The 144179-nt window shown below is 40.6% G+C and overlaps 9 protein-coding genes, 3 long non-coding RNA genes and 3 pseudogenes across 15 annotated transcripts; 6 read left to right on the top strand and 9 right to left on the bottom strand.

The window, feature by feature from the left end:
• Positions 1–2763: 2763 nt before the first annotated feature.
• On the bottom strand, positions 2764–3276 carry LOC130708480 (interferon alpha-17-like). Its single transcript, XM_057549076.1, has one exon. The coding sequence runs from the start codon at positions 3274–3276 to the stop codon at positions 2764–2766; it is 513 nt and encodes a 170-aa protein (XP_057405059.1).
• A 10284-nt stretch (positions 3277–13560) lies between these two features.
• Positions 13561–14151, bottom strand: LOC130708426 (interferon omega-1-like). The gene has a single exon (XM_057548500.1). The coding sequence runs from the start codon at positions 14146–14148 to the stop codon at positions 13561–13563; it is 588 nt and encodes a 195-aa protein (XP_057404483.1). The 5' UTR covers positions 14149–14151.
• A 9863-nt stretch (positions 14152–24014) lies between these two features.
• LOC130708420 (interferon alpha-1-like) lies at positions 24015–24584 on the bottom strand. The gene has a single exon (XM_057548481.1). It carries the CDS (start codon positions 24582–24584, stop codon positions 24015–24017), a length of 570 nt encoding a protein of 189 aa, XP_057404464.1.
• Positions 24585–40939: 16355 nt separating this feature from the next.
• On the bottom strand, positions 40940–41530 carry LOC103009407 (interferon omega-1-like). The gene has a single exon (XM_007176816.2). The coding sequence runs from the start codon at positions 41525–41527 to the stop codon at positions 40940–40942; it is 588 nt and encodes a 195-aa protein (XP_007176878.2). The 5' UTR covers positions 41528–41530.
• A 6411-nt stretch (positions 41531–47941) lies between these two features.
• LOC130708419 (uncharacterized) lies at positions 47942–57600 on the top strand. Its single transcript, XR_009008613.1, has 3 exons — positions 47942–48411; positions 56870–56932; positions 57473–57600. It is a non-coding gene; the product is annotated as an uncharacterized LOC130708419 (long non-coding RNA).
• On the bottom strand, positions 51509–52078 carry LOC103008826 (interferon alpha-1-like). Its single transcript, XM_007176814.3, has one exon. The coding sequence runs from the start codon at positions 52076–52078 to the stop codon at positions 51509–51511; it is 570 nt and encodes a 189-aa protein (XP_007176876.2).
• A 1066-nt stretch (positions 57601–58666) lies between the features above and the next one.
• Positions 58667–98391, top strand: LOC130708387 (uncharacterized). 4 transcript variants are annotated; one of them, XR_009008601.1, is made up of 9 exons: positions 58667–59474; positions 63793–64663; positions 73887–73962; positions 75754–75883; positions 76143–77183; positions 77663–77834; positions 95532–95897; positions 97781–97857; positions 98134–98391. It is a non-coding gene; the product is annotated as an uncharacterized LOC130708387 (long non-coding RNA). The 4 variants fall into 4 exon arrangements; XR_009008598.1 differs by having other exon boundaries at positions 75754–77183; XR_009008599.1 differs by lacking the exon at positions 58667–59474 and adding an exon at positions 61095–61196 and having other exon boundaries at positions 63654–64663; positions 75754–77183.
• On the bottom strand, positions 60481–60987 carry LOC130708386 (interferon alpha-7-like; annotated as a pseudogene).
• On the bottom strand, positions 89762–94191 carry KLHL9 (kelch like family member 9). The gene has a single exon (XM_028165098.2). It carries the CDS (start codon positions 93633–93635, stop codon positions 91782–91784), a length of 1854 nt encoding a protein of 617 aa, XP_028020899.1. The 5' UTR covers positions 93636–94191; the 3' UTR covers positions 89762–91781.
• Positions 95657–112020, bottom strand: LOC103010276 (uncharacterized). The gene is made up of 3 exons (XR_450510.3): positions 111829–112020; positions 103488–103564; positions 95657–95782 (listed from the first exon to the last, which is right to left on the bottom strand). It is a non-coding gene; the product is annotated as an uncharacterized LOC103010276 (long non-coding RNA).
• Positions 112021–117092: 5072 nt separating this feature from the next.
• On the top strand, positions 117093–117603 carry LOC103012775 (interferon alpha-H-like; annotated as a pseudogene).
• Positions 117604–123598: 5995 nt separating this feature from the next.
• LOC114237020 (NADH dehydrogenase [ubiquinone] 1 alpha subcomplex subunit 1-like) lies at positions 123599–123912 on the bottom strand. Its single transcript, XM_057549276.1, has one exon. It carries the CDS (start codon positions 123909–123911, stop codon positions 123699–123701), a length of 213 nt encoding a protein of 70 aa, XP_057405259.1. The 5' UTR covers position 123912; the 3' UTR covers positions 123599–123698.
• Positions 123913–126822: 2910 nt separating this feature from the next.
• Positions 126823–127392, top strand: LOC103010469 (interferon alpha-1-like). Its single transcript, XM_007176818.2, has one exon. It carries the CDS (start codon positions 126823–126825, stop codon positions 127390–127392), a length of 570 nt encoding a protein of 189 aa, XP_007176880.2.
• A 3987-nt stretch (positions 127393–131379) lies between these two features.
• Positions 131380–133994, top strand: LOC103013053 (interferon omega-2-like; annotated as a pseudogene).
• A 5115-nt stretch (positions 133995–139109) lies between these two features.
• Positions 139110–139679, top strand: LOC103010766 (interferon alpha-1-like). The gene has a single exon (XM_007176819.3). It carries the CDS (start codon positions 139110–139112, stop codon positions 139677–139679), a length of 570 nt encoding a protein of 189 aa, XP_007176881.2.
• The last annotated feature ends 4500 nt before the right edge of the window (positions 139680–144179 follow it).

The raw sequence follows: 144179 nt of genomic DNA, 5'->3' as shown, positions 1-144179 counted from the left end.
AAATTGCTCATTCTTCTTTATTTACATTAATATATTGTCTCTTCTGGATGCCAAGACATGTAGCCTTCAATGCTCTTTCTGGTCTGAATGTTTCGGTCCCCACAAAATTCGTATTTGGAAGTCCTAACCCCCAAAGTGATGGTATCAGGTGGCGGGCCCTTTAGGACTTGATTAGGGTGTGAAGATGGAGGCCTCACGAATGGAATTAGTGCCCTTATCAAAGAGGTCAGAGATAAATGCCTCCCTCTCCTGCTGTATGATGATACAAGGAGAACTCTGCAGTGTGAGACGTGAAGCAGGCTCTCACCAGAACTGGACCACGCTGACAGCCAGATCTTGGATTTCCAGACTCTGGAGCTGTGAGCAATACGTTTCTGCTCTTTCCAAACTACCCAGTCTATGCTCTTTTGTTGAAGAAGCCCAAATAGTAAGACATGACCTGACTTACTGTGTCCTCAGAATACCTCCCAGGAGTCTGTAAAATACCTAAAGCGAGAGACACCATCTTACCCAACCCCATTTCCTAGACAGCTAGTCCAGTCCCTATCATTTCCAGAGCTCAATCCATACTCATGAAGGGACCAGTGATGATAGTAATAGGAGAAGGAACAATACCAACATATATTAGATAGATATGATATGAGAGGACGATAATCTACAGAGACTTTGTAAATTCTTCATGGTTCTACAAGGGAAGTGATAATGGAATATTGTGTGAGATATTTTTTTAAAGATCATTTGCAGGAATATTTTCTTCTTCAAGTTTGCATTTTGAATACTTAGAAGAGCAGGATGAGAATCATGGGCCTGGACGGAAATGGAAGAGTAGCTCTCCCCTTTTTCTTCAGTCATCCTCAAGTACTTGCAAGGAGCTGCCTGATCATACTTTTCTCGTCTCCCTCAGGCAATAAGGAAACAACTTGTGTCTACATTTGTGGATATTTTCCTCGTAGGCTATGCCTTTGGGCATCAACTTGAATGCTTCTTTCAAACAGTCTATGATACTGTGAACTCTGAGTGACATCCGTGTCATCTTCCCCAAGCTGCACTTGTGGAATAAGAATTTGGGTGTGATTGTGGGTGTGTTGTTTTTTAGTTTTCTTTATTTCAGCAAATGAACAATAAAAATACATGAAATCATAATACCACTGAGTCTGAGAATAAACATCCAAACTTGACTGTTTTCTTTCTTTTAAGGCAGAACTAGAGGATGAGAGTTTTTTTAACTTTTTATTTCATACTGGAGTATATCTGATTAACAATGCTGTGCTAGCCTCAGGTGTACAGCAAAGTGATTCAGCCACACGCATACATGCATCCATTCTTTCTCAAACTCCCCTCCCATCTAGGTTGCCACATAATACTGAGCAGAGTTCCCTGTGCTACACAGTAGGTCCCTGTTGGCCATCCATCCCAAATATAGCAGTGTGTTTATGTCAATCCCAAACTCCCCAACTATCCCTCCCACACACCCTTCTCCCCGGTAACCATAAGTTTGTTCTGTTAGTCTGTGAGTCCGTTTCTGTTTTGTAAGTAAGTTCATTTGTATCATTTTTTTTAGATTCCACATATAAACGATATTTCTCTTTCTCTGTGGGTCAGATTGTTTTTTAACGAAGTGTGTGCAAGCAAGAACATTAGTTGTTCCTCTCCACCCACACCCAGAACTTCATTAGGACAAATAGTGTAAAGATGAAAAGTGGTCTTTTGCGCTGAACTTGTCTCCTCGTCCATTAATCATCTAATAATTTCCCAGCTTCTTTGCAGTGAGATTTCCACAAGGATAAATCCAGGCCATGTAATGTGAGCAGAAGTGCTCTTGCCCTGTATGGTCCTGGCCCTTGAAAACCTCCCATGTGATGCACCAGACATTTTTCCCTTTACCACTGAGTGGAATAGACTCAAGTACTGCAGAAAAATTTGGAGTCACCTGTTGATGATGGAAAAATCCACAAAACAGGGGGTACCCATGTCCCTGAATCACTCTTTGGAGAGCAACTTAGAACATCCATCTGATCAGGAATGCCTGCCTTGTGTTCTTATACCAGGGAAAGATAAGACTCTATTATGATCAAATTCCTGACAGCATTCTGTTTACCTGTTACAGCAGTCAGCATTAAGTTAACTGGCAAATATCTCTTAACACCACACTATCCAAAAAACCTTTCTATACTTCATATGTTGGAAATAGCAAATACCTCTCCCAAAACTTAAAGTGATCTTTTAAATTACGTTATAAAATTATTGATACAAGAAAAGAGATTGGGGCTTCCCTGGTGGCGCAGTGGTTGAGAATCTGCCTGCTAATGCAGGGGACATGGGTTCGAGCCCTGGTCTGGGAAGATCCCACATGCCGCGGAGAAACTAGGCCCGTGAGGCACAATTGCTGAGCCTGCGCGTCTGGAGCCCGTGCTCCGCAGCGGGAGAGGCCGCGATAATGAGAGGCCCGCTCACCGCGATGAAGAGTGGCCCCCACGTGCCACAACTAGAGAGAAAGCCCTCGCACAGAAACGAAGACCCAACACAGCCATAAATAAATTAATTAATTTAATTAAATAAATATTTTAAAAAGAAAAAAAGAAAAGAGATTGTGTTCTTCTGTCAAAACCTGTTTTAAAATCATGATTTTCATTTCAGACATTTTTCAGCCTGTGAGGAAACACAAGTCGAGGTTGCTTTGGTCTTGAACACTAATGTAATTGAATGAAAAGTGTCACGAGTATAAAAAATATTCTGTATTTGTTGACATTTCTTTGAGGATTCTTACATAAGGGAAAGGCACCTTTCAATTTCCACTCTGACAACCTCCCAGGCACAGGGGCTGTATTCCTTTGCCTTCAGGTAGACATGGATTCCGTGGAAATACTCCCGGGCAGCAAGTTCCAAATCTCGACAATCTAGATTGTCTTTTTTCAGCTGCTCCAGTCGGTGCAGCCTCAGATGAAGGCTGGAGAGAAGTTTATCGAGGAGGGTGTTGTTCCAGGCAGCACGGCTGTCCTCCGTGGCGAAGAGGTTGAAGATCTGCTGGAGCATCAGATGGTGGTGACAGGTGCCTTGAGTCATCTGGATTGGGGTGATATTCTCTCTTTTCCAAGGACATTTGAAGTCGGTTCTGTCCTTTAGGCACCACTGAGAGGGGATCCTTTGCATCTGTGCCAAATGTTGGAAGACTTCCTTGTTTTCCTGGCTATGGCTTCTAGGCAAGTTCCAGCCAAGAGAGCAAGCAGGGATGGAGCAGAGCATCACTCCTGCCACTAGCAAATAGATCTGGGCCATTGAGAATGAGTGATTCACTAGATGGCCGCCAGGGGGCGCGCGGGCACCGCCAAACAATTAGTGGGAAGCTTCCTTCCCTGGAACTGTGGACAGCGTCCTTCCCTAGGCGGCCGGTAGAGGGCGCAGGGTTTGTTTGGGAAACGCCGACTACTGAGTTTGCAGTCTGCGGTTGTCTCCTGCGGTTCGAGAGACAGGGCGAAACGTAGTCTCTGAGGCTGCTTTAATAGTCAGCATAGCGCGCGAAACACCTTCGTTTACTCGGTGCCGAGTGTTGAAGAGGAAGCCTTGTCGCGGCCTGGCCAGCGACATTTTTGTCTGGTTGGGAACCGGAACCTTGCATTTTCGGGGCTTCCCCTGAGTTTTGCGCTTTATTTTCTCACAGAAACTTGAGCGAGGCAATTTTGGGGAAAGAAGCCTTTTTCTGAGCGGTCTGAGGTGGGGAATCAGAGCGATTCCCAGCCTCAGAGAAAGGGGAGCCGAGTTTACAGATTCGGGCTCGTTTCTGGCGCGAGGCAGCGAAGGCTCAGAGAAAAGGGAACGCGGCGGCGGCGATGGGACGACAGGACGATGTTGGGGCCGCCCTGCGGGTGAGTCGGAGCGCGGCCACCACCGGGGCCGAGGACGCGGGAGCTGAGCGCCCCTGTAGATGCTCTGGGACTTCATGGTGTCTTTCAAGGATACAGCGTTAAAGTGAGGGAGAAAGTACTGAATATCTGAAAAGAAGGAATATTAAAACACTCACAGCATTTTATTTTTTATATTTTAAAATTAATTTTATATTTAACTTAATTCATATCATATTTAAATTAACTATTTTAAATGTTTCATATTTTTATAATAAATTGATGTTTAAATATTTTCAATATTAAGCATAGAATATTAAAATATATTTTCATATTAAAATATATTTTCCTATTAAAATACAGCATTTTATTAAACTTTATTTAAACTATTGTCTTTATACTAAAGTATTTAATATAATTAATTATTTGTTTATTTATTTTAGGCTGGGTTTATATTTATTTTAGGCTGGGTTCAGTCTTCCTGGCGGTGCGCGGGCTTCTCATTGCGGTGGCTTCTCTTGTTGAGGAGCACGGGCTCTGGGCGCGCAAGCTCAGTAGTTGTGGCTTGCGGGCTCCAGAGCACAGGCTCAGTAGTAGCAACACATGGACTTAGTTGTTCCACGGCATGTGGGATCTTCCCAGACCAGGGATCAAAGCCGTATCCTCTGCGTAGGCAGGTGGATTTTTAACCACTGCGCCACTAGGGAAATCCCAAGTATTGAATGCAACTTTACTTTTCTACCTTTAATGGAAGCCAACTCATTAATATTTTCAAGATTACTTTTTCACTTGTTTTTAATTGAGGGAATTACCATGTTTGACAATTTCTAATGACCCCGTGATAGTCTTAACTGATTTTTAACTCATGTTCCTGAAATGTCTTTCCCAGGACCTCACCTTGACTATATGGTTAGAAAGAAGACTTGGTGTGTACAAGCAACTGAGGACGTTTAGCAGGTCAGACTTTTTCATTTTTCTTTAGTAAGAATTTTATACACTAAGTGGAATTTGCCCAAATTTCATTTACATCATGAAGGCTTACTTTGTAAGACTGTCAGGGCCATGCAAATGGAGGTCAACTTCATTTCCTTACTTAATATTTTTATATTTTGTTCCTCGTGCATATTTTGGTATTAATTTTCATTTTAAAATATTGCATTAAAACATCCTTTATCTTGATGACTTAGATTTGGTGCCTTCTTACCATTCGTGCTTAAGAGAAGCACTAGCTTAACATTGCCCTAATGGTAACCCAGGAAATAGCTTTTGAATTAGAGTATTGTGCTGTTCCATGGCTGAAAATCTAGGAATGCTTTACTTCTCATCACTCTTTCCCACATATACATATTTCTAACCATTTTCCTGGTCTCTACAACATGATTTTAATGTCTTTTTTTTTAAGGAAGAAACCCTTTTGACTGCCTTCATCTGATTTTCTCAACTCACACCCCCTTGGCTATGGTAACCACAAATCTGATCTCTTTTTCTCTGAGGTTATGTGTTTGTTTTGAAAGTATAATTTAATCTGTGTCTTAAAAATTAACACCAGAGGTGGTCTGAAACAAAATAAGGTGAGGAAAAGGACTATTTATCTCATTTATACTAGTCACAGAGCAGCCTTTTTTTTTTTTCTGGGGAGGAGGTCAAAACACTTTCTTAGATGCTGCAAAGAGCTTCTGATGCCGTAGGATTTCTCCTTAACGTACCGGACCCTGCTCTAAGGGTAGAGACTAGGTCTCTACTCCTTCGCAGGCTGACAGGCAATCCCTCTCCTAGAGTTTGCATTTGGGGGCCTCACCATGCAGACCCCTGAGTGTTAAGGAACCTGTAGTCAGAGCTTCTCTTGGCTGGGCTGAGGGTGGACTATACAGGTTACCATTTGTTATATTAACACAAAAGGCTGCTATCATTCACTCTGTTCAAATTCTCAGCCTATACTTGGCAAACTTTATTTTATTTGATCTAGGCAATGTCTTGTGTGACCACAACTAAAGTTGTCTCCATTTTTTAAAAGAGGAAATGAAAATCTGATGTCATTTAAATTCAGGAGCCCCAGATTTTGGTCAGAGTGGAGCTTTCTGCTGCTCCCAGGCCCTCCTCTTCATCAGCTCTGAGCACTGGCCCTCAGCTGCACTGAGCATGCGGTGCTCCCTTCATCCTAATTCTGCCTCTGAAGTCTGTCCTCCCTGCTCCCTGGAGGGCAGTCACCATCCCTGCTTTACTTTCCTGGAATCCACATTGCCAAGCGCCTTGTCACATATACGTGCAGTCAGAACATTTCTGGTGACAGAATCAGGAGAACTGCATGAATTCACCCTTGCTGTTCATTTTTAATGAATAATAATGTCACCATTATCTGTAAACTGTCAGAAAACGTGAGCTATGGTCCTGTAAAGACATGTGGAAGAATTTAAATCTAATGTATCAGACCCTTTAGAGGAAAATGCAGAGAGGTGAGGCTAGTTGTATTTTGGTGCAATTTAAGAAGTGGCAAAGTAGAGTACAGGGTCAAACCTCTAAGTATTCTCATTAGAATTGAAAAAGAGGTATATTGAGACTCAGGTTTTTATTTCAACCTTGGGTCTCATTTAGATGAATACATCCTATTGGATTGACACTCTTTCATGTTCCAGGAGTGTGTTTAATTTCCAGTGCAATAAAAGAAGAATTGAAGTTGTGACATTCTATGTTGCTCATAAATGGAAGACAAATTGCAAAAACATGGGAACAACACTGGGATAAGTAGAGAAATGACAATCCTGGCCTATTTAAGAATCTCATTTGCAGGCAGGTACTCAGAGCAGCTGGATACAGGCTCCCACAGCCAGACACCTGCATCACCAGGCTCAGCGGGGCCTGCCACCCTCCTCATTGATGACACCCAGGATGATGTTCTCCAGCCCTGTCTGCACCCTTAGCTGTGCCCGGCCCCGAACCACGGCCTGCCAAAGCAGGAGACCCTCCCAGTCCTGCCCCTAACAGGGAGAATCTTCTTTGTTTTCCTGCCTGAAGGACAAGAAGGTTTTCAGGTTGCATCAGCACCAGCTGGCTGACAGCCAGTTCCAAAACGCTCAGGCCGCCTCATTCTCCATGAGACGATACAGCACTTCTCCTTCGTCTTCAGCACAAACAGCTGAAATTCCTCACTGGGCTTGATCAACAGTGGGAAGATCTGGAGACTCGTTTGGTGCAGGAGATGGGGAGGAAAAGACCGTCCTGGTCAATGAGGACTCCAGCCTGACTTTGAAGAACTCCTTCCAAAGGACCAGGCTCGATCTGAAAAGCAAGTCCATAGCTGCTGTGCCCAGGACAATATGAGAGTGGAAGTTAAGGCGTGAAAATCAGAGTGTGCTTTCCCTGTATGTTCAACCTCAGAGAACCCAGGAGTGGGAAAAGGAGACCTGGACCCAATCTTCTACAATGGAGTCTTCTCTGCTTAGAGGTGGCCTCAAGCGTGTCAATATTCGCTCGGTTCAATGACTTTTCTTCTGATTCAGTTGTAAATGCATTGAGTCATGTCAGCACATTGTTTTTCAATAGTAAGTGGAAACAATACTTTTGAATGGACCGAAAATTTATTTTTAATTTGAAATAATTAGAATTATTTCTCTATGATGATTGTTATATTTACCAAATTTATTCTTCATATTATGATATGGTCAGCTTTGTGTCTTATTTTCCTTTGCTTTGGGGGTGCAAAAGGTATATTTTAAGTGTTAGGTTTAACTCATACTCTTAAAGAAAATCAGAGTGTCCTTAAACCTTTAATCTGCCTTAAAATCCAAAGGGAACATAAATAGTTTTATTCATTTCATTGGTTCTTAAAATATTTTGAAGTATCTCTGCTTTCAGGATTTTACTTGTGTTTTTTAATATATTGGTAGATAAAACAAAGATATTACTTTCTTAATGGAGCACTCTGTCAGAGAAGACAGGCCTTAAAGAGTAAAAAATTAGCTTGAAACCCTTTCTAGGATGTGAAGGAGATGCACAAGTCATTATGACAGGTTATAGCAGCTGGAGCTATTCTCTTTTACTTGTTCTTTCTCAGAGAAAGCATGTCTAATGGTTGCTGATTCAGTTTCAGCAGTTGCATGATCAATAAACTGTGAAATATATTATGGAATCATGGAATTTAAACTTCAACAAAGAAGTATGAATATCCCTTGTATTGTTGGCACCGTGATGGGTGCCAAGTACAATGAAAATAGTGGACACATTGCCTGGTGTCACAGAGCTTGCAGTCTGGTGGAGCTATGGGTAACTAGGTGTTCAATTAAAGGAATGCTAATGCTGTGACAGGGAAAGTACAGGTTCTTGGGAGCATGTGGGCTTGCATGGATCAGGGAAAGCTTCTGCAAGAGCAGTTGGTAAGCTGGCATCCCAGGGGTCTGCAGGAGTTTGCCAGGTAATTGCATGATGGTCAGTTTTGGCCATGTATGGAGATCATCTAGAGTAGCAGGTAAATATGAGGGTTTGGAGCTAATGACATTTGTTTGGAGATGTGAACCTGGGTAAAGACATGCATATGGAAGTCAACAGTCATAGAGATGATGTTTGGAACTATTTGGGAGGTTGAGACTATATGTGCAGAGAGGATGAAGGGTGGGACAAGCATAGATCTTTGAGGAACACCAATTCCGTAAGATGAGAGTGTGGAGTCAACAAAGAAAGGAGAGGAGGAGGAGCAGAAAAGCAGACGATGGTGGTGACACAGAGACCAGATGAAGGTCAGCCTTTAAAATGGCGGGTATAATAACAAGTATCTGATGCTTCGGACCTGTCAGCCAAGGCTGCTTCACATTGATCTCTAACCTCAGTAAGATGTAGCTTATTGGCAATATCTTATGACCTAGTAAGTAATTTAAGAAATTAATCTCAATTTTCAAAATATTTTTTTCCTCTCATTTGTTTTAAGCAAGGGTCTTAGAAGACCCTTAAGGCTTAATAGACCCTTAAGGCTTAATAGATTAAGCATTCAGCTTTATATATATAATCAGGGTTTTTCATTGGAGAGTTTTATTCACTTCTTCAAAATGTCATTTTATATGGATAAGTTACATAAAAATTTGTAATCTGTTTGCATCAAAATGCTTTTAATTTCAGCATGATGTAAATTTAAACTTAATATATTACTTTCTACTTAATATTGATAAATATCTCTGTGCCAATGCACTGATTGCATTTTGTTTTGATGCCCACTAGAGATCCATAGGTATTTGTAATCTAGTGTTTGGTACATCCGTGAGAAAATTTCATTTGCTAGTAGAATTTAAAAATTTGTGTGTGTGCTTTGCACAATACTTAAAAAGATGATCCTATTTTAATTCACAGAGGTAGAATTTTTGCATAACAAAATGATGAGCTCAGTAAGGCACAAATATGGCATTATATCAATATCTTTTGGGGACTTCCCTGGCGGTCCAGTGGTTAAGACTTTGCCTTCCAATGCGGGGGTGTGGGTTCGATCCCTCGTTGGGGAGCTAAGATCCCACATGCCTCAGGGCCAAAAAACCAAAACATAAAAAAAACAGAAGCAATATTGTAACAAATTCAATAAAGACTTTAAAAATGGTCCACATCAAAAAAAAAATCTTAAAAAAATATGTATCTTTTGAGTGGGCATGAAATAATGGCTTTCACTCCTTTGTGCATACCTGTCACAATAACAACTATCATTGCTATGTTTAATATGTCCCTGGTGCTTTAAATAATCTGCTCACTTAAGATAACTTTATGACTTATTATATTCTCATTATATAGAGCACATAACATGCGATGGTATGTTGAATGGAATATAGTAGTCTCATTATCCCTATTCTAAAGCTGAGAAAACTGTACTGTAGGAAAAAGAAAACAATTGCCCTAAATCATGCATGAAGTTGAAGGAAGACTAAGGAGATGCCGAGCTAACAAATGTACTGGTCACCTGAGAAGACAAGAGTAACCCACAAGAGAAGATGCAGCAAGACTGTCATTTTCAAACCGTTTTACTGGCATAAGTATGTTCAGCTTATTACATTTATCCCTTTTATTAACAACTCTGAGGACCAATGATGTCCCTAACAGTGTGCAGGATACTGGGTGGGAATACGAAGTGTAGCTGGAGAGTGAGCTGAGTACGGTACCTGATGCAGATGGAGATCCCTTTCCTAAGCCTGGTAAGACTATGCTGTTCCACTCCCAGGTTTGCTAAGACCCTATACTGCTCTGCCTCCCCTTTGGCCTCCTCTTGTCCCTGCTTGCTCAACCACAAACATGGCCAGGAGTTCTGGGTCCCTGCTGCTCCAGAGCCTGTCCCATGAGAAAGGAAAGGCGAAGAGTCCTCAGTTGTACACTTTCATTAAGGCTAAATTGAGAACTGGGGAGCTGAGCTGCTTTGCCCAGCTTTCATTAGGATGCAAGAAGGCCTTGGAGTTAGATGAAAGTTATTCTCCATCAGAATATTTGGGGTCCTCTGGTTTGTTCCATTTCTTTCTGAACTTGAGACCTCAGGAATGCCAAATTCCAGTGCTGTTTTGGGGAGTATGTGAAGTTTCTTGTCTCTGTTCCTAGAGGCTGATTGGGACATTTGGGAATCTATGTGCCTGTGTAACCCCAAACATTCCAACCCATGGCTGTTTACAGATCAGTATCATGATGGAGAAGGGGAAGGACTGGGAAGTCCTGTTCCTGAGACTCATTCTTTAATGGATTTTCTCAATTTGTAAAGCCCCTCAGTATTTGTCAAGTTCCTATGCTTTTGTATTTGCTTATTTGAAGGGCTGTATTTCATCCTGACACAAATGAAGGCAGCTGAGATGGTAGAGGGTGTGCAAGGCCACTGTCAGACTCCCTCCCTAACCTTCCTCTGCCTCAAACACTCAAAGTCAGCTCTCAATCAGAACTGGAGAACCTCTTCTTTTCTCTAAACCCAGTTCCCGGACTACTGCATCCTTTCCCCAAATGCAGCAGAGACAAAAGAAAACACTCCTTTTTAGAAGAAAGAATTTACTTGTGAAGAATGAACTTTGCTGTTTTTGAGAGAGACCATTTTGTTTCCAGAAGATGCCTTACCCCAAGGCTTCCTTCCATATTCTGTTCCCAATGGGACTCCCTCGTGTCAGCCTCTTGCTGGACTAGGACCCTGGAATTCCACAGGGCCAGCTAGCAAGAGGGATGCCTGAGATGACAGAAGATATGAATCACCTTTCTGAAGAGAGGGTGGGGCTGGTGTCACGTGAGTGCCTTTCAGGTGAGCTCTGCACACCAAAAATAGGAGCCTGGGTGTGTCCAGCGAGAGTGGAAGCAAAGAGAGAGTGGAACATGCTGAGTAGACTGTTCCATTGGGAAGAGATTCTTTCAAGATTAATGCCCAGGAACTAGAATTCGAGGTCGGAGGTTCAGTGACACTAATAGTAAGGTCCATGTGTGTAGAGCGGTGTCATTTTAAAGCTCTTTCACACACATTGCCCCAGGCAATCATCACAACAATCCTGGGACTCTCCCAGACACAGACTATGAAACTTAGGGAGGTTAACTTATCCGAGTCATTACCCCAAATTTTGCCACCAAAACAGTCATTGTTCCACCACGTCTCACACTGTCACTTGGTGGGTAAGTGCCATGGCCCAGCTTTCACATGGATGAGCAGAGCGTGGGTTAGAAGTGTCCCAGGTCCTGACTTCTTTGCTTTCTTGCTCTGAGTGTCTCCTCTGGGGGGGGCCATTATTTTCTGAGAGTACAGGCTGTAGGAGGCGACATTGCCAGCAATTATAGACCTGGGACTGTATGGAAAAGAGAACTAAGATCAAACCCGGGAAGGCCCAGGATTAGAGAGCAGAACCTTACCTTTCATAGCTCCTGCTTTTTTCTTCCTGCTTCTGTGTTGCTGCTGAAAGACCAAAAAATGAAAGAGTTCAGGAGTTATTTTGTGCGTTTCTCATACTAAAGAAGCAACAAACATTATTAATGAAAAACGTTTGTGACTTTTTGCATTATTTGAGGTCTCTGTTATTTCCATATTATTCATTTTTAAAATAGATCCAAGTATTTTCTACTGATCCTTCTTTCTCAAAGAATTTTTACTAATTCGCAGAAAATCTTTCAGAAGTATAATACACAAGGACTTCCCTGGTGGCAGAGTGGTTAAGAATCCGCCTGCCAATGTAGGGGACAAGGGTTCAAGCCCTGGTCTGGGAAGATCTCACATGCCGTGGAGCAACTAAGCCCGTGCGCCACAACTACTGAGCCTGCGCTCTAGAGCCTGCGAGCCACAACGACTGAAGCCTGCATGCCTAGAGTCCATGCTTCGTGACAGGAGAAACCACTGCAATAAGAGGCCACTGCACACCACAGGATGAGTAGCCCCCGCTCGCCGCAACGAAGACCCAATGCAGCCAAAAATAAAATGTAAATAAACAAATAAATTTATTTTTTAAAAAAGAAGTATAATACACAGAAATTGCAAGTATCTTCAACATACAGCACAGGGAAATTTCACACACTGAATACATTGTGAAACTAGCACCCAAGTTAAAAGTAATAGATTTTGCCCAGGACGTAGCACGTTTCTTATGTTGCCTTCCAGTTGCTACCTCAGAGCAACTCTCCTTCTCCTCCCCGAGGGTAGCCACTCTGTGACTCTAACAGTCCTGCTTATTTCTGACAGACACACTTTTATGCCTCTTGTGTATATTTACTCATTGAATCCTGAGAATAATCCTATGAAAAAATACTACTATTGTCCCCATATTAAAGATGAGGAAACTAGGGAGCTTAGTGTTTGTGTTATTTGTCAAGGTCACACTGCTATTAATAGCAGAGCTGGGATCCAGTGCCATGAACCCTGGCTCCTTCTCACAGAGGTTTTGAAAATCCTAGAACTCTCCTTTCACTTGTGCTCTCTTCCTATGGCTTTCACTCTAACAGAAACCTTGAAGCTGGAAACGTGCACAGAACCAGAGCAGCTGTGTGGCTGGTCAGTGAGCTGGAGGGACTGAAGGTATGTATAAGGGAAGAATGGGTCAGTAAAGCAGGACTGGGGAGAAGGCGGGGGGAAGGTGCCAGGATCGGCAGTCAACACCATATGTCACCAGCTTCCCTCGAGGAGATGACTCCTTCCCACAGGTATTTGCCCCGACCACTCTTTCCTGGTGGGTATAAATCAGTTACACCTATGACATCAGCACTAACCATGCTCCATAATTTCCAGGACTTCCCTCAATTCCATGGAATTCCACCCTTTGACAAGCATTTCCTGCAATGAAAGTGGTAGGACTGTTTCAAAGGACAAAATGGACAAATACTAGTCTGAAATAAATTTACATAGAAAAAAATAAGAATGTAGGTTTCAGAACTTAAAAAACTCAAGAAGTTTTCTCTCATAAGGATTTAATAAATAAAACAAAATGCATATTTAATGAAATGGAAAGGTGAATATTTTCTAAATTTTAATAAAGTGCTAAGTATAAATAGATTTATGTGAAAACATAAAAATAAGATACAAAAATAAATAAATAAACAAATAAACAGAATAAATAAATAACAGGGTAATCATTGCTTAGGGGCTGATGCCTCTGAAGCTGAATAATTTTAACATATACTTGCTTATTACTACTGACAAAGTATTAGCTGAATTAATACAATAAATTCTGTGATTAAAATTGAAATAAGAGCCTTCTGAAATGACCAAACACATATGTGCAAGGGTGATATGGCATCTTAGTCAATGAGAATCATTTCAAGGTGACCCCAGGTCTCTATCCATAATTCTTATCCTTTCTTGCAAGGTGGTTGATGAAGACAAGGATCTCATGATTTCCACTCTGACAATTTCCCAGGCACAGTCACTGTATTTCTTCTCTTTCAGGTAGAGATGGATTCCCTGGAAGTACCTCTTCACGGCCAGTGTAGGGCCCGTCACTCCCAGGGCAGTTTCTTCATCTCCCATCACCTGCACCAAGCAGGCGTCCAGGTCCTCCAGCTGCTGATGGAGTCCAGCGTGGAGTTTGTCCAGGAGGGAGGTGTCCCAGGCGGCAGAGGAGCGCTCTGTGTGGAAGAGGCGGAAGATCTGCTGGAGCATCTCGTGGAGGACAGAGGTGGCCTGGGCCTTCGGGAGCTGGCTGCCATCCACCGTGTCCTGGGGGAAACCGAAGTCTTTTCTATCCTTCAGACAGAAGCTAGGCGAGATTCTCCTCATCTGGCCCAGAAGCATGAAGTTCCTCCTGCTAATCTGCACGTGGTTCTGAGACAGGTCGCAGCCCAGAGATCCACCAGGGCCGTAGCTGAACACCACCAGGGCGGTCAGTAGAGAGAGCACGAAGGCCATGGGGCAAATGAGGCTGCAGCTGGCCTGGCTGAGACGAGCGTCTGGAGGAAACTTGCGGGTAGGTTCTCTGATGACATTCTTTCTAAGCAAGGCCATTAAATAGGGAACACAATAATTTTCATTTTCTAAACATTTCTATACACTTTTACTTCCTTTTTTGATTTTCACTTATGTATTCTCAGTATGGTCTACGAAGATGTCATCATTCTAAACTATTAATTTTGCAAGAAGTTTAATTTTCCTGTAATTTCAGATGTGCCCATCCAAATGGATATTTATTAATCAAATGAGAAATGTTTTTGTCTTAAAGTCAGAAGTGATGTAGGTTTGTAAATACACACATTCTATATCTCTTTCATGCATAAATGTTGGTCTTCTCTGTTCCAGGAACAAATTTTTAGCCCTGATCTTAGGTTCCATTTTTACCTCTTACTTTACATAGGAAGGTAGGCTCTCTCAGCCGTATGGTTTCTGTATTTGCTTAGGGATTTACCAGATCACTCTGGCATAAGCTCTTTGAAACAAAAGATGGGTTTTGTTTAGTGTTTGACTTAGAGAAGAAGCTGATTATTATGAGTCCATGAGCTTCTCCCATGTTTCCTTTCCTTCTAGAACATGTTCCTTCATGTCCATGTGGTCATGCTTCAGGGGACCACGAGGACTATTATAGATATTGTCCTTTCTTTCCACCATTTTCTTACTGGAGACCTATAGTCCTCCACAGGCTGGGCCAATACCCCCACCATGAATCCTGGTTCTTTTCAGGAGAATATGGGTGTGGAGGTCCTAATTCCAAGAGAATTGTATTTCCCCAGCAGCACCTCACTCACAAGGGAGAGATCACATCTAGTCACACCCTCTCCTCTAGAGTGACAGAGTCCCCTTCCTAACATCCTAGACTCCCTCCCTGAGGGCAGGCTCACCACATCCCGAGGACTGTAAAAATCTGTTTGCTGTGGAGGGGCTTGTTTATTTGTTGGGAAAATAATTCATCTTCCAGGACCCTCACCCTTGCCCCTGGAGTGTTTGTGTGAAGGACCCTAGTCCTCAGTGGTGACCTCCTCCCCTCCTGACCCGTCTCCTCCAGTATCAGAAGTGTCAGCAGCCCTCAGATGCTGAGAGCAAAAGTGTGTTTTCTCTAAGGAGGTGGAGGAATTATCCAATTCTAATCATTTCACCCTGAGTAGACACATAATGTTTATTTTGCCAAATACAAATTTTATTATTCAACTATTTTACTAAAACTAGTCAACACTTGTTATGCTCAAAGTTTCTGAGCTGGGGGCAGAGAATTCAGCGATGGTGTTGTCTCTCATTAAAGTTTATGTCACAGAAACCAGTGAGGTTCAGTTGTTCATTCAGTCAGTTGATGCCACTGGGCTTCTCCCTTCCTCTGTCTCTGTCTCCCTCTGAGAATGCAGGGCAGCGAGGCCCAGGATTAGGTCAGAGAGAAATCGCCTTCTTTCCTTTACTTGTGTGTAATGTTTCATTTAAAGTTTTTGTAACTTATATTCACTTAGCGACTTATTGGACAAGATTTGTCTTGCTGCTCCTGCATCAGTTCTAATTCATGATGAGGTAAGAACAATAAAGGGAGGTAAAGAAAGGCAAAGGGGCTCCAGTCTCTATCATTTTCAAACTTTAGATTTTTTGTTTATCACTGCAACTGTCCTAGAAAGTAAAATTCGACAGCTGGCTTGTGGGCAAAAAGAAAACAAATGTGAGTCTGAATGTCATGAATGTGAAAGAAGGGAAGTGATTTTCCCCTGACACAATGACAGATTCTAAGTTAGCAAACTTCAGGGCAGCACAGTTGGGGACGAGTCTATGTCAGAGGAGAAGGATGAGGCCAATGTGAAAAACAGAAAGGCAGGAACATGCTTGCTTCTGCCAGAAGCTCAGAAAAGACCAAGTCCTGGGTCAGTTGACTGCCTTCAGCTTCGCAAGACCAGCTCCCTCATTTTTCTTTCATTTAATCCATGTATGATCAGTTTTGAGGAGAGAGGGAAGAAGTCACACCCACCAGCTCACAAGTGACTGGCAACCAGAACCCCAGTTGCTAGAACACTAACCCTGTCTGGGAGGATGAGCAAGATCAGTCTTGCTGAGCATCCGTCTGGGTGATAGATCCGCTCAGGCAATGAGAAGGGTACTTTAAGAAAACTAGAATTAAAGGAAGGGAATTAGATGATTCCAAAAGATCCTGATCTTATCTGGTTAATAGTAATCATGATATTAAAAAGTAATAACTGAATTTTATTGCTTGCTGCTAATGGACTAGCCACTTTCTAAGTTCTTTAAAATTTAGGGACTTCCCTGGCAGTCCGGTAGTTAAGACACCGAGCTTCCACTTCAGGGGGCACGGGTTCGATCCCTGGTCGGGGAACTAAGATCTCGCATGCTCCGTGGCGCAGCCAAAAAGCAGAAAAAAAAAATTAACTCAACCCTCTCAATAACCCTATTTGGATCAAACTCACTTATACAACTGGAGAGAAATATAAATCTGGACCAATGAACTGTTCCAAATGTACCAAAGATACAAGGGCAAACCTTACGGTGTTTACAATGATTTGTCTGAAAGTGCCCATTAAAGAAAGTGAAGGCTGCACATGAACATGATATTTAGGAACCAACGAAATAAGGAGACAGAGGACAGTGAGATGACAAAGGACCCTTATTCCACTTCCAGTGCCACAGGGTTACTGTCTATGGTTTTGTAGGGCTACATGGGGTATGGTCTGAGTCAACTGAACTCACTTTAGGTTCTAATCAAAATAGACAAAATCACTATTAAGTAGTTAGAAGGGAATAGATTTTTCTGCCTATTGGAAAAAAAAAAAATAGCAAGTTTCCTACTGGCCTAGTGGTTACGATCCGGCATTCTCACTGCTGCGGCCCGGATTCAATCCCCGGTGGGGGAACTGAGATCACACAAGCCACGCAGCGCCAAGTCTAAGATTTCGTGAGTGATTTCTTCCATGAAATATAGTAAAGTAACTTTATTAACCCTAGAAGAGCTGACCCCTGGAATCTATGTATTTTTAACGCTTGAGTTTTCTTGTGAGTTTAAGAAAAAAAAAAAAGCACCTAACAATTTCTAGCCATGTGAGCTCTGACATTTCTCCTTCAGGATGACAACTAAAAAGTCACTCACCATCTGGTTCTACAAGAATAAAGTCATTAGCCACAGCAGTCCCTGACCCCAACACACCCTGACAGGAGTTCAGGGTGGAGATCAGGAATGGGGCACTCTCTGCTCTGGAAAAACTGACAGAATAGGCCTGCAGAGAGTTAGATAATTTCCTGAGAAAATTCTGTGAATCCAATTTTTTGCAACTTCTCATACTTAGAAAAGCACTAAAATCATGAAGAGTGACAAATGCGCCTCATGACTAGCAGCAACCTACCAAGATGTGCCTTGATTGCACGTATCCCCTTCACCACAATCACGTATATACTGATGTCCCCATTATGTCCTTGGAGCAGTTCGTCAGAGCTGACTGAGAGGCTGTCCTCCAGGCTATAGTCCTCAGTAAGTCCTCCCAAAAAACTGAACTCCCAGCTCTTATGTTGTCATTTGTTTCCAGTCAACAAGGACCTCACTGATTTCCCAGAAGATCTCCTCAGGTCAGCCTGCTGTTCTCATTCTCAATGAAGACACCTCCATTTCTCACCTACAGTCCAGACTGGACATCCTTTTGTTTACTGATAGAGTCCAAATAAGAATCTCTACTCCTTATTGTTCCAACTGTTGGTTAAGATGTGGGTACCGAAGAGGCCTTATGTATGACCAAGACGGAAGAGCATACATGCTTCCTAGACAGAAGCAGTGAAGGTTTTTAATGGGCTCCTTAGCAGGGAGAGTCTGGCTTAAACTCCAGAGTCACCCTCATGGCCTTGTATAGTTGTCTTTATTTAAATTTCTAGCCTCAGCCCATGAAAACATCATAAGATAATACTGAAGAATTGAAATAAAACTATTATTTAAAAAATCATTTGTTAATAAAATGATATTTTTAGCAGTAATATAGGAATGGTTTCTGCTTGTTTTAGGACCCTAATCTTTAGGAAGGTTTCCAAACCTCTAAATGTACTTTAAATGTCCTTCTGACTTTAAAATACCTACTCAGTGCTGTATGCACCAACTGGAAAGAACAGAAAGATGATTGATCCATCAGTGCCCTCTTTCCAAATTGCCTAAATTAAATAAATGAATTTCCACTTAGCTCTGTGTTGCTTTTAGAAATTGTGACCTTGCAGTGTGCATGTTACTGATACCTGCCCTGCTGGAAAGGCTCTACCCCAGTTGTTGCTAACTATATTAAAGTCCCTGCCTGTGTCCCTTCTATTCAAGCATGTTTTATTTTGTTTGTCTTTCAAAGGGGCAAAGACATCATGATGGAATGTACGAAATTTCTTGGATTGCATTGTCCCCAGGAATAACCTTCCCTGCTCTGTGACAACTTGCTGGGTCCTAAGGACGAAACAAGTTTGCAGCTGGCACTGAGGTAACCCTGGTCCCTTCCAAGACTCTGCAGGCTGCTGTGGTATCAGTGCTGGGGACACTGCTAGTGGCCACGTCCTTCTGGGAGAACGCTGTGCTATCGCATGCACCTCAATTTTTTCTTCTCTGAGAAGGAATGTTCTGGAGAAACACTTGCCTCAGTGCAGCTCATCTGTGTCCTTCCATGTCCTGAGGACCTGCCGCTGTTCCAGTGAATGCTTTCAACATCTCTGTTCTCCTTCCAAGATCTCAAGCTGCTGCTGCCTTTCAACTCCATGTTTCCTGCGCTTTGGGCTTTTTGAACGAATAAGAGTCCTGAAACAGGTGAGTTCCTCCTAGTGCAGTCAGCACGTGGAAGTGCGCAAATAGAGGCACAGGTGAGCTCCTGGATTCTCCACCACTGTTCATTGATGGGCAGGGTGCCATGTATTCGCTGTGTTTCTCTGGGAGCCTGGACAGTCTGGACCTGCAGTGCTTGGCAGGCGGAGAGGGTGGAGCCATATGAGGGTTTCTGACAAACCTAGAACTTTCACTCAGCTTCTGCTTTCCATTGGTGGCTTTGTAGTCTTAAGGGGAAATTGACAGCCAGAAACCCTAATGGAGAAGGAAACAGCTGTATGAATGGGCAGTAGAGCTTAATGCAGAGTGAATGGGGAAAGTACACTATGGATTTCTACGCTGGGAGGAACTGAATGCTTGTGATATTTTAGTGAAAGAATGGGATCCAGGAAAACAGAGAGGAAGGGGAATTGTGCCATGTATCAGAATCAGCAGATAGATGTATGGTATATTATATATGGTATATTTTATATGTAGCATATTTTATACTATGTATTCCTATATATGTACCATATATGTATATTATTACATATAAAGTTACATACAATTGATGACACACTTTCTCCCAGTTCTGTTTTTTAGGCTGTCATTGTTTTGCAGTCAGTGACAGAGAGAGGGGGAGGAGAATTCATTATTCCCATTTAGACCTATATGAAAAATATAGGAAACAACACACTACCTGTTTAGCCCTCACTCTGTGGATGATACTCTGCTAAGTGTTCTTAAATATCCTGGTTGGTCTAATATTCAATACAACTCTAGGAATATTTTCCCTACTTTATATTTGAGGAAACTGAGGCTCAGGGAAGTTAAGTGATTCCCCAGCATCATACATGTGTCCTGGCAGAATCTAGACTCAATGCAGAAACCCATATCACATATACATAATTATTTAACTTCCATCCTCTGTAATTCTCAAGCCCTTTGTTTTCTTCTTGGGTGCTTTCTGAAGATCATTTTTCCCTGGTTGACTCCTAAGTGCACTGGCTACTCCACCTTTGTGCCCTCTGCAGACTCTCCTTCTCTTTCTCCCTCTTAAAAGTTGAAGGTCCTCATGAACTTTCGGTCATCATCTCGTTCTACGCTCTACTCCTAAGGAACGACATCCACATATGCTGCTACCAGTGGGAAGTCTGTCTTTAGATGTTTCTTGGCCACTTTATAGAGTCCATCTGCTTTCTCCCCTTCTTGAGATGCCTCATTCCACATTCTGGTGAGAGAATCCCCCTTTCACTATCTCTCATTGTAATAGGAAACTTAATTGAAATAATTTAGCATGATTACTGTTTTTATATCTTTTATCTCTTCCAAACTGAACTCTCCAGAAGAATAGGTTTGGCATTTTCTTCTTTCACCTCTGTATTCTCAGAACTATCATATATCCGATATAGAAATAAGAAGTTTTAAAATATAACCTGGGACTTCCCTGCTGGTGCAATGGTTAAGAATCCACCTGCCATCGCAGGGGACACGGGTTCGATCCCTGGTCTGGGAAGATCCCACATGCCGCGGAGCAACTAAGCCCATGGGCCACAACTAGTGAGCCTGCGCTCTAGCGCCCGCGAGCCACAACTACTGAGCCCGTGCGCCACAACTACTGAAGCCCGCGTGAACTAGAGCCCATGTGCCACAACTACTGAGCCCACGTGCCGCAACTGCTGAAACCCGTGAACCTAGAGCCCGTGCTGCACATCAAGAGAAGCCATCACAATGAGAAGCCCTCGCATCACAACGAAGAGTAGCCCCTGCTTGCCACAGCTAGAGAAAGCCTGCGCACAGCAACAAAGACCCAGCATGGTGAAAAATAAATAAAATTTAAAAAAATAAAGTAAAATATAAACCACTGAAATAAATGAATGATGAGAATGATGAGTAGAATTTATCATCCATGTTTCAGTATGCCTTGCAAATTAAAGCTACTTCTTTTTGCAAGAATTAAAAAATTCCAGATGTCATCTGGGGGAGAGTTTCATAAATTAAACAAGAAAATAATTTGAAACAATATAGAGGTAAGCATATTTTATTATATTGAATACACTCTAAAGTTGAACATGATATTATATGAACAAAACTATTTTAAATACCATATATAGTATGACTGAGATAAAGTAGAAGAATAAATAGGTGACTACATTAGAGCCCTTTGCACTTTAATCACTATCATTTGGACTCAGGGTCTGATCATTTCTAAATCTCTACTGTATATGAGTCTAGTTCCGACACTTGCTCTGTCTCTTCACACTGTGTTTTTCACCTTTTAGTATGGTAAGTTTCTGTTGAAAGTTGAACATGATGTATGGGGTAAAAAGAACTGAGGTAAATTGGCCTTTAGGGTGAGGATTTACATTTATCTTGCTAGGAGGTTGACTGTGTTTACTTCTAGTCCTGGGCTCTGTTACTGCCCTCTTTATTTTCCATATCAGCCAAGCTGGCTTATCCTTTGGGATTGTTCTTCTTGAAAATAGATTTATTAGACCTGTTTGACAAGTAACCACCATAGGAGACAGGTCTATATCTTGTTCACCATTGTATCATTAGTACAGAGTTCATAATAATTACTCCAAATAATTATTAACAAAGTATATTCTTAGATTTTCCGTTAGACCTCCCATCAGAAGCTTCTACTGACCTCGCATCAGAACCTTATATTGAAGTAATTATTAAGCATCATTAGATGATCCAGTACATTTCTACTGAGCCTCTTGGTTCATCCTTCTCCATCTCACAGTGAAGACGCAGGGTGGTGAAAATGTAGGGCATAGGATGCTAGATAAAATTAGCCTTCTCTGCTTTCCTGGTGTCAAAGTCTTTGTAATGTTTTACGTTCTTTTTCATTTAGTATTTTTCTGGGCAGGGGTTGTCTTGCTACTACTGAATTACTTTCTTTATCATCTTGAGTTGAGTAGCTTAAGAGGGAAGCAAAAATGGAAACATAAAGGGCCCATACCATGATTTTCCATAATGTTCAATACATCATTGATTTGCTTCTCCATTCAACTTTCTTGGAAAGCTGTCCTTGCATTTGATGTACTGAGGTAAAAGGAAAACAAATGCAAGTCTGACTATGATGAGAGTGAAAGAAGTAAAGTGACTCTCCAGGTGAAATAATGACAATGGAAGTTCTTCTCTTGTTACCCTTCCACTTGCTCCAGTATGGGTTCTGCTGATTAATTTCAGCAAATCAGCTCTCACTAAGGTCAGTCCTATCTGTTTCCCTTGTAGTGGATGGTTTCAAGCGCAGAGCAGCTTACTGACATTCAACATCATATTCATCAAGATAATGATACATTATCACTGTAAGTGATTAAATGTCAGGATTTAAAGTAAATCAAATCTTGAACATTGATATGAGTTTTCAATAAATCAAATCCATGAAATCCCTTCAGAAGCAAAAAATATTTCAAAAAGGGAAAACAATGCAGAGAAAAAAATAATCCACATCCATTCTAGGTTCCACCCTATGTCTCTCCTCCAATTCAGATGGCAAATATCTCAAACCTATTTTCTGTATATATTGTCATTCCCTTCTCTTATTCATCCTTCCACCTTCTCCACTATGGTTTCTGCTGATTAATTCTACCAAACAAGCTCTCACTAAATGGCCAATGCCATCTCTTTTCCCAGTGTAGGAGCACTTTCTATCTACGTTTTCACGAATGCATTGAATCTTCTAAGCAGTTTCAGTCTTTCAAACATGGTCTTCTCACCACTCTCTCTTGTCCTGTTAACATATGGCCATTCCCCTTGCTTTCCTTTGTGGCGTTCCCTCCCTTTTAAGGTTAAGGTCATAGGATTCAATTTTCAGTCCTTTTCTCATTCGATACTCTCCTCCTATTTGATCACTTCTTCTGTTCCATGCTTTACACTTCATGGAATTGCTTATAAATTGCCATCTCCAGTATCCAATGGACATTTGCACTGAAATGTGTACTAGTTGACTATAGGTAATATCTACTGCTTTAATTTCTATATCCTCGCATGACATGATCCACCTTCTGCTGGGGGAATTCCCTTTTCCCACCTTCTCACTGTAGCACCAAATTTAACTGATATTAATTTCTACTACAAATTAGTACTATTTTAAAAATAGTTAAATTTAACCGTGAATTAACTGATTTTTAAAAAATATTTATTTATTTATTTGGCTGCGCCAGGTCTTAGTTGCGGCACACGGGATCTTCATTGCTGCGTGTAGGATCTTCATTGTGGCATTCAGGATCTTTGGTTGCAGCATTCAGGATCTTTTAGTTGCTTGCGGCATGTGGGCTCTTAGTTGCGGCATGCGGGATCTAGTTCCCTGACCAGGGATGGAAGCCGGGCCCCCTGTATTGGGAGAGCAGAGTCTTAACCACTGGACCACCAGAGAAGTCCCTGTATTAACTGATGATGGTTTTTAGGTTACTTTCCTCTAAAAAAAAAAAAAAAAATCAAAGTTACCCGAAGCAGAATTGGATTAGTTATATTCACCTCTAGGTCCTGAGGGCAACACACGACCTGGCTAGAGGAAGTCTATTTTTATTTTTAACGTGAAAATCGTAATGATGGGTCAAGGAATTGTAACACACATTCTTTAATCAGGTTGCACGTTCAGTCTTGGTGTTTCTTTTTTAAAGAAAAAAAGCAAAACAGGAAGTTTTCTATAGTAAGAATTTAATGAATGAAGAAAAGTGATAAACTGAATACAAAGTATGTATTTTTTCTCTTAACCACAATGTATACATGCACATAATATTATATGAACAAAAATAATTTAAATCTTTATAAATAGTGAAATAAGTATTAAACTTGATAAATAAATATTTACATAGATAAATAAATAGATAGATCACCATGGGCATCTGTGATGGACTAGTGCCTGTAGAGTAGAACATCATGTTGCTTAATATTCCTGAAAACACTTGACAAATTAATTCAATTCAGGGCGTGATGAGATCAGAAATGAGAGTCTTTGACATGGCAGCACAGGTGGAAGTGTGGTCTTGTTAGGCAGTGAGAATCATTTCCGTGTTGAAGCAGGTGTGTGTCATTCCTTTCTCCTGAGTCTTTCTTGCAAGTTTGTTGATGAAGAGAAGGATCTCATGACTTCTGCTCTGACAATCTCCCAGGCACAAGGGCTGTATTTCTTCTCTTGCAGATAGACAGTGATTCTGTGGAAGTATTTCCTCACAGCCAGGATGGAGTCCTCCTTCAGCAGGGGAGTCCCTTCCAGCCCCGCCTCCTGCATCAGACAGGCTTGCAGGTCAGTGAGCTGCTGAGAAAGTGCAGTGCAGAACTTGTCCAGGAGGGTCTCATCCCAAGCGGCAGCCGAGCCCTCTGTGCTGAAGAGCCGGAAGGTCTGCTGGATCGTCTCATGGACGACAGCGATGGCTTGAGCCTTCTGGAACTGGTTGCCTCCAAACGCCTCCTGGGGGAATCCAAAGTCATTTCTGTCCTTCAGGCAGGAGAAGGGGGAGATTCTCCTCATTTGTTGCAGGAGCATCAGGGCCCTCGTGTTAGCCAGGCTGTGGGTCTGAGGCAGGTCGCAGCCCAGAGAGCAGGTGGAGTTGCAGCTGAGCAGCAGCAGGGCCAGGAGGAAGGACAAGGTTGGGGCCATCGGGGACCTTGTAGATGCTGCTGGCCTGGCTGAGGTGGGGACTCTGTGAACCCTGCTCTCTAGGTTCTCTGAAGACCTTCCTTCAGGCCTGGGTCTTAAATAGGGACATATTCATTTCCATTTTCTGAATATTTCTTCTTACTTTCTACTTCTGTTTTTGCTTTTCATTTTGCACTCTCCAAATGGGTTAGGGCAGCATTTCTCAACCTTTTTTTTCCCCATTATTGCCTCTTCGCCTGCCTGCAGAGCCTTTTTAGATAGTTTTTTTCCTAATTGCCCCCAGTATGAAATTTTGATAACACAGATATACTGTGTATCTATTTTTGTACTCCATGTGTATCTTTACTTTATATGTAGAAAGAGAAAGTGAAAGCTTACCGTTTGTATTCTATGCAGGGTTAAGAATGACATAAAATTTAAAGCTATAAATTAAGTGGAAAAGCTATTGAATTTTGTTATAACTTTATGATTAAGTTTGCAGAATGATTTTTGAGGTAGGATATTTACTTATATAAATAGTAATGTATCAAATTACATATCCATATAAAATTTATATAAATACTTTATAATAATACCAAAGTATAGATATACTTAAAAATCATTTAAAACTGCTCAAAATAATTGAAAATCTTAAATATTTTTCTTAATATTTATTTTTCGGTAATTTAAATTTTGTTTCATATCAGAAAATAATTTTTAATTTCACTGGCTGCTAGATATTCATCCAGATATTATCAACATTTTTTTCTGTTTATCACTTGCCATAATTATGGATGTGTTGAACAAGTTTAGTAGAATTGAACAATAAAATATCATAGAACCTTCCCTGGAACCCCGCACAGCACGCTTCTCTACGCTGTCGCAAGAGGGCGCAGGATGTCTTTTGATCGGATGTGTTAGGGAAACGCCGACGTCGGAGAGTTTTCAGGTTCCGCGGTTTGGGCAGCACGAGAGGGAGGGGGTCGGGGTCCTCGCGGAGCAATTTTATACTGGTGTAATAGTGCGAAAAAAACCCCTTCATTTTCGCGGTGCTGAGTGCTGCAGAGGGAACCTTAATGCGGCCGCGCCAGCGACATTTTTGTCTGGTAGCAAGCCCGGAACCTTGCATTTTCTGGGCTTCCCCTGAGTTTTGTGCTTTATTTTCGCACAGAAACTTGAGCGAGGCCATTTTTGGGAAAGAAGCCGTTTTCTGAGGGGTTTGAAGTTGGGAAGCGAGTTGGGGCCGATTTTACAGATTCGGGCTCGTTTCTGGCGCTGTGCTGCGAAGGCTCAGAGAGAGGGGAACGCGGCGGCTATGGGACGACAGGACGGTATTGGGGACGCCTTGGGGGTGAGTCGGAGCGCGGCCACCACCGGGGACGAGGAGGCGGGAGCTGAGCGCCCCTGTAGATGCTCTGGGACTTCATGGTGTCTTTCAAGGATACAGCGTTAAAGTGGGGGAGGAAGTACTGAATAACTGAAAAGTGGGAATATTTTAAAACTCACAGTATTTTATTTTTATATTTTTAAATTAAATTTATATTATGTTTTATTTAAATTAAATATTTTAGAATTTTTTATATTTTAAAATATTTTCTGAAAATATTTTAAATATTGAAGGTAGGGTATTAAAATATATGGTTGTTAAAACAGCATGTTATTAAACTATTTAAACTATAGTTTCTTCATACTAAAACAAGAATTTAATATAATTTTACTTTCCTAGCTTTAATGGAAACAAACTCTTAATATTTTCAAGACTACTTCTTTACCTGTTTGAGAGAATTGCAGTGTTTGACAATTTCTCGTGACTCTGTGACAGTCTTAAATAATTTTTATTTAACTCGAGTTTCTGAAACACCTTTCTGAGGACCCCAGCTTGACTGTAGTGTAGAAAGAAGAGTTAGTGTCCTGTACAAGCAGTTGAGGACATTTACCAGGTCTGATCTTCTCATTTTCTTTGGTAAGAATTTTATAGACTAAACAGAAATGGCCCAAATTTCATTGGCAACGTGAAGCCTTCCTCTGTAAGACTGTCAGCGTCATCCAAATGCAGGGTCATTTCTGTCTTCATTTAAAATTTTGGTATTTTCTTCAGCATGTATGTTGTGGCGTTTTCATTTTTAGATATTGCCCTAAAATATTATTTATCTTGATCACTTAGATTTGGTGCCTTCTTACATTCCATGCTTGAGGGAAGCCCTCCCTTTCATAACCCAAATAGCCAGGAAATAGCTTTCAAAGTAATGTTGTGATCTGCCATAGCTAAAAATATAGGAATGTCCCATTTCTTATCACCCTCTGCCCCATCTACATTTTATAACCTATATCTTGGTCTCTATAACTTTTATTTTTTTATTTCGTTTATTTATTTATTTATTTATTTTTGGCTGTGTTGGGTCTTCCCTGCTGTGTGCGGGCTTTCTCTAGTTGCGGCGATGGGGGCTACTCTTCCTTGCAGTGCGCAGGCTTCTCATTGCGGTGGCCTCTCTTGTTGCGGAGCACGGGCTCTAGGCGTGCGGACTTCAGTAGTTGTGGCTCGCGGGCTCTAGGCGCACGGGCTCAGCAGTTGTGGCGCATGGGCTTAGTTGCTCCGCGGCATATGGGATCTTCCCGGACCAGGGATTGAACCCGTGTCCCCTGAGTTGGCAAGCGGTTTCTTAACCACTGCGCCACCCGGGAAGTCCCTCTATAGCTTTTAAAAACATCTTTGTCTTAAAATAATATCACCAGAGGTGGTCTGAGACTAACTGAGGATGAGGGAAGGGACTGTTTATCTCATTTATACTATTCGCAGAGCAGCCATTTTTCCTCGATGCTGGTTTTCTGCAAATGTTTCAAGTGCTGTAGGATTTCTCTCCTTAGTATACCAGGCACTGTTCTAAGCCTGGAAACTTGGGCTTTGCTCCTTCGCAGTCCAGAAGGCAACCCCTCTCCTAGAGTTTGCATTTGGGGGCCTCAATACGCAGCCCCCTGACAGTGTTAAGGGAGCGGCAGTCAAAGCCTCTCTTGGCGGGGCTGATCATGGACTCTACAAGTTACTGTATGTTACATTAATGCTAAAGGCAGCTATGTTCGCTAAATTCAGATTCTCAGACTATAATTTGCAAACTTCACTTCATTTAACCTTTACATTTGCCTGTGTGACAACTACTTGAGTTGTCTCAGTTTTTTAGAAGAGAAAATCAAAGTCTGATGTCAACTAAATTCAGGAGCCACAGATTTTGTCAGAGTGGAGCTTTCTGCTGCTCCCAGGCCCTCCTCTTCATCAGCTCTGAGCACTGGCCCTCAGCTGCACTGAGCACGTGGTGCTTCCCTCATCCTAATCCTGCCTCTGAAGTCTGTCTTCCCTGCTCCCTGGAGGGCAGTCACCATCCCTGCCTTACTTTCCTGGAATCCACATTGCCAAGCACATTGTCACATATATATGTGGTGAACACACTTTTGGTGACAGAAGGAAGAGAATGGTATGAATTAGCCCTTGGTTAACATTTATGCCACTCTTATCCATAGACTATGTCTGAAAACATGAACTAGGACTCCTGTAAAGTCATGTAGAGGAATTCAAATCTAATGTCTTAACCCCTTAAAGGGGAAATGGAGAGAGGCGAGGCTAGTTGTATTTTGGTGCATTACAAAGCGTGAAAATAGAGTAAAATATCAAATCTCTAAGTACTCTTATTAGAATTCAAAAAGAGATAGATTGAGTCTCAGATTTTTATTTCAACCTTGGGTCTCGTTTGGATGAATACATCCTATTGGATTGATACTCTGTCATTTTCCATGAGTGTGTTTTATTTCCAGTGTAATAAACAAAAGCACTGAAGCTGAGACGTTATCTGTTGCCCATAAATGGAAGAGGAATTGAAAAAACATGGAAACCACATTGGCATAAGTAGAGAAATGACAATCCTGGCCTATTTAAGAATCTCATTTGCAGGCAGGTACTCAGAGCAGCTGGATACAGGCTCCCACAGCCAGACACCTGCATCACCAGGCTCAGCGGGGCCTGCCACCCTCCTCACTGATGACACCCAGGATGATGTTCTCCAGCCCTGTCTGCACCCTTAGCTGTGACCAGCCCCAAACCATGGCCGGCCAAAGCAGGAGACCCTCACAGTTCTGCACCTAAGGGGGAGAATCTTCCTTGTTTTCCTGCCTGAAGGACAAGAAGGTTTTCAGGTTCCCTCAGGACAAACTAGATGACAGTTGGTTCCAAAATGCTCAGGCCGCCTCATTCTCCATGAGATGATCCAGCAGATCTTCAGTCTCTTCAGCCCAAAGAGCTGAAATTCCTACTTGATCACCAGTGGGAAGATCTGGAGACCAGTTTGGTGTAGGAGATGGAGAGGAAAAGACCCTGCTCAGCCATGAGGACTCCAGCCAGATTTTGAAGTACTCCTTCCAAAGGACCAGGCTCGATCTGAAAAGAAAGTCCACAGCTGCTGTGACTGGGACACTATCAGACTGGAAGTTGTGAAAATCAGTGTGTGCTTTCCCTGTATGTTCAACCTCAGAGAGAACCCAGGAGTGGGAAAGGAGATTTGGACCCAGTCTTCCACAATGGAATCTTATCTACTTATAGGTGGCCTCAATCGTGTCAATATTCACTGAGTTCAGAACTTTTTCTTTGCTTCAGTTGTTAACTGCATTGAGTCATCTCAGCAGATTATTTTACAATAGTAAGAGGAAAGTATAGTTTTGAGTTTTTATTTGTAATAATTAGAATTTATTTCTCTACGATTGTTGTTTTACTTACAAAATTTATTCTTGATATTATTATGTGGTCCTTTGTGTCTTGTTCTGCTTTGCTTTTGGGTGCAAATGGTGTATTTTATTTTACTTTTAAATTTATTTTATTGAAGTATAGTTGATTTACAGTGTTGTGTTAATTTCTACTGAACAGCAACCTGATTCAGTTATATATATATATACATACTTTTTCTTATTCTTTTCCATTATGGTTTATCACAGGATATGGAATGTAGTTCCCTGTGCTATACAGTAGGACTTGTTGTTTATCCATTCTCTATATAATAGTTTGCATCCACTAATCCCAAACTCCCAATCCAACCCTCCCCCTCCATCTCTCCCCCTTGGCAACCACAAGTCTGTCTCTATGTCTTTGAGTCTGTTTCTGTTTTGTAGATAAGTTCATTTGTGTCATATTTTAGATTCTACATATAAGTGATACCATTATGGTGTTTGTCTTTCTCTTTCTGACTTACTTCACTGAGTATGATAATCTCTACTTCCATCCATGTTGCTGCAAATGGCATTATTTCATTGTTTTTCATGGCTGAGTAGTATTCAAATGGTGTGTTTTATTTTTCAATTTTTTAAAATTAATTTTTATTGGAGTATAGTTGCTTTACAATGTTGTGTTAGTTTCTACTGTACAGCAAAGTGAATCAGCTATACATATACTTATAGCCCCTCTTTTTTGGATTTCCTTCCCATTTTAGGTTACCACAGAGCATCCAGTAGAGTCCCCTGTGCTATACAGAAGGTTCTCATTAGTTATCTATTTTATACATAGTATCAATAGTGTATGTATGTCAATCCCAACTCCTAATTCCTCTTACTTCCCCTCCCCCCTTGGTATCCATACATTTTCTCTATGTCTGTGTTTCTACTTCTGCTTTGCAAATAAGATCATCTTTACCGCAAATGGTGTGTTTTAAATGTTAGGTCTTCTCATACTCTTAAAGAGATAGGAAGTGTCCTTAAACCTTTAATCTGCCTTAAAATCCAAAAGGAATGTAAATAGTTTTGTTCATTTCATTGATTTTGAAAATATTTTGAAGTATCTCTGCTCCCAGTAATTTTCTTGTATTTGTGAATATATTGGTCAATAAAAGAAAGCTATTACTTTCTTAGTGGAGCATTCTGTCAGAGAAGACAGGCATTAAACAGTAAGAAATTAGGTAGGAACCCTTTTCAGGGCTGTGAAGGAGATGCATAAGACACTATGACAGGTTATAGCAGTGGAGATTCAATTAAAGGAATGCTAATACGGTGACAGGGAGAATATAGGATACTGGGAGCATGTGGGATTGCATGGGTCAAGGAAAGCTTCCAGAAGAAGCAGTTGGTGAGCCGGCATCTCAAGGGTCTGTAGGAGTTAGCCAGGTAATTGACTAATGGTCAATTTTGGACATATGTGGAAATATTCTAGGGTAGCAGGTACATATAAGTGCTTGGAGAGGAACAAGTGTTTGGAGATGTGATCCTGGGTAAAGACATGCATATGGAGGTCACAATCATAGAGATGACATTTGGAACTATTTGGGAGGTTGAGAGTGTATGTGCAGAGAGGATGAAGTGTGGGACTAGCATCGAATTTTGAGGAACACCAATTCCCTAAGATGAGAGGGAGTAGTCAACAAAGGAAGGAGAGGAGGAGGAGCAGAAAAGCAGAGGATGGTGGTGACAGAGAGACCAGATGAGCGTCAGACTTTAAGATGGAGGATGTGGTAACAAGTGTCCGATGCTTCTGAAATGTCAGCTGAGGCTGCCTGACAGTGATCTCTGATCTCAGTAACATGTAGCTTATTATAAATCTTGGCTGAGCAGGAGAACAGGGAGGCCGAAGCCAAATTATAACAACTGGAGAAATGAGGTGCATGTGAAGTTAGGGATGGATATTGCAGAGAATGCTCAAGATGTTTGGGTGTGAACAGAATGACAGAAGCAAGATAATAACCTACAGGTGGTTGTAAGGCTAAGAAATGGGCATATTTAGAATGAAGAAGATGAAAATTAAGCATATTAATATTGATCAGAACTAGCCAGTAAAAAGGAAGATGTTGATACAGCAGAGAGAGGAGGTAACTGATAAAGCATAAGCATCTTATTGTACTAAGGCCTTCTCTACTTTGCATCAAGGGAATCTCTCCCAAAAGCTAAACCTTCTGGAATTCTCCCTCTGTTTGCTCTCACAAAGGTTTTGCACCCTGGTTCAGTGAACTGTGGTGAGGCTTGGGATGAGTAAGAGGTACTTTCTTTTATAAAGTGATAGATATGTGGTCTAAATGTGAGAATGGAAGTGAGAATGGAAGTGGGAATGAAGATAGGCTAAATGTCCATCTCTCTTCTCAGGCCAATCAGTTCTATGCCAAGCATGTGTGTCAATGCTGATGATGTTAAAAATCTGCTTAATGAAATATTTAAATAAATTTGAACACTTTTTAAAAAATATTATCTTCTGAATAATTTTTAAAAATACAGCTGTTTGATACAGGAAAAACAAAATTTTCCTTGTCATGTCAATAAGAATGTTTGGATAATTGGTAGCTAGGATTTAGTATTACCACCGTGAATTAGTAAACTCAGAGAAACATTTTGTTTGATACTTATGACAATCACATATTGATTAAATTTTATATATGTCTAAACATTTATAATAATTTTAAACTTGTATAGAAATATATTGTACTACAGATCTTCAAACCAGTATATTACAAAGTATAAAATCAAAAAATGTTTAAACATTTAATGAATTTGGATTCACCAGTAAATCCTTTCTTTCCTTATTAGCCCCTGTCTGATAGATATTACACATCCACTTTTGGATTCAATTATATATCGGTTTACTAAGAAACCAAGAAACCAGGCAAAATGACTTCCTGCCTTAATATTTGTCCCTGAGCAGATTAAATTTTTAAAAAATCTTTTTCCTGGCATATTCAAAGATAATAAGAAAATAAAAGAAAAACAATTCAGAACCTGGAACCAAGTAGGTTCTCTTCTTCATTAACAAGTTGACAGGAAAACTCAGGAATTAAAGAAAAATATTTTGATTCTCAATATACTGAAGTTCACTGACTTTCACTGGTACTTGAAGTTAAGCAAATTGGCTAATTTCACTGCCCCCTTTCTGACTGGTTACTAATTAAAGGAATGGTTGATGCAAATATTTACACCAAGCCATGGTTAGGGAACAATTGGTAAAATGGTTTTAAAAAAAAATCCAAACTTTTTTCAAGTAATAAATTACAATAAAAATTATTTTAGATATTTATTTGGGATTATCCCTTGGGAGGAACCAGACAAAGTGTATTCTTTCTTGTAGCCTCATTTTACTTCTTGCTGTTTCCTTTCTCTCATCAATACTCCCTGTCAGGTATGATTTGAACTTGAACTATTTAGACACAATCTAACTAGTGTATTATATGAGCTAAATGACTGATGCCGTGCATCTTAGTTCAGGCTGCTCTAAAAAGGTACCAGAGACTGGGTGGCTTATAAATGGCAGAGTTTTATTTGTCAAAGTCTGTCACCTGGAAGTCTGAGATCAGCATGCCAGCAAGGTTGAGTTCTGGTGAGAGCCCTCTTCTGGGTTGCACACTGCCAGCTTCTCTTTGTATCCTCACATGGTGGAGAGCAAAGAGAGGAAGCAAACTGTCTTGTGAGTCTCATGAAGGCATTAATCCCATTCATGAGGGTTCACCCTCATAACCTCATCTACTCCTAATAACCTCCTAAATATCCCACCTCGTAATACCATCACATTGAGGGGTAGGGTTTCCATATATGAATTTTGGATACACACACACATTCAGTCTGTAAAGTGGTGATAAGAAGATCTGAAGGTATTGTGTTTATGGCAAGGATTCATTAGAATGTATTTCATCTTGACATTTATTTGAGGATAAAGAACACCTTCCTTGGTGCTGCCCTTGCTTTTTATGGCACATTAAACCTGTACTGATTATTAATTAAATGTTACAATGCTACTGTGAACATGATTACCAAGGACCTGCCAGACAAATTCCACAGACTTTCAGTCTTTATCAAAAATGACGATGACAGCAACGACAAATTCCTTAGCCCTTATAAGGGACTCACTTAATCTTTCCAACATAGTTGAAACTGAATTGTTAATATTCTAATATTCTCGTTTCCAAGAGTCACCTGCTAAGAGTTTATGTGAATAAAACAATCTAATAAGTAAATGGTAAGTCCAGGTTTCACAACCTAGTAGGTCATATTCCAAATTCCACCTCCCTATCCACACCTTAGACATCTGTGCAAACAGCATGTATTGAACCATCACTTATTTTCTGGAAAGCCCTATACTTTTCTCATAACATATTGATATTCCTTTGTCGTCTCATACTTCGCTGTTACGAATTCTCTATATTTTCATAAGTTTATTGTCCACCTACAAATTTGTAGATGCGTTGACCAAATTACAAAGTATCCTATAAAGCAGAAACTAACACACCATTGTAAAGCAATTATACTTCAATAAAGATGTAAAAAAAAAAAACAAAAACAAAGTATCCTGATTATTTTACATAATAAGCAAAATGAAATTATCAACTGGTAATTATTTCTGATAGCCTTAAATGTGATCAACAAAATTAATAATTCTAATTATTTTAAAATAATCATATTTAGCACAGGGAACTCTACTCAATATTCTGTAATAACCTATATAAGAATCTGAAAAAGAATGAATATATGTACATGTATAACTGAATCACTTTGCTCTACACCTGAAACGAACACTACATTGTAAATCAACTATAATAAAAATTTTTTTAAAAATCATATTTAATTGTCCAAGGATGATTCATATAGATTGTTCAATTAATTCTCACCATAAATTTATGAGCTGCGTGCTAGACAAGACCCTTGAGAGTTTTGACCCCTGCACCAGATTGGATTACAAACATTTCAAGGAGTCCTCTGTAGACAACACCAAAGCTCTAGTGGATTCAGGCAACAAATACTTAACGCTCCCAACTTACATGAATATGGGAAATGATTGGAAGAATATAAGACGATGTATACTAACGGGTAAAATGTGAGGGATGGAGCAGAGCATCCCCACGGCCATCAGCAGCGAGATCAGGAGTCCAGAAATTCAGCGCTTCACCTGGACCACCGTGAAAGGGAGCTCAGGTCCTCCGCGAGGCAAAGCCCACAAAGCTGCCTTCGCTGCGCCCCAGCGGCCGGGAGGGGGCGCCCGAACTCGCCCCAACGGACCGACGGGCGCCGCTCACCCAGCGGGACCCGCTTCCGGGTCCAGCTCCGCGAACTCGGGCGCAGCGCCCACGGGAAGAACCGGCGCGTCGCTGTCTGCAGGAGCCCCGGCCCGGGATAGGCGCCGCCGGGGCCCAGTGAGCGCGTGGGGCCGCGAGAGCAGAGAGGAAACTTCCTTTTCGGGCCTGACTGCGGAGGGGAGCTTTGCCGCGGCTTCGCAGTCTTTCATTTTCTGCACCTGCCTCTGCGTCCATCCTTCCCTTCCTGGTAGGAGCTTTTAGCCAAACCGGTTGACGCCGGTGCCCATTTAATGCAGGGATTGACGGCTCGAAATCAGAGCATGTCGTGATATGTGTTCAGATTAAGACACTTTTCTAGGGAGAAAGGAAATCGGGGAAAGGGGAAACGCATCTACAGTCTGGAAGGGAAGCTACTAGATATTGGGACCCTCCAGTGGGAAGACTTGGGGACAAGGCTGAGACTTAAAGGAGCCCCGTGGGAAAGGGAAAATGCGAAATTAATTAACCTTTAATGTAAATGGTTAATTTCTCGTACAATGTTTATGTTGTTGAAAAAATATTTTTAAACTTAAAAGTATTAAACTCACACTGTCTAATATTTTATTTATGCCAAAAGAAGACTTTATTATAAGTTCCTGGCTTCAATGGAAGCAAAATCATTAGTAATATTTTCAGAATTACTTCTTGCTTATCTCATTTCAATTGAGAGAAGGCCATATTTGGCAATCTCTTATGACCCAGTAACTGTCTTTAATAATTAAAGTTACAAAATCTTTTGGTCCTCTCATTTGTTTTACTTGGTTTTTTTTTGTTTGTTTCTTTTTTGTTTTTTGGCTGCATTGGGTCTTCTTGCTGTGCACAGGCTTTCTCTAGTTGCAGCGAGCTGGCTTCTCATTGCGGTGGCTTCTTTTGTTGGCAGAGCACGGGCTAGGCGCACAGGCTTCAGTAATTGCAGCATGCAGGCTCAGTAGTTGCCACACACGGGCCCTAAATCTAGCAGGCTTCAGTAGTTGTGGCGCGTGGGCTCAGTATGGCAGCGCGCAGGCTCTAGGGCTCACAGGCTTCAGTAGTTGTGGTGCATGCACGGACTTAGTTGTTCCGTGGCATGTGGGATCTTCCCGGACCAGGGATCAAACCCATGTGTCCTGCATTGGCAGGCGGATTCTTAACCACTACACCACCAGGGAAGTCCCCTCTCATTTGTTTTAAGCAAGGGTCTTCTATTAAACATTCAGCTTTGTTATAGTCACGGTTTTTCATTGTAGAATTTTATTAACTTCTTCAGAATGTCATCTCATATGGATACGTTGCATAAAACTTTGTAATCTGTATCAAGATGCTTTTAATTTCAGCATAGTGTAGATTTAAACTTAATATAACATTTTCTACTTAATACATAACTTCTGTGCCAATGCACTGATTGCATTTTGTTTTGATGCCCACTAGAGATCCATAGATATTTTTAATCGAGTGTTTGGTACAGCCATTAGGATATTTCATTTGCTAGTAGAATTTAAAAATTTGTGTGTGTGCTTTGTACAATGCTAAAAAAGATAATCCTATTTTAATTCACAGAGGTAGAATTTTTGCATAACCAAGTTATGAGCTGAGCAAGGCACAAATGTGGCATAATCATCTTTTGGGTGAGCATGAAATAATAATGGTTTTTACACCTTGTGTACACCCGTCACAGTAACAACTATCATAACTATGTGTATATGTCTCTGATTATATAATGTACTCAGTTATGATAACAGTTATGAGTTGTATTCTCATTACATAGAGCATATAACATAAGATGGTACGTTCAATGGAGTATAGTATTCTCATTATCCCTATTTTAAAGCTGAGAAAAACTGTAAAATAGGAAAAAGGAAACAGTTGCTCTAAATCATGCAGAAGTTTGAAGGAAGACTAAGGAGATGCCCGGCTAAAAAATATACTGGTCACCTGAGAAGACAAGAGTAACCCACAAGAGAAAATGGAGGAAAACTGTAGTTTTCAAACAGTTTTACTGGCACAACTATCTTAAGCTTATTACATTTATCACTTTTATTAACAACCCTGAGGACCAATAATATCCCTAACATTGTGCAGGATACTGGGTGGGAATAAGAGGTGTAGAAGTGCTCCTGCCCTGGGGAGTCAATCACAAGCATTTAAGTGACTCTCAGTTACAAGGCCTTGGGTGAGTATGTGCACAGGGAAGGGTGGGGAGAGGGGTTGAAAGTAAAGGGCAAGACCTTGATCTTGAAAAGTACAGGAGCATAGGAAATTATTAGAGTAATAAAAGCTGAAATGTCTTATATGAAACGTAGAAACCATGGTAGGATTTTGGGGTGTCAGTTTTAATTAATTAACTCTGGCTCATTACGTAGGGTTTGGAGCCCCATGTTCAAATCTCAGCCAAACCTCAGTCCATGGTGGTAAATAAATGATGTGCTGGGATTAGATGAGATGCTTTGACACGTTGCAAATAGTCAAATATCAAGGTTCTAGCTTATATCTACATATTGACATTTGATTTATTACGTTTGATTTATAAAATATGAGTGGCATCCATGTAAATATCTTAATAGGCAAGGGAGACAGAGGAATGTAGGCTGGATTTAAAGGTAATATTTACAGAGATAAATAACCTGAAAAGGTGCATGGAGGAAAGAGTTTTCACAATAATTAAAGGCCTTCCCACTCTTTCTTGGGGTCACTTTCAACCTTTAGCTTTTAGAATTAACAGGCAAATTCTTCAGGGAAGTGTCTTAAAGAACTGGTAGAACAGCAAGTATGTCAGAAAACACCAGTAAATTTGTTAAAATATTTTTAACACATCATGGGATAAAGTGAAAAGTCATCCACCTTCTTTTTCAATTAAAATAAACTCCTGGTTCAAGGATTTTAAATGGGTTCAATAAGAAAAGAAATTCAGATTAAAAAAACAACTATGGATGCATAACAAATAAAATATCAGTAAAATAAATAGGCATGTTAATGATTAATAAATCATATAAGTAGAATTTATCTAATAATTCAAGGATGATTACAGCATAGCTATTAATATAATTCAGTAGATGGAAGAAGTCTTGTGTTCAGAATGCAGAGCTTTACCAAGTTCATGGATGAAAAACCTCAGTGGTGTAAAACTTTGATTGCACTCAGACTGGTTGTGAGAGAGGAGCTGAGAATGATGTCATGTACTTTAACCTGAGAACCTGGAAATACAGAGTTGCCATTAACTGATTAGATAACAATGAGAAAGGACGGGTTCTTGTTATTGTTTTTATTTATTTATTTTTTAAGGAGAGTTGATTTTGAATAACATAAATGTGAGATGATTACTAGATACCAGCTGTCAAATAGGCAGTTGGGTATGTGATTCCAGAATTTATCTTTGGAAGACGTGAGTATCACGATTGTTTTTCAGTTCCTGAAACTAGATTAGATCAGGGCTTAGTTAATGAGTTTAAACTGGAAAGAATTCTGGGCACAGAACACAGGAAAGGCACCAACTTTTGTGTCACAAATGAAACTCAGAATGGGCAGCCAGTGAGACGGGAGGAGCACAATGTGAGTGTGGCTTCTGGGATCCAGTTGAGGGCATGACAGACTATGTGTCTTCTACTTTTATAACACAAAGTTTGTATAAAAAATGAATAATGAATTTCTTTAAAAAGGTAAAAAAGTGACAATGCAAGAGCAGTAGGTGCGTTGTGTATGGATAGGAAATTCATGGGGACTTCCCTGGTGGTTCAGTGGTTAAGAATCCGCCTGCCAATGTAGGGGACACGGGTTCAAGCCCTGGTCCGGGAAGATCCCACATGCCACGGAGCAACTAAGCCCATGCGCCACAACTACTGAGCCTGTGCTCTAGAGCCCACGAGCCACAACTACCGGGCCCATGTGCCACAACTACTGAAGCCCGCGCGCCAGAGCCCGTGCTCTGCAACAAGAGAAGCCACTGCAAGGAGAAGCCTGCGCACCGCAACGAAGAGTAGCCCCCGCTCACCACAACTAGAGAAAGCCCACGCACAGCAACGAAGACCCAACACAGCCAAAAATAAATAAATAAATAAATAATTTTTTTTTAAAAAAAAGGAAATTTACAGAGGAAACTTGAATTTCCAGTGGACACTGTCACCTATCCTAGTGTGCTGGTCTTGAAGCTAAAGCCTCAGCTCCACAGCTATTCTCAACTCTGCTCTGTGACGCTGGGGCTCCAGTTCCTTTGACTGCATTTCTCCTTTGCCAGCAGATTTTTTTCTTCTAAAGTTCTTCCATACAAGTTGCAAGAGATGGACTAGATGTCTGGAGGCAATTTTTCTGTTTTCCTGACTAGACTGTGACTGATAACAGCGACCATCAATTAGGAAAAGGACAACTAATGGTTGCTACTAGATGCTATCTGTCACCTATCAGGTTGGCAAAAACTAAAAAGAATGATAAGATTGTGTTTTCGATAATGTGTGGAAGCACATATAAACTTAAATGCTCTTGAATATGGATCAAATATTATAAAAAATATAGCCATTTTATCGTGGAGAATTGGCGGTATGTATTTGCAATGTGTGTGTATTTTGACCAATAAAACTGACTGATGGCACCTTCTTCAGAGAAAGACTCTTACTTGGGTGTAAGACACCTGCCTGACACTTGTAGAAGTCTCTCCTCTGAAAGCACTAAATCCTGGGAAGGACCGGCTCCAGGATGTGACATTGCCAGCAATTATGGACCTGGGACTTTATGGAAAAGAGACTAAGATTAAACCTGGGAGAGCCCAGGATTGGAGAGCAAAACTTTACGTTTCGTAACTCCTGCTTTTTTCTTCCTGCCTCTGCATTGCTGCTGAAAGACCAAAAAACAAAACCAGTTCAGAAACTATTTTTTATCTTTCTCATACTAAAAAAGCAACAAACAGTATTAATGAAAAATATATGTGACTATCTGCATTGATATGAGATCTCTGTTGTTTCCATGTTACTCACTTTTAAGGTAGATCAAAGTATCTTCTACTGATCGTTCTTTCTCAAAGAAGTTTTACTAATTCCCAGGAAATCTTTTAGAAGTATAATACACAGAAAATGCAAGTATCTTCAGCATACAGCACAAGGAAATTTCACACACTGAATGACATTGTGAAACTAGCACCCAAGTTAAAAGTAATAGATTTTGCCCAGGACGTAGCACGTTTCTTATGTTGCCTTCCAGTTGCTACCTCAGAGCAGCTCTCCTTCTCCTCCCCGAGGGTAGCCACTCTGTGACTCTAACAGTCCTGATTATTTCTGACAGACACACTTTTATGCCTCTTGTGTATATTTACATTGAATCCTGAGAATAATCCTATGAAAAAATACTACTATTGTCCCCATATTAAAGATGAGGAAACTAGGGAGCTTAGTGTCTGTGTTATTTGTCAAGGTCAAACTGCTATTAATAGCAGAGCTGGGATCCAGTGCCATGAACCCTGGCTCCTTCTCACAGAGGTTTTGAAAATCCTAGAACTCTCCTTTCACTTGTGCTCTCTTCCTGTGGCTTTCACTCTAACAGAAACCTTGAAGCTGGAAACGTGCACAGGACCAGAGCAGCTGTGTGGCTGGTCAGTGAGCTGGAGGGACTGAAGGTATGTATAAGGGAAGAATGGGTCAGTAAAGCAGGACTGGGGAGAAGGCGGGAGGAAGGTGCCAGGACCGGCAGTCAACACCGTATGTCACCAGCTTCCCTCGAGGAGATGACTCCTTCCCACAGGTATTTGCCCCGACCACTCTTTCCTGGTGGGTATAAATCAGTTACACCTATGACATCAGGACTAACCATTCTCCATAATTTCCAGGACTTCCCTCAATTCCATGGAATTCCACCTTTTGACAAGCATTTCCTGAAAGTGGTAGGACTGTTTCAAAGGACAAAATGGACAAATACTATTCGGAGATAGATTCGTACAGAAAAAATAAGGATTTAGGTTCTCAGAATAAAAAACAACAACTCAAGTTTTCTTTCATAAGAATTGAAAAAATAAAAATGCAAATTTAGTAAAATAGAAAGGTGAATATATTTTCTAAATTTTAATACAGTGTACACATAAAAATATCTTTTACATTAAAATATAAATAAGATACAAGAATAAATATATAAATATAAATATAAGTAAGTAAACAATAAATAAATAAATAACATCAGGGCAGTCACATCTTAGGGACTGATGCCCTTAGGCCTTAATAATTTTAACATATACTTGCGTATTATTACTGACAAAGTATCAGCTGAATTAGTTCAATAAATTCTGTGATTAAAGTTGAAATAAGAGCCTTCTGAAATGACCAAACATATATGTGCAAGGGTGATATGGCATCTTAGTCAATGAGAAACATTTCAAGGTGACCCCAGGTCTCCATCCATAATTCTTATCCTTTCTTGCAAGTTGATTGATGAAGACAAGGATCTCATGATTTCCACTCTGACAATTTCCCAGGCACAGTCACTGTATTTCTTCTCTTTCAGGTAGAGATGGATTCCCTGGAAGTACCTCTTCACGGCCAGTGTAGGGTCCGTCACTCCCAGGGCAGATTCTTCCTCTCCCATCGCCTGCACCAAGCAGGCGTCCAGGTCCTCCAGCTGCTGATGGAGTCCAGTGCGGAGTTTGTCCAGGAGGGAGGTGTCCCAGGCGGCAGAGGAGCGCTCTGTGTGGAAGAGGCGGAAGATCTGCTGGAGCATCTCGTGGAGGACAGAGGTGGCCTGGGCCTTCGGGAGCTGGCTGCCATCCACCATGTCCTGGGGGAAACCGAAGTCTTTTCTATCCTTCAGACAGAAGCGAGGGGAGATTCTCCTCATCTGGCCCAGAAGCATGAAGTTCTTCCTGCTAATCCGCACGTGGTTCTGAGACAGGTCGCAGCCCAGAGATCCACCAGGGCCGTAGCTGAACATCACCAGGGCAGTCAGTAGAGAGAGCACGAAGGCCATGGGGCAAATGAGGCTGCAGCTGGCCTGGCTGAGACAGTCGTCTGGAGGAAACTTGCGGGTAGGTTCTCTGATGACATTCTTTCTAAGCAAGGCCATTAAATAGGGAACACAGTAATTTTCATTTTCTAAACACTTCTATACACTTTTACTTCCTTTTTTGGGTTTCATTTATGTATTCTCAGTGTGGTCTAAGAAGATGTTATCAATCTAAACTATTAATTTTGCACTTTTCCCAATAATTTCAGATGTGCCCCTCCAAATGGATATTTATTAATCAAATGAGAAATGTCTTTGTGTTAAAGTCAGAAATGCTACAGGTATGTAAGTACATTCTCTCTCTCTCTCTCTCCTTTTCATGCATAAATATTGCTTTTCTCTGTTCCAGGAACAAATTTTTAGCCATGACCTTAGTCTCCATTTTTACTGCCTTACTTTATACAGAAAGGCAGGCTTCCTCAGCCCTATGGTTTCTGTACTTTTTTAGGGATTTACTAGACTACCTCTGGCAATTAAGCTCTTTGAAGCCAAAGAGGGGTTTCACAGCAGAGGCTGATGATTATAAGTGAATGAGCTTTTTAATGTTTCTCTTCCTTCACATTCACACAGGTCCATGTGGTTATGCTTCAGGGGACCACAAGGTCAGTACTAGTACCTTTCTTTCTACCATTTTCTTACTGGAGACTTAGTCCTCCACAGGCTGGGCCAATACTCCCACCAGGAATACTGGTTCTTTTCAGAGAATATGGGTGTGGAGGTCCTAATTCCAAGAGAATTGTATTTTCCCAGCAACACCTCACTCACAAGGGAGAGATCACATCTAGTCACACCCTCTCCTCTAGAGTGACAGAGTCCCCTTCCTAACCTGGACTCCCTGCCTGAGGGCAGGCTCACCACATCCAGAGGACTTTAAAATCCCCTTTCTGTGGAGGGGCTTGTTTATTGTTGGGAAAATAATTCATCTTCCAGGACCCTCACCCTTGCCCCTGGAGTGTTTGTGTGAAGGACCCTAGTCCTCAGTGGTGACCTCCTCCCCTCCTGACCCGTGCCCTCCGGTATCAGAGTGTCAGCAGCCCTCAGATGCTGAGAGCAAAAGTGTGTTTTCTCTGAGGAGGTGGAGGAATCATCCAATTCTAATCATTTCACCCTGAGTAAACAAATAATTTTTATTTTACCAAATACAAATTTTATTATTCAACTCTTTTACTAAAACTAGTGAACACTTGTTACACTCAAAGTTTCTGAGCTGGGGGCAGAGAATTCAGTGATGGTGTTGTCTCTCATTAAAGCTTATGTCACAGAAACCAGTGAGGTTCAGTTGTTCATTCAGCCAGTTGATGCCACTGGGCTTCTCCCTTCCTGTCTCCCTCTGAGAATGCAGGGCAGTGAGGCCCAAGGTATTATGTCAGGGAGAAATAGCCTTGTTTCCTCTACTTGTGTGCGATTCTACATTTAAAGTTTTAAAGTTTTTTATAAATTATATTTACTTAGTGACTTATTGGGCAAAATTTGTCTTGCTGCTCCTAATTAGTTCTCATTCATGGTGAGGTAAGAGCAATACAGGGAAGTAAAAAAGGCAGAGGGGCTGCGGTCTCTATCATTTTCAATGCTTTAAATTTTTTGTTTCTCATTGCTACTTTCTTATAAAGTAAAATTCCACAATTATTTTGTGGGTGAAAAGAAAACTAATGTAAGGTGAAAGTCACGAATGTGAAAGAAGGGAAGTGATTTTCCACAGACACAATGACATATTCTAAGTTAGCAAAATTTAATACAACGTAGTTGGGGAAGGGTAAAAGCCAATATGAATAACAGAAAGGCTGGAAAATGGCTGCTTCTGCCAGAAACTCAAAGAAGACCAAGTCTTGGGTTAACTGACTGCCTTCAGCTTTGCAAGACCAGGCACCTGATTTTTCTTTCATTTAATCAATATGTGATTATTTTTGAAGAAAGAGGGAAGAAGTCACACCGATCAGCTCACAAGCAACTGGCAACCAGAACCCAATGGCTAGAACACTAACCCTCTGTGGCAGGATCGTGGAGATCAGCCTTGCTGAGCATCTGTCTAGTTGATGAATCCACTCAGGCAATAAGAAGAGTGCTTTGAGAACACTAGATTAAACGGAAGGGAATTAGATGATGCCAAATGATACTGATCTTAATCTGGATAATAGTAATCGTCATATTAAAAAGTAGCAACTGGGGACTTCCCTGATGGTCCAGTGGGTAAGACTCTGAGCTTCCAATGCAGGGGGCCCAGGTTCGATCGCTGACTGGGGAAGTAGATCCCACATGCATGCCACAACTAAGAGTCCACATACCACAGCTAAAGATCCTGCATGCCTCAACAAAGATCCCGCATGTTGCAACTAAGACCCAGTGCAGCCAAAATAAATAAATAAATATTTTAAAAAAGAGAGAGAGAGACAGAGTCTTTGCTGAGAGATGTAGGGAATATGTTGAAAAAAAAAAAGTAACTGAATTTTATTGCTTGCTTATAAGTAACTAGCCACTTTCTAAGTTCTATTAACTTGGTCCTCTCAGTAACCCTATTTCGATCACACTCACTTATACAGCTGGAGACAAATATCGATCTGGATGGATGAACTATTCCAAACGTACCAAGGGCAAACCTTAGTGAGGGGCTTTTCTATGATTTGTCTGAAAGAGCCCATTAAAGAAAGTGAAGGGTGGAAAAGAACATGATATTTAGGAACCAACTAAATCAGCAGAGGGAGGAGAGTGAGATGACAAAGGACCCTTAATTCCACTTCAGATGCTAAAGGATTGCTGTCTCTTGTTTTGGAGGGCTACACAGGGTGTGGTCTGTCAACTGAGCTGACTTTAAGTTCTAAGCAAAAATAGGCAAAATCCCTATTAAACGGTTAGAAAGGAGTGGATTTTTCTGCCAATTGAAGGAACAAGTCTAAGATTTTATGAGTGATTTCTTCAACGAAATACAGTCAATAACTTTATTAATCCAACAACAGCAGACCTCTGGAATCTATGTATTTTTAACTCTTGAGTTTTCTTGTGAGTTTAAGAACAAAGTAAAAGCACCTAACGATTTCTAGCCATATGAGCTCTGACGTTTCTTCTTCAGGATTACAACTAAAAAGTCACTCGCCATCCGGTTCTACAAGAATGAAGTCACTAGTCACTGTAGTCCCTGACCGCAGCACGCCCTGTTAGGAGTTCAGGGTGGAGATGAGGAACGAGGCATGCCGTGCTCTGGGAAAACTGACAGAACAGGCCAGTAGGTCGTTAAATAATTTCCCAAGAAAATTTAATAAACGCAATTTCTTGCATGTTCTCCGTATGTAAAAAGCCCTAAAATCATTAACAGAGACATCTGTTCCTCATGACTAGCAGCAAGCTTCTAACAAGATGTGTTCTTGATTACATGTACCTACCTCACCAAAATCACCAGTATATACTGACCTCCCCCTTACGTCCTTGGGGCAGTTCGTCAGAGCTGACTGAAAGGCTGTCCTCCAGGTTATGGTCCTCAGTAAGTCCTCCCCAAAATATGAACTCTCAGCTCTCATGTTGTGGTTTGTTTTCAGTCGACAAGGACCTCACTGATTTCCCAGGAGATCTCCTCAGGTCAGCCTGCTGTTCTCATTCTCAATGAAGACACCTCCATTTCTCACCTACAGTCCAGACTGGACATCCATTTGTCTACTGATAGAGTCCAAATAAGAATCTCTACTCTTTATTGTTCCAACTATTGGTTAAGATGTGGGTACCGAAGAGGCCTTATGTATGACCAAGACAGAAGAGCATACATGCTTCCTAGACAGAAGCAGTGAAGGTTTTTAATGGGCTCCTTAGCAGGGAGAGTCTGGCTTAAACTCCAGAGTCATCCTCATGGCCTTGTATAGTTGTCTTTATTTAAATTTCTAGCCTCAGCCCATTAAAACATCATAAGATAATACTGAAGAATTGAAATAAAACTATTATTTAAAAAATCATTTGTTAATAAAATGATATTTTTAGCAGTAATATAGGAATGGTTTCTGCTTGTTTTAGGACCCTAATCCTTAGGAAGGTTTCCAAACCTCTAAATGTACTTTAATTGTCCTTCTGACTTTAAAATACCTACTCAGTGCTGTATGCACCAACTGGAAAGAACAGAAAGATGATTGATCCATCAGTGTCCTCTTTCCAAATTGCCTAAATTTAATAAATGAATTTCCACTTAGCTCTGTGTTGCTTTTAGAAATTGTGACCTTGCAGTGTGCATGTTACTGATACCTGCCCTGCTGGAAAGGCTCTACCCCAGTTGTTGCTAAATATATTAAAATCCCTGCCTGTGTCCCTTCTATTCAAGCATGTTTTATTTTGTTTGTCTTTCAAAGGGGCAAAGACATCATGATGGAATGTACGAAATTTCTTGGATTGCATTGTCCCCAGGAATATCCTTCCCTGCTCTGTGATAACTTGCTGGGTCCTAAGGACGAAACAAGTTTGCAGCTGGCACTGAGGTAACCCTCGTCCCTTCCAAGACTCTGCAGGCTGCTGTGGTATCAGTGCTGGGGACACTGCTAGTGGCCACGTCCTTCTGGGAGAACTCTGTGCTATCGCACGCACCTCAATCTTTTCTTCTCTGAAAAAGAATGTTCTGGAGAAACACTTGCCTCAGTGCAGCTCATCTGTGTCCTTCCGTGTCCTGAGGACCTGCCGCTGTTCCAGTGAACGCTTTCAACATCTCTGTTCTCCTTCCAAGTTCTCAAGCTGCTGCTGCCTTTCAACTCCATGTTTCCTGCGCTTTGGGCTTTTTGAACAAATAAGAGTCCTGAAACAGGTGAGTTCCTCCTAGTGCAGTCAGCACGTGGAAGTGCACAAATAGAGGCACAGGTGAGCTCCTGGATTCTCCACCATTGTTCATTGTTGGGCAGGGTGCCATGTATTCGCTGTGTTTCTCTGGGAGCCTGGACAGTCTGGACCTGCAGTGCTTGGCAGGCGGAGAGGGTGGAGCCATATGAGGGTTTCTGACAAACCTAGAACTTTCACTCAGCTTCTGCTTTCCATTGGTGGCTTTGTAGTCTTAAGGGGAAATTGACAGCCAGAAACCCTAATGGAGAAGGAAACAGCTGTATGAATGGGCAGTACAGCTTAATGCAGAGTGAATGGGGAGAGTATACTGGATTTCTACACTGGGAGGAAGTACATGATTATGGTATTTGAAAAATGAAAAATGAAAAAATGGGATCCAGGAAAACAGAGAGGAAGGGGAATTTTGCCATGTATCAGAATCAGCAAATAGATATATGGAATTTTATATATATAATATACCTTATATTATATATTCATAAGTATGTAGCATAGATATATATTATTATATTATTATGCATAAAATTACATACAACTGATGAAACAGTTTTTCCCAATTCTGTTTTTTAGGCTGTCAGTGTTTTGCAGTCAGTGACAGAGAGAGGGAGAGGAGAATTCATTATTCCCATTTAGGTCTATATGAAAAATAAGAAGATAGGCACTACCTGTTTAGCCTTCACTCAGTGGATGATATTCTGCTAAAGGCTCTTTAGTGTTCCAGTTTGTCTAATACCACAGCAACTCTAGGAATATTTTCATTTACTTTATATTTGAGGAAACTGAGCCTCAGGGAAGTTAAGTGATTCTCCAGGATCGCACATATGTCCTGGCAGAATCTACATGCAATGCAGAATCCTATCTCACATATAAATAATTATTTAAATTTCATCCTGTTTAATTCTCAAACCCTTGGTTTCCTTCTTCAGTGCTTCCTGAAGATCGTTGTTCCCTGGCTGACTCCTAACTGCACTGGCTACTCCATCTCTGTGTCCTTGGCAGCCTCTCCTTCTCTTTCTCAGTCTTAAAAGTTGAAGGTCCTCATAAGGTTTAGGTCCTCTTCTCATTCTACATCCTACTCATAAGTAATGACATCCTTACCATATCTTGATTTTCAAATATGCAACAAACACAAATTAATATCTCCATGATGTACATTGTTGTAGATTCCAGATCTGCATATGCATCCACCAATGGGAAATCTGACTTTAGATGTTTGTAGAGCACTTTATAGAATACATCTGCCTTTCCCCTTCTTGAAAAGCCTCATTCCAGATGCTAGTGAGAGAATCCCGTTTCCTTTATCTCTCATTGTAACAGGAAACTTAATTGAACTAATTTTAGCATGATTACTGTTTTTATATCTCTTTCTTTTCCAAACAGAACTCTCCTAAAAGGGAGGTTTGGCATTTGCTTTTTTCACCTCTTTATTCGCAGAACTATTATATATCTGATATAGAAAATGAAGTTGTAAAATATAACCTACTGAAACAAATGAATGATGAGTAGAATTCATCATACAGGACTTCCCTGGTGGCGCAGTGGTTAAGAATCTGCCTGCCAATGCAGGGGACACGGGTTTGATCCCTGGTCCAGGAAGATCCCACATGCCGTGGAGCAATTAAGCCCATGTGCCACAACTACTGAGCCTGAGTTCTGCAGCCCGCAAGGCTCAAATACTGAGCCTGCGAGCCACAACTACTGAAGCCCGTGCACCCTAGAACCCGCACACTGCAACTACGGAGCCCACTTGCCACAACTACGGAAGCCTGTGTGCCAAGAGCCCGTGCTCCGCAACAAGAGAAGCCACTGCAATGAGAAGCCCATGCACCGCAGCAAAGAGTAGCCCCCGCTCGCTGTAACTAGAGAAAGCCCGTGCCTACCAACAAAGACCCAACACAGCAAAAAAAAAAAAAAAAAGAATTCATCATCCATTTTTCAGTATGCTTTGAGAATTTAAGCTATTTCTTTTTATAAGAATAAACAAATCCAAGCTGTCATCTGGGGAAGAGTTTCATAAATTAAACAAGAAAATAATTTGAAAAAAGATAAAGGTAAGCATATTTTATTACATTTGAATACATTATAAAGTTCAATGTGATATTATACAAGCAAAAGTATTTTAAATACCATACATAGTTTGACTGAGATAAAGTAGAAGAATAAAATAGGTGAATACATTAGAGCCTTTCACACTTTAATCACTGTTATTTTGAACTCCTGGTCTGATAATTCCTAAATTTCTACTGTATCTGAGTCTGTTTCTGATATTTGCTCTATCACTTCAAACTGTGTTTTTCACTTTTTAGTATGGTAAGTTTCTTTAAAAGTTGAACTTGATGTACAGAATAAAAGGAACTGAGGTAAATTGACCATTAGATGAGGATTTACATTTATCTTTCTAAGAGGTTGGCTGTGTTTACTTCTAGTCCTGGGCTCTGTTTCTGCCCTCTTTATTTTCCATATCAGCTAAGCTGGCTTATCCTTCAGGATTGGTCTTCTTCTTTTTTTAAAAAAAATTAATTAATTTATTTCTTTATGTTTGGCTGCCTTGGGTCTTCGTTGCTGCGCGTGGGCTTTCTTTAGTTGCGGTGAGCGGGGGCTACTCTTCTTTGCGGTGCAAGGGCTTCTCATTGCGGTGGCTTCTCTCGTTGTGGAGAACAGGCCCTAGGTGCACAGGCTTCAGTAATTGTGGCACGCAGGCTCTAGAGCGGAGGCTCAGTAGTTGTGGCACACGGGCTTAGTTGCTCCGCAGCATGTGGGATCTTCCCGGACCAGGGCTCGAACCGTGTGCCCTGCAGTGGCAGGTGGATTCTTAACCACTGCATCACCAGGGAAGTCCAGGATTGGTTTTCTTGAAAATAGATTTATTAGACCTGTTTGGCAAATAACCACCATAGGAGACAGGTCTGCATCTTGTTCACCATTGTATCATTAGCACAGAGGTCATAACAATTACTCCAAATAATTATTAACAGAGTATTCTTAGATTTTCCATCAGACCTCCCATCAGAAGCTTCTGTTCACCTTGCATCAGAACCTTATATTGAAGTAATTAATAACCATCATTAGATGATTCAGTAGATTTCTACTGAGCCTCTTGGTTCATCATTCTCCATCTCACAATGAAGATGTAGGGCAGTGAAAATGTAGGGCATAGGATGCTAGATAAAATTAGCCTTCTTTGCTTTCCTGGTGTCAGAGTCTTTGTAATGTTATACGTTCTTTTTCAGTTCATATTTTTCTGGACAAGTGTTGTCTTGCTACTACTGAATTACTTTCTGTTTCATTTTGAGTTTAGTAGCTTAATAGGAAAGTAAAAACGGAAACATAAAGGGCCTGTACCATGATTTTCCATAATGTTCAATACATCACCGATTTCCTTCTCCATTCAGCTTTCTTGGAAAGCGTCATTGCATTTGATGCACTGAAGTAAAATGAAAACAGATACAAACCTGACTATGATGAGAGTGAAAGAAGTAAAGTGACTCCCCTGGTAAAACAATGACAATGGGAGTTCTTCTCTTGTCACTCTTCCACCTACTCCAGTATGGTTTCTGCTGATTAATTCCACCAAATCAGCTCTCAGTAAGGTCAGTTCCATCTGTTTCCCATGTAGTGGATGATTTCAATCTACAGAGCAGCTTACTGACAATCAATATAATGTTAATCAAAATGATGATAAATTATCCTTGTGAATAATTAAATATGTCATGTTTTAAAGTAAATAAAATATTAAACATGATTATGAGTTACAGTACATCAAATCCATGAAATCTCTTCTGAGGCAAAAATGTTTCAGAAAGGGAAAACCATGCAGAGAATAAAATGATCCACCTTCTACTCTAGGTCCCAGCCTTGCATAGGACCTCCTTTCTCTCCTCCAATTCAGATGGCAAATATCTCAAACCTGTTTTCTGTGTATATTGTCATTAACTTCTCTTACTCATCCTTCCACCTTCTCTTCACCTTCTGCTGATTAAGTCTACCAAACAAGCTCTCACTAAGTGGCCAATGCCATCTCTTTTCCCAATGTAGGGAGCATTTGCCATCTACGTTTTCATGAATGCTTTGAGTCTTCTAAGCAGTTTCAGTCTTTTCAAACACGGTCTTCTCACCATTCTCTCTCGTCCTGTTAACATATGGCCATTCCATATCTGCTTCCTTTGTGGTGTTCCCTCCCTTTTAAGGTTAAGGTCATAGGACTCAATTTTAAGTCCTTTTCTCATTCTATACTCTCCTCGCATTTGATCACTTCTTCAGTTCCATGCTTTACACTTCATGGGATTGCTTGTAAATTGCCATCTCCAGTATCCAATGGACATTTGCACTGAAGTGTCTACTAGTTAGCTATAGGTAATATCTACTACTTTTATTTTTGTATCCTCACACGGCTTGATCCACCTTCTACTGGGGGAGTTCCATTTTTCTCCCCACTCATTGTAGCATTCAACCTAACTGATATTCATTTCTACTACAAATCAGGACTATTTTAAAAATAAGTAATAAAATTTAATTGAATTATGAATTAATTATTGTTTTTAGGTTACTCTCCTTAAAAAAAAAATCAAAGTTATAAAAAGCAAGATTGGATTAGTTATGTTCACATCTGTGTCCTGAGGGCAACACAGAACCTGACTAGAGGAAGTCTATTTTTATTTCTAATGTGAGAATCGTAATGATAGTCAAGGAATTGTAGCACATTCTTTAATCATTTTGCACATCCAGGCTTGGTGTTTCTTTTTTAAAGAATAAACAAATGAAGTTTTCTATAGTAAGAATTTAATGAACAAAGAAAACTCATAAACTGAGTTAATACAAAGTATATATTTTTTCTCTTAACCACAGTGTATACATGCACATAATATTATGTAAATAAAAATAATTTAAATCTTTATAAATATTGAAATAAATATTAAAATAGATAAATAAATAAGTAGATAAGTAAGTAGATAGATCAGCGTAGGCATCTATGAGGGACTAGTGCCTGTAGAGTAGAACATCATGTTGCTTAATATTCCTGAAAACACTTGACAAATTAATTCAATTCAGGGCGTGATGACAGCAGAAATGAGAGTCTTTGACATGGCAGCACAGGTGGAAGTGTGGTCTCGTTATTGAGAATCCTTTCCGTGTTGAAGCAGGTGTGTGTCATTCCTTCCTCCTGAGTCTTTCTTGCAAGTTTGTTGATGAAGAGAAGGATCTCATGACTTCTGCTCTGACAATCTCCCAGGCACAAGGGCTGTATTTCTTCTCTTGCAGATAGACAGTGATTCTGTGGAAGTATTTCCTCACAGCCAGGATGGAGTCCTCCTTCAGCAGGGGAGTCCCTTCCAGCCCCGCCTCCTGCATCAGACAGGCTTGCAGGTCAGTGAGCTGCTGAGAAAGTGCAGTGCAGAACTTGTCCAGGAGGGTCTCATCCCAAGCGGCAGCCGAGCCCTCCGTGCTGAAGAGCCGGAAGGTCTGCTGGATCGTCTCATGGACGACAGCGATGGCTTGAGCCTTCTGGAACTGGTTGCCTCCAAACGCCTCCTGGGGGAATCCAAAGTCATTTCTGTCCTTCAGGCAGGTGAAGGGGGAGATTCTCCTCATTTGTTGCAGGAGCATCAGGGCCCTCGTGTTAGCCAGGCTGTGGGTCTGAGGCAGGTCACAGCCCAGAGAGCAGGTGGAGTTGCAGCTGAGCAGCAGCAGGGCCAGGAGTAAGGACAAGGTTGGGGCCATCGGGGACCTTGTAGATGCTGCTGGCCTGGCTGAGGTGGGGACTCTGTGAACCCTGCTCTCTAGGTTCTCTGAAGACCTTCCTTCAGGCCTGGGTCTTAAATAGGGACATACTCATTTCCATTTTCTGAATATTTCTTGTTACTTTCTACTTCTGTTTTTGCTTTTCATTTTGCACTCTCCAAATGGGTTAGGGCAGTGTTTCACAAATATTTTTTTCCATTATTGCCTCTGCCTCTGCCCACAGAGCCTTCTTAGATAGTTTTTCGTAATTGCCCCCCCCAACATGAAATTTTGATAACACATATGTCCTGTGTATGTATTTATGTACTCCATGGATATCTCTACTCTGTACATATAAAAAGTGCAAAGCTTACTCTTTGTATTCACTGCAGGGTTAAGAATGACAAAAAGTTTTAAAGCTATTGAATTTTTTAAAAATTTTTATTGGAGTAGAGTTGGTTTAAAGTGTTGTGTTAGTTTCAGGTGTACAGCAAAGTGAATCAGTTATACATATACATATATCCACTCTTTTTTAGATTCTTTTCCCATATAGGTCATTATAGAGTATTGAGTAGAGTTCCCTGTGCTACAAAGTAGATCCTTATTATTTATCTATTTTGTATATAGTAGTGTGTATATGTCAATCCCAATCTCCCAGTTTATCCCTCCCCCCCTTACCCTCTGGTAACCATAAGTTTGTTTTCTACATCTGTCACTCTGTTTCTGTTTTGTAGATAAGTTCATTTGTACCCTTTTTTTAGATTCCACATATAAGCTATATCATATGATATTTGTCTTTCTCTGTCTGACTTACTTCACTTGGTATGACCATCTCTAGGTCCATCCATGTTGCTGCAAATGGCATTATTTCATTCTTTTTTATGGCTAAATAATATTCCATTATATATATGTACTACATCTTCTTTATCCATTCCTCTGTCAATGGACATTTAGGTTGCTTCCATGTCCTGGCTATTGTAAATAGTGCTGCAGTGAACATTGGGGTGCATGTATCTTTTCTTCCCTTTTTTCTCTATTTTTTTTATTACTTTTTATTGGAGTATAGTTGCTTTACCTTGTTGTGTTAGTTTCTGCTGTACAGCAAAGTGAATCAGTTATATGTATAAATATATCCTCTCTTTTTTGGGTATCCTTCCCATTTAGGTCACCACAGATCACTGAGTAGAGCTCCCTGTGCTATACAGTAGGTTCTCATTCGTTATCTATTTTATACATAGTAGTGTATATATATCCATCCCAATCTCCCAATTCATCCTACCCCACTTTTCCCGCCTTGGTATCCATAAGTTTGTTCTCTACATCTGTGTCTCTATTTCTACTTTGCAAATAAGTTCGTCTGTACCATTTTTCTAGATCCACATATGAGCGATATTATACAATATTTGTTTTTTTCTTTCTGACTTACTTCACTCTGTATGACAGTCTCTAGGTCCATCCACATCTCTGCCAATGGCACAATTTTGTTCCTTTTTATGGCTAATATTCCACTGTATATATGTACCACATCTTCTTTATCCATTCATCTGTTGATGGACATTTAGGTTGCTTCCAGTTCCTGGCTATTGTAGATAGTGCTGCTATGAACATTGGGTGCATGTATCTTTTTGAATTATGGTTTTCTTCGGGTATATGCCCAGGAGTGGGATTGCTGGGTCATATGGTAGTTCTATTTTTAGGGTTTTTAAAAATTATTTATTTATTTGGCTGAGCCAGGTCTTAGTTGCAGCATGTGGGATCTTTAGTTGCAGCATGCGAGATCTTTTTGTTGCGGCATGCAGGCTCTTAGTTGTGGCATGCAGGATCTAGTTCCCTGACCAGGGATTGAACCCGGGCTGCCTGCATTGGGCGCGCAGAGTCTTAACTGCTGGACCACCAGGGAAGTTCCTATTTTTAGTTTTTTAAGGAACCTCCATACTGTTCTCCATAGTGGCTGTATCAATTTACATTCCCACCAACAGTGCAAGAGGGTTCCCTTTTCTCCACACCCTCTCCAGCATTTATTGTAGGTTTTTTGATGATGGCCATTCTGACCAGTGTGAAGTGATACTTCATTGTAGTTTTGATTTGCATTTCTCTAATAATTAGTGATGCTGAGCATCATGTGCTCTTTGGCCATCTGCATATCTTCTTTGGAGAAATGTCTATTTAGATATTCTGCCCATTTTTTTAAAGCTTTTTTAAAATATAAATTTATTTAATTAATTAATTTATTTTTTGGCTGTGTTGGGTCTTTGTTGCTGTGCGCTGGCTTTCTCTAGTTGCAGTGAGCGGGGGCTATTCTTCATTGTGGTGTGTGGTCTTCTCATTGCAGTGGTTTCTCTTGTTGTGGAGCATGGGATCTAGGCACACAGGCTTCCGTAGTTGTGGCACGCAGGCTCAGTAGTTGTGGCTCACGGGCTTAGTTGCTCCACGACATGTGGGATCTTCCCGGACCAGGGATTGAACCCATGTCCCCTGAATTGGCAGGCAGATTCTTAGCCACTGCGCCACCAGGGAAGTTCCTTCCACCCATTTTTTGATTGGGTTGTTTGTTTTTTTGATATTGAGCTGCATGAGCTGTTTGTATATTGTGGAGATTAATCCCTTGTCAGTTGCCTCGTTTGCAAATATTTTCTCCCATTCTGAGGGTGGTCTTTTCATTTCGTTTATGATTTCCTTTGCTGTGTAAAAGCTTTTAAGTTTAATTAGGTCCCATTTGTTTATTTCTGTTTTTATTTCCATTTCTCTAGGAGGTGGGTCAAAAAGGATCTTGCTGTGATTTATGTCATAGAGTGTTCTGCCTATGTTTTCCTCTAAGAGTTTTATAGTGTCTGGTCTTACATTTAGGTCTCTAACCCATTTTGAGTTTATTTTTGTGTATGGTGTTAGGGAGTGTTCTAATTTCATTCTTTTACATGTAGCTGTCCAATTTTCCCAGCACCACTTATTAAAGAGACTATCTTTTCTCCACTGTATATTCTTGCCTCCTTTGTCATAGATTAGGTGACCATAGGTGCATGAGTTTACCTCTGGACTTTCTATCCTGTTTCATTGATCTATATTTCTGTTTTGGGGCCAGTACCTATGGTTTTGATTACTATAACTTTGTAGTGCAGTCTGAAGTCAGGGAGCCTGATTCCTCCAGCTCCGTTTTTCTTTCTCAATATTGCTTAGCTTTTCATGGTCTTTTGTGTTTCCATATAAATTGTAAAATTTTTTGTTCTAACTCTGTGATAAATGCCATTGGTAATTTGATAGGGATTGCATTGAATCTGTAGATTGCTTTGGGTAGTAGAGTCATTTTCACAATATTGATTCTTCCAATCCAAGAATATGGTATCAATACATCTCTCCATCTGTTTGTATCATCTTTATTTATTTGTTTGTTTATTTATTTATTTATTTTTGGCTGCATTGGGTCTTTGTTGCTGTGCGCGGGCTTTCTGTAGTTGCAGCGAGCAGGGGCTACTCTTCGGTGCAGTGTGCAGGATTCTCATTACGGTGGCTTCTCTCACTGCGGAGCACAAGCTCTAGGCACACGGGCTTCAGTAGTTGTGGCATGCAGGCTCAGTAGTTGTGGCGCATGGGCTTAGTTGCTCCACGGCATGTGGGATCTTCCCAGACCAGGGCTCGAACCCATGTCCCCTGCATTGTTAGGCGGATTCTTAACCAGTGCACCACCAGGGAAGTCCTGTTTGTGTCATCTTTGATTTCTTTCATCAGTGTCTTATAGTTTTCTGAGTACAGATCTTCTGCCTCCTTAGGTAGGTTTATTCCTAGGTGTTTTATTGTTTTTGATCTGATGGTAAATGGGATTGTTTTCTTGATTTCTCTTTCTGATCTTTCATTGTTAGTGTATAGGAATGCAAGAGATTTCTGTGTATTAAGTTTGTATCCTGCAACTTTACCAAATTCATTGATGAGCTCTAGTAGTTTTCTAGTAGCATCTTTAGGATTTTCTCTGTATAGTATCATGTCATCTGCAAACAGTGACAGTTTTACTTCTTTTCCAATTTGGATTCCTTTTCTATCTTTTTCTTCTCTGATTGCTGTGGCTAGGACTTCCAAGGTTATGTTGAATAATAGTGGTGAGAGTGGACATCCTTGTCTTGTTCCTGATCTTAGAGGAAATGCTTTCAGTTTTTCACCATTGAGAATGATGTTTTGCTGTGGGTTTTTGTATATGGTCTTTATTATGTTGAGGTAGGTTCCCTCTATGCCCACTTTCTGGAGAGTTTTCTTCATAAATGGGTGTTGAATTTTGTCAAAAGATTTTTCTGTATCTATTGAGATGATCATATGGTTTTTATTCTTCAATTTGTTGATGTGGTGTATCACACTGATTGTTAAGCTATTGAATTTTAATTTAACTTTACAACTAAGTTTTCAGAGTGACTTTTAATTACTGTATTTACTTATATAAACAGGAATGTAGCAAACTACATATTTAAATAAAATTTATAAACTTTATAGTACTACCAAGGTATAGATATACTTAAAAATCATTCAAAACTGCTCAAAATCATTGAAATTTTAAAATTATTTTCTTAATATTTATTTTTAGGTACTTTTAGTTTTGCTTCATATCATAAAATAATTTTTTTCAGAAAATTATTTTTAATTTCACTGATGCTAGATATTCATCTAGATATTGTCAACATTTTTTTCTGTTAAGCACTTGCCGTAATTATGGATGTGTTGAACAACTTCAGTAGAATTAAATGATAAAATATAACCCTTTTTGTATTTAATATACAAATACAATTTTCTATTTGTATTTAATTCCCATAGCGCAAATCACACTGAGACTCAAACATAAGCAACAACCACAAGACAGCCAATGGGAGCTCAGAAGTAAGTAAAGACCACCTCTCACAATATTACTTTGAGATCAAGCAAATGATGGAGAGAAAGTCCTCCAATGAGCCATCAAGCCACCGTAGTGTGGAGCACTGATCGTGTATGCATTTTGTTTATCTTCCATGAACTCAGTGTCAACTCTTCTTGTATGTATGATACACAAGAAAACCCAAAGACAAAAATGAATACTAAGGAATAAGATTTTGTTGTATAGGGTTAAGCTTTGGAGTGCCACAGCATTGTAATAGCAAAATTTGTCATACCCCTAAAAACTAATGTTTGCACCCATGGAAGCAGTTATCATCCCCAGTGAGAATGCATGATTTAGCAGTCATCATCAATTTGAATCTTTCCCTCTATTTTTGCATTAAATTTCAAATTTCCCTAAGGACTTTCAGAGGTGCCAATCCAAGTCTGTCCTTTTCAAACAAAAGGAAACCATCGTCATAATTAATTTAGAACTGAATAAATATTGATTATGTTGTGGAAAGAATTAACTTTCAGCTCCAATCTTTAATACTTTTTATTTTGCAGTGAAAGTTATGTTGCTTCAGCCCTCTACATTCCCATCTTCAAACAATAGGTATGTGCCCATCTTTGGCAAATCAGCTCTGTAGTAACTGGACTCTGACTTATTCTCTGTGGTATCATCGGCACCAGGCCCCGTGTAATCACTCAACAGGTAATTTTAACTAAAGCAGTTTCTTAGATTTTCTCCTACTACTGGAAGGCATTTGCAAATGACCAAGCTATTTTGCTTCATCAGGGCCATATTTGCTGGGATTATAATCGAAAATGGCTAATATTTCCACTCTTCCCTTACTGGTATCAGTCATGCCTACTGAGTTTATTGCTAAAACCACTAGGATTATGTTTCCTTTAAGGTGCATATGGCTCTGGGGATTTAAGTTGCAGCACAATTTTCGGCCTTTGCCTGGCACTATATTAAACTCATGAGGATGGCCTCATCTCTAATTTGCCCTCTACTAGGTTAAGAACTAGCCTGGTGTCATATACAGAGCCACCTGTCTGAACTCAGACTCTCCCTGAATCTCACAGCTCACAGTAACCAGACACATATTACTCCTTAGTGGATCTTTATTTTTTTATTTTTTAAAGACTGTTTAGGGACATTATTATCTTAAGAACGTTAGCCATCCATTTTCATTTATATATTTTTATTTTTAGCTGTGTTGGGTCTTTGTTTCATGCGAGGGCTTTCTCCAGTTGCGGCAAGCAGGGGCCACTCTTCATCGTGGTGCGCGGGCCTCTCACTATCGCGGCCCCTCCCGTTGCGGGGCACAGGCTCCAGACGCGCAGGCTCAGCAGTTGTGGCTCACGGGCCCAGTTGCTCCGCGGCACGTGGGATCTTCCCAGACCAGGGCTCGAACCCATGTCCCCTGCATTAGCAGGCAGATTCTCAACCACTGCGCCACCAGGGAAGCCCCAGTGGATCTTTACTGATGTGGCAATTACTACATTTCTCCTGAGAATCTTTGGAGACTCTTCACAAAGAATGATGAATGTTCTGTTGCATCCTGTATCTTCGTTCCATTCCATGGGAGAGTGGGCTTCTTTCAGTTTGATGTCCAAAATTTGGCCCATAATAATTAAAGCATGACTTCAGGTCCAAAACCATGAGTTTGGATTCTGAGTCCTTGGTCTGCTCTTTTTTCCTGCTAACCTGCCCTTTCATCTTTATTCACTCAGCATGAATATATTCTTACTTCTACATGACAGGCGTGTAGCCTTTAAAGACCTTTATGTTCTTAAGGTTTGGTACCCCGCGAGATTCATTAAAGTCCTAATCCCCAAAGTGATGGTGTTAGGTGGTGGGCCCTTTGGGAGGTGATTAGGTCATGAAGATGGAGGCCTCACAATTGGAATTAGTGCCCTTTTAAAAGAGGTCTCAGATAAATCCCCCAGTCTCTGCCATGTGAAGATACAAGGAGAAGTGAACAGTGTGTGACCTGGAAGCAGGCTTTCACCAGAACTGGACCATGCTGACACCCAGATCTTGGATTTCCAGACTCTGGAACTGTGAGTAATTTCTGCTCTTTACAAACTACCCAGGCTATGCTATTTTGTTGAAGATGCCCAAATAGTAAGACATGTCCTGACCTATTGTATCCTCAGAATACCTTCCAGGAGTGTGTAAAATACCTAAAGGGAGAGACACCATCTTACCCAACCCCGTTTCCTAGACAGCTAGTCCAGTCCCTATCATTTCAGGAGCTCAATCATATATTTGATAGATATATTTGATAGATACGATGTGAGAGGACAATAATCTACAGATACTTTAAAATTCTTTGTGGTTCTACAAGGGAAGTTACAATGGAATATTGTATGAGGTATTTTTTAAAAGACTGTTTGCAGCACTGTTTTCTTCAAGTTCGCATTTTCAGTATTTAGAAGATAAGGATGAGAATCACGGGCCTGGACATAAATGGAAGACCCACGCTCCACTTTCAGTTCAGTCATCCTCAAGTACTTGCAAGGAGCTACGTGGCCCTACTTTTCTTGTCTCCCTCAGGTAAAAAGGAAACAACTTGTGTCTACACTTAGGAATATTTTCCTTGTTAGTCTATGCCTTTGGGAATCAACTTGAATGCTTCTTTCAAAGAGTCAGTCACGCTGTGAACTCTAATGAGTGACATCCATGTCATCATACCTAAGTTGAAATTGTGGAATCAGACCCCAAGTCAAATTTTTTTTATAATGTGAGTGTAAGCAAGAACATTGTTTTGGTTTCTTTTCTCTAGAATGTCATTAGTACACATAGTATAAAAATGAAAAGTAGTCTTATTCATTGAACTTATCTCCTCTTCCATTAGTCACCCAATAACTTCCCAACTTCTTTGCACTTAGATTCCCATGATAATAAATTCAGGGCAACTAATGTGAGCAGAGGTGATATTGCCCTATAATGTCTTGGCCCTTGAAAACATCCCATGTAATCCCCATACTTTTTCCTTTACCACTGAGTGGAATAGACTCAAACACCACAAATTGGAAATCACACATTGAATAGAGCAACGCCACACAATAGAGGGCACCCATGTCCTTACATCACTGTTTAGCGGAAACCAACTAGAAAATTCATCTGATTAGGAATGCCTGCATTTTTCTCTTAAAGATGGAAAGATAAATTTCTATTATGACCCAATTACTGACATCTTTCTGTTTCTCTGTTACAGCAGCTAGCATGAAATTAACTGACAAATGTCTTGAACAGCATACTATGCTAACAACCTTTCCATTTTAAAATAAACCTCATAGTTGGAAACCCAAATACCCTCCAAGAAGTTAAACAGATTTTAGAAAGCACGTTGTAAAATTACCTGTTTAAGAAAATAGATTGTGTTCTTCTTTGTAAATATATTTTTGTAAGCTCGTGATACTCACTTCAGATAGTTTTCAGCATGTGCAGAAATATGAGTGGAGGTACCTTTGGAGGACTAAACAAACAATAATCATTTGATTAGAAGTGTCACAGGTGTACCTTTCTTCTTTATTTGTTGACAGTAATTGGAGAATTATTACATGAGAGAAAGGAACACTTTAATTTCTCCTCTGATAACCTCCCAGGCACAGGGGCTGTATTCCTTTTCCTTCAGATAGAGATGGATTCTTTGGAAATATTTCGGGACAATTCCAAAATATGGACAATCCAGATTGTCATTTTCCACCTGCTTATGCAGTAGTTCCAAGGTGTGATCAAGGCTAGAGAGTAGTTTACGGAGCAGGGTGTTGTTCCAAGCAGCTTGGCTTTCCTCCGTGTTGAAGAAGTTACCATCTGCTGGAGCATCAGATGGTGGTAGCCGGTGCCTTGAGTCGTCAGGATTTCTGTGATATTCCCTCTTTTCCAAGGAAATTTGAAGTCGGTTCTGTCTCTAGGCATGACTGAAACGGGATCTTCTTCATCTCTCTCAAAAGTATGAAGAGTTCCCTGTTCTGTAGGCTATGGATCCAAGGCAAGTTCCAGCCAAGAGGGCAAGCAGGGATGGAGCCGAGTATCCTGCCGCTAGCAAATAGATCTGGGCCATTGAGAAGTTCAGTGATTCACCAGCTGGCCGCGAGGGGGCGCGCGGGCACCACTAAACAATTAGCGGGAAGGTTCCTTCCTGGAACCCGGGACAGCGCGCTTCTCTAGGCGGCGGCAAGAGGCCGCCGGATGTCTTTTGATCGGTTCGGCTAGGGAAACGCTGACTTCTGAGAATTTTCAGTTTCCGCGGTTTGGGCAGCGCGAGAGAAAGTGAGTTGCGTCCTCACGGAGCAATTTTATACTGATTTAATAGTGCGAAAAAACTTTTGTCTTCGCAATGCTGAGTTCTCAAGTGAGAGCCTTGTCGCGGCCGCGCCAGCGACATTTTTGTCTGGTTGGAAGCTGGAACCTTGCATTTTCGGGCTTTCCCCTGAGTTTTGTGCTGTATTTTCGCACAGAAACTTGAGCGAGGCCATTTTGGGGAAAGAAGCCGTTTTCTGAGGGGTTTGAAGCTGGGAAGCGAGTTGGGGCCGATTTTACGGATTCGGGCTCGTTTCTGGAGCTGTGCTAACGGCTCAGAGAGAGGGGAACGCGGCGGCGATGGGACGCCCGGAAGGGGTGGGGACGCCCTGGGGGTGAGTCGGAGCGCGGCCACCACCGGGGCCGAGGACGCGGGAGCTGAGCGCCCCTGTAGATGCTCTGGGACTTCATGGTGTCTTTCAAGGATACAGAGTTAACGTGGAGGAGGAAGTACTGAATAACTGAAAAGTAGGAACATTAAAAAACTCACAGCATTTTATTTTTTATATTTTTAAATTAAATTTATATTGCTTAAATTAAATATTTTAGAATTTTTTATATTTTAAAATATTTTCTGAAAATATTTAAATATTGAAGGTAGGATATTAAAATATATGAGTATTAAAACACAGCATTTTATTAAACTATTTAAACTATAGTTTCTTTATACAAGAATTTAATATAATATAATTTTACTTTCCTAGCTTTAATGGAAGCAAACTCATTAATATTTTCAAGACTACTTCTTTACTTGTTTGAGAGAACTGCAGTGTTTGACAATTTCTTGTGACTCTGTGACAGTCTTAAATAATTTTTATTTAACTCGAGTTTCAGAAACACCTTTCTCAGGACTCCAGCTTGACTGTAGTGTAGAAAAAAGAGTTATTAGTGTCCTGTACAAGCAGTTGAGGACATTTACCAGGTCTGATCTTCTCATTTTCTTTGGTAAGAATTTTATAGACTAAACAGAAATTACCCAAATTTCACTGGCAACGTGAAGCCTTCCTCTGTAAGACTGTCAGCGTCATCCAAATGCAGGGTCATTTCTGTCTTTATTTAAAATTTTGATAATTTCTTTAGCATGTATGTTGTGGCATTTTCATTTTTATATATTGCCTTAAAATATTACTTATCTTGATCACTTAGATTTGGTGCCTTCTTACATTCTGTGCTTGAGGGAAGTCCTCCCTTTCTTTACCCAGATAGCCAGGAGATAGCTTTCGAAGTAATGTTGTGATCTTCTATAGCTAAAAATATAGGAATGTCCCATTTCTCGTCACCCTCTGCCCCATCTACATTTTATAACCCATTTCCTGGTCCCCATAACATTTAAAAACACCTTTGTCTTAAAATAATATCACCAGAGGTGGTCTGAGACTGAAGATGAGGGAAGGGACTGTTTATCTCATTTATACTATTCACAGAGCAGCCATTTTTCCTCGATGCTGGTTTTCTGCAAATGTTTCAAGTGCTGTAGGATTCCTCTCCTTAATATACCAGGCACTGTTCTAAGCCTGGAAACTTGGGCTTTGCTCCCTCACAGTCCAGAAGGCAACCCCTCTCCTGCAGTTTGCATTTGGGGCCTCAATACGCAGACGCCTGACAGTGTTAAGGGAGCGGCAGTCAAAGCCTCTCTTGGCGGGGCTGATCATGGACTCTACAAGTTACTGTATGTTACATTAATGCTAAACGCAGCTATGTTCGCTAAATTCAGATTCTCAGACTATAATTTGCAAACTTCATTTAATCTTTACAGTTCCCTGTGTGACAACTACTTGAGTTGTCTCAGTTTTTTAGAAGAGGAAATCAAAATCTGATGTCAATTAAATTCAGGAGCCACAGACCTTTGTCAGAGTGGAGCTTTCTGCTGCTCCCAGGCCCTCCTCTTCATCAGCTCTGAGCACTGGCCCTCAGCTGCACTGAGCACGTGGTGCTTCCCTCATCCTAATCCTGCCTCTAAAGTCTGTCTTCCCTGCTCCCTGGAGGGCAGTCACCATCCCTGCCTTACTTTCCTGGAATCCACATTGCCAAGCGCATTGTCACATATATATGTGGTGAGCACACTTTTGGTGACAGAAGGAAGAGAATGGTATGAATTAGTCCTTGGTGTTAACATTTATGCCACTCTTATCCATAGACTATGTCTGGAAACATGAGCTGTGACTCCTGTAAAGTCATGTAGAGGAATTCAAATCTAATGTCTTAGCCCCTTAAAGGGGAAATGGAGAGAGGCAGGCTAGTTGTATTTTGGTGCATTACAAAGCATGAACATACAGTAAAATATCAAATGTCTAAGTACTCTTATTAGAATTTAAAAAGACACAGATTGAGACTCAGATTTTTATTTCAACCTTGCGTCTCATTTGGATGAGTATATCCTATTGGATTTATACTCTGTCCTTTTCCATGAATGTGTTTAATTTCCAGTGTAATAAACAAAAGAAGCATTGAAGTTGCGACATTATCTGTTGCTGATAAATTGAAGAGAAATTGGAAAAACTTGGAAACAACATTGGCATAAGTACAGAATTGACAACCTTGCACTATTTAAGAATCTCATTTGCAGGCAGGTACTCAGAGCAGCTGGATACAGGCTCCCACAGCCAGACACCTGCATCACGAAGCTCACCGTGGCCTGCCAACCTCCTCACTGATGACACCCAGGATGATGTTCTCCAACCCTGTCTGCACCCTTAGCTGTGACCAGCCCCGAACCACGGCCTGCCAAAGCAGGAGACCCTCACAAGTTCTGCACCTAATGGAAGAATCTTTCTTGTTTTCCTGCCTGAAGGACAAGAAGGTTTTCAGGTTCCTCCAGGAGCAGCCAGTTCCAAATAGCTCAGGTCACCTCTTTCTCCATGCGGTAATCTAGCAGACCTTCAACTTTTTCAGCAAAAAGGGATGATAATTCTCATTGGACTGATCAGCAGCTAGAATTTTCGGAGGCCTGTTTGGTGCAGGAAATGGAGATGGAAAGACTTTCTGAGCAATGAGGACTCCAGCCATACTTTGAAGAACTCCTTCCAAAGTACCAGGCTCAGGGAATTCCCTGGTGGTCCAGTGCTTAGGACTCTGCGCCTTCACTGCTGTGACTTGGATTCAATCCCTGATCCCACAGGCAGCTGGACGTGGCCAAAAAAAACAAAAACAAAAACAAAAACAAAAACCCAAAAGTAAATACAGAGTACCAGGGTCGATCTGAGAAGGAAAGTACACAGCTGCTGTTGCCTGGGACATTGTCATACTGGAAGTTAAGATGTGAAAATCAGTAAATGCTTTCTTTGTATTAATAAGCTCATCAGAAGACTCAGGAAGTTGAAAAGGAGACTTAATCTTCAACAGTATGTCTCATCTACAGTCCTCCCTCAGTACCCAAGGGGGAGAGGTTCCAGAACCTCCACGGATACCGTGGATCTTCAAGTTCCTTATATAAGATGGTATAGTATTTGCATATAACCTACATACATCTCCCATATACTTTATTTTTTTTTTAATTTTTTTAAATGTGTTTTATTTTATTTTATTTTTAATTTATTTATTTATTCATTTATTTAACTTTTGGCTGCATTGGGTCTTCGCTGCTGCACGCAGGCTGTCTCTAGTTGCAGTGAGCGGGGTCTACTCCTTGTTGTGGGGCACAGACTTCTCATTGTGGTGGCTTCTCTTGTTGCAGAGCACAGGCTCTAGGCGCACGGGCTTCAGTAGTTGTGGCTCGCAGGCTCTAGAGCACAGGCTCAGTAGTTGTGGCACACAGGTTTAGTTGTTCCGCGGCATGTGGGATCTTCCCGGACCAGGGCTCGAACCCGTGTCCCCTGCATTGGCAGGCGGATTCTTAACCACTGTGCCACCAGGGAAGCCCCGCCATATACTTTAAATCACCTCTGGATTACTTAATAATACTTAATACAATGTAAATGCTATAAATAGTTGCTGGCACATGGCAAATTCAAGCTTTGCTTTTTGGAACTTTCTGGAATTTTTTTTTCAAATATTTTCAACCTGTAGTGGTTGAACCCATGTATATGGAGGGCTGACTGCACTTATTAGTGGCCTCAATCTTGTAAATATTTACTCAGTTCAAAGACTTTTTTGTCTGCTTCCGTTAAATATATTGAGTCATTTTGGCAGATTTTTATCAATAATAAGAAACTGTAGTTTTGAACAGAAAGAAATTTCATTTTAATTTGTAATAATTAGTATTTATTATCTTGTGATAATTGCTATATTTGCAGATTTTACTATTTATGTTATAATGTGGCAAGCTTTGCGTTTTGTTTTATTTTGCTTTGTGGGGGTAGTTTAATCTATATTTTAAGTGCTGAGTCTTACTTTTTTTTTTTGGCCGCGCGCGGCACGTGGGATCTTAGTTCCCTGAGCAGGGATCAAACCCTCGCCCGCTGTAGTAGAACCACAGTCTTAACTGCTGGACCGCCAGGGAAGTCTGCTGAATCTTACTTTTGCTTTTATTTATTTATTTTTTTATTGGAGTATAATTGCTTTAAAATGTTGTGTTAGTTTCTGCTGTACAATGAAGTGAATCAGCTATATGTCTACATATATCCCCTCCCTCTTGGACCTCCCTCCCCCCTCCCCCCTCCTCCCTCCCCCCTCCCACCCATCTAGGTCATCACAGAGCACCGAGCTGAGCTCCCTGTGCCAAACAGCAGGTTCCCCCTAGCTATCTATTTTACACATGGTAGTGTATACATGTCAATCCTAATCTCCCAATTCGTCCCACCCTTCTCTTCCCCCTCCACCATGTCCACACATCTGTTCTCTATGTCTGCGTCTCTATTCCTGCCCTGCAAATAGGTTCACCTGTACCATTTTTCTAGATTCCACATGTATGCGTTAATATAGGATATTTGTTTTTCTCTTTCTGGCTTACTTCACTCTTTTGCTTTTAAAGAGATGCAAAGTGCCCTTAAACCTTCAGTCACCCTTAAAATCCAAAAGGCACATAAATAGTTTCGTTAATTCTGTTTATGTTTTTGCCGATATTCCAGTAAGAACTGAAAGGAAATGCCATTTTTTGATGCCATTTCTTTCCTGGAAACTTGAACTTGCCACCATGGGAAACCACTGCTTCAGCCAGCAAACGTGGAATTGCCACACAGAGCCTGTATCTTCTCATTTTTCACTTCTGGATCAAAATGTCACACAGGTGCTTCAGATTGGCAAAGTCTTATTCAAGTGCCTGCATTCTATCTGCAAAGGAGGCTAGAAATTTGCATTGGGTCTCCTACATTGGTGAATTAGTGTTCTATTGATGCATAATTAATAACCTAAAAATTTAGTGGCATTAACCACTAGTCTATTGCCTAACAGTTTTTATGAATCAAGAATTTGAGAGCGCTTTCAGTGGGCTCAGGATCTCTCATGAGGTGGCGGTCAAGATGTCAGCTGGCCTGCAGTCACCTGAAGGCTTGACTTGGGTTGGAGGATCTGCTTCTAACGTGGGTCATTCACATGACCACTGGCAGGAAGCCTCAGTTCCTCATCACAGTCACCTGCGCCCCTCCACTAAGCTCTGTGATGTGTCCTCACAACAGCTGGCTTCTCCCAAAGTGAGTGATGAAAACTAGAAGTGGAGAAGGCAGTAAATGGTTTTATGACAGTCTTATAAGTTACACACCATTACTTCAACCTGTGTTGTGTATTCATTAGAGGGAAGTTGCTACATCAAGTACATAGTCAAGGGAAGGGACGGGAAAGAGTATGAGACAGTTTGTGAATATATTTTAAAACAACTGCAATGAAAGAAATAGGATTCGTAAGGTAGGCATATCCCTTCATGTAGAAAGGCTGTTGTACAGATGATGGGTGGCCACGAGTATGATGTCAAAAGAACAATCTGTGATGATTTATTGGCTATGGGCTTTGAGGAAGTTGAGAACTCAATGATAATGTCCATGTCTCTATCTTGGGCTGCAGAATGATTGGGGCGCATTCACACAGGGGACATAGAAGGGCAAGAAAGTTTGAAAAATATGTATTCAATTTTGAACATGTTAAGTGGAGATAGTCTAGATATTCTAGTATGTAGAAATATGGATCTAATGTTTGGAGCTAAGATTCTGGGGAAAGACATGCATATGGAGGTCACAATCATAGAGATGACATTTGGAACTATTTGGGAGGTTGAGACCTATATGTGCAGAGAGGATGAAGTGTGCGACTAGCACAGAATTTTGAGGAACACCAATTCCCTAAGATGAGAGGGAGTAGTCAATAAAGGAAGGAGAGGAGGTGGAGAAAAACAGGAGATGGTGTTGACATAGAGACCAGATGACGGTCAGACCTTAAGATGGAGGGCGTGGTCAGAATTGTCAGATGCTTCTGAGATGTTACCCATAGCTGACTGGCTGATCTCTGACCTCAGTAAGTTGTAGTTTATTGTAAACCTTGGCTGAGCGGTTTCAAGAGAACAAGGGAAGCTGAAGCAACATTATACTGAGTGGAGAAATTAGCTGCATGTGAAGAAATAGGGACAGATAATGCAAAGAACGTTGAAGAAGTTTGGGTATGAACAGAATGACAGAAGCAAAATAATACTAACAAGTGGTCATAGGGCTGAGGAATAGTCATGTTTAGGATAAAATGAAAATTAAGCACATTTAATGTTGATCAAAACTAGCCAATAAAAAGAAAGATGTTGATACAGGAGAGAGAAGATGTAACTGATAAAGCATAAACATCTTATTAAAGTCCCCTCTGCTTTTCTATCAAAGGAATCATTCTGAAGAACTAAGCCTTCTGGAATTGTCCCTCTGGTGTCACAGAGGTTTTGCACACTGAGGCAGTGCGCCAGGCTGAGGCTTGGAATGGGTAAGAAGGACTTTATTTTACAAAGTGATGTAAAGTCTAAATGTGAGAATGGCGATGGGCCAAACTTCCATCTCTCTTCTCTGGCTGATCGGTTTCATCAAGGATGTTTATTGATGCTGAGGTTGTAAAAAATGTGTTCTTAAAATCTATGTGCTTGCATGCCCCTGGATAGTAATCATGTACCCTCAGGGATACCAATATCTAGGTTTGAACACTGATATATATATATATATGTATTTTAATATTTGTTTATTTATTTTGGCTGTGCTGGGTCTTAGTTGTGGCACGGGATCTTTGCTGAGACATGTGGGATCCTTTAGTTGCGGCATGTGGACTTCTTAGTAGTGGCATGTGGATTTTTAGTTGTGGCATGCATGCAGGATCTAGCTCCCCGACCAGGGATCAAACCCAGGCCCCCTGCATTGGGAGCGCAGAGTCTTACCCACTGGACCACCAGGGAAGTCCTTGAACACTGATATATTAATGGATACCAGTATTCAGTGGCTTCACTGGTCTTTACTTACTCGCCTGGAATCTCTTTCCTTTGGAGCACAAACAAATAGAATCAAATTTGTGGTTTTGGAAGAAACTGAGACCTTGTTTCCCCTCTAGAGGTCAGTCCAAAATAGTTTTTTAAAACAATTTTTATTTTTATTTTTTTAATATTTATATATTTATTTATTTATTTTGGCTGTGCAGGGTCTTAGTTGTGGCATGTGGGATCTTCGTCGCGGCATGCGGGATCTTTTAGTTGCTGCATGCGGACTTCTTAGTTGCGGCATGGCATGCGGGATCTAGTTCCCTGACCAGGGATCGAACCCAGGCCCCCTGCATTGGGAGTGTGGAGTCTTACCCACTGGACCACCAGGCAAGTCCCACTTATTCTTTATTTTTTTTTTTAAATTTGAAGGCCATTGAACCAATGGTACCCTAAGCATGGACTGGTCTAAGTATTTGCATCAACAATGCCTTTAATCAATAACCAGTCTTAATGAGGGCAGTGAAAATAACCACTTGCTGCACTTCGTCACCAGTGAAAGTCTGTGAAGTTCTGTATCTCAAGAGCCAAAATATTTTTCCTTAATCCCTGAGTGTTCCTGTCAACTTGTTAATGAAGAAAAAGACCCCACTTGATTCGAAGGTCTAAGTTATATATTATTTATTTTCCTGTTATCTTTGAAAAGGTCAGAAGGAAGATATTTCTTTTAAATGTAATCTGCTCGGACTTCCCTGGTGGCGCAGTGGATAAGAGTGATACTCAGAGTGATAGCACTTCTCATATGATGGTTCGGTCAGCAAGGCAGAAGCAGCATTACCTTTTATGACCAAGCCTCAGAAATCACAGTATCATTTTTACATATTGTAGATGTCACAAACCCATTCAGATTCAAGGAGAGAGGAATTAGACAATGTATCTCTTACTGGAGGATTTTCAACATTCTAGAAAAATATGTGAAATGAGGGAAATGTTGTTGCTGCCATCTTTTAAAAATACAATCTGCTACAGTCCATAAAACGTCACATCCTTTCACATGTAAAATACATTCATCACTTCTCAAAACCTTCCAAAGTCTCATCTTATTATGGCAAAAATCCAGGTCCAGAGTTGCACCATCTCCATCAGATCAAGGTGTGGATGGAGTTCCTCAGGCACAATTCCTCCAGCACTGCTCCTTGAGTGCCATTCTTCTCAATGTGGAGCCCTGTAATCTAAATAGAGAGGTTATTTGTTCCTTTACTCCCAACATACAATGGTGAGGCAGGCATAAGATATTATAATAGTCCCATTCAAAATGGGGTAAAGCAGAAAGCACATAGCAGTCACCGGCCTATTGTAACTCGGCTATCTATTAGGGCAGGTGGTGTCAATTTTCAGATTAGGGCTCAGTTCTAAGTCTCTGGGAGTTATTCTCCAAGGCTCATTTTTCTCCTTTCTGGCTTCTTGGCTCTGCCTTTTAAGTTATCCTTCCTTTCCCACAAGAAGTGCTTATGTTTTACATCGTGTAGACTTCTCATCCTGCTTCCTTTCTGGAAAAGTTTGGGGATCTGAAGCCCTCTTTATTGTGTATGCTCTCTATTACTTTCAGTCTAAACTGATATAATTACTGTAAACATTTACTGGGTTTGCTGTATATCCGTTTATAATGAATGCCATTGGATAAGAGGCACACCCACAAATCTCTTCAGATATAAACCCTTTTTCACTTTGGGCTACCCACGAGTCTTCAGTGAGACAGCAAGTTGGTGTTTTAGAGCTCTGTCACTTAATGGAGAGACTCTGTGAGGCACTCCCTAGGATCCTCAGAAGGCCTTTTGTTTGTTTGAAAGACTCTCTGAGACACCGCCTAGATCTTTCTGAAGTCTTAAAGGATTTTACACTCATACTCAATCTGATCTGATAAATAGGGCTTGTTTGTTTATTGTTGTAGACCTCCACTCACAATACAAACAAACATAATGTCCCCAGTACTATAGCTTTGAAACAAATTACTCCAAAATCTATCACCCAAAATAATAAATGTCTCATCTCACAGATTCTGTGAGCCAGGGATTCCCACAGGGCACAGAAGGAATGGCTTGTCTCTGTTTCACCATCTCTAGGGCCTCAGGAGCACACTCCACTGGGTGGCCGGGATTGACCTGGCAGGTGGTAGGCACTTTCACTGGCCTGTCTGATGCTAATAAGTCTCAGCTGGGACCTCAGCTGGTACTGGGTACAGAAGCACCTCGCAATGACTCTCCTTGTGGTCTGGTTTTTCTGTGAGTGTGGTAGACTCAGTGTAGTTGAACTTTTTAAAAGGGGCCTTGGGCTCAAAAGTGAGTGGCCCAGTAAGCAAGCTATTATGACCTAATCCATTGGTTCTCGGTGAGGGCAGTTTTGTCCCTGAGGGGATGTTTGGCAATGTCTGGAGACATTTTCAGTTGTTGCAACTGGTGATGAGGGCTGATACTGGCATCTAATGGATAGAGGCCAGGGATGCTGCTAAATACGCTACAGGACCCACAGGCCAGCAGCCACAACAAAGAATTATCTGGCCTCAAGTGTGTGTGCTGCCAAGCTTGATAAACCCTAACCTACCTTTGGAAGTCATAGAATATTATTTCCAACAAATTTTTTGTAAAAAATTAACACTCTGTATGGTTAGTCAACTCAAGATGGCTGTTCTCTTGCTCTTTGTGCATCCCGTGCTAGACCAGTCCCTGCTTCACTCACACCCCGCTCACACCAACATGCTTGCCCCCTGCCCTACCAAGTGATTGTTCTAAGGCTTAGGCCAAAACGGCTCACCTGCTAGTTCATAAAAGGGAAATATCTGTGGTGGTGATGGTCATTAACCTGAGGGGTTGTGAGAGACCTGCCCCAGCTGCTGGTGTCCTTGGTAACTGATGAGCGAACCTGAGGTCAGTTCCCACTAGAAATGGTAGTCTCCTGTGTTCCCGAGGAGTAGCAAACATGGCTATCAGATCCTGCCGGCCGATTGCTTTTCACGGCTGGGTGTTCTCTGAGGACCTTTTAATACAGACACGTAAGACCCCTGTCCAGTAAACCACTGATGTGGGCTCTGGGCTCTTTCTGGGGTCTGGAGATTGGGCAGCTATAAGGCTTGCAGGCCTGCAGGGTGCCGCTCAACAGTTGGCGAGCCAGCCAAGAAGCCCAGAGGCCGAGGATACTCCGGTGAGTGCTGAGACGCTGAGACGTCGGGAAATAATGATGGATAGCGGGGTGGGGTGGGGGGATAATCCCAAGGTGGCCATCCACTAGCAAGTGGGACCTGTGGCAGCTGTCTACCATGAGGCATGTCTTTCTCGACCCTTATACTGATGATATCCTGTTAACCTCAGAGGCTCTTTCCAGTCTAAAAGTAGCAGCCCTGTGCTTGTGGCCGATCTGACTGCCCGGGACTGGCTGGTGAAGGCAAAACGCGAGGACCTGGGTTCCCTATCAGATACTTTGGGAGTTATCTGTTTGGGTAATGGAGCGTACTCCCAACCCCAAACCCCTAAACAGTTAAAAGCCACAGGCTTTAGGGATATTAACTGAGGACAGGCTTGTGAATTGGGTGTGGCCACTTCCCCGGCAGGGTGTGGTTTGGGCCTGTGGCGATGGCAAAATACTAATACCCTGGCGCTTCTGGGCCCAGCCGTGGAAGCGGGCAGAGCCACGATGCAGTGTGTTGGGACGACAGCTCTATGCAGTCTACAGTGTCTTACAACAGGTGGAAGCCATTACAGAAGGCTTCCATGATGCGTAGAGCAACGCAAAAGACCACTCTTCAGGACCTAGAACAGCTGTGGGAGAGAAACAGGACTCCCATTGTTACCGGGCCCTTTCCAGATTCTTGGGCAGCAATACCATAGAAATGATACCGCTTCCACAAGACTCTTAGGCAAGCAAAGATTTTTATTAAAAGAGAGAGCTTGTGCACAAGGGAGAAGGCTGGGGTGGGGGGTGGAGGAAAAAAGGCAGCTTCCTGCGTGGAAGGGGCGAGTTGCTTTTATAACAAAAGGGAGGGTTTGTCTCATGATCACTGACAATTTCCAGAAATCGTCACACTTCTTCGTTCAGCAGCAGGAGGCTCCATGGTGGCTCTCAGGAATAGGGAGTGCTTCTGGGAGGGGAAAGGAGTGCATGAGGAGTTTCTGCAAGAGAGCCCCGGAACAGGTAAGGTTGAAATTTGCAGTTGAGCTTCTTCCCTTGTGGCAACTAGGTAAACTCGCTAATGTAACAGAGATAATCTTTTATTCCTGGGAGGCTGTTGCCCCCTTCTCTGATCCCACCCCCAGGACTCAGGACCCCTTGGCCTTTGTTCTCTAGCTTGCAAGGCCTGTTTTGCCCAAGACCGTTGTCTGGTCTTTTTTCAAAATGGCTATACTCTTTCTTGTCTTCCTTTCTCACCATAGACATGGATAGTGACCAAGGAATCCCACTTTCTTGGTCATGCAGTTCAGGAATGGGCTGGTAAAGATAAGCGCTGGTATTTCCACCTGCCTTACAACCCTGCTGCTGCCTTGCTAATTGAAAGGCTCCAGTATTTGGCGCCGGCCGTGGGGACTGAGGGTGGACAGGCGGTATGGTACTGCAGGCCAGGACAGAAACCACAGGTAGGGGTGCTATTATCTCAGAATGCTGTTAAGGCTTGTATTTTGCTTACTGGTCACGACCTCCCTGTATTGTATTGCTAGACTTCCTCGCTAGCCTGAGGGCAGGGAATCAGCTCGCGGACTGGGCCACCATGGTGGCCAGGCTGCAAAATGAGTCTGATGGCTGGGTGTGCAGCGAGATACCATGGGAAATCCACCTGGCTCATGCCGCCGTAGGGGGGCAACTGAAGACTCTTGCCTTCTTCCTGCCCTGTGTGCCACGGGCCTAGCTTACTCTTGACACTCTTAGCTGCTGTTGTGTGTATTGCATTTGTGGTATCTGGTTGCGGTGCGCCGCTACGTACCTGACCCCAGGGGTGTCTCGGAAGAGGGGCGGACGGAGATTGTAAGGGTCGTGCAGGGTGGGTAGGGGTGGGGTGTGTGGTCAGGACACTCAGGACGGCTGTTCTCTTGCTCTTCGGGCACCCCCCGCTAGACCAGCCCCCGCCTCCCTCACACCCCACGCCCACCAGCGTGCTCGCCCCCGGCCTGCCGAGTGATTGTTCTAATGCTTAGGCCAAAACGGCTCCACCTGCTAACGCATAAAAGGGAAATATCAGTATCTGCTCTGATGTTGGTCATTAACCTGAGGGGTTGTGATGGAAGGGCCCTGCTACTGGTTTCCTTGGTAACTGATGAGCCAATCTGATGAAAATTCCCTGTATAATAGTAGCTTCCTCCCTCACATAGGTAAGATTGCTGCCACGTCTTGCTTGCTGTCCACGGGGTGTCGCTGCAGGACCATTTTCTTAAGATTCCCTGTCCGGTAAGCCATTGATGTTTCGGCTGTCTCTGGGCTCTTTCTTAGGTCTTGAGGCTGGGCAGCCACGGGGCTTGGAGGCCTTCGGGGTGCAGCCCAACACAAGCCTTCCCATATTTAAAGAGGGATGAAGTAAATCAACCTCAGGTTGGTGAGAAATGGCATAGTTTTCAAGGCACACATGGGGTGGGAGACAGCATTGCTGCTGTCCTTGGAAGATAAAATCTGTCAAGAGTCTCGCTCTATTTCTCTTGCTCTGGTTTTAAGTTGTGTGTTCTGCTCTTAGAGCGAAGACTATGAAATATGTTTTTATCTTCTAGGAAGTCTTCAAAATCAGTGCTTTTGATGATCTTATTTCAAGGGACTTGGGTACTCATATTGCTGAGTTTTATTTTTTTATTTACTTATATTTTATGCTTTGACGCCAGTATTTCTTTTTTTTAAACATCTTTATTGGAGTATAATTGCTTTACAATGTTGTGTTAGTTTCTGCTGTATAACAAAGTGAATCAGCTACACATATACATATATCCCCGTATCTCCTCTCTCTTGCGTCTCCCTCCTACCCTCCCTATCCCACCCCTCTAGGTGGACACAACACTGCTGAGTTTTTAATGTACAATATGCCTACACTATAGCTGTGAGATTATGGACAGACCTAAATCTCTGGACCTTTTTTCTTGTCACATTAGTTGAAGGAAACAGAGCTTTTCTCAAATCTTTCAGATATTTTTTGAACAGTTAAAAACATTACTTATATGCATAAAGTAAAAGGGGGCATGTTCCACCCTCACCCTCCAAAAAAATTAGTACCCTCCAAAAAAATTAGCACCAAAAATTCTCTTCTCTCTGACCACTAACAGCACAGATGGAAGACTGTGCTAGTTCTCTCTGGAGGCTCTCACATGACTTTCTTTCCTGGAGTTGTAATGAAGCCCAGCTAGACGCCCCAGGAACAGCTCTATAGTTGGTTTACCGAGTTAGGTTTCCTAACTTTTGCAGCAAGTGAGAGTACTCACCATGAAGAACCTTGATGAGGCTTAGTAGGAAGGAGGGGTAAGGGGATTTGTACACGGTTTGAGCTTGGGTTACCTGATTCTAAGGAACTCAGGGAAGAGGGTATCAGCTCAGGATTAAAATGTTTGAGCTCATGTGAACTAGTGTTTTTTCCAGAGGTTCTAGGAACACAGTGGAGCTTGGGTAGTCCTTGCTGCTTTCTTACAGTCACTCTAAAGCTGAGAGGGTTGTGTTGTTGGCCACATTTCTTTAGAAATGTTAGGAAGATCACCTTGTGTTCCCCAACTCAAGGGGGCTAAGGAGAATCCCATTCCTGTTTTTCTTTGGAAAATATAATGCCAGGATAAATGAGGAATGCAGTGTATGAAAACCCACTGTATGAAGCTTTGCGTCTGGTTTGGGAATCAGGTTGCTGCTCTGTTGTATCAAAGTGACCACATGGCTCAGATCCTTCAAGATGATGATTAGAGATGTATCAGAGAATAGATAATAGTCTATGATGTGAGAGAACAGTGTTTCTCAGCATTATATTCTGGGTATTAATAAAAGCAGTTCTTATAGGTCAACTTGGGTAGGAGAAGAGAACTGTTGAGACTGTGGTAGAGGTAAGGTCTGGGGTGTAAAGTCATTCCTAAGGGATGGACAAAGGCTGCTATTAAGAGTTAAATGTAGTAGTGTTGAGATTTTTCTTTTGACCACGCTCTTCTGAAAGCCAGCAGTGGGATGGTGAGACAGACAGTAAAGGATACTAGAGAAAAATTAACCACTCTTTCTATGCAGGGATGGAGCACTGGAGTGGCAGGTTATGCATTTTTCTTGTGCCTGATACCACCATCTGCAGTCATCTGCACATCTCTCCAAATAGAATGGTGTTGGTCCAGCAACATCACTGATGTAATAACTACCCCAGGTAAGTGAGACTATGGACACAATAATCAGTTTTAATGATTTTTTAACAAAACATCCAGCTAGTGACTTGATTGTAGTTCGAGACTGGTTAGTAGCAGTAACGAGATGACCCCAGTTCTACCATTGTCCTGAAAGAAGTCCCCTTTGTGGCTCCTGCCTCTGCACACAACCAATGCTTCAGCAGACTTAGGTCATTCTCAAAGTTATAATCCTGATCGCTACCTAGATCTTGATAGGGCTTCTCTACTGTGCCCCAATAGATACTCCACAAAGTCAGGTTGTCCACTGGGAGCTTTGACCAGCTGCAAGCGCCCAGCAGGATATGTAAAAACCCATTTCTGGACACTGAGTTTGGGGGCTAAGTAGAGGCATCTCCTTGAGCTTGGTCTACACACAGAAGTATTCCCAAATGATAGCCAGGAACCTGTTGCACATGGCTGGTAAGTGCACTACGAGGTAAGTGGTGAGGGTGAATGAGAAATGCAGATACGGAAACTGGAGAAGTAAACTAAGTGGACAGTGTAAGTGAAATCCATAACCCACTCCCCTTACAGGATGAAGCAGGAAAAGTTGAGGGCACAGGTTTTTGCTCATTAATGGAGAGTCAGCCTGGAAAGTTAGTTAGAAAACCCTCTTTCCCCATTCTCTGAGGTTCTTAAGTGATGCCTTTGAGTGTGTCTGTATACATAGGGTACATAGAAGGTTTGTGAAATCTGTGTTATCTGGATAAGGATGGAGGGATTAATAACCAAACACTTTGCCTAGTATGAAGAAATGAGTTGTTTTTATGGATCACTAATTAATTCCTGGCTGGAATGTGTTGGCTTCTAAGTGATAAACTATCCTTCCAACTAAGATAAAAGTTCAGTCAGTAGAAATTAGACTTGCCCTCCATTCACACATATAGACTCTGCTGATGGGCTCTTTGGTGAAATGAGGCAAAGAATGATAAACCTCTAACTCTATAGTCACAGCCTTCTGGAAGATGGACCAGTAAAGAGCTAGAATACTGCATGAACTTAAAAATGGGAAAGGGCTGTGTACACGATGAAACATCTGAGCTCAGGTAGCAGACCTTAACTGCCGTCAGCAGCTTTATATTCATCTTGTTCTAATACTGTATTAAATAGAACAGAAGGAACAAGGAAGGTTATATCCAGAAAAGAACTATTGGCATAAGTGCATTCTTGACAGGCTTCAGGAGGCACAATTAAGAGGTCACCTGTTTTCAATCATATCCATCCTGGAAGAAAGAATACTCAGTATGAGAATATTCTGCTCTGAGACAACAGAGGAAATGGGTAAGTTCCCTAGCCAAGAAATAGGCTTTCTTGGAGCCCAGGGATGGTACTAAAAAGAATTTGGATCAGCTGGTCCAGAAGCCACTCTGTATCACACATGTGTACTTATGTATGTGTTGTTGTCTGGGGTGGATGAAAGCTTTGTGGGTAGAGCAGTGATCTGATCCTAGCATCTGCATGGGCAAACCAATATAAAAGCTCTTAGAATATTATAAGTTCATCAAGTTTACTTATACCTGGATATTTGCACATTAGATTCTTTCTGCCATGGAAAAGATTTACTCTGCTAGTGTGATACTATGTAAGCTGAAGCTCTTCAGTTTACAATCCATTAAAAAAAAAGCCACATAGTAGTGGGTGTGAATGCTTAGAATCCAGATGAAATGTTGCAGATTTTTTATAAAACACAAATTATATGAATTTATCAATAAGGTAAAGGTCAAAGCAATTTAAATCTGTGTTTTTGTGTTGTATCAAAGATATTCTCTTTGGCCAAGATGGTGGAGTAGAAAGACCCTGAGCTTACCTCCTCTCATGAGCACACCAAAATCACCAGTACTTGCAGAACAACCATCAATGAAAAAGACCAGAACCAACCAGAAGAGATCATCTACAGCTAAAGACATAAAAAAGGAACCACGATGAGAAAGGGTAGGAGGGGCAGACTAGATATAACCATGTCCCATACCCCCGGGATGGGAGCCCCACAAACTGGAGAAGAGTTATATTGCAGAGGTTCTCTCCTAGGAGTAACGTCTGAGCCCCACGTTGGGCTCCCCAGCCAGGGGGTCCTGCACCAAGAAGTAAAGCCCCCAGAGCATTTGGCTTTGAAGGTCAGTAGGGCTTTATTTCCCCCAGTGCTTTGGGACTCACAACATTGACTCCCCTTTTAAAGGGCACAGAATCTCCCTGCAATGGGACCCAGGGAACAAGCAGTAAATTGACAGGAGCCTGGGCCAGACCTACCTGCTGGTCCTGGAGAGTCTCTCAGAGAGGTGGCAGTGGGGGGTGCGGGGGGCTGCAGCTCACCCTGGGGACGTGGGCACTGGCAGCAGCCATACTTGGGAGCTCTCTCTACCACGTGGACACTGGTGTGGGCAAGCACTGTTGTGGGATCCTCTCTCTAGCTCATCAGTGCCAAGACCTGACCCCACCCAACAGCTTGTAGGTGCCAGTGCTGGGACACCTCAGGCCAAGCAACTTACTGGGTGGGAACACAGCAGACAGGCTGTATAAAGACCTCCTAAGCCCCCAGAGGCCTCTAGACATGGCTCCACCCAACAGTATGCAAGCACTGGTGCTCTAGACCAGCGTTACCCATTGGGGAGGCAGACACCAGATTCAAAACCACAGTCCTGCAGCCAATGGACCCAGCCTACCCACAGCTAGCTACACCCTGCCCTGGGACAAGCTGGGCCCCAGCCTTGCCCACTAGCAGGCCAAAACAAGCTTGGGGACACCCTGGACCCTGTACCCAACTGTGTCAGGAACCACCTCCCCCAACCCCCACTAGTGATCTGACACCAGCTGAGGGATCCCTGGGCCCTGCAGCCAGACTCAAGGACCTGGCTCTGCTTGCCAGTAGTCCAGCACTAACCTTGGGACATGGGCAGGTGACAGCCCCAGAGTCTTCTGGACCTTGGCTCCGCCTACCAGTGAGCCGGCACTAGCCCTGTGGCCCCCTGGGGTCTTGCAGTCAGCTGCCCAGTGACAAGGCCCTACTAACCAGCAGCTGGCAGCCTCTGCACCAGGCAGGGTCTGGCAACCAACCACACTGGGAGCTAACCAAGCCTACCAGACCTCCCACATAGCCCGCCCCAACAGAAAGACCCACACAATCCTCATGGGGGGAAATGAGATGGGAGTGCACTGCTGGGACGCAGAAGACATCTCCTACAGAAGGCCACTTCTCCAAGGTCGGGAAACAGACAAAATGAGCTTGCCAAGGAACATGTTCCAGATGAAGGAAGAATGAAGTGGAGATACACAACTTACCTGAGGAAGAATTCAGGGTAATGATGGTACAGATGATCAAAGAACCTGGGAGAAGAATGGAGGCACAGAGAGAGAAGTTAGAAGTTTTTAACAGAGTTAGAAAATATACAGAACAACCAAACAGATATGAAGAAAACAATTACTGAAATGAAAAATATATATGAAGGAATCAACAGCAGACTAAATGATACAGAGAAATGAATCAGTGAGCTGGAAGACAGAGTTATGTAAATCACTGCTGCTGAACAGAAAGAATGAAAAGAAATGAGGACAGTTAAAGATACCTCTGGGACTACAATAAGCACACTAATATTTGCATTATAGGGGTCCTAGAATGAGAAGAGAGAGGGGGAAAAGGAACTGAGAACATATTTGAAGACATAATACTTGAAAACTTCCCTAACCTGGGAAAGGAAACAGTCACCCAAGTCGAGGAAGCACAGAGTCCCATAGAGGATTAACCCCAAGAGGAACACACCAAGACACATGGTAATTAAAATGAGAAAAATTAAAGAGAATATTAAAAGCAGCAAGAGAAAAGCAACAAACATACAAGGGAATCGCCATAAGACTATCAAGTGATTTTTCGGCAGAAACTCTGCAAGCCAGAAGGGAGTGGCACAATGTATTTAAAATTATGAATGGGAAAAACCTCCAGCCAAGAATACTCTATCTAGCAAGGCTCTCCTTCAGATTTGGTGGCAAAATCAAAAGCTTCATGGACAGGCAAAAGCTAAAAGAGTACATCACCACCAAACCAGCTTTACAAGTGATAAAGGAACTTTTCTAGGCAAAAAAAAAAAGGCCACAACTAGAAACAAAATTATGAAATGAAAAGCTCACCAGTAAAGCCAAACATACAGTAAAGGTAGGAAATCATCCAAGCACAAAGCTAGTAGGAAGGTTGAAAGACAAAAGTAGTCAGATCATCTATATCCACAATAAGCAGTTAGGGGATACACAAAACAATTATATGTAAAACATATCAAAAACAGTAATTGTGAGGGGAGGAAAGTACAATGCATTTGAAATTAAGAGACCAGCAACTTAATCACGTGTGTGTGTGTGTGTGTGTGTGTGTGTGTACGATATACAGATTGCTATATAAAAACCTCATGGGAACCAAAAACCAAAAATCTATAATGCACACACAAAGGAAAACCAAACAACATTAAAGATGGCCATCAAATCATGAGAACAAAAGAAAAGGGGAAAAAAGACCTACAAAAACAACCCCTAAACAATTAACAAAATGGCAATAAGGATATCATGTTGATAATTACCTTAAATGCAAATGGACTAAATGCTCCAATCAGAAGACACAGAGTGGCTGAAGGGATGCAAGAATAAGGCAGGTGTGTGTGTGTGTGTGTGTGTGTGTGTGTGTGTGTATACACACACACACACACACTGCCTACAAAAACTACAGATTTAGAGACACAGAGTGAAGGTGAGAGGATGGATAAAGGTATTCCACACAAATGGAAGTCAAAAGAAAGCCATAGTCGCAATACTTATCAGACAAAATAGACTTTAAAACAAAGACTGTCACAAGGGACAAAGAAGGACACTACATAATGATCAAGGGATCAATCCAAGAATAAGATATAATTGTAAATATATATGCATCCAACACAGGAGCACCTATATACATATAAGACAGATATTAACAGACATAAAAGAAGTCGATGGTAACACAATAATAGTAGAGGACTTTAAAACCCCATTTACATCAATGGACAGATCATCCAGACAAAATCAATAAGGAAACACTGGTCTTAAGTGACACAGAGCAGATGGGCTTAATTGATATAGAGAGAGAGAGCATGCCATTCAAAAGCAGCAGAATACACATTCTTTTCAAGTGCACATGGAACATTCTCCAGTATAGACCACATGCTAGGCCACAAAACAAGCCTCAGTAAATTTAAAACTGAAATCATACCAAGCATCTTTTCTGACCACAACACTATGAGACTAGACGTCAACTACAAAGTTGTGTTTTGTGCAAAAAAACACGAACACGTGGAGGCTAAACAATATGCTGCTAAACAACCAATGGATCACTGCAGAAATCAAAGAGGAATCAAAAAATACCTAAAGGCAACTGAAAATGAAAACAATGCAATCCAAAATCTACAAGATGTAGCAAAAGCAGTTCTAAGAGGGAAGTTTATAGTGATACAAACTTACCTCAGGAAACTAGAAAAATCTCAAACAAACTTTCTTTACACCTAAAGGAACTAGAGAAAGAACAAACAAAACCCAAAGTTAGTAGAAGAAAAGAAATATCAGAGCATAAATACAGACTAAAAAACAAAAGAAAGATCAATGAAACTGAGTTGGTTCTTTGAAAAGATAAATAAAATTGAAAAACTTTAGCTAGGCTCATCAAGAAAAAAGGGGAGGGCCCAAATCAATAAAATCAGAAATGAAAAAGGGGACGTTACAACCCAGACCACAGAAATACAAAGGATCCTAAAAGACTACTATAAACTATATGCCAATAAAATGGACAACCTAGAGGAAATGGACAAATCTTACAAAGGTACAATCTCCCAAGACCGAATCAGAAAGAAATAGAAAATATGAACAGACCAATTACCAGTAGTGAAACTGAATCAATAATTTAAAAAATTCCCAACAAACAAAAGTCCAGGACCAGATGGCTTTACAGGTGAACTGTACCAAACATTTAAAGAAGGGTTAACACCTATCCTTCTCAAATTATTCCCAAAAATTGCAGAGGAAGGAACACTTCCATGCTCATTTTATGAGGCCAGCATCACCCTGAAACCAAAACCAAAGATACCACACACACACACACACACACACACACACACACACACACACAAAATTACAGGCCAATATCACTGATGAAGATAGTTGCAAAAATACTCAAAAAAATATTAGCAAACTGAATCCAACAATACAGTAAAAGGATCATACACCATGATCAAGTAGGATTTATCCCAGGGATGCAAGGACTTTTCAATATCCACAAAGCAATCAATGTGATACAGCACATTAAAAAACTGAAGAATAAAAACCATATGATCATCTCAGTAGATGCAGAAAAAGCTTTTGGCAAGATTCAACATCCATTTATGATAAAACTCTCCAGAAAGTGGACATAAAGGGAACATAAGATAATAGAGGCCATATATGACAAGCCCACAGCTAACATATTCAGTGAGAAGTTGAACGCATTTCCTCTAAGATCACGAACAAGACAAGGATGCCCACTCTTGCCACTTTTATTCAACATAGTCTTGGAAGTCCTAGAAAAGCCCAGAAAAGAAAAAGAAATAAAAGGAATCTGAATTGGAAAAGAAGAAAAACTGTCACTGTTGGCAGATGACATGATACTATTCACAGAAAATCCTAATGATGCCATCAGAAAACTACTAGAGCTAATCAATGAATTTGGTAAAGCTGCAGGATACAAAATTAATATACAGAAATCTCTTGCATTTCTGTATACTAACAACAAACTATCAGAACAATAAATTAAGGAAACAATCCCATTTATCATCATACCAAAAAGAATAAAACACCTAAGAATAAACCTACCTAAGGAGGTAAAAGACCTGTACTCAGAAACTATAAGACACTGATGAAAGAAATTGAAGACGTCACAGATGGAAAGATATACCGTGTTCTTGGACTGGAAGAATTAATATTGTTAGAATGACCAAACTACCGAAGGCAATCTGCAATTCAAAGCAATCTCTATCAAAATACCAAGAGCATTTTTCACAGACCTAGAACAAATGATTTTAAAATTTGTATGGAAACACGAAAGACCCCAAATAGCCAAAACAATCTTGAGAAAGAAGAATAGAGCTAGAAGAATCATGTTCCCTGACTTCAGAGTATATTACAAAGCTACAATAATCAAAGCAGTAGGTACTGGCACAAAAACAGACACATAGATCAATGGAAAAATATAGAGCCCAAAAATAAACTGATGTAATTATGGTCAGTTAATCTATGACAAAGGAGGCAAGAATATACAATAGAGAAAAGACAGTCTCTTCAATAAGTGGTGCTGGGAAAACTAGACAGCTACATGTAAAAGAATGAAATTAGAACATTCTCTAACACCATATATAAAAATAAATTCAAAGTGGATTAAAGACCTAAATGTAAGATTGGATACCATAGAACTCCTAGAGGAAAACATAGGCAGAACACCCTTTGACATAAATTGTGTAGCAATATTTTTTTTGATCTGTCTCCTACAACAAAGTAAATAAAAGTGAAAATAATTGTGACCTAATTGAGAAGATTTTGCACAGCAAAGGAAACCATCAACAAAATGAAAAGATAATCTACTGATTGGGAGAAGATATTTGCAAATGATATGACCTATAAGGAGTTAATATCTAACATATATAAACAGCTCATACAACTTAACATCAAAAAAACAAACAGTCTGATTAAAAAATGGGCAGAACTGAACAATATTTTCCCAAAGAGGAAATGCAGATGGCTAAGAGGCACATGAAAAGATGTTCAACATCGCTAATCATCAGGGAAATGCAAATCAAAGCCACAATGAAACGTCACCTCACCCCTGTCAGAATGGCTATCATCAAAAAGAACACAAATAACAAATGTTGGTGAGGATGTGAAGAAAATGGAACCCTTGTACACTGTTGGTGGGAATGTAGATTGGTGCAGCCACAGGAGAAAACAGTATGGAGGTTTCTCAAAAGACTACAAATAGAACTACCATATGACCCAGCAATACATATCGGAAAAAACAAAAACACCAATTCAAAAAGATATGTGTGGGACTTCCCTGGTGGTCCAGTAGTTAAGAATCCACCTTCCAATGCAGGGGACATGGGTTTGATCCCTGGTCGGGGAACTAAGATCCCACATGCCACAGGGCAACTAAGCCTGCACGCCGCAACTACTGAGCCCGCGCACTCTAGAGCCCACATGCCACAACTACTGAGCCCGCACGCTCTGGAGCCTGCGCGCCGCAATGAAGAGCCCGCGCGCTGCAGTGAAAGATCCCATGTGCCACAATGAAGATCCCACATGCCGCAACTAAGATGCAGCCAAATTAATTAATTAATTAATTTAAAAAGTAAAGATACATGCACCCCAATGTTCATAGCAGCATTATTTACGATTGCCAATATACAGAAGTAAATGGATAAAGATGTGATATCTATATACAATGGAATACCTCTCAGCCAAAAAAGAGAATGAAATTTTGCCATTGGTAGCAACATGGATGGACTTGGACGGTATTATGCTAAGTGAAATAAGTCAGACAAAGACAAATACTGTATCACTTACATGTGGAATCTAAAAACCACAACAAACTAGAGAATATAACACAAGCAGACTCACAGATATAGAAAACAAACTAATGGTTACCAGTGGGGAGAGGGAAGGGGGAAGGGGGAAGGGGCAATACAAGGGATAGGAGATTGAAAGGTACAAACTGTTACGTATAAAGTAAGCTACAAGGATATACTGTACAACACAGGGAATATAGCCAATATTTTATAATAACTAAATTGAGTATAACATTTAAAACTAAGAATCACTATATTGTACACCTTATATAATATTACACATCAACTATATTTCAATTAAAAAAATTTCTTTAATGGAACCACAGGAAAAAATATATATTTTTTCTCTGATTATCTGACCCTCTCTATACACCAAGAGTTACCATAGGGATTTTGTATTCATTTATTTGAGTATGACCTGAAGACTTTGAACTTTCACATACACAATAAAAACTTCTGCTGGTTTTTGTCATTACTGTTTTTATAAAAAGCCTACATTTACTGTAATCCATCTAATTAAGGACTTTAACTTTCAACCAGTAGATGGCAGAATAACATCAACCCCTAGAAAGTAGTTGTTCAGAGACTGTTACCAAGAAAATAGAGGAACTATCTATTATTAGTGCATTTGGTTAAGGACCACAACTTTAACAGTTCTGTAGTGTATGCAATCATCTTTAGTGAATACCTAAGTCTTCTTTTTTCAACCATCACTCTGCCATTCAAATATATGCTTAAAAGTGGATACTAGCAACACAGATAAGCTATCAAAATCGGGGAAGAAATTCCAAAAAATTCATTTTTAAAAGTATTTATGAGGGGGGCTTCCCTGGTGGCGCAGTGGTTGAGAATCTGCCTGCCAATGCAGGAGACACGGGTTCAAGCCCTGGTCTGGGAAGATCCCACATGCCACGGAGCAACTGGGCCCGTGAGCCACAATTACTGAGCCTGTGTGTCTGAAGCCTGTGCTCTGCAACAAGAGAGGCCGCGATAGTGAGAGGCCCGTGCACCGCGATGAAGAGTGGCCCCCACTTGCCACAACTAGAGAAAGCCCTCGCACAGAAACGAAGACGCAACACAGCCATAAGTAAATAAATAAATAAAAACTAAAAAAAAAAAATCATTGGCCTTTAAAAAAAAACAACAAAAACCCAAGTTGATCATATATTTAAAAAAAAAAAAAAAAGTATTTATGGGGACTTCCCTGGTGGCGCAGTGGTTAAGAATCTGCCTGCTAATGCAGAGGACACGGGTTCGATCCCTGGTCCGGTAAGATCCCACATGCTGCAGAGCAACTAAGCCCGTGCACCACAACTACCAAGCCTGCGCCCTAGAGCCCACGCGCTGCAACTACTGAGCCCACAATGAAGAGTAGACCCCACTCGCCACAACAAGAGAAAGCCCATGTGCAGCAACAAAGACACAACACAGCCAAAAATTATTAACACATTTATGTGGAATCTAGAAAAATGGTACAGATGAATTGGTTTGCAAGGCAGAAATAGAGACACAGATACAGAGAACAAACGTATGGACACCAAGAGGGGAAAGCGGGGGGTGGGGGTGGGAGGGGATGAATTGGGAGATTGGGATTGACATATATACACTAATATGTATAAAATAGATAACTAATAAGAACCTGCTGTATATATAGCACAGGGAACTCCATTTCGCTGTACAGTGGAAACTAACACAACATTGTAAAACAACTATACCCCAATAAAAAAAATTTTTTTTCTAATTAAAAAAAAAATAAAGGTGGCGCAGTGGTTGAGACTCTGCCTACCAATGCAGGGGTCATGGGTTTGAGCCCTGGTCTGGGAAGATCCCACATGCCGCGGAGCAACTGGGCCCGTGAGCCACAATTGCTGAGCCTGCGCGTCTGGAGCCTGTGCTCTGCAGCAAGAGAGGCTGCAATAGTGAGAGGCCTGCGCACCGCGATGAAGAGTGGCCCCCGCTTGCCACAATTAGAGAAAGCCCTCGCACAGAAACGAAGACCCAACACAGCCATAAATAAATTAATTAATTAAAAAAATAAAATAAAAAATAAAGAATACCTCTCTTTAACAAAGGAATTTCAAATTCTAATTCTAGAATTATCCCTATTAAAATTACCTACAAGGCACAATGCCCCGTGTTACAACTATAATCTGCTGGAAGTATTAACCAATGCTTTAAATTATGATACAAATAATATGAAACAAGGTTTTTATACTATGCAGATAACATGACTAAGGTAAAAAAAGAGAATCCCCCAAAATGCCCCCAAAATGTTAAGAATCAATGAGAGTAATAACAAAAATAAACATGGTAAAATCACGTATTTCCTACTACTGCAATAGAGTTTGAAATACAATGTGAAAACAAAACCCCATTCAAAACAGCAATCTACATGCCAAGGGCAACTTGAATAAAATATCATTATAACTGAAGAAAAAGACCCTAGTTTGCCCATATTATAAATAAGACTTTTATTACATGATTTTTACAAAGCATAAAAATTCAGAAAGTAAAGATTATTCAAAAAGTTGTGATGGAACAAGTGGATAATAACTTGGAAACAGAAAACTAGTAAAAAGCTATATCCATAACAATAACATAAAATACCAGGGTAATTACACCTTCACATGATGGGGGGAAACTGTGCAAGACAGCATGAAAAAAAATGACAAAGGAAAAACTAATTTCACTACATTACAAAAAAATACCTTGTATGTTAAAACATGCACTCAAAGAAAGATGGGAAAATACTTGCTGTAAATAAAGATTAATAGTCTTAATATAAAAGGAATTTTCATAAATTTATTTTAAAAATTCACCTTCATTTCAACCAGAAAAAAGAAAAGCTATTTGAACAAGAGACAAGCAGCAAATGCTACCTTAGCACATTAAGAATAAGCACTGACAAAGCAATAGAGTAAAGGACAAGGAATGTGACATCAGTACTATGTAAAAAAACACAAAATTATCACCAAAAGGTCAAAATGCAAAAAAAGACAGACATATTTGACTATTAAACAATGTGTAAAGGTGGTCAAAAGGTACAAATAAGTCCTGGTGATATAATGTTCAGCATGGTAACTATCAATAATACTGTATTTTATATTTGAAAGTTGCTAAGAGAGTAGATCTTAAAAGTTCTCATCACGAGAAAAAAATTGTAGTAACTATGTGTGGTAATGGAAATTAACTAGACTTGTTATCATTTCATAATATATACATATATAGAATCATTATGTTGTATGCCTGAAACAAATATCATTATATCTGAATTTTTAAAAATTGAATAGCCCAGCCCCCATAAAAATGACATAAATTGAGGAAAAATGTCTTTGTAGCTAATAGGATACTTAAAATAATGGACAGGAACAAATGATTCACATATGAAAAAATGCACATGCTCAATAAACAAAAATTTCAGTGTTTCCAATAATTAAAGAAATATAAATCCAAACAGTAAGATAACTGGAACTGCCAAGATTGCCTTTGAAATAGTCACTAAACACATTCTGGTGGAAACGCATAGTCACACACTCCTGGAAATATTTTTCAAAAGCCTAAAAAAGCCTACACTATTTGACTCAGATTTTACTTAGAATTTATCACAGGGTAATAGAGATAAACAAAATTTTATGAAAGAATATTAAATCTTAATTTATGATAAAAAATTGGGGGTAGATATTTAAATATATAACCATAGGGAAATGGAAAAAAAATATGAAGACACATTCATGGGTGGAATACTGTATAGACATTTAACACTTTCAAATAAAAAAACTTGTGAAAATCATTAAGACAAAACTAAAGTAAAAAATTACGCAATACAATGACAATTAGTAACAAGTATCTTACTAAATGCTTCTCTGTGTATGTTTTATGCTAATTACTTTATAATATTATCTCCTTCCAATTCTGATATAGATACAATTATTAATGCCCACCACTGATCCCACAGACAAATGAGAAAATGAAGCTTAGAGAGGTTAACTTACCCTAAGGTCTTTCAATCGTTGAGCTGCGGATAGAACGGTGGTTTTACTTCTGATAGTATGCTTCTGTAGTTTTGAATGAAATTTTCTGTAGGAGTATATTGTCTTTATAATCAGAACAAGATAATTTTAATTACAAACCAGAAAAATTTGAACATGATTAAATGTTTGCTTTGCAGATAATCTACAGAAATACTACTCTTGGCAAGTGGGAAAAAAATTAAATATGGATTTTTATCTGGTTTAAAAATGGAATCTGTTTTTCTTAATGCACATGCATTTGATAATTAGGATAAAAGCACCTTACATATTATTTTCTAATACATACAGATTTTAGAAAACTTGGTGAAAGCCATAATGAAAGCAGTGTGTGCCTTTGGAAGTTGAACTTACTTCCTTTTATCATCCAGATTTTAGCTTAAGTTCTGACATATTTGCAAAGTATTTGGCAAATGTCTGTACATATATAAATTCATAATATACCTAGTATTAACATGTTACTTCTGACATGTGGAATCACTGATAATTTACACCCTCTGTTCACTTTTATTTTCCTGTACTCACTGTAATAGACAGGAATTATTTTTATAATCAGGAAACTTAAAAAAGCTTATTTTTGAACCTATCAGAAAAACTAAAAGAAGAAATTAAATGTTAACACAATGCTTTACATGCTTGCAGCTTTTATCCTCTTTTAAATATTTTTCTAAATGTTCCGTAAAAAAAAAACTATCAGCTTGTAAAATAAAGATATCTCTCCAATCATGTCAGTCACCTAAAATTTATCTGTAAGGAAGGAATTCCAGATTTAATTAGATTTAATTAGCATAGCACCGGTCAGCTGTTTTATGATTATCAAGAGTCCTGTCAATTGCAGAAAGTTATACAGTAAAAGAATGAGAGGTGGGATGTGAGAGGCTGGAGGTAGGGGGTAAAGGTGGAGCAGTTAACTTACCTGGCTGAACAATATTTAGTTAATTACAAAGCAACAGGGTCAAATGTAATAGAAGGCAGAAACCTTTTCTCAACAACGGAAAGTGAAAAGCTTATGCAGAGCAGACATGGGGCAATCAATACAATACCATCTCAGCATGTCAGAATTAGCGCCAAAAAAGTACTACATCAAAATGATGTAAAAAATAAAGGAACCATAGCAAAATTATACCCAAAAGGTCAAAATGCAAAAAGATGGACAAATTTGATCTCAAAAATTAACTAAACGGCCCTGCCTTTGTAAACCTCTAACAGATTGAGAAAAAAAGTCAATGCAAGCAAATGCCAGTTAAATTATATTTATTATATAAAGAGATCCTATAACTCGATATGAAAAAGGAAGCAACTCCAATAGGTATTACAAGGGCAAAGGATATTAACATTCGATTAAAGAGGAACACAGCTACTCAAAAAACACAAATATTTAACTTCGTTAATAATTAAGGAAATAATTGGGATGCTATTTCTTGCTTATTCAATGCACAAAGTTATTAGCAATTTCTACTTTTTCTATTTCCTAAATGTTCTCAAATGTGCTATTTTTAGTAATAAAAAATTGAATCATTAAAAAAAATAGGAAGTATGAAATTTTCTGCCAATGCAGAAATCATAAAAGCATTAAAATGAATCAACACCTGTATGGGCAGTGAGGTTCAGATCCCTTGAAGCCAATTCCTTTTGTCTTGGTTCCTGAGTTTTATTATGAGGTTGTCAATAAAGAGAAGGTTGTTCCTGATTTACACTATGACAATCTCCCAAGTATAGGGATATAAATATAAACATATGTATGTAAATGTATATATGTAAATTATTTCTTCAGGTAGACAATTATTCCAGGGAAGTAACTCTTCAGATTCTTCAGAATCACTCACTTCGGAGGGCTCCTATGATTCCATTTGTGGATAAGGTCCCATTTAAGATCTCCCCATGTGGTTCTGAACCAGTAGGGATGCCCTTGGTATTGAAGAGGCTGAAGATCTACTTTAGTACTGCCTGCAAGACAGAAGCGTCCTAGGCTTTCTACAGCTGGCTTCTTAGGGAATCTGAAATTGGTCCTGTCCTTTAGACATAGCCAAAAGGACATTTTTCTGCTCTGACGCCAAACAGTACATCTTCTGCTTGCTCAGATTATAGCCTTGAGGCAGATCACACAAAGCTCAGGATGCACATGGGCTGGAGCAGCACCAGGGCAACCATCTCAAATCAAACAGTCGTGTTAGAATGACTAAGTTGGGAGACTGAACTTAAAAACCTATAGCTTTGTTCAGAATGTTTTTCTTTGTCTTGTTCATAAGTTTTACTGAACAAAAAGGTGGAATGTAGCAGAGCCTAAAGTTACTGAGCAAAAGCAATTCTCTGAGACTTGAACTTTGCTAAATAACCTGTATAAAGGCAACTCTACAGAAAACAATATACAAGCAGAAAAAGTGACAAGTTTGATCTGTAGTAACAATTCAGTCAAATGACAAATTTGGTTGTCAATTTAATGTTGTAGTTCTTATCTACATCAATTCCGCAAGACTACATAGACATTTATTCTCTAATACTGAATTTCCATTTGAACAGAAATAGCTGCTAGGTGGAAGAAAAGAATTTAAATTTAAAAACAATTTCACTATAGCTAAAGTGCCAATTGATTTAAAAATTATATATGTGTATGCATGCATATACATATGTATGTATGTGTATATGTGTGTGTGTGTGTGTGTGTGTGTGTGTATTTTCTCTCTCCCTCTCCCCAGAAAGATATGAAATCCTGACTTAGGGTTATACTATTTTTTGAGTTAATATTTTTGAATTTATTATTTCTCTGGTCTGCCTAAGAATCGTCACATATTCTGAATGTACCCACACAATCTGGTGAGTTGGCAGCTATGTCAAAAACTCTATGAAAAAAGGGAGGCAGCTAATAAGGCTTGGAGACCTTTTTTGTTTATTATTTTAGGTTAGAGCAGGCAGCCTCCCTTTGATGTTTTGTAGTCAAAGATGAAAACTTTCAACTTTGAAGCATAATGAACATAATTATACATTTACTACAATCACCTACACTTTGACTTACACAACACCACAAAAAGACATCTAACATTTTTCTACTTATCTTTTTACATTTGTTAAACTGGCTATGTTAAATACGTTTTCAGAATGCATTTGTTAACCATTTGATAAACATACTAAACCAAGCAATACAAATAACATCAATTACCTTTTTATCTAATAACTGTACCAATCAATGTAAGAAGATACAACTGAAGGGGAAGTATGGGATCATCCATGATGCACTGCAAAGGTATTACACCTTGGTCCTAAGAATGATCTGAAGGTGCTGAAAGAGGTGATTCTCTGGAAGGTGACCCAGGGTTTTCTTCAGGTGGAAAAACTGTGAGAGTACAAGCTCGAATGCCACCAAGTGACTCTGGAAGGTCAAAAACTTTATGCCACTCATCCTTTTCTGGGTCATATTTCTGGACAATTTCTACCATACAACGATTATTCCAAGAATATCCACCTACGACATAGATTTTATTTTCAAAGACGGCAACTCCGACATCACTTTGACCTCTTAACATGGCAGCAATTGGTGTCCACTGGTCAAGGGTTGGTGAATAGTATTCACAGCTTAGAACATCATCATAATCACTTGTTCCTCTGAAGTGATTGCCACCAATGACATAGAGCTTGTCTCCAACTGTACACATGCAATGCAGACCTCTGACTGTAGTCATTGGAGCCTTCTGTGTCCATTTGTCTGTATCAGGGTCAAAACACATGAGCTCGTTTTGGAAAGTATCATGAGTAATTCCTCCTGAAATATACATTAAGCCTCCATACACTGTTCCAGCATGGCCATAGTGGGGTTCACTCATTTTTGCAACATAGCTCCACTCATTCATTCTTGGATTGTAACATTCTACTGTGGCCAGCTCACCAGCTGCACTTCGCCCACCAACGGCATACAAATGTCCTTTGAGAGCACTCAAGTGGAAAAATGTGCGCTTTTCATTTAATGAAGCAACCTGCATCCACTTATTATACCGAGGATCAAATCTGAAAACGGTATCAACGGCAGTTTTTCCTTTTGTATCATAATTACTTTGACCACCAACTACATAAAGAAAGTTTCCAATGACAGCAATGCCATGCTGGTAACGAGGAGCATCCATGGGGGCTAAAGATCTCCACTCTTGCGCCCTTTCATCATACATCCGTAATTCTTTACTGACAACCAGCTGCTGCCTCAAAACTCCTCCTAATGTAACCAAGTGGGTTGAGTCAGATCTAATGGCAGTTCTATCTGACTGCATCACTGGCTGCATATATGGCATCATTTGGTAATTGCTAGCTTCCAAAAGCAAATTCACACAGGTATTGTCTGTTCTCATGAAATCTACTGTCTGCACATAATTGATGAGATCCTGTGGTGTCATCAGTGGAAATCGAATATTCTTCATTAATTTTGCAGCATAATCCATCCGAGGGTCTTCCAACCTTAGCCAGCGACAGGCAGCCTTGAAAAGCTCAAGTTCAGTACAGTGCTTAAGACTATTGCTGGAAAGCACAAAGGCAAGCCGTTCAAAAGGGAGTTTCAGAAACTCCCCAGTACTCAATAATGCAGGAAAATTCTTCAGGATGAAATTATTGACATATTTATCTACTTCTATAAGATTGTAGGTGTTAGCAATTCGTCCAACTTCAACACAGTTATCTAAAGAGACTCCTGAAATAAGAAACACTTTACAGAAGTCTAAAACAGGTAAAATTTGCAAAAAGCTGGCAGCTTCAAGTGTGTCCTGAAGATTGTCCATATTAAGAGAAAGTTTTGCAGTATAAATAAAATCAATTATTTTCTTCAGACCAACTTTGTTCACCCCATGAAGCTTAATGCACATTAAATCTTGTTCTTTCATTCCACCTGTGAACATAGCCTTGAAATAATCACTAGCAGATGCCATCATAGCTCTATGAACAGGGAAGATTTCATCTCCATCACCTGGTACCAGGGTCACGTCACAAAGCAATCCTTCTATTCTAAGCTGATCAAAGCCTTGCAAAACCACCGAACTGTGAGTATTGCTGGTAAAAAAACGTGTGGTTCCTGCCTTGCAAGGCTGTAAATGGGCGGAGACGCCCATTTCACCGTTACCAAGAGACACTTTCATGTGAAAGCCTTCCTCTTGCACAAAGATGTATGCCGGCCAAAGAGGTTATGACTTGAAAGCTTTACAGGAAACGAGGATGTCCCAAGAGCAAGAGAGCTTGCTTTCCTTATCAAGGGCAAACAGTCACTGTGGCACACCTCAGAACACACCAGTCACTCTCTAAAAATTGTTCTACAGCAGGACCACAGAGGGCTGTGGACCTCAAATCTGTTTATTATGTAGATGATTCATCACCTGAAGGCAGTTTAGTGACCCGGTTCACCTCGTCCGGCCTGCGTTGCCGCTCCTCCCGCAGTTCCGCTCCGGGCCAAGGGGGAGGTGCCGCCACGTCCTGCGGCCCCTTGGCTCGCTCGGCGGCGAAGCCGGGCACCTCAGCGAGCGGCCCGCCGCGCCCTCCGCTGTCCTTAGAACGTCGCCGCGGCTACGGGCCCGTCCTGGAGCAAGGGCCTGGAACACGGGGCTGCAACACGGGCCGAGGCCCCGACGCCGAACCGGTCCTTCCGGAAAGGCCTGCTCCCAGGATCCCCCGGGCTAAGAGCGGCCGTGGCAGCTACTGCGGCTGCGCAGCCGCCTGACCTCGCCAGTGGGCGGTCGTGTGGGGGATGGGAGGAAGTGGGCGGGGGACTGGAAGGGCGGGGTTTGGGCAAGGCGGGGCTGTGCAGGATGGGCCCGCGGGGCCTCTTCGGGTACTTTGTAAGTGGCATTAAATGGGCTGGAATGGGTGCGTGTATATTATGCTTGACCTAAACCTTTCACGGCAGCTGAGCTGTCCCCCTAAATGCATACTTTGAAATTTACGCTTCCTGGCTTCTTCCTTTTGTTACTTTTGAGTGACAATGAAATGCGGCTTTTGTAGAAATTGAAAGGCAGCATGGGGGAAAATGCTTAAAGTTTTTCCTCTATAAAAAAAACTTTAAAATTCTTATCCCACAGGGGAATGCCCTGGTGGTCCAGTGGTTAGGACTCGCCGCTTTCACTGCTGTGGCCCGGGTTCAATCCCTGATCAGGGAACCAAGATCCCACGAGCCACGCAGCCAAAAAAAAAAACTTATCCCACACAATTTAATAGACACTTCAGTTATAACTTTGGTTCATAGTTTCAAATTTTAATCATTTAAAACATGTCATTTGCCTCTTAAAATACCAAATTGTGACTATGCTATGTAATTTAGCCTGAATTTTTGCCACGCAATGGAATTCCATCATCAGTAAATTTTTCGTGCTTTTGTTTTCCACTCACATATTTGTAAATGGATACACAGTTGTCTAATAACTACACATACTATAGTTTCCTTGCCCATCATTTGTTCCTGAATATATACTTTCTTGTTCTCCACTGTTTTATAGAATCTGAGCACAAAACTTTACCTGTTCTTGGATAAATCCTAAGGGCAGAATGCTGATTGAAGACAAATTTTTTTTTCCAAAATACTGTCACCAGCAATGTTTCAGTGTGTATTTCCCTGCTACTGATCTTTCCCTTTATGGATATTTTACTAACTTACATTTTTAAAATTACTAGTAAATTGGAATTTGGGCATATGAATAAATGTATACTTTGACACAACTGCTTCCAACATTTTCCACAGTTTGAAGTTATTACTGTCTTTTAAATCCTTCCAGTTTCTTTATGTATATGCCAACTGATGAGAATATAGGCACATTCTTTTATTACACTCTCCCCCTTTTTTAATATAAAAGATAGCATACTATACTCACTGTTCTGCACCTATCTTTTTTAACTTGGAGGTCTTCTCATTCATATATAGATAACTGCTTTATCTTTTTAAATAGCTGTACTGTTTCCCATTGAATGGGTGTGTCCTACATTATTTGATTAGTCCCCTACCGATGGCCATTTAGCTGGTTCCAATGGTCTTCTGTTGTTTCTGGTAGATGGCAGCAAGGTCCAGAAGGCTCAAATCACTGCTGTCCTCCATCAGATGCTTCAGCAAATCTTCAAACTGTTCAGCATAAGAGGTTGGTTGGAATGAGACTGGCCTGGACAAGTTCTTCACTGAACTTCATCAGCATTGGCAAGTCCTGGAGACCGGCTTGGTGCAGTAGTTGGGGATGGAAGGACTCCCCTGAGCTGTGAAGACTCCATAATGGCTGTGAAAAAGCACTTCCAAGCAAACAGTTTTTCTCTGGAAAAGAAAGAACAGAGCTGCTACACCTGGGTAGTTGTCAGAGCAAGAAATCATGAAATCCTTCTCTTTATGATCAAGCTTGCAAGAAAGATTAAGAGCTAAGGAACTAGAGGTATGCTCTTAAAGAACAATTATGGGCAGGTACAACTTGTCGTACTCCCACATGTTTAGTAATTTCAAAAGACTTTTTTTTTCTGCCTTCATCATAAAATAAATGGATTTAATTTGTCAAAACATTTATTGGTAGTATTAAGCAACTATAAGTAAAAGCATTTAGTTCATAGGGGGCACCAGACCATCACAGATAACCTTATTAATGTACTTATGTACTTAAATATCTATTTTACTATATTTATTATATTTCAGTATTTTTGCTTGTATTTGTGCTAATTACACGTGTTCATCTTTATATTTTTAAGTTATTTAAAGTTTTACTTTCAAATCTTTTTGCATTTGTTTATTTTTAAGAAAGTAATACCAAGACTGATTTTGCAACCTCAATTAAAGGATGGAACTGCAGTTCATTCATTCACTTAATTAAAGTTATGTATCTAAATCACTGCCTTCATAGGATTAAAAAAGTGAAGAAAGAAAATGAAGTGCCAGCCCTCTTGAAACTTCTCTTTTTGCCAGAAGGAAACATAAAATATTAATCAATCAATTAATTCATTTCAACTACATTATATACTAACACCATAGGCAAAAGAAAAGCGGCTTCTGTCACCAGAAACTGGAGGATGCAGAGATTCTAAGACTTGACGCTGGATGTACAGTTCTAGAACTTTCAGAGTGCTATGGCTAGAAGTGTTAACCTAGGACCTGGGTTATCTTGGTCTCTGAAGGCCCAGGAAGGAATGAGGTCTTTTAGAAATAGAGAATAGGAGGACCAAAAACTGAACCTTAGGGACCTTCATATTTTAATAAAGAGAAGAGAATAAGGAGCCTGAAAAGGACACTGGAATGGTATGCAACACAATAGCAGGACAACCAGGAGACAGTGGTGATGAGAGGATGTTTCAAGGAATAAATACATTTAAAACATGATATCTTATGTTCAGGGAAAATGAGGGCTGGTTTGGCAGAGTTAATTCCACAGAATCTGGACTGGAATATACTGACTAAGGTTAAATAAGAGAAAAGGTTTTGGAGACAGAATGAATAGAAACTTCTTTTGAGAAGTTTATCTGTGAAAGGAAGAAGAGAACTGGGGTAGCGCCTGGAGAATAAAAGTGTGTGTTTATATTACTGGATATAATTTTTTAAAATTTTTACAAACATTTTTGGGGGACAGATTTCAAGAAATGTATGTAGTAGCACAAAGCACATAAAAATCAATATTTTTTTTTTAAATAACTGCTTACATAACAGCCTAAAATGTCAAGCATCATTGTTAAATCATTTCTAAATACTAGTAGGCTGGAATGCCTTTTCATATGCTTTGTTTGCTATTTTTACTTCTTTTATTTGTGTTTCAGTTTACGACATTAACTAGTTTCGTACTGCCCTTGTGAATTGTTTTTATGTATCCTTAAGTCTTAAAAGTACATATAAACCATTTATGCAGATGGTAGCTATATTCCTATGATGCAACTATTTGTCAATTTTATGTTTACAAATAATAGCTCATTTTCTTTACATTTTCTCCTAATGCCAGAATGTTGAACATGTAGAACCAATCCTCTCCCATTTTCATTCCTCTATTGATCTTATGGATTATCAATTCCCTTTTACGTTTTAAATCTTTCACATGTATTTTTTATAGTACATTAGGATTTTTTTTTCATATATAATACGAGATGAGAATCTAAATTGATTTCTGTCTAGGTTGCCAGGCATTTATCCTGTTACCATTTACTGAAACTTTTTTTCTTCCATATTAATGTCTAAGATAGCCTTTACTTTACTTAATTACTAAAGATTATATAACAATTTCTGGGATTTCTTTTCTTTTCTTTTCTTTTCTTTTTTTTTTTGCTGCACCAATGTGGCTTGCAGGATCTTAGTTCCCTGACCAGGGATCGAACCCAGGCCACAGGAGTGAAAGCTTGGAGTCCTAACCACTGGACCACCAGGTAACTCTCCTGGGATTTATTTTCTTTATTACTCTTATCACCTAACTCCTTACTGTCACTGTATTTATACTGTTGCTGCTTTATAATACAGTTCATTTTCTGGTAAAGCTATATATGTAAGAATTTTTCCTCTTCTATACTTTGATATTTTTGCTTGGTGATCTTTCTTAATTAACTTTTGAATTGTTCTACAGAAGTCAGCATTGGGTTTATAAAAATCATGAAATTTTGTGGACTCAAAAATAACCATATTTAAGAATCTGCCTGCCAATGCAGGGGACACGGGTTCGATCCCTGGTCCGGGAAGATCCCGCATGCCGTGGACCAACTAAGCCCGTCCGTGCGCCACAACTACTGAGCCTGCGCTCTAGAGCCCGTGTGCCACAACTACTGAGCCCACGTACCACAACTACTGAAGCCCATGTGCCTAGAACCTGTGCTCTGCAATAAGAGAAGCCACCGCAAGGAGAAGCCCGCACACCACAACGAAGATTAGCCCCCGCTCGCCACAACTAGAGAAAGCCCGCATGCAGCAACGAAGACCCAACCCAGCCAAAAATAAATAAATAAATAAATTTATTTAAAAAAAATAATAACCATACTGCAGTGGATATAAAATTCTGAGGAATTTCCTTCATCAGATGGAAAAATGAAACTGGATAGGAGAATTTCTCTTCCACAAAAATCTAAGGTAAAGAACAAAAACTAGATTAAAATCATCAGAAAGTAAAAATATAGCCACCAAAAAGAGAAGCCCAGGCAAAAACAAAAAGAATAATTCTGCAAGTAAAAATAATTAGATTAAAAAAAACCCACAGAAATCCAACATATTGCTTAAAGAATCACTCATAACTCACTATGTGAGGTTCTGCATGGAACCCTTATTCTGCTTGGAGGCAACTCAACTTCCCTGAGTCTCGGTTTTCTCAAATGGAAAATGGAATGAAAAATATTTGTAGAGCTGATGTAAATACATTTTAAAGCTCTTAGAGGGACTTCTCTGGCGGTCCAGTGGTTAAGACTCTGAGCTTCCACTGTAGCGGGCGCAGGTTGGATCCCAAGATCCCACATGCCGAGGCAGCGCAGCTGAAAATAAAAAGCTCTTTAGAATGGCTCCTTCCTTGGGGTTAACCATAAGTGGTTAACTCTTTTCTTCATTTTCTCCACATAAACCTATATGAGAATATTACATGTCTTTTTCTATAAACTGGTTTGAAACTGTACCATCTCACTCTTGATAGCTGACTGACAAAGTCAACTGAATTGATGAGAACCTAGTAGAGTGAAAGATAGGTATGATCATATCAAAGACATATTTGATTTATATTCAGTCAGCACAATGGCTTAAATCAATATCTGAAATTGAAGGGAATCTCCTAGGCTGGAATGGGAAAAATATACTGTATTCTTTTGCTGATTCTGGCGCCTGGCACCTCTCCCTGCTTTCCTGGATCTATTCTTTGGTTTCCATATCACAGTACTTTCCTTCTCCTTCAGGGCTGAAATTTCCAGGGAGCCCTCCTCCTTCACTCCCTTTCCTTGCACTGCCCTCTCCTACTTGCACAGCTACTTCCTGTTCTGTTGTGATTTCTGGTTTAAGTTTTCCCAGATGGACACAAATAGAAAGTAAAAGTTGAATGATATTTTCAGATTTTGTAGAAACACATATAAGAGAAGTCTTCCTTTTTTATGTTGAATACTTTTGAAACATGAGGGCCCACATAGTTCAAAGGAAGCAGAAAGCAGGGTCCAGTAACTGGGTGGGCTACAAAGCCCTCCCAGGAAAAGAAGCCCCTGCTGGCCAAGTGTGACAGGGCCAGAGACCAAGTCTGGCGGTCTTCTGGTCTGTGCAGACGTGCTCCTTTTAGGGAATTTTCCTCCAGAGCTGATCAGAGGTTCTTTCCTGGCAGGAACTGACCCTGATATTGGAATAAGCCTCTTGCCATAGTCTCTGTTACGAAGAGAACAAGTCTTCAACTTCAGACAGGGCGTGGCTCCTTTGATCTAGGAGCAGGTATGGTGAGAGAAAAAGGAGCCAAAAGGAGTTTCCCTCCTCCAACCTGCTGGGCAGACCCAGGGCTCCTGGTTAATGATCTGATCCACATACTGACACTGGGAGGAGGGTAGGCCCTGAAAATCTCAGGGTAAAAACCACAACAGTGTATCTGAGTACAATCTCATATTTGAGGGTGCACTAAATTTCTCTATTAACAGTAAATTCCCAGTTTCACAAATTCATTTTTTATAACGGATCTTTTAACTTTATCATTAGAAAAATATGTTCATTGTAACTTTGCATAAGGACTGCAACAGCCCCTTCTACCCCTGACACAGTAGTGAAAGGTCACAGTCTTCCATGCCAGCCTCCAAATCCCTTTTTATCACTGGATGCCACAATACTCAAGGATCATTTTTTCCTCACCACTTGCCTTTTACTTTCAACCCACAGAGCATGCAAAGATACTGGAACCTATTGCCCACTTTTTCTTTCAACACCACCTCCTCACTTGACCTACACTTCCCAAGTCCATCTTTCCCTCTTCCGTCACCCATGTTTCAAAGACTAACTCCATGGCCAAGGTTGCAAAGCTCCTTGGAAGAAACCCTCAAGCAGATTAGGGAAAAGAAATTCAGTCCCCAGCCTGGATAGCTTTTTCCCTTCACCCTCACCTGTGGCAAAGGAAGGCCAGATGACCATGAGAGGGGCCTGCTCTAATTCTTCTCATAGGCTTGCAGAATTAGTCCCTCAAGAGTGGGAAGGATCGCAAACAGGACAAGAATCTATAATCTACTCAGGACGGAGCATACATTAGGAGACTCTTAGAAGGAGAGTATTAAAGAGGAGATGCAAGAATTTGGGTCCTTCCACATAACAGATTAGTTCCCTTGCCCAGGACAGGGAATTAGCAGAGATCCCTGTGAGCAAGTCTCCCCAGTTTGTGCTACAGGCTCCATGAAAGAATAACTTTAAAAACCAGATGAAGTGTTTGTGTCAGATGCTTCATCCACAGAAAACTGGGAAGGTACAGGAAGATCCACAGCACAAATCCACAGTGATGTCAGCCTCTGTTGAGAGCCTAAACCTACTAGAAATTAGAGCAGTGTTTATGGATAAAGTGGGTAGTGAAACTCAGAAGAACAAGTCAGATACTGGCCAGATCCTAGAGAAGAAACTGAGGATTATGCATGAATTAAGGAAAGAAAAGACAGTCCACCCATGGAGGAACTCAAGGGCCAACAGAGTCCAAAGATAGAAATTCCTGTGATGGCAGGGCCCCTCCTCCCCCAAAGGAAGGTAAGGGCTGAGTGTCACATCCTGCAGCCTTCAAGCAGGTGTGAGGGCTCAAGTGCACCGACCATCCATGCCATTTGTTCTACCCAAGCTTCACTACATGCTTTCCAAGAGGTACACACCTTTACCTTTGCTGCCTAAAAACTTCCACACGTCTATGAAACTGGATTCTTCTTGTACTGAAGGTAGACTCATGAACTGTTTTTGCCTTTTGGCTGATTCCCTGCATACTGGTTATATTTAACCTTAAATACACTTGCTACATGCTGGCTGTCTTCTGCCAACCTGCAATGTTGCAAGTATACAATACAAAAAAATGAGGAAAACTGCCACAAAAATTTAATACTGTTCATCATAGAAAGACTAGTACAGTGAGCTTCCATGCTACCCAATGAAAAGACAAGTGATCTTGGACTAGACCAGTGGAAAGAGTGCTACACTTTATAAGACCATAAATTGAATCATTTACACCTTATACATGTATTTGTTTTGTATACTTTTCAAAAGATTCTTTTTTTTTTTTAAATATTGCTGGAGTGCAGTATTGCCAGCCTGTGACTTTTTTTTTAAATTAATTAATTAATTAATTAATTTTTGGCTGTGTTGGGTCTCCGTTTCTGTGCGAGGGCTTTCTCTAGTTGCGGCAAGCGGGGGCCACTCTTCATCGTGGTGCGCGGGCCTCTCACTATCGTGGCCTCTCTTGTTGTGGAGCACAGGCTCCAGACACACAGGCTCAGTAGTTGTGGCTCACGGGCCCAGTTGCTCCACAGCATGTGGGATCTTCCCAGACCAGGATTCAAACTCGTGTCTCCTGCATTGGCAGGCGGATTCTCAACCACTGCGCCACCAGGGAAGCCCCCAAAAGATTATGTTTTTAATAAGTTAAAATGTGTCCCATTGTAGCCACTTAAGGTAGTGCCAGTGGTGCCTATATTATCCGTCAGTTGAAGACACGAGCAGCCCCACAAACTTGACTGGGACCAAAGGCAAAAAAAGGGTGTATTCAGAAACGGTTGTCTAAGTAGACCAGAACAATCAATCAGAAGAGAAACCCCACCTGGTCTTCTGCCCTATCTATCTGGTCATTATGTTATTGTGCCCTTACTATCTAATGATATAAACTAACTTTTCATCAGAGAAAGAGAAATACTTCATTTTTTACTCCAAGAAATAGCTGATCCAAATGGTCCATCTGGGAAGAGTGGAAAGGCTAAAAAATAAAAAAGTAGCTTAATCTCTTAGCAGAACCATATGAGTGGGGTTCATTCATTATTTTTAATGTCTGGGGGGTTAAAATAGAAGATCTCATATATTATGCTATTGCAGGTCAGATACCTGGGAAAGCAGACTCTGAGACAGAGATAAGCACGCAAGGAGTTTACTGGAGAATGCGTAGATCAGTCATTGTGGCAAAGAGAATTTGAGCAGAAGCTGAGCTGCAGTGCAGTCACAGCAGGGCTTTAGCCAATCCCAAGGGAGCTCTGACTCTGGGATGACCCTGTGGAGGTAGAGAGAAGGGGCCAGGCCTTTATATCCCCACATTGACAGGTAATTGGATGCAGGCTGACCCAGGAGGGGGAAATAACTTTGGGCTAAATGAGTCACTTTAGCCAAGAACAGTTTCCAGAGAAGACCTGCATGCTGTCAGCATGAAGCTCTATCAGCAGCTAAAGGGAGTAAGTTCTCAGGTCTTAAAGGGAGCTGTGAATGGTGCATCAGATGTCTATTATAAATGTCTTTTTTAAAAAGAAGTTTGGGGGGTTTTTTTGTTTGTTTGCTTTGTTTTTTTCTCTCTTCCTTTTTCTTCTTTTGTATGGTCATACTAAAATTTTCAGCTGGGTCCATAATTTGCAAAAATGTCTAACAAGATTGTGATGGACAAAGTATACTCTGAAAACAGTGGCCCTCTGATGTTTATTATAAGCAGTTTATGGATGTGATATTTGTTGTCTCTACCTGAGGGCATTATAGTAGCAGATGGGGTACCTGGATTGGACACCTTCCCTGTGAATGGGAAGGACGTAGATACCGGGAAACCAAGGATGGAATGCAGGAGGACACGTTATCTGTCTTCACAGCCCTTTCCTAAGAACTGCCCTCCAGCCCTGATATCCGGACCTGGAAGCTATGAATGATAAAACCAGTGTGAGCCAATCAGAAAGCTAATCTTAAGAATCTGACTCAAGAAAGCCAGAACCTGAGACTCAGGAGCTAAGTCACATGAATGAGAATGTTCTAAGGTTGCTGGAGTTTATACAGTTCTAACCTCTTCTCAGGCTTTATCGTTTAACTTCTACTTGAATTCTGTGAGCTATCACAGTATTCCTGGAAAAATTACCTTGCAGCTCATATCAGTGCAGATTGTCACATCTTCTTAGAAGTGTGTGTGTATTTTTTGAGGATGTCATGATGTCCCTTTAATAATGAAAAGATACAATGTTAAAATGTTTTTTCATAGATTATCCATTTAAAAATTTCTATTACAAATGTATATTGTATTATATGCACAGTATTTTATAACTGCAGTACCTAGGTATATTATCAATAAAATAAATACATTGGAGGTGTGTGCTCAACATTTTTTCCAAGCGGGGTGGAAGGTGAAATACCGAGGGCCTATATCGCCATAATCCTGGGGACTCCACTTAAAAACATGGGTGGACAGTCTCTGGGATTCCACATATTTGTTGAAAGTTGAGTTTTGTTTGGGTCACAGGAACAGCAAGTCACCCCTTCTAGAATCTGGGTTCACAGACAGCCCCTGCCCTGATCACCCTATGTCTCACTCCTAATTCTCCTCTCATCCTATTACATCATCTGCCTGGGTAACTAGCTAATCTATCACCAGCATGAGTACAGTAAGATCTCAGGTTCCCTTGAGGAGTCTCAGGGTTCAAGTAGCCTCTAAGTATTCAGTGCCAAGTCAAGGCCAGTCTAGGACTTCATACAGGTTTAGCGCCAACCACCTGCAAAGGGGTGAGCCGGACCCACTGGAGGGAAGGGACTTTAACTTATACGACCCACCCGGCCTCAGTTATCTCCTGCCATCTATGAAATGGAGAAGAAAATAATGGTCCCCAATCTGTCTTGTGCTCAAATCTGACTCTGCTCCTTACCAGCTGTGGCCCTTGAGCAAGTCCCCTCCCTTCTTGACCCTCATGCCTCTCCACGCCTTTCTGAGCTACAAGAAAGTGGATAAAACTCAATACTGTGAAACCATCTGCAAAGCACTATGTGGAAGCGAGTACTATGCTTCACCCCCTCTAACTGATCTGCATTTGAATGCTTCCCAGGGAGTCTGCGTCCCCACCCCCCACCCCCGCCTGGGCCATGATGCCAGGTCCCTGGATGTCCTTAACTCTGCCTTAGGCTTTGTCTATGGGGGGGGGGGGGGTGACACTTCCAATTAGCCCGATAGTGCTCTCCAATGATCTCCTTAGAGGAAATTTTCCCTCACAAAGATGTTTCATTACATTTAGAGAACATCAATTAGCTCCTATATCACATCCTCTGGTAGGGATGGCCTCTATTTCTCGTCAGCAAGGATAACTATTATTCCCCCATATATGCTTGTTTTCTTCCTAAAGGAGAATGGTGCCATCTGTCTCTGCTGTGTTTAGGGGGAAACAGAATATCCCGTGAGCCTGGATTTAGGGAAAGGAAGGGGTCCCTTCAGCTTTTACTGAGAGCGGGCTTTGGCTTATGAGACAAAGGTTAGGGAGAGAAGTTGACGATGGCGTTGCTGACACACCACCATCCTGGTTTCCTTCATTTGTATTTGTGAAGATAGCCCACTTAAAAAATTCATTACTTTTTCCATAATACTCTTATTAGGAAAACAAGTAACTACTCAGCAACCATTCGATGCTTATAAAAGTGAGAAACTGTAACAAAGACCACAGCACAGTATCTGGACCCATCAGTCCTCTCCTTTGCTTCCTCATTACCCTGAGCATTACGTAGTCATGGCATGGAGTGAATCAGGTTATACATGCCTCACGGGGCCAGAGATTCCCCACTGAGCATCTAGGAATAGTAAGAGAAAATAAACTTCACACATCCCCGAAGTGGAACTCAAGATTTTAGAGCAGTGAGCCCCTGAGCTCAGAAGTGTGAGGAAAAAAAAAAAATCTATGACCATGAATCTATGGTGGGCCATAGCTTCCATCTGCACCAAAGACCCTACACCCTTCCTGAAGAAAGCTGCAGTGCTGGGCGCTCTTACTCCCTTCTCAACCTTGAGGAAAACATACAGCTGATCACACCACATCTCCTCTCCTCTCCCCATGTGACCTGCGCTGGATGGAATATAGGAGGACATACCAGTAGGGGACAGAGAACCCCTGGCTCTGTGTTTTGGGAGGTGGTGTTGGCAGGGACTGGAGCTCTCAGCAAGGCTGCCGTGGGTGTTGGCTCACCTCCCTGCTCCTGTGAAAAGTGTTCACAGATTACCTGCCTTTCTTTCCTACCTCCACCCCAGAGGGGCAGTAGGAAGCCCTGAGTGGGTGGTACAAGGGCCCGTCTGTGTGCAGTCACCACAACTCTCTGACTGTGGGGCACTGTAGACCCGGGGTCTGGGGGCGCTGCTAAAGCAGGATGAGCCCTCTGCTCTTGCCCCTCCCGACAGGAGGCGGCTAAAGGGAAGGGAGAGCCGTGAAAGGCCTCAGCAGAGCTGGAGGGGAAGAAGAATACACTGTGTCCAGGCTTGGGGAGGAAATCTCCATGTACATTCAAGTAGCACCCCCATCACTCTCTAGCCACTGGAGGGGAACTGGAATCAAAGCTAGGGACCTGAAAATGGACCCGTGAGCTGGGTCACCCCACCTTCTGCCCTCCAGGCAGTCCAGCTCTGAAGGGGTTCAGAAACAGGATGAGTTCCCTCTTAAAAGTGGCTTTTTTAGATATTAGAAAAGTATCCACTGTACAGTGGATGCAGAACTGGGTGGAGACAGGGATGTTGCTGTGCTTGGATACTGAGATGGACATGCTAAGGCCTAATACTATGGTAGGTGCTACTTAAAGATCTGCTATAGCTGTGATATTCATCTGTTTTGAAACAAACGTTGAACTCAAAATAAATAATTTCTCCCTGCTGGCTGGTCACCCTGCACAGGGATTTAACTCCTCACTGAGACTGCTTGTTGCCTGACTCAATGGCATCAGTGCAAGGCAAGTGGGTCACATGGCCCTCAATGATGGGAATGTTCACAGTACGGCCACACAGGGCCTGTGGAAGAATGAGGAGACAATGAGGAAAAGGTCAGGATTGAATGTGTGGAAAGGAGGGAAACTAACAGAGGGGAAAGAATGACCCAGTGGGTGGGAAGGAACAGGAGTGTCTATCACTAATCACTAACCAAGCTACTCCCACTCCCTGCCTCACTCCCCAGCTACCTGACTCGGGCGCCACCTGCTGGTGACTGACTAGAACACTGACAAAGTAAGATGGACTTGCTGCCATCCTGGCAAGAGTGTGTGTATGTGCGTCCTTGGGACAAGTAGTGGAGAGGGAGAGCTTGTCTTTGAGCACAAAAACAATGATGCCTTCAGGGATGTTCTGAGGCCTGCCAAACTCCTTTTTGGCCTTCCTTACAGCTATTCTTTCTGACATTGTGCAGGATCTTGTACTCAATGCAAACAGGTGGCCTATCAGGGTTGAGGTATCCTCTGTGGTTGTTAGTTATATGCTTGTTACAGTCATGGGATATCTTCTTCAGGATACACAAAGCACATGCACCACAGGTGGTTCTGCAATTTATGACAAGGGTGCAGTTTCTCTGGGCTCACTTTGGACCACTACTCAGCCCATTGAAGCCAAGGTGGCCAAACATTCTAAAGACTTTCCGTATCCCTCCACATCCAAATGGCTTTGGTTAACGCCATTAAAGGGCAGAGTGGGGCTTCCCTCGTGGCACTTCCCTCGTGGCGCAGTGGTTGAGAATCTGCCTGCCGATGCAGGGAACACGGGTTCGAGTCCTGGTCCAGGAAGATCCCACATGCCACAGAGCAACTAATCCCGTGTGCCACAACTACTCAGCCCGCATACCACAACTACTGAAGCCCACGTGCCTCGAGACCGTGCTCCGCAAGAAGAGAAGCCACCGCAATGAGAAGCCCACGCACTGCAACGAAGAGTAGCCCCCGCTCTCCACAACTAGAGAAAGCCCGCACACAGCAACAAAGACCCAACACAGCCAAAAATAAATAAAGTAAATAAATTTAAAAAATAAATAAATAAAGGGCAGAGTGGAGTGACGGCTGAAAAAGAAGAGCCACAAAGAAGTGGAGTCACGCAAAAGGAGTCCCCATGAAATAGAGAAAGGAGCCACTGAGCCACCTGTTGTGTCATCTGCACCTGGAGGAGAGAGGAGGTTGGGGTCAATGTAGCCACACCAGTTTTTCAGCTGCCTTGGCTCCCATATCCAGGCCCTGAGCATCAACCTTTATCTCCTACAGATAAGTCCACACTTACAGAGCAAGTAAAGCCTGGGGAAAATTACTATCTGCTTTTTATTATATAATTAATAACACTGCTCACTCATTTAAAAAATGTGATTCTCCTAACTTGAAGTTCAGATAGAATGAGTAACCACACAAGTAGAAAATCCAGGACTAGAGAACTCTAGTTCTCTAGAGTTAGAAGGTGACTCTAAAGACGGTGACCTTCCTTATGTTCCCATGGACAAAGACTACTCATCCAGAGAGGTAGTGGCTTAGAAGTGCCAATGACTGGCCATGGGTCACATGACAAGTTACACCTGATTCACAGATCTTCGCTTTTCACTAGGAGCTGCTCTGCACTCTGAAGTAATAAAGCAATACAGTCTAGCATTCCACCCTCTGATCTCCACCTTCAGTTTCCAAATTGTCCTCCATTGGCCAATTAGTCAAGGAATTACAGTTCATTGGTCCTGACGGTTTCTCCTTCTCCATCAACAGCCTCTGGTCTGTTCTCTCTCTCTCCACAGATGTTATGGGCTGAATTGTGTCCTCCACACAAATTCATATATGAAAGTCCTGACCCCCAGTACCTAAAAATGTAGTGGTATTTGGAGGTAAGGTCTTTAAAGAGGTGATTAAGTTAAAATGAGGCCCTCAGGGTGGGGTCCTAATCCAGTATGACTGGTGTCTTTTTTATTTTTTGCTGTGCCGCATCATGGGGAATCTTAGTTCCCCGACCAAGGATCGAACCCATGTCCCCTGCAGTGGAAGCATGAAGTCTTAACCACTGGATCGCCAGGGAAGTCCCACTGGTGTCCTTATAAAAGGAAGAGATACCAGGATGGGCACACATGGAGAAAGGCCATGTGAGGACACAGCAAGAAGGCAGCCATCTGCAAGGCAAGAAGAGAGGCCTCAGGAGAAACCAAATCTGCCTACACCTTGCTCTTGGACTTTTAGCCTCCAGAACTATGAGAAAATAAATTTCTGTTGTTTAAGCCACCCAATCTGCAGCATTTTGTTAGGGCAGTTCTAGCAAACTAACAGAGTGGTCTTCATGGTTCATCAGTTAAGCAACATTCTAAACACCCTCACGTCATTCTTGTTTCATCATTTCTGTCTGGCTAAAGTCCAAACTCTCTGCCTCTTCCACGCCTGACCTCTGGTAAGTGGTGGAAACCCACTAGATAAAATCACACAAACGAGTATACTGTGCTACCATAGTTCTATGGTCTACAACTAATGGGCATCTCCAATACTGCATGGAATTCATACTTTCATTCATCCTATATATTTGGTAAGTTCCTTCTATGTGCACTTAGGATACATAAGTGAACAAAAGTGACAAAGCTCCCTGTTTTTTGGAGCTTATATCACTGGTTCTACTGTCAACTCTCTTATGCTTAACGAAACGATTTCAAACATTCTCCACTTTGACAAACTTCTGTCCCCCAACCTCAGCAGATGTGCTGGATGCCACTTCACAGAGGACGTAAAAGCCATTAGAAGAGAACTTTTTGTTACCAAACTCAAAAACATTTACCACCCTTCCTCCTTCCTTCCTGTTACAGTGAAAAGAGTTTCCCAGGGGGTAATCCTTCTTTGACTTTTACAGCTGGGAAAGGTGCCTTTACTTCCCCAGGCATACATTTTAGTCTATGTTGTGACTTTTGGCTTAATTATCTATTTTCTTCCAGAACAGGTATTCGCTGCTCCATCACTAGCCTTAGGAGCTTAGGATTTAGTTGGTACTCAAGAGCCATTTGGGAAATGAGAGAGCTAGCTGGAGAGAGGGTGCTCACAGCATGTCCTAGGACAGAGCCACCAGAAAGGACAGGAGTCTGAGGGATGCCCCCCTCAGGCTGTCTATTGGGAACCACCATAGGTTTCACCTCAGGAAACTGGCTCTGCCCCTGTGGCTTCTGGAAGACAAGAGCTGGAGATTTAGCCTCACATATGAGGTTCTGGCACAGCTTTCCGGACATGTTGGGAAAACTTCAGTGCCCCTGCCAGAGGGGTTCTTCTGCCAGCTCCTCTATCAGTGTTCAGCAGGCAGGGCTCAGCTCTGGGGGCCTCTGAGGCTGCTGCAGCCAGGAGAAGCTTGGAACCTCAGATCCCCTAGGCACAGCCTCGGCCTCAGAATGTCTTCCAAGGGCTGCTCGTGGTCTGGGCCTGCTGGAGTCAGGACCTCTCTTCTCTGCTGCAGCTCCATGAAGATAACAGTGGTAGTAACAATTATGATATTTAATACAGAAAACTGCATATTTAATCCCCAAATCTCATCTACTAACTGGAGAATATTCATATATTTTAATAACATAGTCATGAAGAACAGAATAAACAGGTAAGCACTTTATACAAATGTAAGGCCTGGCCTTGTTAGAGTTGCCACATGGACTTGGCAAATAACACTGTCCAGAGCCCCCCAGAGTCCCAGTGCCTTAGAAATATCAAGACTGCCCCAGTGAGACCTCAAGGTGGCCCCTATCCACTAAAGTTGAGGGGTTGGCATCTCAAACTCTCTACAGGACCAATGTTCTTTTTGGATATGCTTTTATATAATTATACCAAAGACATCACTGTATAGTTTATTTCTATATAATATTTATCATGGAAATCTTTCCAGGGTAGTTCACATAGACTGACCTAATTTTGTATTTGGGGTGTGACATAGTTTAACTGACTACCTGACAATTTTTTCAGGTGTTTTTAAACTTAAGGATCAGAGAAGTTAGCACCTCCCAAATGGGAACTCCTGGACAAAGGGTTGTCTGCAGAAATGCGAAGGAGCAGAGCCCAGGCTACGTTGCTAAGGCTGTGCCTGGCACAGAGGAGAAATCATACAGCACACCTGAAGCTCTCTCTGGAGCACCTGAATCCTAGCAAGTTGTTTGGCAGATCATAGCTACTCTGTGAAATGTATAAATAAATGATATAAATAATCACGACTCTCATTTCACTTAGTTTCAGACTACATCTGGTGATAGTGTTTAAGGTATAGGTAAAACAATGTTATAAAGACAAAGATAACTTGTAAAAAAACCAATAAAGTGAGGGATGGGGAAGGGGATGTTCCCTGATTTTCAGACATAATTTTCACCCAAGGAAAATCACAACATTTCATATCGAAGACTCTTTCCAGTGTAGGGATTAGATTTAGGCAAGCTAGAAACTTGCCTCAGATACAAATAGAGAAGGGGTGCCAAGTGACTTAGTAATATGGAAAAGTAATATATTATTGCAATGGTTTAAAAAATTAGAATTAATGATAAAAAACCCTTGATGAACATATAAAAATTATAAATGAAGACAAAATTTGGCACCACAATTACAAAAGCCTAAGAGCTGTACAAGTGGGGGAGGAGGGAGGGCTTCTAGCACAAAGTTAAAGTTTGACAAATTCCATGCATTCTATACATTTCTCACCAAAGAAACCTAAATGTACTTACTTGCTAAATATCTGGACACCCCTCACACAACACTGATAAAAAGGGGTGTGATGTGTTTACCTGTGATACTGAAGCTTTTATAGTGAAAAGTTTTGGTCACTTTTCAGTCTCAATACATACAGAAGCACTTGATGAAAATTTTGATTCTGTCAAAAGAGGAGATAGCCCCATAAAAATGTGCCAACAAGGTGGTTACCATTGTTGTCAATCAAAGAAGAAATATCAGAATATTGGCCTGCCACAGAATCATATTTTCAAACTGTGGGACAGGAAGACTATCCCCTATAATTTGGAAATGCATTAGGGATGAGATGGAGAAAAGAATTAATATAAATCAGAAATGTATATGCTGTTTCTCAAAAACTGTTTCAGTAAGCTAAAATTAAATTAAGATGGTAATTCTCTCAATTGAAAATGAGATAAGAAGTAATTCTGAAAAAATTATTGTTGAATTTGCTTTCAAAAGCCCAGTACATTTTAACAAATTGTGGTTTTGGTATAAGTAAAATGTTCACAGCTACAATAATCTGAATTTTAATACACGCACTTTTCAATACTTTTAAACTACTATAACGTTGTATAAAAAATGAACCATTAAAGTTTAATAAAATCATTGTAATAAAATTCGTGTCCAGATTGTAGATGCGTTTCTCCTTTTCCTGAATTCGACTTTCTTCCCAGAAACAGCCCTGAAATCTGAACACATACCACGACATGCTCTGATTTCGAGCCGTCAATCCCTGCATTAAATGGGCACCGGCGTCAACCGGTTTGGCTAAAAGCTCCTACCAGGAAGGGAAGGATGGACGCAGAGGCAGGTGCAGAAAATGAAAGACTGTGCGAAGCCGCGGCAAAGCTCCCCTCCGCAGTCAGGCCCGAAAAGGAAGTTTCCTCTCTCCTCTCGCGGCCCCACGCGCTCCCTGGGCCCCGGCGGCGCCTTTCCTGGGCCGGGGCTCCTGCCGACGGCGACGCGCGGGTTCTTCCCGTGGGCGCTGCGCCCGACTTCGCGGACCTGGACCCGGAGGCGGGTCCCGCTGGGCGGGCGGCGCCCGTCGGTCCGTTGGGGCGAGTTCGGGCGCCCCCTCCCGGCCGCTGGGGCGCAGCGAAGGTAGCTTTGAGGGCTTTGCCTAGTGGAGGACCTGAGCTCCCTTCCACGGTGGTGCAGGTGAAGTGCTGAATTTCTGGACTCCTGATCTCGCTGCTGATGGCCGTGGGGATGCTCTGCTCCATCCCTCACATTTTACCCGTTAGTATACATCGTCTTATATTCTTCCAATCATTTCCCATATTCATGTAAGTTGGGGGCGTTAAGTATTTGTTGCCTGAATCCACTAGAGTTTGGTGTTGTCTACAGAGGACTCCTTGAAATGTTTGTAATCCAATCTGGTGCAGGGGTCAAAACTCTCAAGGGTCTTGTCTAGCACGCAGCTCATAAATTTATGGTGAGAATTAATTGAATATATATGAATCATCTTGGACAATTAAATATGATTATTTTATAATTATTAGAATTATTAATTTTGTTGATCACATTTAGGCTCTCAGAAATAATTGCCAGTTGATCATTTTACTTTGCTTATTATGTAAAATAATCAGGATACTTTGTAATTTGTTCAACTCATCTAGAAATTTGTAGGTGGACAAAAATTAATGAAAATATAAAGAATTTGTAACAGCGAGGTATGAGACAACAAAGGAATATCAATGTGTTACAAGAAAAGTATAGGGCTTTCCAGAAAATAAGGGATGGTTCAACACATGCAGTTTGCACAGGTGTCTATGGTGTGGATAGGGAAGTGGAGTTTGGAATCTGACATATTAGGTTTTGAAACCTGGATTTGCCATTTACTTATCAGATTGTTTTATTCACATAAAGCCTTAGCAGGTGGCTCTTTGGAAATGAGAATATTAACACTCATCAACTATGTTGGAAAGATTAAGTGAGTCCCTTATAAGGGCTACGGAATTTGTAGTTGCTGTCATCATCATTTTTGATAAAGACTAAAAGTCTGTGTAATTTGTCTGGTAGGTCTTTGGTAATCATGTTCACAGTAGCATTGTAACATTTAATTAGTAATCAATTCAGGATTAATGTGTCATAAAGAGTGAGGGCAGCACCAAGGAAAGTTTACTCACTGCCCTCGCGGCCCCACTCGCTCCCTGGGCCCCGGCGGCGCCTCGCCCGGGCCTGGGCTCCTGCCCACCCCGTGTATGCAGCGCTCGAGTCCGCGGTACTGGACCCGGAGGCGGGTCCCACTGGGTGGGCGGTGCCGGTCGGTCCCTTACTGCGAGTTCGGGCGCCGCTCCTGGCCGCTGCGGCGCAGGGAAAGGAGCTTTGCGCGTTGTTGAGCTGTAGCCCTGGCGCTGTTTCACTGAAACGCTGAATTTGCGGATTCCTGGTCTCTCAGAGGACGGCAATGGTGATGATCAGCTCCATCCATCACATTTTACAGGGCTGGAGAACATCATCCTCGGTGTCATCAGTGAAGAGGTTGGCAGGCCTCTGGTGAGCTTGGTGATGCTGCAGATGTCTGGCTGTGGCGGCCTTTATCCAGCTGTGCTGAAAATCTTCCCGGAAATGAGATTCTTAATTAAGCCAGAATTGTCATTTTCTGTACTTATCTCAATTTTGTTTCCTCACTTAAAAAAAAATTCTCTTCTATTTTGGGCATCAGAGAATGTCACATCTTCAATGCTGTTTTTGTATTATTACACTGGAAATTAAATATATTCATGGAAAATGACAGAAGACTCAATCCAACAGGATGTAGTCATCCAAGTGAGTCAACTCAGGTTGAAATAAAAACCTGATGCTCAATCTAACTCCGTTTTTTAAGTCTAATAAGAGAACTTAGAGGTCTGACCCTGTACTCTATTTTGACACTTCTTAAATTGCACCAAAATATATCTAGCCACACCTCTCTGCATTTCTTTTTTAAGGGTCTAATACATAAGATTTGAATTCTTCCACAATTATTAACAGAACTGTAGCTCTCGTTTTCTGACATAGTCTGCAGGTAATGGTGGCATAATACTGAACAACAAGGGTTAATTCATACAGTCCTCTTCATTCTGCCACCAAAAATGTTCTGACTGCACATATATGTGACTATGTGCTTGGCAATGTGGATTCCAGGAAAGTAAGGCAGGGATGGTGACTGCCCTCCAGGGAGCAGGGAGGACAGACTTCATAGGCAGGATTAGGATGAAGGCAGCATCGCGTGCTCAGTGCAGCTGAGGGCCAGTGCTCAGAGCTGATGAAGAGGAGGGCCTGGGAGCAGCAGAAAGCTCCACTCCGACAAAGGTCTGTGGCTTCTGAATTTAAAAGACATCAGACTTTCACTTCCTCTTTTAAAAAATTGAGTCATCTTTACTAGTGGTCACACAGGACATTGCATAGATCAAATAAAATAAAGTTTGCAAGTTACAGGCTGAGAATCCAAAGAGTGAATGATAGCAGGCTTTTGTATTAATACAACAAATGGTAACCTGTATAGTCCACCCTCAGCCCAGCCAAGAGAAGCTCTGACTGCAGGTCCCTTAACACTGTCAGGGGCCTGCACGTTGAGGCCCCAAGTGGAAACTCTAGGAGAAGGATTGCCTGCAGGACCGTGAAGGAGCAGAGCCCCAGTTTCCACCCTTAGAGCAGTACCTGGTACATTATGGAGAGAAATCTTACAGCAATTGAAGCTCTTTGCAGAGAACCAGCATCTAGGAAAGTTGTCTGATAAAACATAGCTGCTCTGTGAATACTGTAAATGAGATAAGCAGTCCCTTTCCTCATCCTGAGTTAGTTTCAGACCACCTCTGATGCTAATTTTTAAGACAGATTAAATTATACTTCAAAAACAAACTCATAGAAAAAGAAATCAGATTTGTGGTTACCAAAGGGCAGGGGGTGGGGAGATAGGAAATCAGATGAAGGCAGTCTAAGGTATTTTTTTTCTTAAAAAATAAAGAGACACAGATTTTTAAAAAGAAGATTTAGAGAGAAGGAAAATGGTTAAAATGTATATATATGGTCTGCATGTTGAGTCCCCCAAATGCAAACTCTAGGAGAGGGATTGCCCACAGGACTGTGAAGCAGCAGAGCCCAAGATTCCAGTCTTAGAGTGGTGCCTGGTACATTATGGACAGAAATCTTAACAGCCCTTGAATAATTTTGCAGAGAACAAGGATCTAGGAAAATTGTCTCACACACACAAAAAATGACTGCTCTGTGAATAGTATAAATGAATAGTACCTCATCCTTAGTTAGTCTCAGATCAACTCTGGTGATATTATTTTAAGACAAAGGTTGTTTTAAAAGTTAAAGAGACCAGGAAATTGGTTATAAAATGTAGATAGGGGAGAGGGTGACAGGACTTTCACCTATACTTTCATCCAGGGAAGTACTTTCTCAACAGTACTTCAAAAGCTATTTCCTAGGTTAGTTTTAGGGTTAAGTGAAAAGGACTTTCTTTAAGCATGGAATGTAAGAAGGCACCAAATCTAAGACGTCAAGATAAATAATATTTTAATTCAATATTGAAAAATGAAAATGACAAAACATGCCTGCTGAACAAAACATCAAAATTTTAAATAAAGACAAGAAATGACCCTGCATTTGCACGACTGTGAGTGTCTTACAAAGGAAGGTTTCACGTTGCCAATGAAATCTGGGCAATTTTCCTTTAATCTACGAAATTCTTACCAAAGAAAATGAAAAGATCAGATCTGGTAAATGTCCTCAATGCTTTGTACAGGACACTAACTCTTCTTTGTTCCTTCCTTCCTTCCTCCCTCTTTTTTTTCTTTCCTTACTTCCTTCCTTCTTTCTTTCTTTCTTTTTTTTTTCTCTCTCTCTTTCTTTCTTCTTTTTTGGGTGGGCCACACTCCATGCGGGATCTTAGTTCCCCCACCAGGGATCGAACCCACACCCCTTGCATTAGAAGCACAGAGTCTTAACCACTGTCCTCTTCTTTCTACAATGCAATCAAGATGGGGTCCTGGGAGAGGTGTTTCAGAAACCCGGGAGAGTCACAGAGTCACGAGAAATTGTCAAGTATAGAAGTGATCTTGAATATATTAATGAGTTTGCTTCCATTTGCTAAGAGAGTAAAATTATATTCTTGTTTTAGTATAAAGAAACTATAGTTTAAATAGAGTTTAATAAAATGCTGTGTTTTGATACTCATATATTTTAATATCCTATATCTAATATTTAAAATTATTTTCATAAAAATATTTCAAAATATAAAAAATTTAAAAATATTCAAGTTACACATAATATAAATTAAATTAAATATAAATTTAATTAAAAATTTTCAAAATAAAATGCTGTGAGTTTTAAAATATTCCCACTTTTCAGTTATTCAGTACTTCCTCCCCCACGTTAACGCTGTATTCTTGAAAGACACCATGAAGTCCCAGAGCATCTACAGGGGGGCTCAGCTCCCGCGTCCTCGGCCCCGGTGGTGGCCGCGCTCCGACTCACCCCCAGGGTGTCCCCACCCCGTCTGGGCGTCCCATCGCCGCCGCCGCGTTCCCCTTTCTCTGGGCCGTCGCAGCACAGCGCCAGAAACGAGCCCGAATCTGTAAAATCGGCCCCAACTCGCTCTGATTCCCAGCTTCAAACCCCTCAGAAAACGGCTTCATTCTCCAAAATGGACTCGCTCAAGTTTCTGTGCGAAAATAAAGCACAAAACTCAGGGGCAGCCCCGAAAATGCAAGGTTCCAGCTTCCAATCAGACAAAAAGGTCGCTGGCCAGGCCGCGACAAAGTTCCTTCCTCAGCCCTCTGGGCTTCCGAAATTAATGTTTTTCTCGCACTATTAAAGCAGCACAAAGTTGGTCTCTGAGGCTTCAACGCCTTTTCTCTCGAGCTGCCAGACCCGCTGAAAACTGCAGACTCTCAGAAATCGGCGTTTCCCTAACAAAATCGATTTAAAAAGACATCCTGCGCCCTCTTGCGGCCGCCTAGAGAAGCGCGCTGTCCCAGGACCCAGGGAAGGAATGTTTTGCTGATTGTTTAGCGGTGCCCGCCCGCCGCCCTGTGGCTCACTGAAATTCTCAATGGCCCAGATCTATTTGCTAGTGGCAGGAGTGATGCTCTGCTCCATCCCTGCTTGCTCTCTTGGCAACAAAGAAATCTTCATACATTTAAGACAGATGAAAAGGATCCCCTCTCAGTCGTGCCTAGAGGACAGAACCGACTTCAAATTTCCTTGGAAAAGAGAGAATATCACCCAAATCCAGACGACTCAAGGCACCCGTTTATTGCCAACTGATGCTCCAACAGAACTTCAGCCTCTTCACCACGGAGGACAGCCATGCTGCCTGGAACAACACCCTCCTCGATAAACTTCTCTCTAGCCTTGATCAGAGGCTGGACCGACTGGAGCAGCTGAAAAAAGGCAATCTAGATTGTCGCGATTTGGGACTTGCTGCCCGGGAGTATTTCCACGGAATCCATCTCTACCTGAAGGCAAAGGAATACAGCCCCTCTGCCTGGGAGGTTGTCAGAGTAGAAACTGAAAGGTCCTTTCCTTCATGTAAGAATCCTCAAAGAAATGTCAACAAATAAAATGAAAATTATATTTGTGACACTCTTTAATCAGATTAGTGTTTGCTTAGTGTTCCAAAGCAATCTTGACTCTTATTTCCTCACAAGCTGATAAATGTCTGAAGTGAAAATCATACTTTTACAAAAATATATTTAGACAGAAGAACACAATCTCTTTTCTTTTTTTTTTTTTTTTTTTTTTTTAAAACATTTTTTTTTTAAATTTTATAGCTACTTTATTTATTTATTTATTTTATTTTTGGCTGTGTTGGGTCTTCGGTTCGTGCGAGGGCTTTCTCCAGTTGCGGCAAGCGGGGGCCACTCTTCATTGCGGTGCGGGGACCGCTCTTCATCGCGGTGCGCGGGCCTTTCACTTATCGCGGCCCCTCCCGTTGCGGGGCACAGGCTCCAGACGCGCAAGCTCAGTAGCTGTGGCTCACGGGCCCAGCTGCTCCGTGGCATGTGGGATCTTCCCAGACCAGGGCTCGAACCCGTGTCCCCTGCATTAGCAGGCAGATTCTCAACCACTGCGCCACCAGGGAAGCCCACACAATCTCTTTTCTTAAATAAACAATTTCATAATAATAAAAGATCTGTTTAGGTTTTTTGGGGGTATTGCTATTTTCAACCTATGAAGTTTATTTTCTTTTTGTGGAAAAGTTTTTAGGATAGTATGTTGTTAAAGGTATTTGTCAGTTAACTTAATGCTGGCTGCTGTAACAGGTAAACAGCAAACTTTCAGGAATTTGATCATAATAGAAATTTATCTTTTCTTCTTCTAAGGGCACAATGAAGGCCTTCCTGATCAGGTGAATATTCTGGTTGGCTCTGCTCCAAAGAGGGATTCGAGGACATGGGTACCCACTGTTGTGTGGATTTTTCCATCATCAACAGGTGACTCCAAATTTGTCTGTAGTACTTGAGTCTATTCCACTCAGTGGTAAAGGGAAAAAGTCTGGCGGACCACATGGATGTTTTCAAGGGCCAGAACTATAAAGGGTAAGAGCACTTCTGCTCACATTACATGGCCTGAATTTATCCTCATGGTAATCTAGTTGCAAAGAAGTTGGAAAATTATTGGATGACTAATGGATGAGGAGACAAGTTCAGGGCATGAGACCACTTTTCATTTTTACACTATTTGTCCTAGTGAAGTTCTGGGTGGGGTGGAGAGGAACAACTAATGTTCTTGCTTGCACACACTTAATTAAAAACAATCTGACACAAATTCTTATTCCACAGTTTCAGCTTGGGGAAGATCATATGGATGTGACTCAGTTCAGAGCATCATAGACTATTTGAAAGAAACATTCAAGTTGATGCCCAAAGGCATAGCCTATGAGGAAAATACCCACAAGTGTAGACACATTACAAGTTGTTTCCTTATTTCCTGAGGGAGACAAGAAAAGAATGATCAGGCAGCTCCTTGCAAGTACTTAAGAATCACTGAGTGGAGAGTGAGTCTTCCACTCACCAGATCTTCCAAATATTAGAAATGCAAACTTGAAGAAAATATTCCTGCAAACAATCTTTAAAAAAATACCTCACACAGGCTTCCCTGGTGGCACAGTGGTTAAGAATCCATCTGCCAATGCAGGGGACACAGGTTCAAGCCCTAGTCCGGGAAGATCCCACATGCCACGGAGCAACTAAGCCCATGCGCCACAACTACTGAGCCTGTGCTCTAGAGCCCACGAGCCACAACTACTGAGCCCACGTGCCACAACTACTGAAGCCCGCACACCTAGAGCCCGTGCTCCGCAACAAGAGAAGCCACCGCAATGAGAAGCCTGCGCACCGCAATGAGGAGTAGCTCCCGCTATCTGCAACTAGAGAAAGACCGCACGCAGCAAGGAAGACCCAACGCAGCCCCAAAAAACAAAAAACAAAAAACTCACACGATATTCCATTATCACTTCCCCTGTAGAACCATGAAGAATCTTTAAAGTATCTTTAGATTATTGTCTTCTCACATCATATCTATCTAGTATATGTTGGTATAACTCTTTCTCCTATCATTACCATCATTGTGGATTGATGTTACATGAATATTGATTGAGCTCCTGAAATGATAGGGACTGGACTAGCTGTCTAGGAAACGGGGTTGGGTAAGATGGTGTCTCTCGCTTTAGGTATTTTACAGACTCCTGGAAGATATTCTGAGGATACAATAGGTCAGGTCAGGTCTTACTATTTGGGCGTCTTCAACAAAAGAGCATAGACTGGGTAGTTTGTAAAGAGCAGAAATGTATTGCTCACAGTTCTAGAGTCTAGAAATCCAAGATCTGGGTGTCAACCTGGTCCAGTTCTGGTGAGAGGCTGCTTCAGGTCTCACACTGCAGAGTTCTCCTTGTATCAGCACAGGGCAGAAGAGGGAGGGATTTACCTTGACCTGTTTTATAATGGCCCTAATTCCATTTGTGAGGTCTCCATCTTCATAGCATAATCATGTCCCAAAGGGTCCGCCACCTGATATCACCACTTTGGTGGTTAGGACATCAATATATGAATTTAAAGGTCTTTAAAGGTTACATGCATCTAGAAGTAAGAATATAGTCATACTGAGTAAAAAAGAATGAGCAGGTTAGCAGGCAAAAAGAGTAGACCAAGGACTCAGAATCCAAACTCTCAATTTACAACCTGCCATAATGCTTTAATTATTATATGTCAAATATTGGAAATCAAACTGAAAAGGAGCCCACTGTCTCATGGGATGGAATGAAAATACAGGATGAAAATGATATTCATCATTTTTTGTAAGGAGTCTCCAAAAAATCTCAGGATAAAGGTAATAATTATCACATTAGTAAAGATCCACGAAAGAGTAATATGGTAAATGTCTGGCTGCTGTGAGCTATGAGGATCAGAGAGAGTTTGAGTTTAGATCCTCGGCTCTGTATATGACACCAGTCTGGTTATTTTCTATTGTGACATACTAGTGGACAAATTAGAGACAAGGCCATCCTTGTGTGTTTAATATAGTTCCGGGCACAGGCTGAAAATTGTGCTGCTCTTGCAACTTGAATCCCCAGCCATATGCACCTTAAAGGAAAGAGAATCCAAGTGACTTTAGCAATAAACTCAGTAGGCGTTATTGATATCAGCAGGAGTAGAGTGGAAATGTTAGCCATTGTCTGTTATAATCCCAGTAAATATGGCTGTGAGGAAGCAAAATAGATTGGTCATTCGTAAATGTCTGCCAGTAGGAGGAGAAAATCTCAGAAAGTGCTTTAGTAAAATTACTTGTTGAGTCAAAAACTACTAAAACTTATGAACGAATTAAGCAAGGTAACAGAATACAAGATTAACATACAGAAATCTGTTGCATTTCTTTACACTAATGATGAAATATCAAAGGAAAAAGTAAAAAAACAATGCCTTTTAAAATCTCATAAAAAAATAATAAAATACTTAAGAATAAACCTGACCAAGGAGGTGAAATACTTATAACTAAGAACTATACAACATTGATAAGGGAAACTGAAGTTGATTCAAAGGAATGGATAGTTATCCTATGGGCCTGGATGGGAAGAATTAATGGCCATACTACACAAAGCAATCTACAGATTCAGTGCGATCCCTATCAAATTACCCATGACATCTTTCACAGAACTAGAACAAATAATCCTAAAATCTATATGGAACCACAAAAGGCCCAGAATTGCCAAAGCAATCCTTAGGAGAAAGAACAAAGCTGGAAGTATAACCCTTCCAGACTTCAGACAATGCTACAAAGCTAGAGAAATCAAAACAGCATGGTATTGGCACAAAACCAGACATATGGATCAGTGGAACAGAATACAGATCCCAGAAATAAACCCACACACCTACAGTCTATGAATCTTCGACAAAGGGGGCAAGAATGTACAATGGAGAAAAGACAGTCTCTTCAGCAAGTGGTTTTGGGGAAGCTGGACAGCCATAATTAAATCAATTAAGTTAGAACACTTCCTCACACCATACACAAACATAAACTCAAAATGGCTTAAAGACTTAAATATAAGATGTGACACCATACAACTCCTAGAAGAAAACATAGGCAAAATATTCTCTGACATAAATCGTAGCAGTATTTTCTTAAGTCAGTTTCCCAAGGCATAGAAATAAAAGCAAAAATAAACAAATGGGACCTAATCAAACTTATAAGCTTCTGCATAGCAAAGGAAACCATTAACAAAATGAAAAGACAAGCTATGGAGTGGCAGGAAATATTTGCTAGCTATGCAACTGACAAGGGCTTAATTCCCAAAATATACAAACAACTTATACAGCTCAATAACATAGAAATAAACAACCCAATCAAAAAATGGGGTGGGGCTTCCCTGGTGGCGCAGTGGTTGAGAGTCTGCCTGCCAATGCAGGGGACACGGGTTCAAGCCCTGGTCTGGGAAGATCCCACATGCCACGGAGCAACTGGGCCCGTGAGCCACAACTACTGAGCCTGTGTGTCTGGAGCCTGTGCTCCGCAACAAGAGAGGCCGTGATAGTGAGAGGCCCACGCACCACGATGAAGGGTGGCCCCTGCTTGCCGCAACTAGAGAAAGCCCTCACACAGAAACGAAGACCCAACACAGCCATTAAAAAAAATTTTAAAAAAAAGTATATGAAAGCATATACATTTAAAAAAAAAAAAAAAAAAGGGCTGAAGACCTGAATAGACATTTCTCCAAAGAAGACATACAGATGGCCAATAAGCACATGATAAGATGCTCAAAATTGCTGATTATTAGAGAAATGCAAATCAAAACTACAATGAAGTATCACCTCACACCGGTCACAATGGCCATCATCAAAAAGTCTACAAACAATAAATGCTGGAGAGGATTTGGAGAAAAGGGAATCCTCCTACACTGTTGGTGGGAATGTAAATTGGTGCAGCCACTATGGAAAACAGGATGGAGGTTCCTTAATAAAAGAAAACTAAAGTTACCATATGATCCAGCAATCCCACTCCTGGGCATATATCTGGAGAAAACTCTAATTCGAAAAGATACATGCACTTCAATGTTTATAGCAGAACTATTCACAATAGCCAAGACATGGAATGAACCTGAATGTTCATCGACAGATGAATGGAAAGAGAAGGTGTGGTATATATATATACAATGGACTACTACTCAGCCATATAAAAGAATGAAATAATGCCATTTGCAACAACATGGATGGACCTAGAGATTATCATACTAAGTGAAGTAAGACAAAGACAAATATCACATGATATCACTTATATGTGGAATCAAAAAATGATACAAATGAACTTATTTACAAAACAGACACTGACTCACAGACATAGAAAATAAACTTATGGTTACCAAAGGGAAAGGGGGGAGAGGGATAAATGGAGTTTGAGATTAGCAGATACAAACTACTATATATAAAATAGAAAAACAACAAGGTCCTACTGTATAACACAGGAAATTATGTTCAATATCTTCTAGTAAACTATAATGGAAAAGAATCTGAAAAAGAATATATATATATATATATATATATATATATATATATATATATATATATATATATATATCTGAATCTCTTTGCTATACACCAGAAAAACTAACAAACATTGGAATCAACTATACTTCAATGAAAATAAAATAAAATAAAATACATAGATGAGTCTATTACAAAAAATTACTTGTGGTGTGATTACACTGGACTTGCTGCCAAGGATAATACAGGGAATGGATAGAGTCCAGTTACTAAAGAGCTAATTTGCCAAAGATTATCACATACCTACCATGTAAAGAGCAGGAATGTAGAGGGCTGAGGCCACGTGACTTCCTATGCAAAATAAAAGAATTCAAGATGGGAGATGAAAGTTAATTCTTTCCATGATAATAATCAATATTTATCCAGTTATGAGTCAAATACAAAGATGTATTCATTCCGTTTAAAACAACAGACTTGGATTGGAACTTCTGGAGGTCCTTAGAGAAATTTGAACATTAATGCAAAAATATGGAGAATGATTCAATTTTTTTTTTTACTTTTTTGTTTTATTTTTATTATACACTACAAAATACACTGCATGCTACACAATACACTGCATAACCTTCTAGCAGGGGTAGACAAGCATAACTGAGTTATTTTTCATCAATCAGGAAAATGCTTCCTTAATCAATGTTCACCAAACCATTTGACGCATAGTAACGATTAACTGCAGAGATGCGCCTATCTCTTTCTATCAAATTCCGCTGATATGAATAACGCGCAACCCTTTCTTCCTTGCCCCCGTTAGTGAACCTGTGGATGCGTGCAGTGGCCATTCCCGGGATGGACAAGCACGCGGCCATGACTGCGATCCTGGGGAGAATCTCGAACCACATCGCGACAATTCAATTTTTGATGTTGCCTAAATTATGCATTCTCATTGGGGATGCTCCCATGGGTGCAAACATTAGTTTTCTGGGGTATGAACAAATCTCAGCCATTACAATGGCTTTGGTGTTCAAAGGTCAACCTTATCCAACAGTCTTATTCCTTTGTATTCATTTTGCTCTTCAGGTTTTCTTGTATATGATGTGAGAAGCATTGACACTGAGTTCATGGAATATAAACAAATGTTATGCAGGATCAGTGCTACAACCTATGGTGACTTAACTGTTCATTACAGGACTTTCTCGCCATCATTTGCTTGATCTCAAAGTCATAATGTGAGAAGTGTCCTTTACTTACTTATGAGCTGCCATTGGCTGTCTTGTGGATGTTGCTTATGTTTGAGCCTTGGTGTGATTTGGGCTTTGGGAATTAAGCACGAATAGGTTATATTTTATTATTTAATTCTACTAAAGTTATTTAGCACATCACTAATTATGCCTAGTTCTAAACAGAAAACTGTTGACAATATCTAGATGAATACCTAGCAGCTAGTGAAGTTAAAAATTTCATGATATGAAACAAAATTAATAGTTAATTACCTAAAAATATATGCTAAGTAAATAATTTAAATTTTCAGTGGTTTTAGCAATTCTGATTTTATTTAAAATATATCCATACATTGGTACTATTATGAAATATTTATATAAATTTTTATTTGAAATTATAATTTGATACATTACTATTTATATAAGTAAATATATTACATTAAAAGTTACTCTGCATAATTAGGTAAATTTCACTCTATCAAATACCCTATACAAATGCAAAATAAAACCAGTATCAGATTTTTATCGAACTGGAAAAAAAATTAGCAAGTGAGCAATAAAATGGACATTACCACAGTCCTAGCATAAATTTCAGCAACTCCCTGGAAAACAAATTAGTTTTAGGTCTCAAGAACTTTACAAACGGTGATGTCTTTTGATTTCATAATTATACGTTGTTAAATCTATCCTAGGAAATATTCATCATTGGGTACAATTTTATACCCAAGGACATTCTCCCAACATGATTGGCAATTGTGAAATTTTGAAATTTTTTTTTAAAAATTAATTAATTATTTATTTATGTATTTTTGGCTGTGTTGGGTCTTCATTTCTGTGCCAGGGCTTTCTCTAGTTGCGGCAAGTGGGGGCCACTCTTCATCGCGGTGCGCGGGCCTCTCACTATTGTGGCCTCCCCTGTTGCGGAGCACAGGCTCCAGACGCGCAGGCTCAGCAGTTGTGGCTCACGGGCCTAGTTGCTCCGCGGCATGTGGGATCTTCCCAGACCAGGGCTCGAACCCGTGTCCCCTGCATTAGCAGGCAGATTCTCAACCACTGTGCCACCAGGGAAGCCCTTTTGAAATATTCTTAATCTAAAAAACTAAAATGTTAAACAAGGCTACATCCATAGACTAGAACATTATACAGTCATTGTAGATGTTTTATTTGAGTAATATTTTTAAGTTCATTTATTTATTTATTTTTGGCTGTGTTGGGTCTTCGTTGCTGTGCACAGGCTTTCTCTAGTTGCGGTGAGCAGGGGCTACTTTTTGTTGTGGTGTGTGGGCTTCTCATTGCGGTGGCTTCTCTTGTTGTGCAGCACGGGCTCTAGGCGTGTGGACTTCAGTAGTTGTGGCACATGGGCTCAGTAGTTGTGGCTCACAGGCTCTAGAGCGCAGGCTCAGTAGTTGTGGCGCATGGGCTTAGTTGTTCTGCGGCATGTGGGATCTTCCCGGACCAGGGATCGAACTCGTGTCCCCTGCACTGGCAGGTGGATTCTTTTTTTTTTTTCTTAAGTTGTCTTTTATCTAAATCTGTCTTTTAAAAAAAAATAAATTTATTTATTTGTTTATTTATATTTGGCTGCATTGGGTCTTTGTTGCTGCGCGTGGGCTTTCTCTAGTTGCGGCGAGCGGGGGCTACTCTTTGTTGCGGTGCCCGGGTTTCTCATTGCAGTGGTTTCTCTTGTTGCAGAGCACAGGTTCTAGGCGCACGGGGTTCAGTAGTTGTGGCTTGCGGGCTCCAGAGCACAGACTCTGTAGTTGTGGCACACGGGCTTAGTTGCTCCATGGCATGTGGGATCTTCCGAGACCAGGGCTCGAACCCGTGTCCCTGCATTGGCAGGCAGATTCCTAACCACTGCGCCACCAGGGAAGTCCCTGAGTAATTTTTAATGGCATAAGAAAATGTTTATAATATAAAGCTTAATTTAGAAAATCAGTAACCTTCTTCAAATATATCTTTTGACTAAAAAAAACATTACTCTGCAAACTTAGTTATAAAGTTAAATTAGTTGTCAATAACTTCTTTTTCTTTTTGGCCACACTGCGTAGCATGTGGGATCTTAGTTCCCGACCAGGGATCAAACCCATGCCCCCTGCAGTGGAAGCGTGGATTCTTAACCACTGGACCACCAGGGAAGTCCCTAGTTCTCAATAGCTTTTAAATACAATTTTTAGGGCAAATTTTTTTCATTCTTAACCCTCCATTGAATAAAAACAGTAAAATTTTCACTTTCTTTTTTATGTATACAGATATTCATGGAGTATATAAATAGATACCCAGTACATATGTGTTTTCAAACTTTCATGGGGGGGCAATTAGGAAAAAACTATCTAAAAAGGCTCTGTGGGCAGGGGAAGAGGAGGCAATAATGGAAAAAATAATGGCTGAGAAACGTTGCCCTAACCCATTTGGAGAGTGCAAAATGAAAAGCAAAAACAGAAGTAGAAAGTAAGAAGAAACATTCAGAAAATGGAAATGAATATGTCCCTATTTAAGACCCAGGCCTGAAGGAAGGTCTTCAGAGAACCTAGAGAGAAGGGTTCACAGAGTTCCCACCTCAGCCAGGCCAGCAGCATCTACAAGGTCCCCGATGGCCCCAACCTTGTCCTTCCTCCTGGCCCTGCTGCTGCTCAGCTGCAACTCCACCTGCTCTCTGGGCTGCGACCTGCCTCAGACCCACAGCCTGGCTAGCAGGAGGAACCTGATGCTCCTGCAACAAATGAGGAGAATCTCCCCCTTCTCCTGCCTGAAGGACAGAAATGACTTTGGATTCCCCCAGGAGGCGTTTGGTGGCAACCAGTTCCAGAAGGCTCAAGCCATCGCTGTCGTCCATGAGACGACCCAGCAGACCTTCCGGCTCTTCAGCACGGAGGGCTCGGCTGCCGCTTGGGATGAGACCCTCCTGGACAAGTTCTGCACTGCACTTTCTCAGCAGCTCACTGACCTGCAAGCCTGTCTGATGCAGGAGGCGGGGCTGGAAGGGACTCCCCTGCTGAAGGAGGACTCCATCCTGGCTGTGAGGAAATACTTCCACAGAATCACTGTCTATCTGCAAGAGAAGAAGTACAGCCCTTGTGCCTGGGAGATTGTCAGAGCAGAAGTCATGAGATCCTTCTCTTCATCAACAAACTTGCAAGAAAGACTCACGAGGAAGGAATGACACACACCTGCTTCAACACGGAAATGATTCTCACTGCCTAACAAGACCACACTTCCACCTGTGCTGCCATGTCAAAGACTCTCATTTCTGCTCTCATCATGCCCTGAATTGAATTAATTTGTCAAATGTCTTCAGGAATATTAAGCAACATGGTGTTCTACTCTACAGGCACTAGTTCCTCAAAGATGCCCATGCTGATCTATTTATCTATTTATTTATTTAACTATTTACAAATATTAAAATTATTTTTGTTCATATATTATGTGCACATTTACACTGTAGTTTCAGAGAAAAAATACATTCTTTGTATTTAGTCAACTTATTATTTTCTTTGTTCATTAAATTCTTTTTGCTATAGAAAACTTCTTGTATGTTTATTATTTAAAAAAAATTACATCTTGGTGTATACACACACACACACACAATGAATACTACTCAGCCATAAAAAAGAATGAAATAATGTCATTTGCAGCAACACGGATGGACCTAGAGACTATCATACTAAGTGAAGTAAGTCAGAGAAAGACAAATACATATCACTTATATGCGGAATTTAAAATATGATACAAATGAACTTATTTACAAAACAGAAACAGAGTCACAGACATAAAAAACAAACTCATGGTTACCACAGGGGAAAGGGGAGAAGGGATAAATTAGGAGTTTGGGATTAGCAGGTATAAACTACTATATATAAAATAGATAAACAACAAGGTCCTACTGTATAGCATAGGGAAGTATATTCAGTACCTTTTAATAAACCACAATGGAAAAGAATATGAAAAAGAATATATATATGTATAACTGAATCACCTTGCTGTACACCAGAAATTAATAAAACATTGTAAATCAACTATCCTTCAATAAACAAGCAAACAAAAAAAGAAAGTTAAAACGTTTAGCTTTCCTGAAAAGAAGAAAAAAAACACCACATCTGATTGTAACCTGATTAAAGAATGCATAGTACAGTTCACTACCCATTACTATGTTATTCAAGTTATAAGTAAAAAGAGACTTCCTCTAAGCCAGGTTTTATGCTGCTCTCAGGACACAGAGGTGAATGTAACAAATTCAACTGTACTTTCTTGTATTGTTGATTTCTGTAGAGAAACCAGACTAAAAACAATACTCATAATTAATATTAGTTATATAAATGTTATACTGAGAAGAAGTAGAAAAAAATGAATTTCTCAGCAGTAGCTGGAGCAAGGTATGTCAGGAAATAATAACAAAAGCAGTCAATATCCTCTACATTTGAGAGGCCAACATCCAAGTGCAAATGTCCTTTGGAAAATGGATTTTTGAGCCTGCAATTTACAAGCAATTCCATGAACTGAAAGCCAAGGAACAGAAGTAGTTATGTGTGAAGAGTGAATAGAATGAGAAAAGGACTTAAAATTGACTCATAGAACCTTCAACTAGTAAAAGGAGGAAAGAGCCACCAGAGAGACAGAGGTAGAATGGCCATAAGTTAATAGGATAAAAGGGAACGGTGATAAGAGCCTATTTAAAAGACTAAAACTGCTTTCAGAATTGCATCATTCCAAACGTGGATTGAAACTGCTCAGTACATCGGGAAAATAGATGTCATTGGAGATCTTAATGAGAGCTGGTTTGGAGAATTAATCACCAGAAACCACACTGGAGGAAGGGTGAATAAGAGAAGAGAAGTTAGTGACAATATATATATCATCTGGGAGATCTGCCTTCTGAAATGCAGGAGAGAAATAAAGTGGGAACTAGAAACAATTGTGGATTTTTTTTCTGCATAGTTTTCTCTTTTTAAAGTATATTAATCTCTGGATAGATTTCATGGGTTTGATATATTGGCAAATCATATTAATATGTCTAATATTTTATTTATTTTAAATGATGACATTTAATTACTTACAATGATAATTATCATTCTTTTGATTAATAGGATGTCAAATGTCAGTGAGCTGCTCTGTGGATTGAAACCATCCACTACTTGGGGAAACAGATGAGAGGTGATTTGATGGAATTAATCAGCATAAACCATACTGGAGTAGGTGGAAGGGTCACAAGAGAAGAACTCCCATTGTAATTGTTTCACCCTGGGAGTCACTTTACTTCTCTTACTCTCATCATAGTTATATTTACATTTGTTTTCCTTTTGCCTCAGTGCATCCAAGTGCAATGACAGCTTTCTAAGAAAGTTGAATGGAGAAGGAAACCAATGAAGTATTGAACATTATGGAAAATAATGGTACAGGCCCTTTATGTTTCCATTTTACCTCCTTATTTTGGGACTAACCTCAAGACAAAATAGAAAGTAATTCAGAAGAGCAAGACAACCGCTGCCCAGAAAAATACTAAATTAAAATGAACATATAAAAATTTAAAGACTCTGAAACTAGTAAGGCAAAGATGGCTAGTTTTCTCTAGCATCATGTACTTGCCTCACTGCCCTGCATTTTCACTGTGAGACAAAAAAAATGATGAGTAAAGAAGTTCAGCAGAAATGTAGTCACTGAATAATCTAGGGACAGTAATTAAATACTTCAATATAAGCTTCTAACGGTAAATCATCATTGAATTCCTGTGGCCAGCTCAGAAACTTAAGAACATAATGAGTATTCAAGAGTTTAATGAATTAAATTCAATACAGAAATCAACATTTAGCAAAGTAAAATTCATTTAAGGTAAAGGTGAATAAAAAAAAAAGGATGACTTACCCAAACCCATGCTCCTTGCACACACACACACACACACACACACACACACAGAGTGCATAATGTTTGGCTTGTGTCATCTGGAAGCTATGGAAATATTTGACACCTGAGTACCCAATGAAAAGAAGAGGGATTTTTCACAGAAACGCTGTTGGGTCTAGGGCAGTTGATTGTTTTGGGGACAAAAGCAATTACCCTCCAGTAAAGTTTTGCTAAAAGTTGAAAGTGTGATGAGCTGACTCAATGGCAGCTCATTTAAAGAGTGAGTTAGTGAGAGTCAATTGGACAATGTGTGGCTTGTGTGCACACTGAGCCAGAAGGTGAGATTAAACATGTGCTAATGGGTGAGGGGAGGTGGTACCATGAAGGATAAACATGTTGTGGGGCTTGGAATTAGAACTGAAATGCCCACGTGCAGCTAAAAAAATGAAGAAACCAGCCATGGATATGGAGAACAACCTGAAGAGTCATTAATAGGAACATGTTAAAAGAGTGGAAAATGCCAGTTGCATTTCTGGTCTTGAGGCCCTAGTGAAGCACTGCCACCTGGTCATACTTTCTGTACACAAAATCTGAGTGTATTATTCATTAATAATTTTGTCTTGAGTAATTAATATGGACCCTAGATAATGATAAAATTGTGAACAAGACATAGACCTTTCTCCTAAGGGAGTTACTTGTCAAACAGGTCTAGTAAATCCTTTCTTTTGCTTTTGGCCGCACTACAGGGCATGTGGGATCTTAGTTCCACGACCAGGCATCAAACCCAGGCCCTTGGCAGTTGAGAGTGCAGAGTCCTAACCACTGGACCACCAGGGAATTCCCAAGTAAGTCCTTTCTTAAGAGGATAAATCCAGAGGACTGAGGCAGCTTGGCTGACAAAGGAAATAAAGAGGGCAAAACCAGAGCCCAGGATCAGAGGTAAAATTTTGTTCTTAGCAAGAAGAACTGTTTGCATACTTTTGATTTTAACCAAGAGACTTTTCTCATTTGAAAGCTTTCAATTCATTTACATTCAAACATCTGAAGATTTTCGGCAAATTAAACAGATATGGTGAAAACAATAATCTAAATGATTGATGTCTTCTAATCTATTCCAATCTATTTAGAGCATACATAAAGGAAAGAAAAAAAAAAGAATAAACATCCAGAAACATCCAGAAAATGAAACATTACAATATTATATTTAAGAGACATTTATAGAAAGGACTTCAGAGAAACTAGGGGCCAGGATTCACAGAGACACACACCTCATCCAGGCTATCAGCATCCCCAAGATCCTCAATGCCCACCCTGTCTGATGGCCCACTTGGTGGTTAGCTGTAGCAGCATATGTTCCCTGGGCTGTAACCTGTCTCAGAGGCATGGATTGGTTCACAGGAAGACCTGATGCTTCTGAGACAAATGAGGAGGATCTCTCTAATCTCCTGAGTGAAGGACATCTCTGGGAGACAGTGGATGGCAGTCAGTTCCAGAAGGCCCAGGCCATCTCTGTCCTCCACGAGATGCTCCAGCAGATCTTCCACCTCTTCCACACAGAGCGCTCCTCTGCTGCCTGGGACACCTCCCTCCTGGACAAACTCCGCACTGGACTCCATCAGCAGCTGGAGGACCTGGACGCCTGCTTGGTGCAGGTGATGGGAGAGGAAGAATCTGCCCTGGGAGTGACAGGCCCTACACTGGCCGTGAAGAGGTACTTCCAGGGAATCCATTTCTACCTGAAAAAGAAAAAAGACAGTGATCTTGCCTGGGAAATTGTCAGAGTGGAAATTATGTGCTCATTCTCTTCATATTCAAATTTTCAAGGAAGATTAAGAAGTAAGGTAAGGGACCTGGAGATGATACTCTTTAATATACTAAGTCACATTCCCATGTGTTCAGTCATTTTACAGAATCTTATTTCTCCTTTAGTCTTAGAATGCGTTGGGTTAAATTGCTCAAAATTGTGTTAAAATGTTGTTCTTAAATGATTATCTCTAAGGGCATCATTCCTCGAGAGATACCTACAATGATGCTATGTATGTATTAATGTATTGGGGGAAATTCTGGTTTCCTACTCAACATGTAACCAGCTTGGAAGTCATCATTCCCCACCTCATATCAACAACAACAAAAATGCAGGACAAACTGAAAAACAACAACTCTTCTTAGATCCATCAGAGAACTGAGGTCACAGTGCAAGCTGCTGCCCTTAGAACTGTGGAGAGAGGAGGATGCAGAGATCATGGCTTACTTGGAGCAGAACTGCAGGACAGGAACCAGAGCTGAAACTAGTACTGGTAGGAACACTTAAACTGTAATTGAAGAATTACTGGAGCATCCACATGGATGAGCTTGAGATTTAAAAACTGACTGCGGGATGCCCAATTTTTGAGGGCCCTACACGTTTGTGAGTCTTACCTTCAGGACCTCACCAGGTGCTCACTGTGAAGGTCAAAGAAGAACCTCCTGGTGCTTCCAGAGGAGGTAGGAAAAAGGAGATCATTTTGAAGCACTCTCAGTGTTCTGTTCCCCTTAACAAAGGCCTGTCCTCAAGGAAAACTATTTTACCAGAGACTAACCCACCTCGGGGAAGGGAAATACCCAACTTCAACCCCCTACAACTTTTTCTATCTCATAGGGGCAGGAAATAGGGTGGTAAAAAAATCTGAGAAGCACCTGTGAAGATCACAGCCCAGGAGCACAGACTCATTAAAACACTGAGACATAATCGTAGGATTATATAAAACTTCACCCTTCCCCATACGTATCATCACATCAACTGGGTCCTGTACTATAGGGGATTAAGACTGAAAAGAACTGCAAATATCAGACTTTATTTAAGAACAAATCTCTAGGGAAATCCAAAGACAAAAGGGGAGAAAAAAGCATGGACAAAAGAAGAAATTTTAGTCTCTGACATCTACAGCTAGAGCAAACAGTAAACATAGGGCATGTCCTAGCAAGATAAATGCAAAACCTCATTCTAAAGGTCAATTTACCTCAGTTCCTTTTACCCAGTACATCATGTTCAGCTTTCAACAAAAACTTTCAAGGCACACTAAAAGGCAAAAGACACAGTTTGAGGAGACAAAGCAAGCATCAGAAGTAGACTCAGATATGGCAGAGATTTTGGAATTATCCTACCAGGAATTTAAAATAACTACCATTAATATGCTGAGGGCTCCAATGTATTCATATACTCGTTCATTTATTCATTCATCTACTTTATCTATGTCATACTATGTATCGTAGTTAAAATAGGTTTGTTCACATAATACCATGTTTACCTTTATAATATATTAAAATACAACAAAAATATACTCTTTTTTGTGAAATTGTTTTCTTGTTTGATTTATGAAATTCTTTCCCTGATGACTTCTTGGAATTGTTTATTTTTGAAAAAAAAGGCATAAATTTGCAACCCATATTGAAGAATGGATGATGAATTCAAATTACTCATTCATTTTTTCCAGTTACTTATATTTAGAACTGCATATTTCTATGCCACATTATGTGGTTATTCTGGGGATACAGAGGAAAATAAAGCAATTGCAAAAATTCATTCTCTTGGAACTTTCAATTTTGAAGAGAAGGAGAAATAAAACATTAATCATGCTTAATGAATTTCAATTTTCTATCATCCTACAGTGAGAGGTAAAAGACAAGGGATTCTTTCACCAGAAGCTTGAATGAGGGATATCAAGAAGGAGGAAAAAGTAGATGTATTCTATAAGTGCCTGAGAAGTATCTAAAGTCAGACATCCCATTGGTAGATGAATCTGTTGATCTGGAATCTCCAAAAATGTACATTGTTGTTATTAATTTGCAATTGTTTGTTGCAAATTTGCAAATCAGGGCATGATAATTGATGCGTTTACTGATGAGTGTAGAATGAGAAGACGACCTAAAGCTTATGAAGATGTTTAACTTTTAAGGCTAAAAGACAAGGAGAGGCTGCAAAGACCACAAAGATGGAGTAGCCAGTGCAGTCAGGAGACAATCAGGGAAGAATGATCTTCAGAAAGTATTGAAGAAGAAAACAAAGGGTTTAAAGATTGAGCAGTACATTTAGGGAAGGGTAGGGCTAAACTATCCAGTGGATCTGGAAACACAGATGTCTTTGGTGATTTTTGTAAGATCTGGTTTGGTAGAAAAGTAGGCCAGAAACCAGACTGGTGTAGACTGAAGGATGAATAATGGTAGTGTGGTAAATTTTTTCCTCTTTTTACCTAGATCAGTCTTGCTAGAGTTCTATAAAATTATTAAACTTTTAAAACAAATTCTTGGTTTCTTTTATTTTCTTCATAGATTTTCTATTTCCTTGATTTTTGCTATTCTCCTTATTGTTTCCTTCTATTTATTTTATGTCTAACTGTTCTTGTGACTGTTCCTTTCTTAATTTCCTGTCTTCTCTTGGATTAATTGACCTTTCTCATATGATTCTATTTTCTGTTTTATCTCCATTATTGGCTTAATAACTATTCCTTTCTGTTTCAATTTTAGTTTTCTCTATACTGTTTACCATGTATTATTTCAAGTTATCAAACTCTACCTTTTGTGGAGCTTTCCATATATTGTAAGAATCTTTAGTATGCTTCATTTGTTACCCTTCTCTCCTAGGCTACTCTGCCATACCTATTACTGCTACATGTGTTTTGAACTGCTGGATACATTTTTATTATTTTTGCAGTAAACTGTCTAACACTTTTTCTTATTTTGTGTAGCTCAAAGTTTCCATCTGGTATCATTTTCTCCTTTGAAGAATGTCCTTTAACAATTCTTATAGGACAGGTCTGATCATGATGAACTCTCTCAGCTTCTGTTTCCCTGAAAAAGTCTTTATTTTAGCCTCAGTTGGAAGGATATATTTTCTGGATTTAAAATTCCGGGTTGTTTTTTTTTTCCCCTTCTGCCGTTAAATATGCCTTTTAATTGACATCTACCTTGCATAATTTCTGATAAGCTATCCAAAAGTATTCTTATTTATCTTTCTTTGCAATGTAATGCGCTTTTGATACGTAACTGCTTTAAAGTTTTTTTCTTTATTACTTGTTGTCAGCAATTTTATAATGTGCTTTGCTGTGGCTGTGTGTGTGTGTGTGTGTGTGTGTGCTGCTGGGGATTCACTGAGCTTCTTGTATCCATACATTTGTTGTTTTAATCTAATTCAAAAGATTATCTGCCATTATTTCTTCCAATATTTTGGTTGACTCTTCTCATTCTTTTCCTTCTGGCATTCCAAACATCTGAAGCTCTTATCTCATTCCATGCTTCCTTTTGGACAGATTCTACTGTTGTGTCTTTAAGGTTACTGATCTTTACATCTGTACTTGAATTTTCATTTCAGTTATTATGTTTTTCATTTCTAAAAGTTCATATTGGTTTTTATTTGTATCTTCCATTTCTTTACTTCTCTATACTTCCAGGAAGAGAGTCAAGATAATTGTTGACAAGATAGCTCAAGGAGATATTTTTCTTGTCTCAGCATCACAGCCAGTTTTCTAGATGTTGATGGTAGTAGGACATGTTCAAGCCTTCTTATACATCATGAATGGAACTTGAACTGTCCTAATTCCCTTTAACAAATCTAATTTTATGTAAATTCTGTATTCCATCAGGATTTTATTTTCATCTATCGTATAGCATAAGAGTTTACACTGATTTCTGCTTAGATTGCCAGGTAATCATTCTGGAATCATTTTACTGAAAGTTAATTCCACCATTTGAACATCAGATACATCCTTTATCCTAAATCTAATTGTTACTAACAATATAAGAGTCTTAGAATTTATGTGTTTTAGTAATCTGGCTACCTAATTTTTCCCTTTGTTACATTGCTTTTTCTGTTATTATAAAACACATCTTCTTTTTGGTAGAGATTGATAGCCAAGACTTCTACTCTATTGCTTCCTTTCTTTCTGATTAAATTAAGATTTGATTTATATGTAGGGCAATGACTTCAGGAAACTCACAAGCTCTTAAGGGATTAATAAGTAGTCAATTTGCAATGAATATAATAGTCAGAGACACTTTCTTCATAGGATGAAAAAATTAAACTGAAAATTTCTCTACCTCAATATCCAAAGTAAAGAGCAAAATTAGGTGAAAGCCAGGAAAAAACACAATAACATCCATCAACAAAATACAGAGAGCAAGAAAGTGTGTAATTTTGGCATGAAAATGTATGAGAATTTCAAGATATAAAATGTAAGTAATTATTTATGATGTGATAATAGGATTATGCATCACACCTAGATTCTGTTAGGAATTGAGATGTTTGGTTTTGAGGAATTCATTTAACTTCTCTGACCATCAGTTTTCCCAAATGTAAAGTAGGGTGGAAATATTCCTAGAGTTGTTTTGAGTATTAAACAAACAAGAACATTTAAAAGCATTTAGCAGAGTATCTTGCACGGAGTGAGAGCTTAACAGATGGTGGCTATTATGTTTTCATATAGATCTACATGAGAGTAGTGAAATCTCCTACCCCTCTCTCTGTAACTGACTGCAAAACACTGACACTCTAAACAACATATTTAGGAAGTATCCTGAAGAAATTAGACACACTTAATATGAGGGATAAGTCTGAAGTATATGCAATCAGAAATTGGTGGCCTATAAGTATCTGGTACAGAGATCAGTCTCCAAAGGAAAGTTGAAAAAATTATATATATTTGAATAATATATAGTATATAATGTATGATGGTATGTATTATTGTATAGAACATATTAAAAATATATATGATATTTGCTGATTCTGATACCTGGCACACTTCCCCTTTCCTCCCTACTTTCCTGGACCCCATTCTTTCACTCCCATATCATAATCGTTTCCTTCTTCCCAGTGAAGAAATGCCCAGTGTGCTCTCCTCACTCACTTTGCATTAACCTGTAATGCCCATTCATACAGCTGTTTCCTATTCCCTTGTGGTTTCTTGCTGTCAATTTTACTTGAGTATAAAACCACCAATTGAAAGCAAAAGTTGTGTGAAGTTCTAGGTTTCTTGGAAACTCCTATATGAGAGGACTTTTTCTTTTTTTTTTTCTCCTGGTGAATATTTTTGGAAATGAGTGAATGTCCCTGTTACAATGATGTAACAGTAGCTGTAGCGAAAAGGAAATAGAAAGCAGGATCCATTTCATTCTGTGGGCTATTAAAATATTTATGAAGGAAGAGTGCCCCTTATTGGCCAGGATGGACAATGACAGCAGCCAATCTGAAGACCTGGCTTCTGTTCTATGCCAAAGTCTAGTCCTCTAGCAGGAGATTTTTCTTCAGAGCTAAAAACGCTTTTTCTTGGAAAGAACTGTCTCCAATAGTCTAAGAAGCCTGCTTCGTTAGCCTTTAAATATATACATTTTTGATGATGGATCTTTTTAAAAAAATTTTTATTGTAGTATAGTTGATTTACAATGTTGCGTTAGTTTCTGCTGTACAGAAAAGTGAATCAGTTATACATATACATATATCCACTCTTTTTTAGAATCTTTTCCCATATAGGTCATTATAGAGTATTGAGTAGAGTTCCCTGTGCTGTACAGTAGGTTCTTATTAGTTATCTATTTTATATATGGTAGCGTGTATATGTCAATCCCACTCTCCCAATTTATCCCTACCCCACCTTCCCCTTGGTAACCGTAAGTTTGTTTTCTACATCTGTGACTCTATTTCTGTTCTGTAAATAGGTTCATTTGTATCATTTTTAAAGATTCCACATATAAGCAGTAAATATTTTTTTAAATATACTTTTTTAAAAAAAGAGTGGTTAGGTTCACAGCCAGGTTGAGCAGAAGGTAGAGAGATTTCCCATATATTCCCTGCTCCTATATATGCATAGTCACCCCATCATCAACATTCCTCACCAGATGGAACATTTGTTAACACTGCTTCCAAGAGTGTGAAAATTAGTTCTTGGGGGTGTGAACACATCTTAGACATTACAATGGTTTGGGGAGCTCCAAAGTTCAACCTTGTCTAACAAAAACCTTATTTAGTATTTCTTTTCTCTCATTGTCTTGTGAGATACACAAAATGTATGCAAGATCAGGGCTACAAACCTATAGCTAACAGATGGCTGTGACTGGAGGCTTTCTCTCCATCCTTTCCTGCATCTTAGTCATACTGTGAGAGGTGGGCTGTGCATACTTCTTGCTGCCATTGGCTGTCTTGTGGACGTTGTTTACGTTTAATCCTCATCACTGCTGAGTGTGATGTGGGCCTTGGGAATGAAATACAAATAGTTTCTATTCCATGATTTAATTCTATTAAAGTTATTCAACACATCAATCATTATGTCTAGTGCTAAACAGATAAAAAATGTTGACAATATCTTGATGAACATCTAGCAGCTGGTGAAATTAATTATTTTCTCATATGAGTTAAAATTAAAAGTTAAATACCAAAATAAATTTAAAAATAATTTAATTTTCAATTGCTCTTAGCAGTTTTAAATAATTTAAAATATTTCATAACATTAAAATTACTATGTATTTTTAGAAACTGTTAACTTGCATATGTAATTTTCTATATTACAATTTATATAATTAAACAAACTTGTAAGTCACTCCGCAAATTTAGTTATAAAGTTGTACCAATAGTTTTAAAATTTAACTTGTAGCTTAACATTTTTATTTAGTCATTCTTAATCCTGCATTGAATAAAAAGAGTAAACTTTGCACTTTCTTTTCCTATGTACAGAATAGAGATATCCATGGAGTACATAACTACATACACAGGATATACATGTTATCAAAATTTCATGGGGGGGGCAATTAGGAAATAATATCTAAAAAGGCTCTGTGGGTAGGGGAGGAGTCAATAATGGAAAAAAATGGTTGAGAAACACTGCTCTAACCCATTTGGAGAGTGCAAAATGAAAACTAAAAACAGAAGTAGAAAGTAAGAAGAAACATTCAGAAAATGGAAATGAATATGTCCCTATTTAAGACCCAGGCCTGAAGGAAGGTCTTCAGAGAACCTAGAGAGCAGGGTTCACAGAGTCACCCACCTCAGCCAGGCCAGCAGCATCTACAAGGTCCCCGATGGCCCCAACCTTGTCCTTCCTCCTGGCCCTGCTGCTGCTCAGCTGCAACTCCACCTGCTCTCTGGGCTGCGACCTGCCTCAGACCCACAGCCTGGCTAACACGAGGGCCCTGATGCTCCTGCAACAAATGAGGAGAATCTCCCCCTTCTCCTGCCTGAAGGACAGAAATGACTTTGGATTCCCCCAGGAGGCGTTTGGAGGCAACCAGTTCCAGAAGGCTCAAGCCATCGCTGTCGTCCATGAGACGATCCAGCAGACCTTCCAGCTCTTCAGCACGGAGGGCTCGGCTGCCGCTTGGGATGAGACCCTCCTGGACAAGTTCTGCACTGCACTTTTTCAGCAGCTCACTGACCTGCAAGCCTGTCTGATGCAGGAGGCGGGGCTGGAAGGGACTCCCCTGCTGAAGGAGGACTCCATCCTGGCTGTGAGGAAATACTTCCACAGAATCACTGTCTATCTGCAAGAGAAGAAATACAGCCCTTGTGCCTGGGAGATTGTCAGAGCAGAAGTCATGAGATCCTTCTCTTCATCAACAAACTTGCAAGAAAGACTCAGGAGAAAGGAATGACACACACCTGCTTCAACACGGAAATGATTCTCACTGCCTAACAAGACCACACTTCCACCTGTGCTGCCATGTCAAAGACTCTCATTTCTGCTCTCATCACGCCCTAAATTGAATTAATTTGTCAAGTGTTTTCAGTAATATTAAGCAACATGATGTTCTACTCTACAGGCACTAGTCCCTCACAGATGCCCATGCTGATCTATTTATTTATCTACTTAAATATTTATTTATCTATTTTAATATTTATTTAACTATTTATAAGATTTAAAGTATTTTTATTTTTATAATATTTTGAGTACCTTTACCTTGTGTAATATAATATGTTCTTTATAATTAGTTTATTTTGTCTTGTTTATTAAATTTTTATTATAGAAAACTTCTTGTATTTGTTTATTCTTTAAAAAGAAACACCAAGCCTGATTGTGCAACTTGATTAAAGAAATGGATGTCACAATTCATTTACCCATCACATTATATTCAAATTAAAAGTAACAACTGACTTTCTGTAAGCCAGGTTGGATGTTGCCCTCAGGATATAAAAGTGAACACAACAAATATAGCTCTTGCTCTCTGGTTTCTTTGATTTTTGAAGGGAAAGAAATCTAAAAATAATAACCATACTTAATGCTATAATGAGAAGACGGAAAAACAAATGAATTCTCTCACCAGAAGCAAGAGTGGAGAATGTTAGGAAATAAAAATAAAAGCAGTAGATATCCTCTCTAGTTGACTGGAAGACATTTAAGTGCAAATGTCATTTGTAAGTTGGATATGTGAGTTTATAATTTAAAAGGAATGCTGTAGCTGGAGGTACCTTATCTGGCAAATGAAAGCCGGAAACGGAGGTAGTTGTGTGGGGAGATAGTGAAGAGTGAGAAAAAGACTGAAAATTGATTCTGAGGATCTTTCACCTTTAAAGGGAGGGGAGAGAAGAGCCACAAAGGAAACAGAGGTGGAATGGCCATACATTACAAGGACAATAACAGAGAACAGTGATAAGAGTGTATTTAAGAAAATAAAGTGCTTAGAAGAAATCAGTGGATTCATGGAAGATGTGGATTGAAACTACACAGTACACCAGGAATACAGATGGCATTGGCAACCTTAATGAGATTTGGCTTGGTGGAGTGAATAAGCGGAAACCACAATGGAGTAGGCAGAAGCGTAAATCAGAGAAGTTAGTGACTCTGAGGTGGAGAAGGAAATAGTGTGGGATCTGGTAAATAATGTCGGTTAGTTTTTCTGTGCATAGTTTTCCTTTTTACGTAGTATATCTTTTTTCTAAATGATTTTATGTAATCGAGGTACTGGCAAATCATATTAATGTGTTTAATATTGTATTTATTTTAAATCATGACTTAATTACTTACAATGATAATTTATCTAAGTTAATACTACTCTGTATATCAGTAAGCTGCTCATCATTTAAAAAAATTCATTAGGCAGGAATAGTTAACTAATTCAATCCCTCATCAAAAAATCTAATTACTACTGATAATGTAATGTTTCCTGGAATTATTGGCTTTATTAGTTACATTACTTAACTTTCATCATTGTGACACTGGTTACTACAGCAACTTTACACATATTTCATTTTATATTACAGCTAGATATGAAAAGAATTCTTTTATATTACTACTTGGTAATTTTTCCTAATTTTATGAATATCACAATCTTCTGTGGATTCCAAAATAACAAAAATTATACTGAACATAAAGACTGACAGACTTCCTTCAAAAAGGGAAGTGGGAAACTGGATCAGGCAACCTCTTTCTCAATACTTAATGTAAAGGAAAAAAAATAGTCAAAACCGTCTGAAAATATAACATGAACCATGGAAATCCATAGAGCAAGAGAGTGCTGCGTATAATTCAGGAGTAAAAACAGATTTAACAATGATACCAGAAATCCAGAATACAAAGCTCAAAAAATCACCCGTAACTCACAATGAAAAATTTTTCATTGAAATTCCATTCTGCTTGTACATGTTTTGTCGCGAAACTCACATAATCTAAGCCTCAGTTTTTCCATAAATAAAATGGGTTCAAAATATTTATAGATTTTTTAATGAATACTAAATGAACTCATGCGTCTTAAAGCATTTAGCATCATATATTAGAATAAGGAATTAAAATATACTAGGTATTTTCCTGTTTTCCTTCAGACAGTTGTATATGAGAATATTATATGTCTCTTTCCATAAAATTCTCAGGAACTGTGACCTACTTTTCAGTAACTGACCTCCAAAGGAGGCAGCCTAAAAAAAACAGAATTCTGTCATGAATTTTACAGAAGGATGAAAAATTGTCATTTCGTTCCTCATTTCAAAGAAGTGTCTTGTTTACATTCAGAGATGAAATGGTGGCTTGTATTGATATCTGAGAGACGGGAATAAATATTTAGATAAAGGGCAGAAGAACATGCTATCTATTTAATGCTTCTGGCACCTGGCACATTCCCTCCCTCTCAGCCCATATCACAATATTTCCTTCCCCTCCAAGGTAGAAATTCTCACACCATCCTTCTTATTCACTTTTTACCTCTTCACCATTCATACAACTCCCTTCTGCTGTTTTTTCAGCTTAATGGTTTTCCTAAAAAGCAGAACAACACAAGAAGAAAGCAAAAGTTAAATAAAACTTCTACGTTTTGCAGAAACATCTGCAAGAGAGGCTTTCCTTAATTTCAGCTGAGTATGATGTAATAGTAGCTGTAGCTAAAAGGAAACAAAGCAGGATCCAGCTTATGGGTGGGAAGATGAAACTCCTCTCAGGGAAGACAGCCCTCAGGTGGCTAAGTGCAACAAGAGCAGCGACCAAGACTGGAGGACAGGCCTCTGATCTATGCAGAAATCCTACCACTTCCTGGGGATGTCCCTTCATGCTACAAAAAGGCTTCTTCTTGGCACCAATTAATTCTAATGCTGTCATAAACTTGTTTCTTTACTCTTTGTTACAAAGAGAAAGAGTCTCCACAGAGTCTCTGGCTTCAGGCAGGGCATGGACTCTTTGGGATCAGGCAAAGGGACAAAGATGTGTTCCCTGCCTACAACCCACTATGCAGACCAGAGCCTCCCTTTGAATTACTCCTTCCATGTACAACAAAACAGGCAGAGCTGCCAATCTGGACATGGAATTCAATGATAACCAGGAAAACCTCAGGTTTATAATGCATTAAACAACTCTCAACAATAAAATTTTAGTTTCACAGATTTATTCCAAATATGAGACTTCAACTATTATTAAATAGAAAAATATTCTCATTGTCACTCTGAATTAACAATCTTGACATCTATTGTACTCAGTAGTAAAAATTCTGCCTAGGTAGCAAAAGAGAGAAGCTAAGAAGTGTGAATGAATAGTATCTGAGAGCTTAGTGACATTTTTAAAAATTCAAATGTATCAATTTTGGTATAAGTTGAGAGGAATTTCTGTAATCAATATTTTCATTGAGGTATTTCACTGGGGAGTATGTGTGAATTGCTAAGGTAGCAGGGAGGGCCTGCAACTGTGTGTGTGTCTCCAATCTTTTCCTGAGGTTACTCACTCAACATTTGGATTTGCTGTTCTCCAACTTGGAGTTGGCCAGGGCCTTAGTAAAATTTCAACAGACTTTCGTCCTTTGCTGTCTTGTTCTCCCCTCTGGAGGAGGGGCAGATGGAAACATTCGGCAGATGGAGAAGGCTTGGAAACATTTGGCTTCCCAGCCTGTATTGGTCAGGGTTTTCCAGAAACAGAACCAGCAGGAACCAGAGAAAGAGAGATATTGATATTTTAAGGAATTTGCTTAGGTGATTGTAGAGGCTTGGCAAGTCCAAAATCTGCAGGGTAGGCTGCAGGCTGGAAACCCAGGGAAGAGTTGCTGTTCAAGTCCAAAGGCAGTATCTGGCAGAATTCCTTCTTAATCCTGGGAGGGTCAGTCTTTTTCTATTAAGGCCTTCAACTGATTGGATGAGGGCCACCTGTAATATGGAGGGTAATATGCTTTACTTAAAGTCTACTGATTTAAATGTCAAATTCCTATAATCTCATGTAAAACCTACCTTCACAGAAACATCTAGAATAGTGTTTGACCAAGTATCTGGGTACCATGGTCTAGCCAAGTTGACATATAAAATGAACTATTACATTGTTCCTCCCTAATTCATGTCTTAACACTTTTCAAATATTATTCCTCTTCCATTCTTTGATGGCTGCTTATGTATTTTGTATATTTTACTTAATTTTCCTTATTTTGTTGGCTTCTAGGTGAGGAAATTCTGAGATCAGGCTTCATTCAGCCACCTTGCCAGGCAAGTCTCTGTAGCCATGTCCTGTTTCATCTGAAGTTAAAATTTTGTATATATTAAAAAATAACCACCTTTTTTTATAGGTTAGCTATTTCTCATGAGCTTACAAGGTTACCGTGGGCCTCCTCTCTCCTTTTTAAATCTAATCTTACTGTCAATTCTCCCTTCTATCAAGATTTTACTATCACATATGGTATGGGATGAGATATTTC

The sequence above is a fragment of the Balaenoptera acutorostrata genome, chromosome 6 (assembly GCF_949987535.1).
Source record: "Balaenoptera acutorostrata chromosome 6, mBalAcu1.1, whole genome shotgun sequence".
Lineage (NCBI taxonomy): Eukaryota > Metazoa > Chordata > Mammalia > Artiodactyla > Balaenopteridae > Balaenoptera > Balaenoptera acutorostrata.
The sequence above is the reverse complement of the archived record's forward strand: the minus strand, read 5'-3'. Positions and strand labels throughout refer to the sequence as shown.

Bases quoted from the DNA above. Each gene is read 5' to 3' on its own strand.
- LOC130708480 (XM_057549076.1), bottom strand. From the start codon at position 3,276: ATGGCCCAGATCTATTTGCTAGTGGCAGGAGTGATGCTCTGCTCCATC.
- LOC130708426 (XM_057548500.1), bottom strand. From the start codon at position 14,148: ATGGCCTTCGTGCTCTCTCTACTGACCGCCCTGGTGGTGTTCAGCTAC.
- LOC130708420 (XM_057548481.1), bottom strand. From the start codon at position 24,584: ATGGCCCCAACCTTGTCCTTCCTCCTGGCCCTGCTGCTGCTCAGCTGC.
- LOC103009407 (XM_007176816.2), bottom strand. From the start codon at position 41,527: ATGGCCTTCGTGCTCTCTCTACTGACTGCCCTGGTGATGTTCAGCTAC.
- LOC103008826 (XM_007176814.3), bottom strand. From the start codon at position 52,078: ATGGCCCCAACCTTGTCCTTACTCCTGGCCCTGCTGCTGCTCAGCTGC.
- KLHL9 (XM_028165098.2), bottom strand. From the start codon at position 93,635: ATGAAAGTGTCTCTTGGTAACGGTGAAATGGGCGTCTCCGCCCATTTA.
- LOC114237020 (XM_057549276.1), bottom strand. From the start codon at position 123,911: ATGTGGTTCGAGATTCTCCCCAGGATCGCAGTCATGGCCGCGTGCTTG.
- LOC103010469 (XM_007176818.2), top strand. From the start codon at position 126,823: ATGGCCCCAACCTTGTCCTTCCTCCTGGCCCTGCTGCTGCTCAGCTGC.
- LOC103010766 (XM_007176819.3), top strand. From the start codon at position 139,110: ATGGCCCCAACCTTGTCCTTCCTCCTGGCCCTGCTGCTGCTCAGCTGC.